This window comes from Trachurus japonicus, chromosome 9, assembly GCF_045865225.1.
Source record: "Trachurus japonicus isolate A0001 chromosome 9, Traja_1.0".
NCBI lineage: Eukaryota > Metazoa > Chordata > Actinopteri > Carangiformes > Carangidae > Trachurus > Trachurus japonicus.
Window position 1 is genome coordinate 29102915 of NC_140915.1, and position 144179 is coordinate 29247093.

The 144179-nt window shown below is 42.0% G+C and overlaps 7 protein-coding genes across 23 annotated transcripts in view; 3 read left to right on the forward strand and 4 right to left on the reverse strand.

The window, feature by feature from the left end:
• Positions 1-12020: 12020 nt before the first annotated feature.
• On the forward strand, positions 12021-21609 carry adrb3a (adrenoceptor beta 3a). Its single transcript, XM_085787204.1, has 2 exons — positions 12021-13749; positions 20551-21609. The coding sequence occupies exons 1-2, from the start codon at positions 12455-12457 to the stop codon at positions 20573-20575; spliced, it is 1320 nt and encodes a 439-aa protein (XP_085643330.1). The 5' UTR covers positions 12021-12454; the 3' UTR covers positions 20576-21609.
• A 3181-nt stretch (positions 21610-24790) lies between these two features.
• Positions 24791-29542, forward strand: got1l1 (glutamic-oxaloacetic transaminase 1 like 1). Its single transcript, XM_085788190.1, has 8 exons — positions 24791-25039; positions 25692-25873; positions 26132-26255; positions 26767-26984; positions 27093-27243; positions 28120-28285; positions 28512-28654; positions 29263-29542. Exons 1-8 carry the CDS (start codon positions 24832-24834, stop codon positions 29400-29402), a joined length of 1332 nt encoding a protein of 443 aa, XP_085644316.1. The 5' UTR covers positions 24791-24831; the 3' UTR covers positions 29403-29542.
• Positions 29543-35774: 6232 nt separating this feature from the next.
• On the forward strand, positions 35775-37642 carry prlhr2a (prolactin releasing hormone receptor 2a). The gene is made up of 2 exons (XM_085788191.1): positions 35775-36241; positions 36956-37642. Exons 1-2 carry the CDS (start codon positions 35781-35783, stop codon positions 37590-37592), a joined length of 1098 nt encoding a protein of 365 aa, XP_085644317.1. The 5' UTR covers positions 35775-35780; the 3' UTR covers positions 37593-37642.
• A 1530-nt stretch (positions 37643-39172) lies between these two features.
• rab11fip1a (RAB11 family interacting protein 1 (class I) a) lies at positions 39173-51550 on the reverse strand. Its single transcript, XM_085787205.1, has 6 exons — positions 50763-51550; positions 45738-46174; positions 44761-45604; positions 41817-43508; positions 41369-41474; positions 39173-40775 (listed from the first exon to the last, which is right to left on the reverse strand). The coding sequence occupies exons 1-6, from the start codon at positions 51110-51112 to the stop codon at positions 40572-40574; spliced, it is 3633 nt and encodes a 1210-aa protein (XP_085643331.1). The 5' UTR covers positions 51113-51550; the 3' UTR covers positions 39173-40571.
• Positions 51551-53068: 1518 nt separating this feature from the next.
• adgra2 (adhesion G protein-coupled receptor A2) lies at positions 53069-91313 on the reverse strand. Its single transcript, XM_085787245.1, has 19 exons — positions 90159-91313; positions 74130-74201; positions 62123-62194; positions 60596-60667; positions 60435-60506; positions 59758-59921; positions 59184-59397; positions 58911-59075; positions 58631-58829; positions 58366-58515; positions 58058-58219; positions 57542-57742; positions 57241-57430; positions 56865-57073; positions 56655-56782; positions 56440-56563; positions 56203-56351; positions 55369-55458; positions 53069-55236 (listed from the first exon to the last, which is right to left on the reverse strand). Exons 1-19 carry the CDS (start codon positions 90458-90460, stop codon positions 53817-53819), a joined length of 4155 nt encoding a protein of 1384 aa, XP_085643371.1. The 5' UTR covers positions 90461-91313; the 3' UTR covers positions 53069-53816.
• Positions 91314-95085: 3772 nt separating this feature from the next.
• pdlim2 (PDZ and LIM domain 2 (mystique)) lies at positions 95086-128870 on the reverse strand. 4 transcript variants are annotated; one of them, XM_085787251.1, is made up of 10 exons: positions 128547-128870; positions 121238-121362; positions 119191-119342; positions 116218-116284; positions 115571-115722; positions 114384-114453; positions 102020-102138; positions 97503-97651; positions 96721-96835; positions 95086-96318 (listed from the first exon to the last, which is right to left on the reverse strand). In XM_085787251.1, the coding sequence occupies exons 2-10, from the start codon at positions 121328-121330 to the stop codon at positions 96126-96128; spliced, it is 1110 nt and encodes a 369-aa protein (XP_085643377.1). In that variant the 5' UTR covers positions 121331-121362; positions 128547-128870; the 3' UTR covers positions 95086-96125. The 4 variants fall into 4 exon arrangements, with proteins under 4 accessions (XP_085643377.1, XP_085643378.1, XP_085643375.1 ...); XM_085787252.1 differs by having other exon boundaries at positions 97503-97648; positions 128547-128863; XM_085787249.1 differs by having other exon boundaries at positions 97503-97648; positions 121238-121350; positions 128522-128656.
• A 2218-nt stretch (positions 128871-131088) lies between these two features.
• The window catches only part of sorbs3 (sorbin and SH3 domain containing 3), a 23280-nt gene continuing 10189 nt past the window's right edge, over positions 131089-144179 (reverse strand). For 4 of the 14 annotated variants that reach the window (XM_085787208.1, XM_085787206.1, XM_085787207.1 and 1 more), the window contains 15 exons: positions 143522-143560; positions 143358-143439; positions 142289-142397; positions 138861-138914; positions 138613-138723; positions 137883-137938; positions 136423-136493; positions 135760-135821; positions 135531-135577; positions 135271-135385; positions 135060-135185; positions 133534-134076; positions 133299-133402; positions 133068-133174; positions 131089-132490 (listed from right to left, as the gene is read on the reverse strand). In XM_085787208.1, coding sequence (XP_085643334.1) covers positions 132429-132490; positions 133068-133174; positions 133299-133402; positions 133534-134076; positions 135060-135185; positions 135271-135385; positions 135531-135577; positions 135760-135821; positions 136423-136493; positions 137883-137938; positions 138613-138723; positions 138861-138914; positions 142289-142397; positions 143358-143439; positions 143522-143560 — 1688 coding nt within the window. In that variant the 3' untranslated portion in view covers positions 131089-132428. The remainder of the gene's footprint in view (positions 132491-133067; positions 133175-133298; positions 133403-133533; positions 134077-135059; positions 135186-135270; positions 135386-135530; positions 135578-135759; positions 135822-136422; positions 136494-137882; positions 137939-138612; positions 138724-138860; positions 138915-142288; positions 142398-143357; positions 143440-143521; positions 143561-144179) is intronic. The other 10 variants (XM_085787218.1, XM_085787217.1, XM_085787215.1 and 7 more) reach the window with 8 other exon arrangements.

Below are 144179 nucleotides of genomic sequence, written 5' to 3' on the forward strand. Positions count from 1 at the left end.
CACTAAGGTGTGTCTTTCTAATCTTAGTGTGACTGGCATTGAGGAGGTGAGCATGTCATGGGACTTGCGTGCAGCACAGGAATTTCAGAACAAAGGAAGGCAGATGCCGCCTACCCCCAACTGGCCTCTTGTCCCTTTATCTCTACAGCCCCTTGGGATAACCAAGGGGCAATTAGAGATGCTGTCATGGATGTTTCCCAAAGTAATAACATAGGCAATAATTTGATTCTACAAAGCATAATCCAAAACCAAAATAAAAAAAATAAAGTCATAATACCACAGCATGTTATTCTTCTGAATGAGGGATCATTCAGTAGTAGATTACACAACCCAGTTCCCTTTCCTCTACATTTCCTTTTCTCAGCTTTATCTTCAATCAGCATGTTAAGCCTTATTACAATATGCTTTACATGGCGCCAGGGGCCGAGCCCTCTAACAACGTCTTAAAGGTGCAGTCACACTTAGCACCAATGAATATCTGCATCACCTCTTGTTCACTTTAATAGTGAATGATTAAAAGATGAGTTAACATTTTTGTTTTGTTTTGCACATACAGACAAATGTGTATGTTGACAAAACTGCACAGCTCCAATTGTGGTATACTTACATGGGCAGGAGTGCACAGAAATGATCATATGAGCAACAGGCTTAAATTCAGACTGAAAGGCCATGAAACTAAACTCAACACAAATTTGATCCTTTTTTCCCCACAGAGCTGATGAGAACTGCAGTCAGGTGATAATACTCTGTGAGGCCGTCGCCACAGTCAAGTCCTTTTACATACAAGCAGTCATGTGAGCCATTATCTTGAGCTTTACACAGTTCTATCTTGTCTCAAGAGTTCAGGTGTTAATGGGTTCATCTCCACCCAGTTCAGAGGAAACTGAAGGCTAAAGTGACTCACAATGGAAAAGTGTCGAGACGGGCCCAGGATAGCGTAGAGTAGACGTTAGTGTTGCTTTTTCACCTTTCCACTTTCCAGTTATTGGTGAGCAAATTAATGATGTTCAATGCTGAAAGTTTCCTAACTGTTTATGCAAATGTTGGCTATGTAAAAACAGTAAAAGTTTTTTTGTGTTTAACCTCAGACCTGCTACACCATTCTTGCTGACAAGAGACAGGTTATTCCAGAACTGTAAACAAATTGTTTAACAGGAAAACTGTGTGTTTTTTTGTTATGCACTAATGGGGTGAGCTCATAGTTCACCTGGTTAAGTGCTGTCCATTAAGTTCTTACCGCCAATGTGGTCTGGGCTGACTGCTGCATGTCATCTCCTCTCTTTCCCCTGCCTTTCCTGTCTTTACGCCGCCCTATCAATAAAAGGCTGAAATATAAGAATATTATTTGAAAAGTGTAATGCCGTAATGGAGAAAACAGGGTGGCTAGAGAAACTTGAGAATTTACTTGAAAAATTAGGTTTCTCTTGAGAGGAAAAAAAAAACAGTTTCACAATGGAAAGGAACAAAGTCAGATGTGATGTTGGCTCTAAAAAACTCTGACTACAGCATAAATATCCTTGGACCTGACCCTGGGACCATTCAATAGGTTCTCAGCATTTTTGATGATAACATGCTTTTGCAGTAAGCTTGTGTTGTTTGATGGGGCAGTGATAGGCAGAGGGTAAGAGCAATTAGAGTTGAAAAGAAAATGCCTTATAAGGATATGCTGGGGGCCTGCAATTAAAAAAGTGAACACAAACAAAACCGAGACTCTAGGTAAAAAGCAAAACAAAATGGCAGTGATCATTAGGACGGAATTCCTCCACAAATTTCCTGGACCTACAGTATCCTGTACGCTAGAGTCTGCGGATGTTATAGGCATAATAATGTCACGCTTCCTGGCAGCACCGCTTTCTACCTTTTGAGTAATGATTCTGTCGCCTGTGCATTCGCTGACTGAACCATGATGATTGAATGTCGACATCTGATGACCATGTTGTTGGTGCTGCCAACAATGCATGATGTGAAATAAAATCACTGCAGCCTACACTGCCATTCCTCTGGGGACTTACAATCCAGCCCAAGAATATGCTCAACATCGTGGGGACAGTATAAAATTTAAACTGAGGCTGAGAAATCAGTGACATTTTGAATACACAAAAGCATTTGACAACAGAGGGAGAAAGAATGGCTCCAAATCCAAACTAAATATGGAAGTGTGCCTTTAAAAATTGGAGATCTTTCATCAGAGTCATGGTTCCAAAATTACAACTTGTTACCAAAAGTGACTGGACCTTTGATGATCCAGCTCCTTGGCTCTGGAGCTTGCTGTCTTCAGATCAGGCAGGCTGACTCTATTTTCTTTAAATGTTATTTCAAGACTCACGTTTATTACATAGACTTGTATTGACTTGAATTGTATGTTGCTGTATTTTGTATTTCAGGGTTTTGTTTTTTGTAAAAAAAAAAAAAAAAAGAAAAAAAAAAGTTATTACTTTGTTTTGAAAACTGCTACATACAGTAAATAAGTTTATTATCCTTATTATTCAAAGTTTTTATACGATGTGCTAATTTATGTGACAATCACTGTGCTGTGATTCTACTATATACATTTAAAACAAATACACTGTCTATACAAATAACTTTCATTCCTCATTCCTAGATATCACCTACTGTATATAGTATAGAGAGACTTCACCAAATCTATTGGTGTGTTTCTAAACATCAGGCAGAAGCAGATCCGTTCCACAAAGATATGACATTAGAGAAGGCTGACAAAGGCAGGCAAACAAATGGCAGCTGAGCATTTTATGAATGTAAATGTCATCCTCTGTCTCCCAAATCCCTGTCCAAATCCTGCCCTTCTGCAGTTTCTGGGAATCAAAGCTACAATCAATCACACCCCAAACCGTAACAGTTAGGGACTGTCAGGGCTGGGAATCTTATATTTCACTTTTATTTCTTCAGGCCCACCCCTAGATTAAACAATGTTCAATGCTGCCATAAATACATTACCTCTGCAGCCATCAAATGATTATTATGGATAAAACAAATCAGCAGAGACAGGACTCTTGCCAAATATGGCCATTTCTGTATTACATAGGACCAAAGTGTTTTATTCCTTAATATGTCATCATACTGGAAAGTAAACCCAGATTTTTATCAATCGAGGGGAAATTGTCTCCACAAAACAGTCTGATGCCATCTAAGAAAATATTAGTCATTTTCTGTTTTTTCCACTTGAGTGGAAAGTAGCTTTGGGCAACTCTTTTCATTGCAGAAGCTGCATTTTCATAACAACCTGTATGGTACAGAGCTGTACTGATGCCAAGATGACTTCTCCTGGTTTGTTATTCCTAATTGTTATCTTGATATGTTCTTCTTATGTGAACATAACAGATCATAGTGTGTGCGTGTGTGTGTGTGTGTGCACGTGTAGAGATACAAGGCCAGCAGTGTACTCCAGATGAGATTGAATTTGACACTTTCACATTGGTATAATGGAGAGTTGGCAGAAGTATGCACAAGCTGCTTAGCTTAACTTGTCACATAATCAAGTGAAAAATGTGTTGTGGTCAAGGACTAAATTGTCACTTTTTTTATCAAGAGGTGTGCTTGTGTGTATTAAATACACACACACACACACACACACACACACACACACACACACACACACACGCACACACGCTCAGAGTATCTTCTTCAATGGGAGGGGGTCTGTTCCCTACGGCACACTCATGAATGTAATGTGTTGTTCGCTACATGGTGGTTCACTTCCACCGATCCTTTGAATTAACACATCTGGAGTTATATTTACCAAACGCCCTAAAGCTAAAAGGAGCTCCTTCCTGTACGGTTAGTCCTCACTAAAACAGAGAAGTCAATTCACTGTTCTAGTATAATACTGAGGAACCTTATTACAGTTTCCAAGACCTACTCACAGCCAATCATGTGCTGCAGGTTAAGTAGACATTATGTCAGTGCTTTGGAAAAATAAATCTGGAAACTTGTTTACAATATACTGATATTTTCTAAACTCTATTAATTACTTGTTCTATTTTATGGTAACCTTATCTTATTTAACATTAACTAATCAAAACCATCTTGTCAAAGAGGCATTATTTGGATAGACAGTGGTATCAATTTAAAATGTAGCTAAGATTGTAATATATAGATATATAGATTAATTTCTGTGCGTACGCTAACACTGTAAGCTGACCAACATACCTGAGATTATCTGATACTATTTTTTGTGGTTTCTTTCTACTTCCCAATTTCCCTACGATAACCCCACCCCATCAACACTACTATTTAAGCAACAAATACACACTGAATATATACTTAGCTTTTGTGTATACATACTTGTGTGTGTGTGTGTTTGTAGGATGAATATAATGGGAGGAATGTAGTACATAGGGGACTGGGTTATCATAAGTATGAAGGTTAAGTGATGAGGGTTCAGGTTAAGGTTAATGATGAAGGTATGAATAGAAGTCAGAGTAATATCCCAACAGGTTTTAAAAGAACAAGGATGTGTGTGTTCTAGTGGGTCTGTGGGTGTGTTTGCTCTATCTGTTCTATCAGACTCCACATGTTAATTGTAAAGGAGAACGTCCTGGTTACAGGTCAAATGACCTGTGGTCTCAGCAGATCCACCGCAGCAGCATGGAAAACAGCATTTTGCAAAGGGTTATTCGGAGAAATCTCCCACTGACCCTTAAAATACAATAACAGACTTGGGTCTATAATGAGGCCACTTAATGTGGGTGGTGTGGTGCAAAGCAAAATACAATGACCAGCCTTGAAACACTGTGGCTAAGAGCACTGTTCACCCAAACGCACATGACAAGTCGGTGGAAACATTTGGTTACTGCAGCATGACCACTGAGGATGCAGACCAGTCAAAAGGGGTTCTGTGAGCCCAAATAAGGACTGTTTATGTCTCTAGTACTGAAAAAAAATGTTCAGTCTGATTGACGGGCTTCTCATGTCTTAGTTATTATACAGTGGGCTTCATGCAGCCAAAGAAAATGGGTGGTACACCTTGTTTATTAAGCAGGGCCCAAACTACTCACTCGCTCTGCAGTGGGCTTTGACATTAGCCTGGAAAATGAGCGTATATCTCTCCCTCTTTCAGTCTGACTGTACAAACTGTGTATTGAAGCGGCACCTCATTGCAGGTAATGTCTGAAGAGTCTCTCATTTTTCACTAATGTTTAGATAATTGGAGCAGGGCAGTGAGAGTTTGCTGAGCAAAGTGGCTGCAGTGGATACAAAAGCTTCTGCCTGTAACACTTACAATGCCGTTGAATCTACAAATGCCATATAAACGGACAGAAAAAAAAGGAGTATCTGAACTGGTTTCAATTTTGCAGGGTGCCGTAACATGAAAAAGATAATTTGGTGGATAACTGCTCATATCTCACCATCTTGAACATGATGTTCATTATGTCAAATCTGTTCAAACCTGTCTCAGTTTCACAAACAATCATTCAGCAACTAATGATACCAAGCGACAAAAAAGAGGGGCGGTGTCCTCAAGTCTGAGGGTTCTCAGGGACCTTTGGTCTGTTAAATCATCATAATAGTCAATATGGTAGAAATTAGGGGGTTATTGAAGCCACCAGAGCTCACAGCAAGATGAGTCAAATCCACAGCTGAGCCTGGCCTACCAGCAGAAACTCATATTAACTCATGTCAGATGAACTGTAAACTCCAACTCGTTAGACAAGGACAGCAACTGGGGAAAACAATCCCAATGAGGAGTTCCACATAGCATTAAAAACATTTAAATGTACTGATTATTAGAACAAATGACCATGAACAGAACTGGACTTCACTTCCACTATTGCTGCATTTACAGTGATAACTGGTCACTTTCTGCTTCTATCTCTACTGTTGTAAAGCAAAACAGATAAATGACTGACTTTTCCCTTCCCGTTTGTTTCTCAGTATTAATAAAATAACAGGAATGTACCTGATGTGTAAATATTTTACTACACCACTGGACAGGCTGTGTTCACTGTGTAACCACCAGATAACCACACACACAGCCCAGTAGTTAAATAAAGAAAACAAGATAACTTTCTGACTTTCTGTCTTTCTGCTGTCATAACATTGTTCAGCCTTTAGGGCATCTGTTAAACAGTTTGCTGTCCCATACTTGTTCTCTGCTATTTGCGCCCCTATTTAACGTTTTCACGCTCAATTAACAGTGTTGTTTTGTCTTACATTCTTTTTCTTTTCTTTTTTTTTTTTGTTCTGACAAGACTGCCATCAAGATCTCAGGAGCATCCGGTTAACTTTTATCTGGCATCTTTATCTGACAGAGAATTTCACCTACTGCTGGATCTCACCTGGACTGCCATCAATAACTCAGCAGGGTCACAGGTGGTAATGAGTAATTGCAGTTATAAACGTCGACTAAACTTGCACCGGCTGCAGAGGGCCAACACGCTGCTGACATTGGCTGTAGTCGCTGATCCCCACAGGACCAGATGAGAGTTGGACCAGAGCCCTTCTCTCTCTCTCTGTCTGTGTGTGTCTGCCTCTGGCGCCAGCACCCCGTGCTTCTGCCTTCCTCACTCTGACACTGATTCAGAGGTTGATCAGAAGCAAACCACTTCTTTTATTAAGATATAAAGCCAGTGTCAGCCTCTGACTCCAATTTACCGTTCGCCTTGACGCAATAATGGCAGACCTTGTGGCTGTATGGATTTTTAATAGCATGCTGTAATGGCTATCGTCAACAGCCTTTGAGATTTACTATCTTGTAACAACCTGCTCCTTTTGACCACAAAGAAGATTGATGTGAATATCACAGGCAGCAGGACAGGGCAGGTCACATTTATTTTCGTTTCAATATTTACCAAATACGAACACCAGCATGGTTATGATCCACAATATTCCATGACCGTGTTTCCAAAACTAGCCAAACGAGAGTTTCCAATTAAGTGCCCGCCACCTGCAGCATTTCTCCTGTTTTGTACCAAAGGCACATTACAACGGTCATTAGATGCTGTGTCTTGGGTATAGTCTAGAAAAAAACACAGGCAGAGCTCCCTGCTCCTTTAAATCTTCTTTAAATGGACTTTATTTAAAGACAATGAAACCATCAAAAGACTATAACCTGTGAGTGAAAAATCCATGCACATAAATAATAATCAATCCTCTGCAGACCAACAGCAAACATCTCTGTATCACCACCATAGGTTGAAAAACAAACTGCACAAATTTCACTGCTGTTTCACACAAGCAAACTGTTTTTTTCTGACCAAACAACCACTGTAACCAAATTAAGAAAATAAACCACACTTCAACACGATCACATCTGTGGGATTCTCTGTGACCCAGAACAGGATAGTTCAGAAAAACAAACAAAGGACTATATGCCATGAGCTCTGGACTGTGCCACTAGATCTATACATTATTCAAACAAGGAACATTAGATTTAATATATATAGAGCACTGAATTTTCACAAAAAATTTACTTCAGTTTATCATCACAAAAAGCAAAAAGTTTGCGATGGGAAGTATCTGTAATCATTCGGGTTGGTTCTCACAATAAATTATTCAAAAATAGGTTCCTGGAGGGACAGGAGCCATCCGGGTGTTACAACCAAATATTCCCTATACGCCGCTCCAGACAACCTCCACATGTGGTTCCACTCGGAGCATAATGAGTGCGATTTACCAACGACATGATAGTTGCAGAAGGCTGAACAGCTCAGTCTCTTAACCACCCTCCTCTCACCTCAACACATGGCCTCACACTATATATCTACTGGCAGAGGAACTACTTTTGGGGCTTTATCGCCCACAGGATGCATGCATGTGGAGGAAATGTTCTTAGGTCAAATTTCATTTCTGTGATTGTTTTCACATTCTTGATGTATATTGTGCATATTATTATTATTATCATTATATAATAATACATGTTAGATGAAGTACAGCCATCATAAGCACTCTAGGATCTGAAGTTTTGATTTGCACTTGCAGCCACTCCTTCCCCCTCCTTCCAGTCTTGATTAGCCTCCCCAGCTAATGGAGAGTTTCCTGCACAAAATGAAAAAAAAGCACCAAACAAATTCACATGAGGCATTCGTAAACATTTGATGTACAAGAAGAAAAAAAAAAGTCACAACAATCCAGACTGCAGTCAGTGAAGGTGTGGTGTGGTCTGGAAAGAATGATTTAATCTGGATTTTGATCACCGTCCTTAAACCTGTAGGATCATGAACATGTGACAGATTGTGCCACCAGATTAAAAGTGCAGCCTTTTTTAAATGGAACAGCTTGACCTGTTTTGTATTGCCTGTTTACACTCTCGCCACTGGCTCCTGTTATACCTTTGTTTGACAGGGTGAAGACATTCAACGTCTCTCTTCTCTCCTTCTGGTAGAGCTATCCTGAGCACTTCAGCAGATCCAAACAACATCTTAAGCCACTCTATTAAAAAAAAAAAAAAACCTCATGTAGTATCTGACTAATGGCCTGTGATCAGTACTGCTGAACATGAGCAAACTCGAATGTCTGCAAGATTTACACCCTCAGCCTTTTCGTCATTGGCAGTGAGTGGGGGAGTGTGTGGACTTTTTTAGAGATGGGAGTGTTGGCAAAGACCAGATGAATAGCACTGTGAATTGAAATGCAAGCTTGTAAAGTCCAGATGGCTTCCACGGATCAGGCCTTCACTATATGCACACTACATAAGTCTTAAGAGAGACATACCAGGAGATTTAGCTGATTGGAACATATTGTCTATGAGATTTCCATGACAAGACGAGAAGCATTCCCAGGGGTACAGTATATTTGGGCAGTGAGTACGTAATAAACAGGGTCTCTGAAGCTTTATGACTGCTGTGATGATTTACAGGCAGCCATCAAGAATTGAGCAAATCCTGGACTGCAGATCTTCTTTTCTTTTGAGGAAGTAGCTAATTTCAGCGAGCACAACTACTTTCCCCCCACACAGAGCAATCATATGGAATAATGAAGACATTACTGCTGGAAAAAACATCTGTATTTAAGCACATTTGGGCTGATGGAGTCATTATAATCTCTGCCGAGGTAATGGTTATGTTTTCACCCAGTTCTGTTTGTGTGTCAGCATGATTACGCAGAAATACACAAAACCGATTTGCACTGAACTCCATTGGGGGATGGGACATGGCCAAGGGAGGAGCCCATTAAATTTAGTTGTTTGACATTAGCTTTCTAGTTTGTGTGAGTTATCTCTTTGATTCCAACGACTCACTGTCATAGCATTGCATATTTTATGACAGATGAAAAAATTATTCCCAAATGAAAAGTGAAAATAGAGCATGACTACTGACAATTAAATCCTGCATTCATAACATTAAAGAAGTAGCAGTCTATCCAACAAATCTATAGCAATGTTTTGTATAGTGTGTAGTGTAAAATGTGTCATTGCCCATTTTGAATTACAAACACAACACTGTATCTATTGTGGATTTGTCGATTTGTTCTCATACATGAATGCAGAACAAGTCAACAGTTTTGAAACAGTGAAACTGTATGTTAAACTTAAAATAACTTAAAATTCACAATGTATTGTTCATCTTGTCAGTTGCATAAAGTGAATCTAGAGACTATTTTTGCAAATGATTTCTTATGCAACTTGAATCATAGCATGCACAGTATACTAATGTTACCATTGCAGGAGTCTCTCAGTGATGGTGAGAAAGATGTCACGGCTGATTTCACTATCAACAATTCAGCTTGTGCCAGCTGCTGTGCTTGACTAGACTAGGACCAGGTCCAGATCCACCAACGGCATCTTCTCACGCAAAGACAAATGAGCAGCTGTCAAGCTGTCAGCTCCACAGCAGTGACCTTCATCTACAGAAATGCCGTCAGATGGGGCCTCTTGGTCATCAAGTTTAAAAAGGCGCCAGTGTTTTGCTTTTGCCTGCTTTTCCTCTTTTGTGAATGCACTCCAAACTGCACAACTTCCTGTTAGATGAGTGACAAAGCACTCCTGACTAAAGGGGGAAAAAATCTATTTAAGACTAGGAGGAGCAAAAAGTAAGGGAGACATTGTACATAAAAACCATGCTATTATATAACACAATTTGATTTTAAAAAATCTATTAGATTCTCTCTTCAAGACCATTTATTTTAGGAGTGACTTTTATTAACAAATAAATACAGATGCAGGCAGCTTCTACCTACTGTGGACATAAAATCCCAATTCAATTAAATGAAGAAAGAGCCTCTGTGCAGCCTGTGGAGTGTCTGTCATGATACATTTAACAAACCAAATATGATGCTATGTTTTAAGCAAGAGCTACGCTGAAAACCCAGAAAAGACTGACACCCACTCTTATGTCACTGTTTTCAACAGGAAGCAGGAGCCAGCAGCTGTTAGCTTAGCTTGGCACAAAGGTCAGTGGGAACAGCTCACCTGGCCCTGTCCTCAGCAAACAAAGTCCAAGTTCCAGCACATCCAATATTCACAAATTAACGTGTTACACATTGCTTGTTTAATTGGTGCAAAACAAAAAGTTTTAAAAACTAAATTTAATGATCTTTAGTGGTGCTGTAGGAGTTTTTCTTATCTTCAGATAGAGCCGGGCTAGCTGTCCCACTTGTTTATTCCAGGCTAAGCTAATTGGCTGGAGCCAACTCAACAACAACAAAGTGAATGTGTGTATTTACCTGAATGTAAATAATCCTTTAATTACAAGCTCCTTTGGAAGACCCATAAAAACCTACAAGCAGATGCTAATGTTTACACAAGTATTAACTCGGCGATTCTTGTCAACTTATCTCATGATTCAAGTTCTCCAAAAAAACAACTGTTCTAATGAGATAACAATTCTGAGTGGGCCCATCTCTGTAGGACCTTTTTCACATTTTCACTCTGTCAATATATTTGTTCACATAAAAATGTTGATAGTCGCTTTAAAGAATTCATTGTTGTGGCAAAAATCATTGAAATATTCAGGACAAAAATAATTCTAAAGTTCTATAATAACCAATAAATATATGAGTTCCTCTGTGAGTATTGGCCTTTGTGTCCTAATTAAGTAGGCTATAAGTGAAATGCAAGGTGGGAATAAAAACTCAGATGAGCCATCACAGCTGCAGATGTAGAGCTGATCGGACCAAAGAAGGAACTGCTCAGTGACAAGACAGCTACAGTAAGTAGGCTACAGCGAGCAGAGCGCTGGATATCTGAAGCGAATCGCATGGAAGGCATTTGCCTGATTGTTCTTCTTCAGTGCACTGGCTTGAGTAACAGCGAGATAGTGATCTACTATTTTCTTTTACAGCTTCGAGTCAAAGGGAGGGCACTTATTTCCTGTTCTCTGCAGTTGGGGGGTGCCTCGTGCCTTGTGGTCTGGGAAGTTGACCACAAACTGTATTACAAATAAATCTTTAGAGTTGTAGCATTGAAGTGGAACTGAGGCGATGGTCGCAATTAAACAGTTAAACTTGCCAAAAATGGACCAATATTATGTTCAAGGCAAAGCTGCTGTTGAGTTGTTGAATGACAAAACCTGTTGCTGAGCTGGAAGTGTGTGTTTGACATAATGCAGCATCATGGAGGCCAGTAGAAAAGTCTGTCACTTTGTTGACAGTCAGGTGACCGATACAGTCAATGGGGTAACAAGTTGAGTGCAGCTGCTACTTGTAACACATCAGTGACATTAAAGAATAAAGAGCTGATGGTCATCACATACTTTTTAAACAATGTGTCTGTCACAGAGATGATTTTGCAGTTGTGCTGTGACCTGCTGACACACACTAAACACATTCCACATGCTCTGATGAAGGAATACTTCTTTGCTTATAGTTCTATATGTGTCTGAGTATGTTGCTCTATTGGCTACTGGCTTCCACACACAGGCACACTTTGCAACTCCTCCCCCCGGCTTCAGCCAGGGCGTGATTAGAGCCAATACAATCTTGGGCAACCTGCACACACACACACACACACACACACACACAGACAGAGAGAGAGAGAGAGAGACAGGACGAGAGAGAGTGAGAGAGTGAGAGAGAGAGAGAGAGAGAGACAGAGAGCAAAAGAAAGAGTGGGCAGCCACTCTGGTGCACTCTGGTGGTTCTTGCAACAGCGTCACTGTTGATCTCCAAACAGTCCAACTGTGGCTGAGGCAAGATTCAGCGAAAACACTGCAAACTAATCCCAGTGGATGCATTTAAATGGACCAGACTGGGCTTTCTTCTCTGCAACTTTTTTTTTCCCACTTGAAATTTGGACTTTTTTCTCGGATTCATGAAAGTGCTCCATCTACATGAACTAATATTGTTTCAGCTTTGTGGACAGTTTGGATACATCTTTTTGAGATCATGTTGTTGTTGTCTAGGCCAGAGGAACTTGCACAAACAATCACATCTCTGGAGACATGGAGAGACTACTGCTTTTTGAACAGTGAGCTGTAAATGTTGAGTTTTTAGTGAGAAAAACTACTCTTTTATAGATTCATAATGCTTGTATGAAGTGCAGATTTTTCAGTTTTGAATAATGGATGGAAACCTGAGCACTTCAGCATCCATGCTGATGAACGAAACAAGAACGTACCATGATCCAGCGGGACCCTGGAGCCTCATCATACTGGTCATCATCATACTGATCATTGTGGTGGGAAACCTGCTGGTCATCATCGCTATAGCGCGCACTTCGCAGCTACAGACAACAACAAACGTCTTCATCATGTCTCTGGCGTGTGCAGACCTCATCATGGGGGTCTTCGTGGTGCCGTTGGGGGCCACAATAGTGGTGACAGGTAACTGGATGCTCAGTGACACATTTTGTAACTTCTGGACTTCTGTGGATGTCCTGTGTGTGACGGCGAGCATCGAGACACTGTGTGTAATAGCGGTGGATAGGTATATAGCGATCACAAGGCCGCTACGATACAAGGTTCTCCTCAACAAGTTGCGTGCCAGAATAATAGTTTGTTTAGTGTGGGTTGTGTCTGCCTTAATTTCCTTTGTGCCAATTATGAAAGGGGACTGGCGTTCAGTAGACGACGAGGCAAAAAAATGCTATGAAGATGCTTCATGCTGTGACTTTGTGACCACCCCGACCTTTGCTATTGCATCTTCGACAGTGTCTTTTTACATTCCACTGCTCATAATGATATTTGTGTATGCCAAAGTCTTTCTGATAGCGACACGGCAGGTCCAGCTCATTGATAAGAATCGCATGCGTTTCCAGAACGAGTGTACAACAGCACAGTTGCAAGTTGTTCCCCACATCAACAATATCCTGCCATCCGCATGTGTGGGCTCCAGCGGCTCCAGCAGTGCAGCGAGGACCAAGAGCGTGAAGCGAAGGCCGTCACGGCTAATACTTGTCAAAGAGCACAAAGCCCTTAAGACTTTGGGTATCATCATGGGGACCTTCACTGTGTGCTGGCTTCCGTTCTTTGTTGCCAACATCATCAACGCTTTTAACAGAGAGGTTCCCTCGGAGAAGATCTTCAGACTGTTAAACTGGCTGGGTTACATCAACTCCGGCCTCAATCCTATCATCTATTCCAGGAGTCCAGAGTTTCGTGCTGCTTTCAAGAGCCTGCTGGGCTGCCCGTGGCTGTCCACCCCGCAGCTCAATACCTTCTATAAGGAGATGCGGACTCGCTGCTCATGCTTTCTATGGCGAGCTGAGTCAGGCACAGCTGGCTCTTTCCAAAAGACTTCGACCAGTAGGAGTGAGGGTAATGACAGTTTGCCCAAAAGTGAAGAGGCTTCCCCTGGTCCTCGGCCCTCCAACGGCAGCACGCAGTTCAGTGACTTGTCAGAACCTGAAACCAAATTGTAAGTTCCTTCCTCTTCTATGATTTTTACCATATAGTCCACTTTATAACTGTGATGAATGTTTTAGAAAGTTCAACTCAATACAAACACATTGACATATCTGCCTACTTCAGTACAAAAAAGGAAGTCAGATAATGAAGTGTACAGTTTTGACAGCTCATGTTCATCCACTGACTGTCAAGCCTAAAAACAACAGTTAACAGTAACACCTCCCAGTCTCAAGGGCCACGTCTTCATTATCTAACATTATTGCGCATTACTGCAAAATGGTTCTCACTGTTTAAAATTTTTAGGTGACAAAATGATTAAAGAAAATAACTTTTAGAATAGTACACATGGTATTACGTTATGAAATCTCAGTGCATTATTTGAGAGTAGCTCAAAGCCTCCTGATCAGCTGAAAGGACAGAGCGGTGTATTAGGCAGCCTGTGACTGTGACTCTCAGGTTTCCTATGTGCCTTTGTCCGTTTTTTCCATTAATTCCATTGTGCATAGTGTTTGTTAAATCAGTGATCTGTCATGTGATGTGTGAGCAGACCATTTGCACAGTAAAGCAAACGTGTTGAGACTTCCACTGAATGTCACAGAGAATCAAAACAATTCCCCTTGCTTATGGCTTTTGGACATCCCGGTGTGGATTAACAGGGTACTGCATAATAATAGTGATAAAAACACGTGTGCTAATTTCAGTTTGAACAATAGAATGAAATTAAATGACAACAGAAAGTGTAAAGAGTTGTGAGTTTCTAGAAACTTCTAGTCTTAAAAGAAGCCACTTATTTTTAGAGAAAGTGTTTAAACATTTTAAACAGGTTTGTAACAGGACAAATGTTGTCTTTAAAGGTTGGTTTGATGATGTTGGGAAACTAAACATTTAAATACATTAAAAAATATTTAACAGAAGAAAAAAAACATGTATTGGTTTTCCTCTCGTCACATAAAATACATATATATATATATACATACATACATATGAACATCTTGTAATATGCCTGTGTATATATGTATTATATGTAGTGCATATTATGAAAGCAAAAATATCCTCATAGCTACAGACCAAATTTGATCTATTTTCATTATATAAAATGGCTATTTTATTGCCCACTGCATTTAATGAAAGCAGAAATCCATATTTGGATATGTTCTAATACATTAATGTGCTGCTTTCCTGAAGTGAAATAGATTGAGTGGAACAGTGCAGAAAAATAAATCATTTCTGAAGAGTTGGCTGCTGTTGGGCTGTCACAATTTTCCAAAGCTAAAAGTGAAACATAATATATGGGATTTCATTCTTGATTCAATAAACCTGTGAGGCCTGCACCTGTAAGGCTTATTGCACATCTTTTAATCTATCTGATGTGAAAAATAACCAACAAAAGCCCATAATACAGTTTCTAGTGCCATTTTTGGCCTGGGCAGTTTTGTTTTTAGCACACTTGTTAGATAGATAACAACACCATTAACCAATTTTGTACTTTTTAGAAACCTCAAACTGTAAATGTTGTTTTGTTTGTTTTTTTCATGATTTTGTAACTGAAAAAAAAACAACTGCATCCCATAAGGATGAAGGTAACTGTAGAGTGGCTCTGTAAAACCACTGGGCAATGTGCGCAAAGTTAATTTGGAGAACGGCATAGCACATTGGAGGACATTTTTAAATGTTGGTGTGCCTCCCAGCCCGTCAGTGGGCCTCAGTGTGCCCTGCCCAACACCCCCTGCAACAGATAAATCTTTATCACTTACACACAAGACTTCCCCCATAACTGGAGAGGCTGTTTACGAGACTGACATCCAATGAGCCAATGAGGACACCCTCATTAACACAGGTTAACTGGGGTTGGACGGCTGAATATGCAATCTATTATTATTTCATACACCACAAGCCCACAGAAGGCAGTAGATACACCCATATAATTGAAAAATCTAGTAAATTTTTAGCTGATTCATTAATGTGTATGGTGTAATTGTACGTTTTGAATTTGAATTTAGTTGAAACTCTTTTTTTTTCTTAACAAAATTAGACTTTCATTTAAAAACCTCTAGAAATTACTTAGGATTTCAGATTCAGATCCCAGTGGACTTTCTATTAATTATTATTTCAGTGTTATTACAAATAGAACAAAGAACTTTACATTCGACAGTATCTTAAAATGCAATAATGTAATTTCATAATAAACTTTTCACATGTCAGTGTGAAGTTCTGCTATGTTGTCAGCTTTTGTTTGAGCTGCATTTGAAATTGTATACATTAATTTATATGTCTATAAAATTAGTGGAGGATAAATTTAAAATTCACAACTCCCAAATAAATTTTATTTGACAAGTGGCACGACTCTTACACCACAGCGTGCCTTCACTCTGTGTATGAATTCCCATGACTTGTCTAGTTTTATGACAGGGGCCATGTTTAATTCAAATATTTACTTTGCAAAACTATACATCACCTCTCACTTCTTTGTACATGACATCTCCTCTGTGGAACAGATAATCGATGAGGGCTATAAAACAGGAGACATTTAGAAGCATATAAAAGTTTTCCTTAAAAGGAGCCTGGTGTGTTCTGTAGTAAATCAGCCCAAGGGGAAGGCTCAGCGGACTCACCCTGCACTTTGAGCAGGATTACAAATGTAAGTGAGACCAGCCGTTGGAGAATGACTCTAACGGCTCCAAGACAGGTTTCATTTGAGTTTGCGGGAAGAGTCTGGATGGCTGAAGCTGTTGCTTAGAGTGCCAATAATACCATGCTAGGCATCCCTGTCAACTTTCTATATGTCTTAAATTTGCAACACAAAAGAGCAGCTGAGCAGCTTATTTCCTCTAAACCCCAGGACAACATGTCAGGTTGGTCAGAGGCTGAACAAAAAGTACAACCACTGACATGAATGGTTATTAGAGACAGGTGGCTGCACCACACAGCACAGAATGGCCATTATCAATGGTTACTTTGTTTTCACAGAAATACATGCAGGCATATCACCGCTGCCCTTATCAACATCCACAGCAGCCTCCAGCCTCTGTCACGTATGCACCATGTTATATGACAAGTGCAATATTTCAGAGACTTCATGCACAGCAACATTTCGAATACACCTTCCATCATCACAGATGTAGACATTTTGATGATTAAAAAAATGGAAGTGGGGAGAGAGAAACATAATTTGTTTTTGACAGTCATGTTGCTGCACAGTTACTGTAGACTGCTGGTTTCTACATTAGTCTAACTATGTCTTTTGGACAAAATCTTCATGTATTTGAAAAGCATCTCTGTGTGTTATGAGCAGAGGGAGTTTGTTAGCACAGTTTATCCATGATTGAGCACACTAAAGTTAAGCTAACAGAGAGCGGAACATTTTATTTCATGCGGCAGCAGCCAACTAGGTTGTGGACTAAATTGCAGTGTGAAAGTGGAGCAGAAACGATGAGTTCCTGTAAGTTATCTGATGGAGTGGTGTAGAAACATGACTAGAATGCTCCTCTTGAATGTATCAAAGACACAGGACTAATATGCTTGCAGGATTACACAGCAGCTTCAGAAGCATGCAAGAACATGGAACAATATTATTATTGTAGAGCCTACACTCGACAGGAAACACGTTGTGTGCTACAGCTGTGCCGGTGCATCACAATTAAAGTATCAAGAGACACGCGCGAGGAAATAACTTGTCAACATGTTGCCGAGTAACTGAGAAAACAGCTAAAAAAGCTGGACGACAGAAACACTGCGCCGTGGCTAAATGCACACTATCATAAAAAAACGTTAATATGTGAAAAGCAGACGCTCATGGCACATTGACAAGAAATTACTTTTTCTTTTTCTCTTAATTCGATGAGCAGTGCAGGTGTTTACTGTACACTGAACTGTTGCTGACTCTTTTCTCATTCGTAGCCCACAGAAAGAAAGAAAAATTGCTTATAAGATAAAAATACATAAGCATGGCATATACTTGTATATATGTAGTTATTCTTAGCTTGTGAACTTTTAACTGTAGAGAGAGAAATAAACACAAATAACTAGACATCACACAAAGCAGAGAGAGATGGTGGTGAAGTATAAATACTGACTCACTAACATCACCACAAGTGGCTCATTACTCTAAATGAATGTGTAAATACTTCAGGCATATTAGTTGACAACTCATAGGCAATAATCTAAAAAGACATTGTGTTTATAAACCTGGCATCTCAGATTTATCCTATAAGTAACTGTGTGTTACAGGAGCAAACTGAACTATTATGCTAAATATGAGGATATAATTGTGTTTCCCACACATGCATGCTGTTTCCTCCCAAAAGCAACTCATGCCGTATTAAAGGACACTTTGTTAGTGTGAAAAAATATTGCAGGAAGTAAATATGGAAGAAAATTAAATAAAAGTGCAAACAGTTATTTCTAATGTGCCATGCACAGTGCAGCATAAGCCAAGTGTTAAACCTGGAATCTGAAGTGGCGGCAGACGCTTTCTGCAAAGCCCGTGATTGACAAGCTTTTTACTACGCTGAGCAGTTAATGTGTAGCAGGTTATAGCTCCATGTGATTTCTAGTAATAAGTTAAGGCACTGCAGTGAGCATATCATTAGGCACACATTAGGCCAACATGACGTTCTGATGGTGTTTTCAGAGGGGCCCGTGTGCACCAATACTTTTTTTTTTGGCCTGTGCCGTGAGCCCTGTAAGTCTGAGCTTTTCACCGCAGCATGCTAACGCTACCTCTGCCCCGACTTCACACACCGGCTTCCATAATGTGCATTTAATAAGCTTAGAGTGAGATCAGGCCTGAGAGAGCATGAAACAAGGAGGAGGATAAAGCAAAACATGACGGCAGTGACCTGTGGGAAACCTCCAAGACTCCCTTTCAAGCCTGGCTGATACCAGAGCCAATCACTGCGTTGTTAAAAGGAGGCATCCGGGAGTTGAGCAAACACTTGAGAATGGTTAGGCTCTAAATTGTTAAGGTTTGGACAGATAAAAACTCAAGACATTATCGAAACTCTGCATTACGTCAACAGCAGCAGCAGCAGAATTCCAGAACTCTTTGCTCTAATGCTTCATATTTGATGAACGACGACAAGATGATTTTACCTTTTCACATTAAATGTTACATCAGTATTTCAAAGCTACATGTATTAGTAGTATGAGTTTGCTGTATTTTACAGGTAGTTTGTATATAAAATGTAACCTGCAGTTTCTAAATTCATTATTTTATGACAGTATTGCTGTTTTTTTTTTTTATATGTTCGTCAGGATTAACTGTCGTATGACTTTATGGCCTTCTGTTCTGGATTTTATGTCCATGTATATTTGACTGGTTGCATTTGTGGTGGTGGTGGTGGTGGTGGTGGTAGCGTGGCTGTTCTAAAATTAATTACATGGGAATTAGACTTTTTATTCAGTAACAATTTAAATCTAGGTTGGTAAGAGATTCACATTCTTGTAAATTATTCTAAATGTCAGTCGAGGCTACTTTTCAAGGGGAAACTGGTCTGTGGCTGAATTTTGTTTTACAATCAGATTGTGGTATGTTCTAAACACGTCTTTTTTCAAATGTACATTTTTAACATTGATCAGCAAGTAACTATCAAACAACAAAATACTGAGAAATTAATTTCTGTTTGCACCGACTATGTCAGTGAACGCTATCCTGCTTTGACAGGCAGATTTAAAGACAGAAAGTACACATGCCACAGATGATGGATGGCTTTCCCTTCATTTTGATGAGCTTAGCTCCTTTAACTTGAACGGAAACGGCGCAAGTTATGCCTGTGGTTTGTAATATAAAATAATCCAACGACTCAACAGTGAATGCGAGACTCATCAGAATGTGTAATAGGTTATTATTCCTGGATTTTTTTTTTCCCAAATGCATCAGCTTAAAATCACTCTTAACTTTACCACAAGTGCAACAGACGCAGGACTGCAGTGTTTCAACTGAACGTAACACAAAAAGCCCTTAACTATGGGAATTCGGATGAAGCCGCACTGTAAATTGCTTCCTGCATATTTCTTCCTGTATGTTTTCACATCGCTGTGTATCTTAGAGTTCTGGGTAGTTTATGTCTTCCTGTGGAGACATGTACAGTGGAGGTGATAGCATCAGAATTCCTGTCTTGTTGGGGGAAAAAGGTAGAGTTTCACAAAGGATCAAAGGATGAGGGCAACTTTGTAATTAGAAGGAGAAAATAAATAAAAGTGGAATAAGGTGCAGTGATTATATCTAGGCTGTTTTCTCCAAGAAAACATCAACATACTTATAAACCTGGAAGAAAACAAATCGTTGTTGTCCTGGAGTTTCCTTATCTGATATAACCTGAAATACTTCGCAGGGTGTGGCCAGCGCAGGCCAACAGGCCACACAGTAACGCACAGTAAAATAGCTCAGTGTTCGTCGAAGGGTTGCATCTCGATGGGCTGCACAACAAATCACAGATATATCAGAGATTCATAATGACATTGGAAGCTGGCCGTGAAACCAAATGAGGCTTAAAAATAGTCAAGGTATTCAGAATTTAATGGACAAACAAGATGAAGGAGGCAAATAAGAGTGACATAATCACAGATGAATTTTGGGTCCTGTCATCATGGGCAAGTTCTGCCTCTTATCTCAGCTTTTAGAACAAGATTAAATAGCACAATCACAAAGTAGAGAGTCAGACTGATTGTAATGTCAATTCTTCCCAGTGTTATGTTACCTCATCTATTCTACGTAATTTTAAAATAGCCTACTCTTTGTGCATGATGGGGTGTTCATTTCAATATGCATATATAATAAAGACCACATGCTAATATACCCATCTCTTTTCAGCTTCACATTGCAGGAAAACGACTGATCAACTGTTAAAACGTTGAGCTGCTGAAGCAAACTACATTCTCCGGCAACTACTGTGACTCCTGCCAAGGCTGAGACCAAACAGTGCCGAAGACAGGCAAAAGAAAAGAGCACTGGCCCTGATGAACATAGCTGACCACCAAAGAGATGACTGGATTGACTGTTTGGAAACAGACGGGAGCCCTGCCACTGCCTCTGTGGACAGGAGACGGCCTGCTGCTGCAACTCAGCACTTCACAGACATTAGCTGGCACCAAAGTTGAAGCTCCCAGTGTCATCTAACTACTGTCTGCAAAAGACTCTCTGTTCCTGAATAGGACTCAGCTGCAAGGTTGAATTCATTCCAGTAAACCTTTGGACACGGTGCATGTGGCCTGTGGTTCCAAAAATGTTAGGCAAAAACTCATTTGTACAGTAGATTATCTGGTAAGTTATCTATTTATGACGCACCGACTCTGTAGCAACATACAAACGTTGGCTAACTTGATACAAGGTCATTGTTTAGTCAAAGCTGTCTTTGCTGTCCAGTTAAGAGACATTCGTTTTCATCACTCAAACTGTTCAGTGTAATATCAGCTAAACCAATACTCGGGTAATTCTGGTGTCTGTTTTCAGTCTTAATTTTTCTGGTTTGAGCCTGGACTCTGTATCCACACAAGTTATCTTGTGTTCCCTATTTTATATTAAGTTATACCATGGCTATGAAAAAAAAGTTGTTAAAATGTTAAAATCAGGACAAGATTCATTACAGTGTAACCATTGATATAAGTCAGTGTGCAAGGTACAGTATTAAAAACTTCAGGTAAACGTAGCAAAATATGTTCGCTACAGGTTTTTCCAGAAAACTCTCTTTTTGCACCCCTTCATTAAGTGGCCATGGTATAAGCTCGATAACACTCTCTGAAAAGTTCAAATACAGAAAAATAATGGGCAGCATCCATTATTTTGTTGTATTGAGACATCTTGTTGTGCATTATTACTTAAAATAACATCATCTGTTGCATTGAGAAATAAAATATAAATTGTGCAACTCTGGTCATGTCTGCTTTGTGTGCAAACAACTTAAAATACCATCTATCGAACATGAATGCTGTCAATCAAACCTCTGCCCCATTTAGTTACATTCAGTCACATACCTGAAGCCATTAGCATCTCAATTGTTTATCATAATTAAAATCTTGGAGAGATGTTGAAATGAACCAAAAGATATTTCAATGAGAGTAATTCCAACTGCATTCATCTAAATGGTAAATGATTTTCAAAATAAATAATCTTGGTGCTTAGATACACTCATACATACTAAAAACTTGTACGATTATGGGTTTTACCGGCTTCACATACAATCATTTATCAGCACCTCGCACACTTCACTACAGTGAGTCTTAAGTGCTTTAGCTTGAGAGCCCATAAAATTAATGAGTGTTTACTGTCATCACAGTACAGGACGGATGAGAGTTGTAAATCACTAAGGAATGGAAGGTTTCACGTTAAGGACTTTTGCAGGCGAAAGTGCAAATGGTGAAAGTATCCAGTTCCTTCACAATAAAAAATCTGGAATAATTTTCCCTTTCCCATCCATTTAATTAACTCATGAAGCCACAGATTTATCTTGGGAGTTCCCTGGGGTGCGCAGGGTTTCTGCAGAACTGCTGTTAATAATAGCCAGAGCGAGTACTCTAAAATGTCTTAATTCTTCCTGTTTTAAGTCGTCACCCACCCATCTAAACCGCCATCATCTCCACTGCTACTGTTTGAGCACAAATCATGTTATGTTATGAGAGGAATTTACAAGATTTGGGACTTTAAGAAATAAACCAAGAGCAGAATGCAAGACATTTGAAAACAAACTGTGACCAGCGTTAGCTCTGCCAGGCTGACTGTGTGACTACTGAAATATCATCCAGCAAAAAGCCACAACAACTCAGAGTGGAAACAATTATCCTGTCTGAAGTCAAGCCATATTCTTATCAGCTGATTCCCTCCACAGTGATTTCCATGAACAGGATTAAATCAATTTTAAACATTCTAGACATTTTTGCGGAAAAGAAAAGAGAAGTCACCACTTAAGATACAACCCGGTCTACTTGACAAGAAACACAATGTACCACAAAATGAAAACTTATTTGTGTATATGTCACATACACATTCCAAGTCAAACCATGAAGTCAAATGGTTTCAACACTATAAATCCAAGCAGCTAAATTACATACAGTAGGAAGACTTCCCCCTCCTAATAATGTACTGTAGTAATATATTTCTCACTGCATTACATATGTTTCTAATGTTTTGTCCCTCCAATCAAACCCTGCTGATTTATTTTGAGTTATTATTCTCGGATCTACTCTGATGTGTGTATTCTTTCTCTCCTCTTGATTGCACATGCAATTCACCAGACCATAAATGTGCAGTATTTGTCTAAGTTTTTTTCCCCCCATTGAGTCTTTCCTGTGCCAACATCTTGTCCTGAGCAGGGTGGTGCGGCAGTTTTCTTCAGGACAGGCGGGTATTTTCAGAACACAGAGCACTTCAGACAAAGAAAAAGTCCTTTGACACCAGACTTCAGAGCTCACCAGCTAGCAGCCATTTAATCTAATTGAGTCACCAGCACCTTAATTAGATAAAGTATCGTGGATTTGTCCTGATAACATGGTGGCGTGACTAAAGTTCATACCAATGAGTCTAAGTTGCAACCTCTGCTGTGGCATGGTCTTCCTCAGTACTCATTTTAATAATAGTATTAGGAATAATAGTAGTAGACATAGCATGAATTAAGAAAAGTCTTTTCCTAAGGACAACAACCCTTGAGTCACAGAATCAACAGTGGCTATTTTAGCTCTGGACTTGTGTTTTGGGGACCATTTTGTTGTTTGCCTGTAATCTGTCTTCCTCCAGTGGACGACTGGGCAAACACAGATAACATGACACTACACAAATAATTCCAACTGTAGCCGCAATGCAGTTTGATGCGGGGAAACACGTCCAGCGATTGACAAATTCATGGTAAAAGGTAAATGTTTCCATCACAGTGAAAGCCAATCTTTTTCTAAGCTCAGCATTTTGTGCCGACATTCAACAAATAGGAAACACACCAGGAAAAATCCATTCACAGAAAAGGGCAAAGAGACAGACGTCCCTACAGACAGCTGTCTTGAATACAATGCTGCCTCTGAGGCAAGTAGTAGGAAAAGATGTAACTCTCTCTGTCCTTTGGCTGGGAAACTGTTAATAGGCAGCTACTACCAGCTCATTCTGTGATCAGAGATCTCGGGGGGAAAATAGTGCATAATACCGGGGATGAAACAAGCTGCAGAAAAGTGTGTCTCTTAAATGGCCCTTTTTTGTTGTTCAAATTACGCTTAGCCAGCTAATTGAGGGGACTAACTGCCTGGTTTGGCCATCTACTGCCATCTAGTGCAGTGATTTGTGATTATCAGCTTCATAAAGCGAACTACAAAGCATTACCTCACTGGTTGCATACTGTAATAGCTGCAAGATGTTTACTTTGATTTCACTTACAGTGAGATTCTCTGCCTCCTCTTCAATCCCCACAAAATAGCTGTCCTTCACTTATCTGCCCAGAAGAACAGCTCCATTTCCCAGAGGATGGATGCAGAGGCACTATAACCTGGAGAGCAAGAGGTGAAGATGAATGTGATTTGGGCACACAGGAACACACAGACACATTTTGTATCATCAGTGGATATAATTCTAGAGGCACATTTGATCTCTGAAAATGCTAGGGCGTTTAAGAAAAACAAACTATTTTCTGTAGCCTATAGAGATTGAGTAGTGAAAGCCCATAGGAAAAGGTAAAAATACAAAATATGTTCTGCTAATGTTGATCCCAGTGAACTATAGAAACACTGCTGTAAAATGAAATGCTGCCTCCTGACTCACTTCCTCAATGTGTTTTCATTGATTTAGGGAGGCAACAGGCTTGTTGTGCAACCACACTTTTCTTTCCTTATTGATATGTTGTCAGTGTTAAGACAGTGGAGCATCTGAGCCTCATGGCCTCGTCTTGGCCAAAAGACTGATAGCTATGATCCTTTCATTTCCAGATGGGCCAGTCTATTTGATGATAGCTCGCTGTGATGGTAAAAGTAAACTCACCAGATCCACAAATTAAGGAGTCACAAACTCATCCATCAGCGTTGCCAGGGTGACAGTATCCAAATACGTGCCGTAGCTTAGCAACTAGTGGTCTAAACAAAAGGGCTGACAGCTAGCGGTGTGATTTGGCTGGCTGGGTTCAAGATGAGCCGACCCAGCAGTGGCCATGGTGAAAGAGGGGTCAACCAAAATGAAGACCCGGGTGGGCATCGCTCTGTGTTGACCAATAGGCCTACCCACTCCGCAGCAGCAGCAGCAGCAGCAGCAGCAGCAGAAGCGACTCCTGAAACAAAAGTGTTGTCCGCCTTCAAGAAAGACACTCAGGCCAGGAAAGTCCACCTGGCAGGGAGAGGTGAGTCCGTCTGTCCATCCGCCTCCAGTTAGGCGGCGTTTAATTGTTTGTTTTCTTAAAAGGTCCCACCCGGAAACAGGTCGGAAGGGAGGGGTTTTATACGCGACTCTTAATATGCATATTTTCAGTAATGTTAATGTTAGACGGTTAAGCTTCAATACACAAATGATTGTCAGAATAAATTACAGCTAGGCCTTCAAAAAATCTGTAAAGTGGCATGAAAAATAGAACAAACTGGTGTTGGTGGTGTTGCTTTCACGGACCATAGGCCGTGACGACGTTTGGTTAATTAGCTTTAAATCACAATGCAGTCAACATTGTGTTGTCCACACTGAAAACTAAATCAAACTGAGGGTCATGGACATTTTATTTGACATATAGAGTGAACTACAAATCAATAGGCCTACAGATTGCAGGATGTGTTCATGGTCAGTGAAAAAATCTAGCAATATATAAACTTTTTAGATATCAAGATTAAGTTTTAACATTATTATTATTATTATTATTATTAATATTATTATTATTATTATCATTCTTATTAGGCTACCTGTTTACCCCCACTCTGAATTTCCCTTTCCCTTGATATGTTCATTATTTTTCACCCAGTGCTGTGTTGGATGAGAAAAACATTTTCCATAACTGTCTTTCACAGAGTATTACAGCGAGGAAGGGAAGACCTTTGAATTGCGTCTTGTTGGGAGAATAAAGCAACAGCTGAGCGCTGACCCCACCTTTTGCCCAGAGTATCCATCTTCTCAGGGGTTGACAGACTTCACCAGACGAGCTACAGAGGTGGCTTTGGGGAAGAGCTCTCCAGCTATAGTGGAGAACAGGGTAATTTATATACAGTATGACCTTTATTTGTAAATAGAATCTAGTTTGTGTAGTAACAGACACAGAGAGATCAGTCATCGAACCAATCAGCCCTGTCATTACCTGGACTGTGCAGATCAGTCTCTAATTATCCTGTCATGTAGGCCTATATCCAGCAGCAACATCAGGATAAATCAATGTAAAATGAGCACCACAGGCGTTCAGCATCGTACATGGGCAACTAACACTTTCATTGGTTTCTCTTGACTGTTGATGCAGGTGTTAGGTGTCCAGACTCCTGGATTTACTGCTGCTGTACGTCTTGGGGCTGAACTCTTGAGACAGTGGTACAATGACAGTAGTGCTTGGAGCGGCCCAGTCTACCTGTCTTTTCCTTGCGATGGTAGGTAAAACCACACTTCCTTTAAAGAAGGTCTGACGACGCAATCACCAGTTTCTTGGCCTTAAAATGTTGTACTCTTGAAGCACCAATAAGGATTTGAGCTGGTAATCTCAGTGTGATGATTACTACTACTGTGTCTGACTCTAAATCATACAATATAAACTTAACTCCTATATAAGTAACACACACATAAATGACTGATAAACAGGGGAGATTGATTGTATCCAGAGCAATATGACATGATTTTTCAGATTTCAGAGGAATAATGTTGAAAATGAAAAAAGGTGTACAAAAGACATGTAAAAGACCACATTTCAGACAAGGCACAGATAGAGGTAATATAAATAATTGAAAAAAGAATACCCCCAAACATATAGGCTACTGTATATAAAAAAGCATGTATTTTCTTACAGGGGTGGCAGTATGCTGTAATTACATGTCAGGATATCTTGAGGAGTTTGTTCTGCTTTAGGTGTCTAGTAATAATGTTTGCTCTTGATCCTCCGTGCAGACTCACTGGCCAGTATCTTTCAGGCAGCTGGGATAGAAGATATCCGTGAGTATTATTACTGGGATGACAAGCAGCGCAGCGTTTGTTTGGAGAAGCTTCTGGAGGATCTGGAGAGGGCTCCTGAGCGAAGTGTTGTTGTTCTGTCAGCATCTGCCCACTACCCAACCGGAGCTGATCTCGCTCAAAAACAATGGACTGTGATTACACAACTCATCATGGTAACTAATGCGTGTGTTGATGTTGTTAAACATAGGCTAAAATATTTTTTTATGAGACAAATAGCTCTTTACTCCTGATTAAATCATCATCATTTACTGTTTCAACAGAGGCGTAGGCTTTTCCCTTTCCTCTTGCTGCCTGCTCAAGCACTCTGCTATGGAGATTTAAATCGAGATGCCTGGCCTGTACAGCATTTGGCATCAGAGGGGATGGAGCTCCTTTGTGCTCAGTCGTTCTCCCACTGTTTTGGCCTATACGGTGAGGGCACGGCATTAAAAAAAGAAGAAGATTAATTTCATGTATTTATGATTGTTCACTTCTCACCATGGCCAAAGGTCAAATAAGCCCACATGGCAAACTTATACTGTAAATTGTGATGTTGAATCAACACAATGTATAACTGCTCTGCTATTCAAAAAAAAATCAAGTCAATCGAGTCAATTTGAACTCAATTTTCTTCTCTTTTGTGCAGACATATAGGGTTAGGCAAGAGCAACAATGTGTTTCTGTCAGTCCTAATGACTGTGACCGAAAGTACATACTCATAGCATCAGTGTGGATTCACAGTCACATTTTAGGCTGCCTTTTATACAGCACATTATGAAAGTAGTCAGACCTCTTTTCACATTTTGTTATGTTGCAGACTCTTGCTAAAATCACTAAAAGCACATCATTTTGAGACGAACTTGGAAAATCTGAACGACCGTATTGACATGAGTATCAGAGGCTTTGCCATAAAACATTCTCTTGACTATCTCTGATGTGTCTGCACCTTGATTAGATCCACCTGTGGTAAGTTGAATTGATATTCTGCTATTAGACATACTGTAACAAAATGTGCCTGAAAGAATACTTTCTGACTGCACTTTTCTCTTTTGAGAGCTTTGTCTAATCATCACATACTGAAACTCATTGTGTGTCAGCTGTCATCATTTTACTTGTTTCTCTATGATCTGGTTTATATTCACTCACGCCCAGAGGCAAGTAGCACATTTTTATTTTCTCATTCAAATCTGCTTCTTGCCAACTTATTTTCATTAGTGATGTTGATTTAGTCAGTAAGTATCAATTGCATAGCTATCACAGGAACACAGTTTGTCTTTATCAGGCTCACCTTCTCCTTCCCTTCACTAGGTGAGGCTGTAGGACTCCTCCTGTGTGTCTTAAAGCAGAACTCCCTCCTGTTGTCGGTGCAGTCTGAAGCTGACAGAATAGTCAAATCACTGTGGGCGAGGCCGTCCGTTGGGGGAGCCTGTGTCGTTGCCACAGTGCTCAGTAACCCTGGCCATCTTGTTGAGTGGTACGTCATGTTCTAAATGAATAAGTTGGTATTTAAAGAATGTGGCTTGTACAGTAGCATTGCTACTGTATCAGTAGATGTCTCTAATGATTGCTGGACTGTCCGGGCAACTCTGAATAGACAGTGTCCAAGGCATTTGTTGAGACATTTTCACCCTTTGCACCCAGGAATAAAATGATGTATTATTTCCCAATATTTCCCAGTAATTGTGTTCTCTGTTTCCCAGGCAAAGTGAAGTTATGCGAATGGTTGAGAGGTGTAAGGTGATCAGGTGTGTTTTGAAAGAAAAGCTCAGACTCCTGGGCACCCCAGGCTGCTGGGATCACCTCACCCAACAAGGTGGACTCTTCTGTTGTACTGGTTTGAATGGTGAGGAGCAAACAGCACAGTTTCTGCCATGTTTCACTTTGATATTTTATAATAATCTACAGCAAATGATTCACTGTAAAATCCACTTAGTGTATATAAGAGCATGAAAGGACACTCCCAGATGTTCATAATTAGTTTTCTTGTCTCCTGCTTCTTCGTTCTCCTGTATAATTGTCTACACTGATAATTGGATTTTTTGTGTGCATTTTTATAGATTCATCAATTTAAAGGCATTGCCTGTCTTACTAACTGTGTTTAAGAATGCAATTATTGCACTTGGTAATTGCACTTCATACATAGTTCCAAGTTTTGGGGGGCTAACTTTCTGGCTGTGCAATCAGTGGACTTAACCTCAATCAATGTTCATTAAAATAATATTAAGGATTTTTTACTTCAAAGGGATTTGCAGGCAATGTATTTTTAACAATAAGTTTTAAAGTATGATGATTTAGCATGATTCTTCTTCTTTTCTTTTTTTTTTTCCTATTTTCCCATTCTGTTAAATTGCTACCATTATTCTAGGACAAAGTAACAAAGCGATATTATCATAAATGCTCATGTGCCTTCTTTGCACTTTACTCCCTCTCTCTCTTTTTGATCTGCTAAAGCTCAACAGGTGGAATTTCTTTCAAGGAGCAGACACGTGTACCTCCTTCCCAGTGGCTGTCTAAATGTGAGTGCAATCAACGGCCGTAACCTGGAATATGTAGCCCAATCCATCCATCTGGCCCTGACCACTCCACTCTGACCATGTGGCTTTTGATCACGATCTGAAATCAGTGTCACAGGAGCTTTTCAGCCTCACTGAAAAACATTCATAGATCACATTGAAATGTTCTGTGTCCCGTGAAATACTAGTGCAGGTGCAGTTACAAATACAATACAAATGTATTTATTAAGCACATTTAAAACAACAGTGTTGACCAAAGTGCTGTACAACAATAAGCATCAAAACAATACAAAATACAGACAGTTAACACAGATTAAGAACACAAAAAGACCACAAAGCAACCCGCTATCAGACAGAGACTTCGAAGGCCAGGGAGAACAGATGGGTTTTTTAAATGAAACTTAAAAACAGGCAGTGTGGGGGCCAGTCTAATCTGGTGGGGAAGGTCATTCCAGAGTTTGGGGGCAACAACAGCAAAGGCTCTGTCACCCCTCTACTTTAGGAAACACAGGGGTGCAGAAGACTAGACAGGTAAGAGGGGGCCAAACCATTAAGAGCCTTAAAAGTAAACGATACAATCTTAAAATGAATCCTAAAAGATACAGGGAGCCAGTGTAATATAAGTTATAAGTCCAGGCATGAGTAACAGAGACAATAACCATGTCATTTCAGGTCTCACACACGAGTAAGGATGTGTTTTTCTCTCCTAGGTGCAATGCAGTGATCCTTTTGTTAAAATTCTGCTGGTTGTTAAAATTTATATAATCTCATTAAGCACTGCTTTGGTGATTATGTTCTGGAGACAAGACGCAAAACAAAACAAAATCAGTAAACCAACACCTCTAAAGATCATGAGCAGCATGTTTAATCTGTTTAGTTTAATCCATACAAAACCTTGTGAAAAAATAGTAAGAATATCACTTTGCAACTGCCATTCCTGCTAGTAGCTAGTTTACCCACCCGTGTCAGGTTTTGGTTGAGAACAGGGTCGAACCCATTGACCTGTACAGATGTGCATCACTTGCATCACATTTTCAGCTGAATTAAAGCAGAAGTAAGCGATATTTTTGTGTTAATGTAAGTCTTAAATAGTTATATCTTCCAACGGCAATCACTTACATAGAGTGTTTGGACCGAAACACGGGTCTCTCAGTCACTCTGCTCTGCTGCAAGCCGAGGAGAAGACTTTTCTTGTATCCTACAAGTTTTATCCAATGAGGAGAGAGAACGGCATGAAGGGCTGTGTGTGCAGCCAAGGGATGCGCGTGAATGTGGTGACGTAAGGACAAGGACCAATAGATCCATGACGAGGGCGGGGGCTGCTAACTCCATCGGCTGACAAGAAGTTATGGTGCGTTCAAGGCAACCCGTAACTCGTGTTTTTCCGACCTGTGAAGTCGTACCAGTTCGATCTGGTACGAGTTCACGAGTCGGAAGTTACGAGTGGCCGTTATAGTGCACTTTCACAGGTAAAACAGGTGCAACAGGTCGGGAAAACACGAGTTACGGCCTTACGGGTTGCCTGGAACGCTACAAAGTCGTAAGTCGTGACTTGAAGCTGTAACTTACGGTTTCAAAAGCCTGCCTGGAACGCAGCATTAGCCCAAACGACCGGATCGCTTACTTCTGCTTATGCCATGTTAAGATCACATGCTGCTGCTGTAGCATATTAAACAGACAAATAGAGTGGTAACAATCTTCTCATCAAACCCCCTGCAGGAAAGTCATTAAACCAGTACCTATATAACCATGTGTCAAATGTATACTGTAGTGGAGATACTGTATATGTGTAATTAACGGGTGTGAGTCTTCCTGTACTTTAATGAAGTCTTCAGTGAGTGTTTCTACTGTAGTTTAATGTTTGTAAAAGGGTACAGCGTATGTGGCTACATATACTGGACAGTAGAGACTACATGATCTGTAGATGATATTAGATGAACCAAGAGCTTGTTTGTGGCCCAGAGGAAGCCTGGAGGGAAAAGCCTCAGGTAAGCAGTCGTATACAGTACTGCATTCAAAACAGAAAACATGCTTCGCAATTTCCTTTGAGTTACTGTGTGCAACAGTAGTCAGAAAAATAGATCACAAATGTACTGAAAATACACGGCCTGTACACAGCAGTTAATAATTCAACTGTGCCCGCTAAGTAAACAACCTTGACCAAAACATCTTCACACATGTCTGTGCTTCTTTCAAGTGATTTTGATGCATTCTTGTGAAAACATGAACCATTTTCCAGCCAGAGACTTGATGCATTTCTTTGCTTTTTCTTGTTTCCTTTCAAACATCACTGTCAATATACATGTATGGCCACTGTGTCTTAGATGTTACACATCAGCCAGATTCATTCTGCACTTTTAGTAATGCACCCGTGATTCAGATCTGACTAACACCAAACTGTTCTTAATTGGAGCATTAAAATAAATAAAGATTGGGTCTTTATTGAGTGAGTTACCTTTCATCTAAATATTTTTTTTTTATTTCTATTGAATTATTTGAGATCTTTCCAAATAATATTTTTGGGAGGATTTCCTTTCCACTCAGCTAAGAAACATTTTCAAACACTGTGAATACTTCATAGAGTGAATGATTGTGCCTCTGGAAACATCATTAAGAAATCCTCTAATCTTTTGTGCACCTGTGTGTGGCAGTAATGCAGCATTACAAAACTAGCATTATTTCTTATTTAGTTTTAGAAAAACACTATGTTTTAAAAGAAACAAAACATGATCATCTGACTAACTTTATATTGTCCGGAGCCCTCTTTTCATTTGTAGATCAGCCAGTAATGTCACTGCATGATGTTTAGTTCTGGGAAACAGGTGGCGACAAGGTATTTAATGGAGGCAGTGTGCTCGCTCTTTTCATTTCAGTGACCTAAGGTGAACAAAGAGGATAATCAACATCCACCATCATACAGGCTCGGAGCCATTAGACGCTGTCTGGAGCGCTTTGATTTGCATCTGAGCATACTTACATGTACACAGTGTTAGTCACATCACAGGTTTCAAGTTCGGATAAGTTGTTGACACACATCCCATTATTCCACCTTTAGTTATCCCTGCATGCATGAATAAAGACAGCAATCTAAATACAAATATTACCATGGAAACTGAACTAACTAGGACTGTAAACAGGGGAGAGATACTGCTTGCCTTTTGGTTATAACATAAATATTTCCAGGAAATCTTACAATATGTTATATGAATCCAGAGAGCATTGTGGCGTACTATGGATTTAAATCAGTTAATGATTTTTCAAAACCACCTACTAACCAAGTTTCTACATCATACTTACTTCAGGGGATAAATGAAGCAAAAAGAAAAACGCAATTTCCCCCCAAAAAAACTCCTCTAGAAAGTAAGAGAAATATCACAATGAACAGCAGGTTGAGCAATAGGCTACAAAGCCCTTGAGTGGCATGGACAATGGAAACATTTTCCACAGGCAAGATCGTTTTTGTCACAATTACATAAATGAATGAATAGAATCACATGTGTCTGTAAAATGACAAAAGTAATTGATTTCCAGTGTCAGGAAAATTAACTCTGTCCCTGGGCTTTTTGCAAAATGTTCGACTGAGAGCTTGTTCAGCAGCATCTTATGAAGTGTCTGCTATTGACCTTTAGGAAAGGACCATTCGGCTTCATTGAAGCTCACCTGAAGAATCTAAGGAGAGCTGAAATAGTCTTTTCAACAATGACAGAGTAGGTGCTGTCTTGCTGTAAATTTCCTCTGTCATGTTATCTTGTGTTAGCCTACATGCTTCATAAAAGAAATTCTTTCTCTATCATTAATATTTCCACAAAATTTCTGAAGAAGACTTTGGTTCAGACAAGAGATAAATTTACACTTTCCTGGACTGATTTCTGGACTTAAATGACATATGAAACAATTCAGGGAGAAAGTTAAAGTGTAAACTGTCATTTGAATTTCAGAATGTATTTCTACATGTTTTCTGATCAGTTTTGACGTCTTACAATAGCTCTAAGTATAAATTCTGCCTTAACAGATCCTGCTGACAGGGGACTGAGCTGTGAGTGGCTGCATGACACGGGAAGAGTGGAGAGAGTTAACCTCTGTTGAATACAACCAACTTTAAATGAATGCACCGATGCATCAGACACACTGGGAATACAACTTCCACTGCATCCGCCAAGTCCAAATCTCCTGCTCATCTGGCTTCACACCAGGCTATTGATTCAGAATCAGTCCGCTGATTCCTGCATGTTGCATTGATTGTTTGGTCTGTGGCTGCTGCTGGCTTGTTTTAGACAAACAGAGCCAGTTTAAGGTGAAACACCACCTACAGAGTCTCCTCACAAAAGGCCACTCAACATTCACACATCACAGCGTGTCATCTCCTTATCAGTCTGCCCCTCAGCCCCTTTTACAAATATTTGTGACCGGTGGAGGGTGACAGTTCAAACAACCACTGTGGCCATGACCTCTGCTGCAATAATCAGAGACAGACAGCATAAAAACCTATCACTGACACTGTATCTACAACACACAAGACCTCATTGTTGTTCTGTATTTCTCTGTCTGAAAAACTAAGCTTCATCAGTGAGGGATACGTTGTTCTGATGAGCACACATGGAGAGGAGATAAATGCAGAAAGAAAAAAGTAGCAAACTCAACTCTCTTTACTCTGTCACGATGATAACTCGTGCAGGAGAATTGAACCTGAATTGAGGCTGTCAGGATAAATTATCATCCTCGTCTCAGAAGCGTCTTCATACATCACAGCATCAGTCAAGTTTAAGGCACACATATATATTTATATATTTATATATAAAATATAGATCGAGCCGGTCTCGTCAGCCTGGCTCCACCTGTTGATCGCCTGGCAACAAGCGAGTTATAGCTCTTAACGAGTCGACGACTGTCACATCAGTAATTACAAAACAAATCAATACTGGTACATGGGGTGAATATAAGTTCAGCGTGTTGCTGCGTGGCTTCAATGCTGCTCCGCGTCCCTTTTGTGTGAGAGAGGCGCGCATCTCTCCAGAGGCGCACAGAGACTCGGCGCCAGATCTCTCCTGCATTGATATCCTGTCGCTGAAAACTGAGGACAACAAATACGGTAGGTGTGCGATTTTATTTTTTCTTTAATTCCTGATGCGAGATTGGCGTGCGAGGTAAATAGCCTATAGTTAAGACCAACTAAAAGTCAGCACAGTCAGCAACCATTTGAAGAGAAAAGACAAAAATGTAAATGATGCAAACATGCATCAATTCTGTGCCACTGCAAACTATTTAAAATTATTTTTTCCTCTGAGGATTCTTAAAAGTTTCTTGTCCAGGTTGTAATAATGAAGGATTATTGATTTGTCAATATATGACCTTGGTACGTTCAGAGCAGACTTTTTTATATATAGCCTACTCTCTATATCTGTAGTTTCTCTTTTGGCATCGCAGGTTGATATTTTTAATGCCTTATAATATAATGTCCCTCATGCTTACTGTCTCAGTATATATTCATTCTTCTGGGCAGAAGGGATACAGCAGTGTAACAAAACAAAAAAAAAATCCTCTAGATGCTGTTATGTCTGCGTGATACCAGAGGACGGCTTTAATTATGGGTTTTGATTATGATTTGATTATTCTGAAATCACAATATTCTATCAATACTATTCTTTGTTTTTATTTGGTGAACACTTACCCCTAAGATTAATGTTTTATTATTATTATTATATTTTAAATCACTTTCCACTTGAACATTTTGAACTTGATTAGAATTATTAACAAAATCAAGTTTTTGCACCATATGTTACTGCTGAGTGACTACATTATACCCACAGTGTTCATTATGTTATATATTTATATTTTGTCCTGTTGTCATGCTGTTATATTGCCATATTGTATCATTTGAAATGAAGTTATGTGGTTGGAAGCAAAGCCTCCTTTGCGGCACATGTGTCCATGTATATATTCCAAAGCAGGTCTGAGTCACACACTTAGCATTGACTTTAATATTCACTGTTTGTATTGAAATAACTAAAGGCACCAGGCTCATGAGGAGAGCTGTACTTCTCAGTAGAAGTGCAGCAATAAACCTCCCTCCTTATGGACTTCAAAGAGAATGATAGAAACACTTCCAATTAGTCAAGGAAACTCTACTGTATTCTAATAAAAGGAAACCTCTGTCAGCACAGTGATTGCTCTCTCTGGAGCGACGTAGAGAAATGCATTATCACAAAGGATTAGTAAGAAACAATTCTAATTGGATAGATGAACTGACTCATTGAAATGCAGTTTTCTGCAGTTACACAGAATAAAAATATCAACTGCAACAGCACAGGATGAACGTCTCTACAGGGATTGAGGTTCACATCGTTGAGCATATGCTGGGCTTGTCAGTACTTTCACTGTGCATGCTGCTGAATGCATGCACTGTAGTTTATTGTAATCAAAATGTCATCCCTCCAGATTCAGATTCAGCCTTCTGGGATGGAGGGCACAGGCAGTGGCTGGGCGGCTGAGCTCACCCCCCCATGTGTGATGCATGACGTGAATGGAAATGACACTGGTCAGGTCTTTGAGGTGGCGCTGCAGAACAGTTCCTCCAAGCGCAGCCCTCAGTTTGTGGGTGTGGAGCTGCTGCAGTCCTTCAAGCTGCTCATCATTCCCTGCTACACTCTGGTGGCTCTGGTGGGCGTGTTCGGCAACTACCTGCTCCTCTATGTCATCTGCCGCACTCGCAAGATGCACAACGTCACCAACTTTTTCATTGGGAACCTGGCCTTCTCTGACATGCTGATGTGTGCTACATGTGTGCCCTTCACACTGGCCTACGCCTTCAACCCCCACGGCTGGGTCTTTGGGCGTTTCATGTGCTACCTGGTGTACCTCATCCAGCCCGTGACGGTGTACGTGTCAGTTTTCACTCTCACTGCCATTGGTGTGGACAGGTGAGTCATAAAAGGAAAGGAAAGGAAGCATAAGCATAGTGCTTCACTTGAATGTATCACTAATGTGGTGCATTATGCCTCACAATGAAAGTCACCATCTCCACGAAAATTGCACCAAATTGCAGTGGCTGACGTGAATGCTTTGAGTCACAAGCTGAATTTCCAGGAATGTATTGAGCCTACAGGCAAATAACATTGTTCTGAGACACTTTCCCTTAAATTGTCATCAATAATACAAATCCAGGAGTATTTCTTTTAGAGGGCTAAACACAAGAAGTTTCAAGGTTAACAGCTTCTACCACTCCAGATTCTAATGAAAGTAAGCAGAGACCTGAGATGCCACTGGAATTCATTATTTATCTCTTTAAAAGGGTTATATAATTTCTTTCACGGCAGCCCATACTACACATCAGCTGCTACCAGATACTGTGCACTAATCTCATCCTTCTGGTTTCTTCAAATGTAAATCTAACTGTATGAAGGATGACAGGAATTATCAGATAATATGATTGATACATTTTCCCCCGGTCCTGAAGGTTTTGTGCTCTCGATAACAAGCTGTGCAATGCAAGGACACCAAAGGCTGCTTTGTTTGTTGACCCTGAATACACATTTGAATAATCATGATTTTATAATACAGCACTGACCCCCCGTAGCTAGATGGATAATAAATTAAATCTAATCCATCCTGTCCTCTCCTCTCCCTCCGCTCAGGTACTACGCCACAGTTCACCCTCTGAAAAAGCGCATTTCAGTCTTGGCCTGCACCTACCTTCTGTCTGGGATGTGGCTGCTGTCCTGTGGCTTGGTGGCTCCAGCTGTGGCTCACACCTACCATGTGGACTTTAAGAATGAGGGCTTCACCATCTGCGAGGAGTTCTGGATGGGCCAGGAGAGGGAGCGTCTGGCTTACGCCTACAGCACTCTCTTCATCACCTACGTTCTGCCCCTGTCCGCCCTCTGCATCTCTTACCTGTGCATCTCTGTCAAACTGCGGAACTGTGTGGTACCTGGCCACCACACCCAGAGCCAGGCGGAGGCTCAGCGCATGCGCAAACGCAAGACCTTCCGCTTGGTGAGCCTGGTGGTGGCAGCGTTTGGCATCTGCTGGTTGCCCATCAGTGTCTTCAATGTTCTGCGTGATATTGACATTGACATGATTGATAAACGGTACTTCCTGCTCATCCAGCTGCTCTGTCACCTGTGTGCAATGAGCTCATCCTGCTGCAACCCCTTCCTGTACGCCTGGCTGCACGACCGTTTCCGCGCGGAGCTCCGCAAAATGTTCACATGCCGTCGTCGTATTGGCATCTCGGCCAATAACTGCGCTACAGCCAGCGTGGTCTTGTGAAGCTCCTGTGTTTTAGTTCTGTGTTGTTTAGTTTTTAATTCTCTGGACAGTAGAGTAGGTGACACAGATTTAGTTTAGGTTTAGATAAGTAGGATTCTCTAGTCTGTACAAGTGTCCTCGCCATCACTCAAGGTAGCCACATTGAAGTTTAATGTGATGTTTTCGAAAATGCAAAAAAAGTATTCTACTGATTTAGCATTGTGGCTTTCACAGTAGAGCTGGAAAAAGAATGATGCAACAAAATCAGAGATACCATCTTGTTTCTGGTCATATCCTGGAGCCTACCCACAGTGCCATTTGAATTGGGTTTCTAAATGTAGCCTGAAGCTGCTGGAGGGAGCAAGCTGATAAGCTCACTGCTCTCACACCCAAAGAATTTTTTTTATTTTTTACTTTGTCTTGTTTAACTTTGTCTTTAAACACAGTCAAGCCACAGGCAGATTGTGAGCAGCTTCCTCTGGAGCCAAAAAAGGCAAGTGCCCCCCCTGCCACCCCCCTGTGCACACCATTGAAAGGCGCTACTTTTTTCAGTAACGATTAATCAAAAAAATTTGCTGTTTACAATGCCGTTACCGTTACTGACAATAAAATGTGCTGTTACTTGACTCAAGAAGTCCCATTATTAAATGAATAATAAATTAACGCGTTAAAGTGTACGTTAGACGTATATCTGGAACTAACCAACTCACTCAGTATCCCATCACACAGGCAGGCTCCACAACATGCCCAACACTGGTTAAGACAAGTGCAGATGAGTTCACCTTTAATCCCAAACATAATAGATTGACCATGTGTCTTCCACATCAGTTCATTTCAAAAGTGTGATCTATTTGTTGAAATAGGAAAAAAAAAATATTTGGGCTGATGAAGATACTGACTCTAGTGATTAAGGTTGATCAATTTCTGCATTATCAGTAGAAGATGTAAAGCAACACTGCACTAATCGGTCTGGCCTTTGACTCGCATCACTGAGCTCTATTTAACTGGATTGCAAATATTGTACACTTTAATTCAAATTGAAATAATATAAAAAGATGAGAAAAGTTTTGAATTATTTTACTAGAATCAGGTCAGTGCCGTTTTCAGCACACATCACACAAGTAGGAGTGAAATATGAATTTGGTGGAGACTATTTTCTGCTACAGATCTGGTGGCAGCAGGATGATGTATGTGGGATTGATTGGGGATAAAGTACAATGTTCATGTTCATAATGTGTCATTATGTCTCCCTTACTGATGTGTTTTAAATAGTTTTTGGGCAATAATTGAGGTCGATGGGAGAGAGTAGTGAGCTACAAACTTAGAAGCTTTAGGCCTTACTGTACCTGTAGGTGTGTGTGTGTATATATATCCTACTGTTTTGTTATTACAATACACAATGATTAATAAACATAACACAAACCTGCAGGAAATGGAGTAAAAGACACAACAAAAAGAGCACAAGGCCACAAGTGAAGTTATGCATAGTTTGATTGAAGGTTTAAATAATTATGCCAATAATATATTTTACTTACACATGTAGATTTTATTTTTTTCCCTAATGTACATGAAATTATTGTAAGTAGTCACAGAAACAAAAATCTGGTGAAATAATTAGTGTCTTTATTTCAAATAAAACCACATTTTGCTCAGCATCACTTCTTTCAGCAGTTTTACATTGATTGTAGTTTTATTATCATGTCAGACAGACACTACACATCAGGCTGAACATTCTGAAGAAAAAGAGAGGTAGCCGACAGCTCTCCATCCAGCAAACACAGAAGTCATGAAAAAGGTTTTGAAGGCACATGTCTGTACATTCTCACGATTAATATTGCTATAATTTCTGCCAGGACATCAAACGGTATAATCATGTAAAGGCATAGATGTAGCTTTCATTCATTAGTGTAGTTTAAATACAAAGACAAGGCTGGTTATTACCGATAGTGAATCATTTACTATTCCTCTGATGATTTGTTTTTGATCATCCCTTAGTTTTTATTTTATAAATACGACACAAACATCACAGTGATTGAAATCTTACATTATTATTAGAATAGTTCGATTCTATCCATATTGCTTGCATAATATTTTATTTTCATCTATGTGCACAGGCTACATTGCAACCACATAAAGGAAAAATGTATTTATCTGATGTGTGATTGATTCAAAGAATGTATAGTACATATTTGCTATTATTAATTGCTGGTTTTCTAAATAACACCTCTTTGAAGCAAAAGTAGGCACAGCATCTGTTTTAAGGACTGGATGACCAGCTGACATTCAACTGTGGTGAGTAAAACAGGTGAGGAATGTTAACTGTGTGAAAATAAATGCTAGTCTAAAGGATCAGTGTAAAAATAGTAATAATGATAAAAATAAGACTTAAGTGGTGGAGGAAAAAGTCAATGTGCACTTGTAATATAAACATTCGTAATCTTCACTTAGCTGGTAAGGTCAGAGTTCATAGTTGCTATCGACAGTAATGCACTGCAAGGTTATGTATGTATAAGTATGTATGTGGTCATGCATCACAAAGTAGTAAGTTACAGAAAAAAGCCCAGTGTAAAGAGTAAAAAAAGGCCAGAAAATTGTTTGTTTAAGAAAACTATACTTTTCTATGCATTTTATGTATGTTAAATAAAGCTCAACAGAGTGTCATAAGATGTAGTACACAAATCAAGATGTTGAATATATTTTTCATGTATTAAGTTTTTTCTAAAGCAAATTCCAGTACCTTAGTGTCAAAACAAATACATTAATCTGCTTATATAAAGATTTTTACTTGCTTGTTATTAAGTCATCACCACATGTTATTAGTTCAGAGGCAATTTTCCAGCATTCACAAATGAATTTGGCTCTGAAACTCAAAAAGTGCATAATGCTCAAAGACCTTCATAGAGATTGTGTCTCTCAGTATACAGTGACAACAGGACAAACTCACACAGGAAACAAAACTGAATTCTTAAGTGTGTCACTCGCCTTTCTGCAGCTGTAACCCTACACTTGCTTGATAGGTTGGATGGTTTGCAGGATACTGGGTTTTTCCTCTATGACGCGGAGCACCAGGTGATCAATGTACTCCTCGAGCTCAACAATCTTGGCGTCCTTCTTGGACAGGTCTGTCTGCTGCTTCACCACCAGCGTGATCAACTCTTCCTGGGTCAACTGAGTGTACGGTCCACTTTGACCTGAGTCTGCCACCTGAGGGACATGACCAAAGTTAATACAGTGCTTGCCTTCTGAACACCTCTTCATTTATTAAAGTTCACATACTGTAGTTTTTCCCCAGAAAGTAAAAAAATCTGAAATGGCTTTTTCAGATGTGCGAAAAAAGATTTTAAAAAAGTCATATAAATTGGTCTGAATTACACTTTTCTTCAGCTTTCCGTCAAATCTTTTTCTGAGCAGATGGAGTTATTCTCACTTGTTAACCAGTGAGAAAAACTCCGTCTGCTGAGTTGAAAGACATGGCAAGTCTGCTTTTCCTTGAAATCAGTTTTTGTAAACCTGCCATGTCTGTGGTCAAAAATAAAACTTTTGACTACATTTTTGAGTCGACTGCCCAAAGCTTCTAAATGAGGAAGACCAATCACATTGCAACTGCTGCTAACTGCAACTGATTACATCATTTAGTCATGTTATTATCTAAATTTAACTCAAAAAACACTACTTGCAAACATTTTCCTTCATCTTATGTAATGCCCACAACAGAAAAATCTAATTAACTTGCTATAAGGCTACATGTCAAATCTGTTTACTTTACACCCTGAGTGTCATTTATGTCAAGACAGTACCTTAATCTTCCCTGGTGTGTTGTCCCAGACCTTAATCTCTTTCACAGCTTGGCCACTGGTTGCATGCTGGCTCTCAACTGAGGTCAGAGGCTTCACAGGATGAGGCCTGTAAGGAAAGTGAATATGTTATTATAAAGCCCTCAAAGGATCACTGCAAGCAAGTCACAAGAATTTGTACAAACTCAACAGGAAATAAAGAAAAACATAACAGCAGGGGTTAATCATTGAACATTTTCATCTGTTGCATTACAAATCTTCCAAATCATTCCACCGTGATTAATGTGTAGTAGCCTACATAGTGTTAAAATCACATCAAAATCAAAGAAATCACACGCCGTCAGTCACACCCAAGATCAATCCCAACACCTCAAATGCCTCCCAGTACAACAGCAGCAGCTTTATGCAAATCCAGATAAACACTATTTGTGAGTGGCCTCTTCAATCTCACCTGCGTGGAGCAAAGGCTAGCCCACCTCCATTGCTATTCTGAGCACTGACAGGCTGAGTCTCAGACGGTGAGACCCATGCTTGCAAAGGTGTCTTTCCCCCCGACATACTTCCTGCTGGTTCCTCCATAACTCCCTGCAGGGGCTCTGAGGAAGCCAAAGCAGTGGGCACAGCAAACGGTTCAGCTGCAAATGGATCCTTTTCGACGAAGAAATTGCTTTGTGTTTTCACATCAGCTTGAGGCTGAAGTGCAACCGACTGGTTCGTGATATTTCTTGCGGAGAGGCTTTGATTAGCCGGGGCTGTGGTTGTTTCGTCTTTAGATGCTGGTTCTTGTTGAGACTTGAAACTTTTATTATCCGGGTGAGTTCTTGACTGAAGGGAACGTCTTTGTCTCTGTGAATTCCTTCTCTGGAAAGCATGAAAATCTGCTTCCTTCGAATCATCACTTTTTTTCTTGTACTCACTGTGTCTGTTTGAACCACTGCTATTAAAACTTGCAAATGGATCAGCTGGCTTCTCTTGATTGAATATTTTATCAAGATCATCCGTTGTCATTCCTGGATCTTGAGGTTTTGCCTCTTTCTTCACGTTGCCGGCAAAGGAGTTGCTGACGTCTTGGTTCTGCTTCTGATATGCCCATCGGTCTTTGGAAAGACGCTCAGTACTGGACAATGAGTCAAACTCCACAAAGTTGTCCTTTGCCTGTCCACCCTTTCTGTCCATGCTACTCACACTTTGACTAAATAGCGCAGACTCATTCTGCTGTGTCGACTCATTCGCATTAACCCTCTGTCTAGGTTTGGCTGTGGGTTGTGGAGTTGTATCCATTTGACTGGTTGGTCGGGATGCATGTGTTACTGAAGGTGGCAGCAATGCCTTCTTCACTCCATCCCTGGACATCTCTGAGAGATTTTCTCTGCCTGAGATGTCAGTATTAACAGGTCCTGGGGCTCCAAATGGATCAGGTCTCAAATGGTGGGCAATGTCCAGGCTTTGACTTGTATCGGCTGCTGGCTGAGTTTGTGAAGATGTGACCGGTTTAGGGGGAGCTGGGGCAGCTATTTTTTTTGTTGATACAGGTTTGGTCTCCAGAGGTTGTGTTTGATAACGCCTGGTAGTAGAACTCTCTAGTGATACGGTCCTTGGACTTGGGTGATATTCCTCTGGGCCATCTACACTCATCTCTGGACCTAGAAGATCAGGTCCAGGTGAAGTGTCCCGATGTTTCTGATTGACCTCAGCAATTATATGGTCCCATCGAGTGTGCCCTAGCACCCCGTGCCTTTTCTGGGGAAAGAGGGTTTCGTAATCAGGAAGTGGGACGGACATTCTTTTGCCTTTCTGTGATCCATCTGCTTCTACGTATGCAGGGTTATTGATCTCTCTGACAGAACCGTGACTTCCTCCAGCTTCAGTCCCAGACACGAGATATGAGGGTGGCAAGGGGGCTCTCCTTTTCTTCTCTTCCATGGTGGGCAAAGATCCCTCAGACTCCACAGATGACAAATTCTCGGTGCTGCCACGGGAGGAACCAGACAGGCTTCGACTTAAATTTGGCGGAGCCAAAGATGAGTGGAGGTTGGAGAAACGATCAGGGGATTCAGATGGGACACTAGAGAAGGTGGAGTCAGAGGTGGCTGGGGAAGGACACAGCTGACTGGGGGTTTGGCAGTCAGCGGGCTCAGACAATCTGCCAAGGAGTGAGAACAAAGGCCTACAGGTCAGTGTGACCATCACATTACTGGAGTCACTTACACCAATGTACAACCCATCACCAGTTTAACTAGCATCTCACAGGTCAACACGTCTCTCAACACAGACCTATACAATTCCCATTTACAACCTCACGTAAACTACATTTTTCAATATGATACTATAAGTCTTATAAAGCTGACAATACGTCCGTGATAACATACTTCCTAAGGCTGACACTGAATATGACAAATTCATTTGTTCATAAAATGGTCTACTGTTGTTGATTGGCAACCTACAAACAAAACCTCTGACGTTCAAATGTCTTGTGATGAATGTTTCTATTTTTAGCTGTGACTATTTCACATTAAGAAATTCTAATAAGTAGAGACAACAATAGAAACATTTCTAGGTTCAAGGTTTTTCCGCATGACATCAATACATCAGATTATATAAACACCTATAAATACTATGGAAACTATCTGCCACATAGAATACTTCATGTAAACTAGGCCACTGTAATACTGACAATAGCAAACACATGGCCCTTACCATTATGATTCAGAAATTTAAAAAAAGAATCCAGTCCAATCCAGTCCACAAGTAACTTTTTACAACAAGAAGCACGGTCCAAACACTTGAGACCTGCACAAAGTCATTCTACAGCTCAAAGACTCCGTATGAACTGAGTCACACACAACCTGCTCCACAACATCTTCCCCAACACAAGCCACACCCAGACTCTCATCTGTGTAGACGCCAAACTGGTCAATCAGGTTCAGTCAAATACTTTAGAGAGGTCAAAGTTTTTTGTAATTCAAGACAGTTGGAGGGTTCCTGAGGATCAACATGAACAGAAACAGGAAAGCAAGCTCTGAAATTCAGTGACGGCAAGTTTCGGTGGAAACAGACAGGATGAAACTGAACGACCAGTAACAAACGTTTAGGTTTAGGTGAATATCATTTTTAAGTGATCATGTGCCTCTTCTCTACATAATAAGCATAAATGCAGGATCTGTTGCTGTTGTACAGGAGCAGCACTATTTATTTGTTTTACTTTAATCATTCATTAAACAACATTAAACCGCCAAAAAGTGAAAGTGGGTACTCCAGTCATGCAAGTCCAAAAACAGTGTGACCACATGCAAATAATAAGATCCACATCATCACAGCAGTGACATAACAGAAGCATCATTACGTAACAATATATTAACAGTGTGCATGTGATGCAAATTGAGAAGGCAGCCTACCTGGGTTTGACTGCAGCAGTGCGGTTGGGGAGGACCACGCCAGAGGGGGGTTGTGGGTTGTGGGTGGTTTTATGATCAGTTGGGTTTTCATTGCTGGCAACTTTAAGATCTGAACTGAGGGAAATGTCCTCAAAGTCACTGCGAGGGGCAGGTGCAGGCGACTCCTCTTTTTTCTCCTCCTTCTTTCTGATCATTCCAAACAGGGACGACAGCCTGTCGCTCATGGAGGCCTCTTCCTGTCGTTTCTGTTCCTCTGCTTTGCTCCGCTCCTCCTCGAGCCTCTGATTCTCTATCCTGCGCTCTTCCTCTTGCTTTCTTCTCTCTTCTTCCTCCTCTTTCTGTTTCTTCCTCCTTGCCTCATCCTCGATTAAGCGTCTCTTCCTTTCCTGTTCCTCTTGGTATCTGCGCTCCTGCTCTTCCTGGACTCTTCTGGCCTCTGCCCTGTGTTTCTCCTCTTCCTCCAGCCTCTTTGTTTCTGCTGCGCGCCTCTCTTCTGCCTGCCTTCTCTCCTCCTCCTCTTGATGGCGCTGTTGCTCCAGTATAGCTCTATCTGTCGACTCACGCCTGTAGACAGGAACAGGTGCGCTTTTAAGGGAATCTGCAGAGGCATCGGAGGTGTGTTTGCGGACATCCTCCAAAGACCCTTGGCCTGAGCTGTTCAGACTGAGTGTAGATCCACTCTTCTCTGTCTCCTCCGTGTACACATGGCTGCCGTTGATGCACAGGTTGTTCAGGTCACTGTTGCTTTGCTTGGAGCGACCCAGTAGGGAGAAAGGACCCTGAGACACCTTGCTGTCAGAGCTGCCAGTTCGCTTGTGGCCCAGAAATTTGAATTTCTTTTTTACTGTGGGAGGAGAGACAGGGAAGAGTGATGTCATTGTTGACATGCAAAACCCCATTATTCAACAAGAAGTGCAACAGAGGCCAAGCAAAGCTGTCAACATACAGTTCAAACAGAGCAAAGAAACGTAATTTACCTTCAGGAGAGTCTATATTGAGTCCAGATGAACGGCTGCCACTGAGAGATGAGTTCTTCTCGGGAAGAGTTCCCAGTGTAGACATGGACTGAGAGATGTTGCGCTGCAAGTTTGACTTGGGGGCAAAAAGGTTTTTGAGCTTTGATTTCTTTTTCACTCCTGGAGATTGATTGAGTGACTGTGCATCGGCCTCTCCCTCGCTGTCAGTGAGGACATTGCTGACAGAGGGAACGATAGCTGAAGCAGAGTCAGAGAAGCTGTCCTTTTTCTTCCCACGGACTTTGTCTTTTAGCTTGGAGATGCGGGAGCGCGGCTTGTCCTGCATGGAAAGGTCAAACATGCTAGCTGACATGTTGTTCCTCATGAAGTGTATGTCTAGCAGCACCTCCCCTCGCACCTTGTCTTCTTTTCCCGTCTTGTCCACCAGCTTGAACCAACTGCAAATGAAAAAAAGAGAAAAAGTATCATCAGATGTTTAAAATACCATTCAGCAAGATTCATAAATGTTATCTTCAAAAGTCCCAGTTGAAACTGAAACAGTGGTAAATAACTGATTTGTCAGATAGAGATTTTAGTAACATAAAAAAAAGAACGGCTATTTGATAGAGAATTAATCAAGAACACTTAATATCCTTTCTTTTGAGCTATGTACATAATGAGGTTAATTAACTTATCAAATAATGGACTGATTTAAAAATAGAGTTAATGATCTTAAATTACCAGCGTATTTAGGTCATTTTGCTAAAGTTAGGCACAAGAGCAGAATATTCTTAATGGATCAGTTGGTCAGCATCGGTTTTGATCCTTTATCACTAAACCAAACTTGCAAACACTAATTTAGGTTTGCCTTTTGAGTGTGATGATTTTGTTTGCATTTGACTTCTAGTAAATATTTCTGAGTTTTGCACTGTTGGCCAGACAAAGTACGTAATCATGAGATGTTGTGGGCTTTAATAATTTCATTTTTCACTATTTTCTGGTTGAATGTAACACACAACATGCTGTAAACAAATCCCCAGGTTTCTAATGGCTCTGACTTCAAACACTCAAGATCTGTTGCCATCATTCTGCTGAGTCTCATTACTGTACACCTGAGACTGATAGGTGTCATTAACCAGTGAACGGCTTGTTCCAGTTCCTGTTGGGAGTACCATGCCAACCACAGATAAAGCCTGACAATTACAGCTTTGTTCAGATACCCCCCACCCCCACCCAACGTCCACTCTGTTGTACAGGATCAGCACTTATTGTCTGCAAGGGAAGGGTAGGAGTGTTCTGGAGAGCCCTGTCCAAAACCCTGCCAAAACAAGCTATTAGTGCAATTACATACCAATGCTTTCTGCTCAAATAATTGAAGCTTTGCTATTATTAGATGTACTAACACTGTAGCAGAAGTGCCCATTATAGCGAGCCTTTCCCCTTTTGAACTCTTTTGTTCCACAGCAGAGCCCTCGGACTGTTTCACTTACGCTAAAGGTCACTGTGTGAATTATTTTTGATCGTTTTGTGGAATAACACTGTACGATGGTCCTAATAAGGTTCAGGCTAACATTGTATGAGATATCCATCACTGAAAAAAAAAGAGATGTCGTGAGTGACATTAACTAGGCAGATAACTGCAGTCTATATGGAGTTTATTGCTTCAGCATTCATTTTCATGTCATGAAGAAGACCCCCAGGCAGGCTGGGGATAACATCCAGGAAACAAGCAAGGGAGTAAACCAACATTTTTCAAACACTCTAAAACACGCAGGGAGGTGCTGTACAGTATGTGAAGTAATGAAAGTTACAGTACAAACATTCTCCTTCTCCCACCCTAAACTGAGCATGCCAAGTCAAACAACTGCTGACAAAAAGAACAAGGAGATTACACGTGACTCAAAAAAAGACAGTTGTCCTCTTCTTGCTTACGTCAATTATGGAAGGGTACTCCCTTTAAAATACAATGCAGTGTTATGGTCATTAAAAGGTTGACAAGGACAGTATGCACTGTGCTGTCTGCTGCATAGATAGTTAGATACACAGAGCCGTGCCCCTGATGCACGCTCTCACTGGTCCTGCTGGACAGGTTCGCTCTGTTAACCGTCAAGGGCACTTCTCTAACACATTTAATGATTAACAGGAGAGACTGTGTTTATCTTGGTGTAGGCACTAAAATGGACTTGGTCAATAAGATAACAACAAGGTACAATAGAGTTAATGTATTAATAGATTCCTCCAAAATATGTTTTTAAAGAATTATCAGGAGAGTAAATCCAATTTAGAAATGTTCTTAGAGAAAAGTTGACATCAAGTCTGAATTCACAGGAGGTGACTCTCATGCTGTGTGAATATAAGCCATGTGTTAGGATTGGGAGATATTTTTAGTGCCACTGTTCTGCTCTGTGTTTACAAAATAAATACGATGGCTCGGGTTTCTGAAAAATTATAAACTGGCTCTGACCCAACTGGAATTAGTCCAGTATCATTACTCCAAAATATGTGATGCTAAAAGGATCTAGCTGACAGAACATGTATCTGTAATTATAGTAATGATGAACAGCTTGAGTTATTTTAAAAGCAAAAATTCCAAACTTTCACTGTGACCCGTGTACATTTGTGATTTTTCAACATTTTTCGACCAAACAAATGATCTACTGGCAGCTTACTCAATGATAAAGTTATTTGTGGATCTAACCACATCAATCCATCTCAGAATCTATAAAAAAAAACAACATCTGATTAAGATTACAATTTTTTTTCCTGTGCAAAATAAGCATTGAGCTGCAGTCATTAGGTAAATAATAACTTAGTAAATCTCCAAAAATTTTATGTTTTGATTATCCATTCATTTTAAAGTATTTTTAAGAAGGAAGCCAAATGCTTTTGGACAGCTGAATGGACGAAATAAGCAATGTGAGGACGCCGCTTTGAACTCTGTGAAAAAAGTGATATCGATGGCAGTTTTCTGACATTTTATAGACCAAATTATTAATCGGCTAATGGAAGAAAATGATACGCAAATTAAACTGAATAACTCCCTACATGTAATACAACATAAATCCTCTGAATGAACATCAATTATTTATCTTCTGATGATTTGGGATTGTTTATGATTTTCACTCATTGATCACCTCACATACTTTGGCAGTACAACCTGATTTTCAATCTCTAACAACTCTGATGTATAAGAGGCAACTGTAAAGTTCCTGTCCTGCAGAACAACAAGTGCTCAGTGTCACACCCTGTACCAGCACAACAGGGAAGCAGGATAGAAATCTAACACCACGCTTCCAGGTGACGACATGCGACATCCAATACCCAGGATGATAACTGAGACACAAGGACCAGGTCAAGCAAGAAGAGTGAGACTTTGAAAGAGAAGCACAAGGAATGAACTTCAACCATTGAAATGTAACTGAGCAAACACAAGATAACACTTCAGATACAACGGTGCAGAATATAGTGCAATAACGAAGTGAATGAAGTCATTCCAGCGTCATATCAAGGCTGCCCTTGTATGAGTGATTACTGGGACTCATAATCAGCAGCTCACTCAGTCTTTACCAAAGGTCATCTCAGAATTCGGCATTTGGCCCTGTGGGAAAAAGTTAGAGTCTATATCCAGCCCTCAGTTTATTTTGAAAACTCTCCTGCATAAGAGGGTGTGTGTCCTAATTCAACACTAATGCAATGTTTTATTTTTGAGTCCTATTACACCCACGTTGCACCCATGTCACGTCAAACCACAGATGTCATCCTGACTCATTTAACCCGTCTGGGCGTGAACAAACATATAATAAAATAGGAAAAAACCCTGACGAACGTGTCGGATGAACAACAGCAATGTGAGAAAAGAATTCCACATATAGGCACAGCTGCCAGTGAGTTGGCTTCACACCAGTTTATGAAGTAATAGCCACAACTGAACGTTGAGGAGTGGCCAAATAGAAAGAGGAAAGACAGAAGAGAAGAGATTAGAATAATCTTTGCCTGTTTTCCCACCAACTCCATGGTTTCTGTTTTCACTCCGAAACACTGATAAGAAGAGGGAGGGGAGGGAGGCTCCATCGCCATGTCCATGTTTTAATGCTGTTGTGTTGTTGTGACCCATTTTAATTGCTGGGTGTTTGATGTTTGTACACAAATGCCAATTGCCAGAACAAGACCGCTCAATTTTGTATTCATTATTTTATTTATTCATGTGCCGAGTCAAGTAATCACTGAATAAATATTTAAAAAATTCAATCACGTTTGAATACAGGGAGTAAAATGTTTCATATTTTGGGAAAAATCTATATCAGCATTGGATTTCTGTGTCAGTTACAGACACGATGGGGTAGGTAGGTGTTCAAAAGCCACAACTGTATTGTTAGTGTTATGGTATCTCAGATATTCTTAAACTGAGCCAAGTGATGTAGTAAAGGACAGGTAAGAAGAATTCAATTCACTTAACACTTCAAAGAGATAACACAAGTGGGCAAACCAACCAAAGCAATTACAATGCAGTCAGTCATCAGACATAGTGAAATTAGGGCAAGGTTGACACTAATTGTTTTAAAAGACTTGCTGCTTTATAGTCTGCTTAGCCTCAATCACTCAGGGAAAAATGTGAACAGGTTTAAGGAACTTCTGTCTGTCTTGGCTCAAGTATAATTCATGAACAACATAGCCATACGTGTAGTGTGGGGGATACAGCAACAGATTATTTGTTTGTTTACCTATTTATTCAAAGTTTACTTGGATTGCTTAACCGTATGATGTAATCCACACTAATACTTAACCTTTGAACTAATACTAAGGTTGTGTGGGTGGATTATAATTCCACTGTGCAGGTGTGGTGTGCTGGGACTCCCTGGGTTTGTTATGTTGTTCAGGTAGAGCTTGGAGCTGAATGTGAAGAGAAAACCATCACTCTGGTGGAAACCTTTGTAACCCTTAACCACAGCAAACAACCCCACACCAAAGTGCCAGAGTAACAAGCAGACTATAGATGACTGAGTCATGATTTCGTTAGGCCCACTTATATTAACAGTTGTCACTTACTCTGTCTTTTTGCGGGACTTGTTGTCATGGAGATCCAGCAAGTTTACCATAGCTTGACCCAAAAACTTGTCAAGCCCCACCTGGGCACGGTGCATCACTATGATGTACAGTGTGCAGCGTTCAGCGTTTCCCGGGTGGAAGAGTGGCAGGTCAAACGAAGCCTCTTCTTTCCACACCGGAACGACACATTTCTCAGCCACAGAGGTGGAGAACTTGTCTTTGGCCACCTGGATGATGGCGTAGGCATCGTTGGTGCCGCTCTTGCCCTTGACGCGGAGGTTCCGAGCCTGGTGCACCGTTACCTGGACGCTGGTCGGGAACCACTGCTGGCTCTGGTCGGCCAGAGACATGGCGCAACGCTGTCAAGACGTGCCAAAACTTAACGCGGGCTGTCTTACAAGAGTAGCCGATAACGTCTCAAGTTGTTGGTTAAGTTATCCTTTTCCCGAGCTGTGTTTTTCACCTCCGACGTCCTCTGCTGCGGCGGGGGGTTTAACGTTAGGTTACCTAGCTTGACTTCGGTTCAGGAAGCTCAGGTTGATGTCGTAATACTTCTCCCTCCTCTCCGTAACGCTATATCAAAGCCTCTAATAACACCGGAGTTGAGTCAACAACAACTTAACGCTAGCAGTACCTGTGACGTTACAACCCCACCGGTACATTACCGCGCTGCCACTAATTCCTGTAAGAAGCTTTTATAAAAACGCTTTTCTTTGCTTTGCCTCCTCCGCCAAGTTAAACAGTTCACTTCCCTGATGTTACCAGTTTCCACCCATACGCTACAAAGCAGCGCCTGATTGGCTAATTTCTCTGTCAGTTTTCACAGCGCGTCGCTGATTGGACAATGCAGGAGGTGGGCGTTGACAGATCGCCAAACCGTTAACAACTGATCAGGAATCAGATTAGCCACGCAGAAGTAGAAGCTGTAAATAAGACAACAAAACTGAGGAGTCCAGTGATGGAAATAAACATGTGTAGGAACTTTTCTGTCTTTTATTTGGGTTCAAAAGTGCGAGGCACAGTTTGAAGGTAGTGTTTGTTTGGGGAAGCTAAAGGAACAGCACTTTATGACTTTATGATTGCTGAGATGATGACAGATAGCTACTGTAGCCTAAATGTTGTTAAATTAAGGCATCCAGAACAAAACGGGGTGAAATTACATTAGGCCTACCTTTGATCCCTCACTTACTTAGTATCTTATGATCTGTTTGTCAGGCCTTCATCGGGTTATTTAAGAGAAAACTGATTTCAGGCAATTTCTCATAGGCCTACTGGTCTTGCATACAAAAGAGAATGTTATCACCACATTTTAATGGGTTTTTGAAGGGTTGTGTATCCAAAATAGAGTACAAGCCGCAGACTGAATGTTAAATTGAAGAAGCCTGGAACATTGCTTGTAAATAATTCGAAATTATGTGATTGAGAGAAAAAGAACAACAACTGGCAAGTGCTCAATTGATTAGCAACATAGCAAGTGTTTTGTAACCTTAAAAAAAATGTTTTTTCTTGTGCAACTTGGAATTCATGTTTGAGGAACAAAGTCAAGATGAGACCTGTGGGCAACTCTGGCACGACCATAAAAGGCAGTGAGTACAGATGACAGTATCCACACCAGATGCATGATGCATTCAAGACAGGACTATCATGATGTTTATATTTGTTTCACACAAGAGTTTCAATATAAGTCACAGTAAAATAAAATAGAAACTGTCATGTTTTACATCTTGAAGGCATCCTGCATGGGGCAGATCAAAAAGATCATACAGCACACAACATGCACAACAGACTGATCATATTAAAATGCCAAACCATAACAACATAGCCTACTACAGTATGCCATTCTTTGGATCACATGAGGACTTCCCTTCAAAAAACAATGACAGTGAGTTGCATAGTACAAACATGATATCCTGTTTATGCAATTTCCTGAATTGCAAGTATTTCAAACTGACTTTCAAACAGCTCCTCACATGTAAAATTGATGCTCTAACTGGATTCATTAATTTCAGTCGTGACGTTTTGTGGCGTGTCCCCTGATATGTGACTTGCATTTTGTGGATACTCCTTCGAGAAACTTTTAATACCAACACCTTAAATTTCATAGTTAGAAGGTTTACTGAGTATGGGGCAGACAAGTCCATCATTGCAAAACCTGTGAGATTTGACTAACATTTCATTTCTGTCCAGAAGGGGGCAGTCAATCAGACATTAGACCCAAAGACTGTATAAAGATTAGACCAGCAAAAGTGGAAGACATGGAAATAGAAGTTAACTGGGTATGAGAAAGACAATTATTTTCCCCCTGATTTTTTATTCTTCTTGAATTTATTAGATTGGAGAAGATCGGTCAGTGCTGATGGGAGTACAGAAAAATAAAAAGCCAACATTTTCATCATATATTCAAAAGTCTCGCATAGCTTTTCTTTTTAATTCACTCAGAAATTCTGTACAGCTCATACAATTTCATACAATTATTCTCCTACACACACACACTCGCACACGCACCCACACAGACACACACACACACACACACACACACACACACATACACAGACATAAACAGAACATACAAGTGCATACATGAGCACACGCAAACAAATACTTGAAGCAAACATAAGGGTGAAAGGTTGTCCACAGATTAAATGCATATAGCTGTACTTTGGAAATGGATCATCTTGCATTCCATTTCATGCTATAGTTGATATGCATAGGAAAATCACAACTAAAACAGTAAAGCTTTCATTAGACATCCACAATCAACATTATATGCCAATTCCAGGGATATCTTGTTTATTTTTTGTGAAATGGATAAAATAAGTATTTTTTTGTTTGAAAATGATGATAAAAAAAACCCAGCCTTATTATTTTTTCACCATTTCACAGCAAATTCTTACAATGCTACGGAGGCAAGAGTACCAGTTTAGGGTCCTGGATGCCTTCATGATTTTATATCTTAAATTATATAATTATTATAATCAAGAGACCATTAAAACATAACCCAATCATTTTAGAGTCCATTAAGGTCATGCATAGAAGTTCACATATAAGTATGGGTTACACTGTGGTTTCACTTTTCCACAAACCACTCTTCATTCCAACAGAGCTCTGGGATTGGTCTGTGCTGCTCATATCTTGCTCCAGCTCTAGCACAGAGTTTTTCAACGTGCCATTTGGGGCAGCGGCCCCTGGCACAGTGGTAGTGACACTGTTCAATGGGTAAGAGCAGCGCTTCGTATCTCGCTCTGCGGCCGCAGCCAGTTTCAAATTGTCTCTGCTGGCACATCGTCTCTGAGCACCGTGCATGGCAGCTCTGCTGGCCATAGAGGGCAGCAGGGGGAAAGGTTTCCGGCTTCCACTGCTGCCTCCGTCGCTTCCCTCCGAGGGGCTGGTGGCCACGGACTCTCCCACCCGCTTCCCATTTGTCAGTGGACTGGCCTGGTTCTCTGAGAGGCTGTGGTGGATGCTGCCATTCTCACTTGTGGCCTGTTTGTAAACCCCATGTGCTGAATTCAGGTGCTCTAAACCCGTGGGCCCTAAAGCTCCAAGGCTGCCCCCACCTGCAGCAGTCCTTAGAGCTTTGAGACGATAGTGACCTCTGCCCTCACCTCGATGGTGATACTGGCTGCTCCCTTGTTTAGTTCTGCTACTCACTTTCCGTCTCTGCTGATGCACTGGGGCTGCAGAGTTAATGGTGGGCAGAATATTGTTTGTAGGCTTGTTGATGTTGTCAGTGCTGGTGCTGGTGTTGTTGCCTGCAGGGGCACGGGAGGCGTTGTTTGGATTGTCTTGTGCCACCTGCAACAGGTTGGTGAGCTTGCAGGGCCCAGGTCCCACACTGCTGATTCCACTCGGCGTGGATGATGACCGAGCTGATGAGGAGTTATGAGAGTCACCAGGTGGATGGCAGTTGATGAACAGTTGGGATCCCTGCTCAGATGTCTGCACCCCACTCCCTGTAGTGCAGGTGTGTGTGTAAGTAGATATGGGATGGGAACGGCGGTAGCCTGGGCAACATGCCAGCCATGAGGCCTGCACGTCCAGACGTCTGAAGCAGTGGTGCACCACCAGAAACACCCCCAAGACTGTTGCAGCCAACCCATAGAGACAGCTGAACAACAAGCCAGTGTGCCCCGTCAGCCACATGGCCATGGCTCCACAACACCACAGAACCACAAACAGGAAGTGGGTGGCCACCAGAACCAAGTACTGTGTCTTCAGTGAGTATTGGTCCTCGGGAGCCACGGCAGGGTTTATTGGTCCCACCGCTGAGTCTGTGGAGAGCAGGCTGGTGCTTCCCGCCAGTGCAGGCTGGCTCTCAGTCACGGGAGAGGTCAGGGTGGTTCCTGTGCATTCTTTGGCCACACGGTGCCTCAGGCGAAACACAGTGCACAGGAAATAGATCCAGGTCACCAACACAGCGAGGCCAGCAGGGATAAAGAAAGACCCTAGACTGGGGCGCCATACCAGCCAGCAGCTGCAAGAGGCACAAAAGATGTCAGGAGGGTCAGTGTAAGACAAGGACATCTCTGTGTATCAAACATGTCAAACAGAATTATTCACTTTAGCCAAAGACAAAACAACACAAAGTCAAGGGATGAATACTTACTAAGGGCTGTTGTCTCCATAGTTGTTGACATTGACAGCTGCTGTGATCCCACAAATGATAAGAGGGACTCCACCAGCTATCAAATAGAACCTTTAATAACAGAGAAAAAAACATATCAAACACAAGGTCCCAGCTGCATTTTCAGAAATAAAGAGCAGTTCTTGTTTGTGCCACAGGATGCTGTGTGACCTTTGGCTGCTATGATGTTTTTAAAGTGTGCATGTCGGTGTCATTTTCCCTTTTTGTGTTTTTATGTCTCTCTATAATCTGATCAGAGCTGTGTGATCCTTCACTCTCTTAGTGAGCAGCGTGTCACAAAGGTCAGTATAGGCTGTGATTTATTTCAACCCGGTCCCATGTGGCTGAGTGGGCAACAAAGGGGTGTCTGGGGGGCCAGCAAGGTCAGAGGCACAGTGTATGATCGCAGCTTCGGGATCACAGGGGCAAGGGCAGGGGCAGGGGCAGGGAGGAATAGAAGGGAATATTTAGAGAGACAGTGAATAGACCCTGAATCACTCTGCTGAGATTTATGGTGCCCCCACTTCTGCTTCTGTTGGTATGTTGGTTTCATACATTCCTCCCCTCCCCTGTGTTCATCTAGACTTATGGCTCTTCTGTGCCTTACAGCGATACTCTCTTATGTCCCTTCAAGGTTTCCTTTAAAACAGAAGGACTTTGGTTGTTGGGCACAATGACCGCCTTTCATGGTGCGCAGTCTGGGTGGTCGTGCGCGACAACTCTCGCATCGGTCTACAGCATAAACCGTATTGACAGCAAACAACAATCTCATGGTACAGGAAGCGGATGAAGGTGAGTTGCGGCTCGCTCCCTGACCTGAGCATAGGTCGCTGAGTGGGCGGAGCAGGAGACTCTCCCTCCAGCTGTCGCGGCAGCCTCCACACGGCCTCTTTGTAGATGACCCTGGCGCTGACTCCGATCCACAGCAGGGTCGACAGCGACGAGTAGTGCAAGGCGATGCCCACCTGTCGCACACAGCAGTCAGATCAGACATCAGGCTAACACACTGCTCACTGACCAAAATGAGGAGTGTGTGCTTCAATCGGGACTTACTGCTTGACAAACAACCGGGTAGCTGGTCAAGCTTATGCCTCCTGCGTAGATGGCTGTTGTCATGGCGATGTGGAAGCAGGTATTCAGTAACGTGTGCCAGCTTTTTCTTGATATGTGAATAGAACTGCAAGGACACAAGAGTGAAATAATGAGTAGATGACGATAGTAACAAACAACAGCGAGAGGCATGTTAATGCGCACACACGCTACAGTACCTGTGATGTAATATGTGTGTGATGATGATTGTGAAGAGACACAACAGGAGTACTGCAGTGCAGGCATAGACCACAGGGTGGAGTACCCTCACAGGGACGGGTGTGGAGTTGGGGAAGTCGGGCACCTCCTATAAAACAATCCCATGCAGGTTAAATGAAAGTCTCATTGAACCTCGGTGATGCATGAGAGTACATACTCAACTGCCCTACCTGCAGCACGGCATAGTTGCTAAGCAGAGAGCAGCGCATTGTTGAAGTGCTGCTGTCACTGTGGACCAGCTGACAGCCCTCCTGGCTCCAGCCTCCCTGCCTCTCCAGTCCCCTCAGGCTCCACTGGGCCGCTACAGCATCAGTACCAGGGGACAAGTGCCGCAATGACACCCAGATGGGCTCTGAGTGGTTCCACATGCTGCAACCGTCTGTCACAGAAAGGGAAAGGGATCAGTTGTACTGATGAGGAAGTTTAGAAGAAGTAGTTGAATGTGTATTCGATTTAAAAACTGGTCAGGGATGCTTTCATATTGTTGTCTAAATCATTTTGTGATGCATGATGCATTTCAAAAAATAACTTGAGAGGACTGCTTACCCAGGCCTACAAAAATGACAGGAGTGTTGACACTACGTCTGCGGGAGTGTTCCCCACTGTTACTCGAGTTTCCAGAGAGAGGAAAGAAGCTGCCAGTTCGGAAAGCTACAAACTGTAGCTTACAGTCTGCAGTAGCATCAGGAGGAAACAGAGTAGGCGGGATAGTCACAGATGCCAGGGCTACTGAATTCTGGAGAAAAAAAAACAAAACACAAATCAAACTGTGTTGAAATCCAACTGCAAATGTTGAGTATAATAAATGTCTAATAGAGGCTGAAAAGGCAGAGGGCTCAGTCCTCACCTTCAGGAGAAAATTGTTGAGGGAGGTGTTATGGGAGCCAGTGCTGCAGCGGAAACGAAGCTGTTGCTCATGGGCCGACTCTGCCATGTCTATTCCCACTGTTCCCGGTGAGGCCTCACGACGCTGATATGCAGTGCATGTTATGCCAGTGAAGTGGGCTGGACGAATTAGGTGGGCCTCCATAACAATATTCCTGGACACCTGTAATGAAAAAAATGAATATAAGTGGTGAAGGATTATTTGATTTTTCTTATCATTTGCTAAACTTAGTCAGAGGAGTCTAGTATTTGATTCATTCATATTAAATTGATGGGATCTATTTACATTAAAATTGGCTATTTTTGTTGTGCTATATGTAGGCAAAACATTGTGAAAAGTTCCCATTTACACCTTGTTATGCACAATTGACAGTTTTCACAAATCATACATATACGTATCTAAAGAAATTCTTAAAAAGATTGTGTTTAAAAAAAAAAGAAGAAACACAAATTAAGCTGATAATTGAAGTTAACCTACCATGGAGAAGTCCTGAGCATGACTGTGTAGCTGAGGCCAGGCCAGTGTTTCTAGAGAGTAGACTATGGAGCTGCAGGCTCTCTTCTCTCTCTGTGCAAGAGCGAGGATCTGGTCGTCTACCTGCATCAGGTTACTGCCCATCTCCACCAACACCTCTGACAACTACAACACATAAGCACAGAGAGTTTACAGCAAAATGATGATAATGTCAAGAGAATATATAGCACACATCTTTATTCAATTTTAAATCTGCAATTATATTCAATTTTAAATCAGCAATTATTTTTTTAACAATTTTTTTTTTTTACCTCTCGCAGCTGCCTGACATATTCCATGAACTTCTCCATCATTTGTGCCACATACAGCACATCTACTGAGTCAGTAAATCCTGCAGCCTCCAGGGTGTACGTGCGCACCTGATACGCCAGAGTGAGTGCATTGGAGGCATTCATGGGTCTCTGTAAAGCAAGAGCAAATATATGGTGGGGACAAAAGGTGTGTCATTAATCTTAATCCGCATTGTGTTTGTTGAACATGAACAATGTACTGTGTTGCACTGACAACAGCACTGACCAGAATGAAGGTATGCAGGACGCGGGTGATGCCATTGGTGTAGTGACAGTTTGAGTAGTCGCCCTCCTGCCACTTTCCTGCACGGTCACAGTAACGAGAGGCTTTTTTCTGTTCCATACCCCCCTCCATAGACAGGGAGGGGTAACGCAGCTGCAGGCAGTACTGATGGGAGGTGATGCCTGCCAGGGTTCTTGGCCACCTGGGCATTGAAACCAAGGAATCATTAGGATTCTGAATCCTTAGGTATGTGATAAAAAGAAATACTATAACTGTTACTGACCTGAACTCCCCACGGTTGTTCACAACCTTATCCTCTGGACAGAAGGAGGCGCTGTTCTCCAGCACCACTATTTCCACACTGAGAGAGGTATTGCCCCGCCCAGTAGAAACCACACACTCCCACTCTCCACTGGCCTCCACATGTACGTTGAATAGAATAAGCTCACTGGGTAGAGATGATATAGACTCATTATAACATACGTTACCATTATCGTAGGTGTGTTTTTTTAAGAATAGACTGCTCAGAGGGTCTGTATTGCTCTAGTTAGCGCACCTGGTGATGAAGGTGCAGTCATGCAGCACACTATTCTCCAGCTGGACGCCCATGTCTGGGTCAGAGGTCACCAGCTGACCGTTGTGACGCCAGTGTAAGGTGGTGATCTTGTCCACCAGGGCAGCAGTGCAGTGGAAGGGCAGCCGATCTCCTTTGAAGACCACCTGACGCTGGGACGGCAGCAGCGACAGGGTGTGCAGCTCCAGAGGACCATCTGAGCGCCATGGTGGGAAAAGACACAGATGTGACCCTTACACATCACTTTGAATTATCTCTGTTGCTCTCTCCTTATTCAACCTCAGCTAAATGTTTCCACAGAAGCTATTACGACTCTGCTGTTCTAGAGCAGATTGGATGCAGACAGCAGCGATTCATAAATGAAACCCACAGGATTAGTTGTCAACACAGTTACTTTTAGAAATATGTCCCTGCTGAGCTGCTGGATTAGGTCTCTTTCAACCCTTTTGGTTGACTAATTCTTGAAATTACTGAGATGATCTTCAGCTCTGCTTTGTGCGTGCTGTCATTGTCATTCACAAGCTACAAACAAAGCGTGACCTAGCCAGGCTCTCACCACAGCTCAGCTGGTTTTCCCTCAGTCCACGCAGGGGCTTTCCCCTCAAGTTCCTCGGGTAAGCACACAGGGTTTCGTCTCCCAAACGGGCTGAACTGCTGCGAAAGAAGCCCGGGACCCAGCGCAATCCACAGTCACACGACAGGTGGTCTGAGTTGAAGTTCCTGGAGAGAGAGGTCAGACACAGTGTTATCACTAGTTGCCTTTTATAGAAAAAGGCACTCGAGGGCTAAGTGACACTCAGACTTCAATTACAACCACCACAACGATACGTATCTGTTACAGTACATATGTATTATCGTCCCTCTGAAATAATTTGAGTGTTTTTTACAAAGAGTATCTTTTAAAGAAAACAAGAAGAAACATTTTCAGGCTTGAAATGTTTGCAGACTTATGTTCTGATGTACGACGTCTGCCTAAAATGAAATACATCTACAAATTATAGATGAATATGTCCAAATTCAAATAAATACATGTCAAATAAATCATTGTATTTATTTGAGTTTTTCTACAGGCTTGAAGGGATTGTAAAACAGTTAGCAAAACCATTAGAAAAATAAATTTTAACTGAAATAAATGTTATCTTTGACTGGGGTATTTATTGTGTTATTCAGATATGGAATGCCATGCTATGAGAGGGATTTTTTTATGAGTAGTGGGGTGAGTCTAATACTCACACCAGCTTGAGGGACGGCAGCTCCTGAAACACTCCTGGATCCATGGTTGATATGATGTTGCCAGAGAGGTTCCTGGAAGAAGGTAAATTAGGTACAAGGAAGTTAACTGGATAGCTTCCCAATAATACAGAAATCCATTATTTTCAGGGAAAGTCACTTACAATTTTGTGAGATTGGCCAGGCCCTGGAACATGTCTGCAGCCAAGCAGCCAATGCGGTTGTTGGATAGGTCACTAAAAGTGTGAAAAGACAAAGGAATGTGTTTTCAAATATTCAAATAAAGGACTTGTCTCAGTCACAGATAATATCTTGGCTATGTTGTTTTTTCTGATCGTAGATTAAATATAATACATCCAACAAACAAGTAAGACCGTATTGGACATCCTTCTCACTCTTATTTATAATGAAGTGGGTAATGATGAAGTATTTTCTTTGGCTCTAGTACCTTATCCTACAGCAGTCTCCTCCTTTACTAGAAAGTTCAAAAGCTAAATAAGCATGCCAACAGTCCCTGCCACTTTCCCTTATCACAACTCCATGGGACCCCAGTAAAAGTTTATCACCAATGGGGTAAAAGCAGGGCCCCTGTTCTGCCGTCCACCCTTGAGTGTGATGTATAGCCACAGCCAGAGAGGGATCTGCTCTGTTGCACCTCTGACATTACCCAGCAGAGAGCTGTCCAGAGCATGTGTTTATCTCCCCCTGTTTGTTTTGAGAAGCCCCAGACTTTGCAGGGAAAACACAAGTAGGGGGAGGAGGGAAGGGGAGTCACGCGGTGCAACACAGACGACCAACTTCGACCAATGCTGCAACCAGGCCTTGGTATCCAAAAACACAAAGCGCAGCGAGCGGCTGCAAACAGCCACCTCGTCACATCCAATGACGTGTGAGGAGTCTAGCTGCGTGGGCTAGTGATGGGAAATTATTGCTCTTTGAAGCGAGTCTGATCTTAAGGGTATGCTCCTTTCTGAGAGTCGTTCATCGTTCTTTTCTCTTTTTGGCTAGACCACAACAGCGGGGCCAGTCATATTAACATCCCTGTCTCTGACACACTGACTGAGTGAGTGATGAAGTTAGACTTCAGGTCAGCCAAGTGTTAGCGTTCCCCCACTGGCCGTTGCTCTTTCAAAATAAAATGGTGCAAACAATGCAACCTTTTCCAAACTCATTACACACTGAATGGAATATACCTGTCACAAACTGACCGCAATTTCACACACTCATGCCAGCCATATACTAGGATGAAATGTGCACACAATGACAGGACAAACTGCTCTCACCAAATACATGTTGATTCCCATCAACTGCACTACAGCAGTTGAACAGAAACACATCTTCTGTGGACATAACACCACTGGGGGTCTGTGGTTTCCACCAGAGATGACAATGCATGGATCAGCAGAAACATTTCAGTGGAAGTGGCCTTTATGGTCACAATGACACCAGAAGCTCAATATACAGTAACACAACATCCACCGTGAGCTCCCAGAACAGTACACTCTCTCACAACCTCTTTCAACCGTTATGGCAATCTTGTACAATCACCCAAGAAAAACCTACAGGCTCTCTCATCCATGGCATACCAAACAATTGGATTCAAAATTTCCATGCCTGTGTTTATGATTTATGTTAATATGTTTGCTGCTGTGAAACCGAATGGAATGTGAGTCACGTTAATGTCTACTTACAGTTTCCGAAGCTCAGGCAGGCCTTGGAAGGCTCCAGGCATGATGGTGCTGATTAAGTTGTGTTTGAGGTCCCTGGGGAGGAAGAGAAAATATTAGGTCAGTGAGAGAATGCATGTTGTGATGATGTGGAGGAAGATCTTCAAGGAATATGCTGGGATTTGCTTTCTCGCACAGAGTGAGATCAGAACATCGATACTACCCCTGTGTCTGTGTGGTGAGTCTAAATGCCTGCACCAGGCGGCCCATTATCTTATCCTAGCAGGGGGGACAGTTTGCAACATTCAACAAACAGCACCAGTAAAATGAACTAATTAAATAAATAAGATGTTATATCTGTTTTGCTTAAGCAATACAGTACAAAAATCAAGCTGGGGTGGGTTGGGTTTGTTTACTTCCTGGCCACTAAAAGCTCTCCGGCAGAGTTTACTGCTCAAAGCATAGTAGTCCAGAGCCTCCAGTAAAATGGTGGATTATCATTTTATTACTGTGGTTTATGTACAGATTAATTGAATAGGATATAAATGATGTTACTTCATGAGCTGTGGAGGTGCTGGTAAATTCTGTTACCATAGCCTATGCTGTTTCCCACTGCTTCTTTAAGCTAAGCTAACTGGCCACTGGCTGTAGCTTCACACCTAATAGACATTAGGATGTTATCTAGCCCCACACTCTTGTTCCTCTGAGAGTCCAAGAGAAGACTTGACTAAGTTTGAATTGAAGGGGAATGGAGACACATTCCCCAAACCTGGCCCCTCCACTGGGATACAGAGGGGCATTTCTGCACACAGATCAGAAATCTTATCCCATCAGCCACCTGGGCTTGGGGCTAGCAAGATGAAAATACTTGACCAAATGAAATATTGGTGGAATCTAAAACTGCATGGGTTCTGTCATCCCTCTGCTTATTTCACAATGACTTTTCCACAATAAACTTGGCCATTGCAAACCATAAATATTAATTCCTTTAACTGCCTTTGAAGATCTAGTTTCATACTATCTGCAGTACTTTCCTTCACTCTTTTTTCCATGTGTTTCTATTCAGCCAGATGCCCCCTTTGCATCAGCAAACCTGCAATAGATTTTGAATTCCCCACGTTTTTTTTACTGGCCAGGTGGGAATAGTGAGGTTAAAGCGGGTCAGGAGATGGATGATTATCGGCAGGACATGGACAATGTGGGTTGGAATGTGATCCATGTTTCTACAGCATGAAAAATGCCTGCTCCCACTGGGGTAATCGCAGAGAAGGATTTCCTTACGGGAGTAGGCTACAGTACACGAGCATCAGAGTGGTGGCTGCATTTTTATCTATTTTACTTCTGACCAACATGCCACTGTGGTAGGCAAGACCTCGGGGGACTTTCTGGTCCTTTTTTCCACAAAGATTATCTGTCATCGCAGTTCTCGACCACGCTGTCTAACACCATGTACAACCTCAGGCATCTCTTAACCATTCTCTTGTCCACTTTCCAAGAGATGAGCTATTTTGATCAAACTAGGGCAGGAAAATTGTTTTACAAAATGGCTTCCAGTAGAAAATTAGACCATGCGGTATGGCTGGGATAGAGTCCGAGATCAGGGGTTTTGCTGTTGGTCCAAGCTCTCGCCAAGCCATTGCTCATATCTGGATTATAGACAAGAGACAGGTTATAATGATGGAGCAAAATCTATCTGGCTTTGGACCAAAGGGCTGAGGTCTGTCTGTTGTGTTTGTCTCAAAGCAGACAGCCTTGGATAGCTCAGCCCCACTCTTTGAATGCATGCCAACTTGCCAGACAGAACTTTTTGCAACAACTTCACAGCTTTCTTTTTTTTTTTTTTTTTTTAAGGTGCGGATATGTCCACCTCTATGACTGTGACCAAGAATATACCATTGGAGGAAAAAAAAGAAAATCTGGATACAGTTTTGGCATCAGATCAGATACAAAAGAGAGCGTGTTTGAAAGAAGGACTGTGTGTGTATGTGGCCTTGTGGTGTGGCTCTGTCACAATCTATCCCTATGTGGTAATTATTGTGTGCCTATGTGTCCTGCCATGGATGTACATGTATTTCTGTGGATCAGTGGCTGATTTGTTCACCAGGGTGGGTGGGGGGAGAACAATACTGCTGTTTCCAGCGTGTCCTGGGGTTCATTAGTGCAGCGATAAAACACAAGGCACTGACCACTGTTTCCTCTCTCTGATAGCCGTCTCACCCTCCCTGTCTCCCCTTTCATACACATATACAATGACCTCAATCTATAACTCAAACATGATTTCACACATGGTTTAAGATGATAAAGAAGTTGAATCTCAAGTATTACCGCTTTGCAATCATACTCTCAAACCACATGTCTTTCAATAGGCTTTATGCACAGCTCCACTACTTCCTGAATTTAAGCCAGCTCCTTTGTTTCCTGTCTTACATTATTGGACAGACTGATTAATCCAGGTGTGTCTGACCATTGCTGTGAGGTCAGACACACCTGGATTAATCAGTTTGTCCAATAATGTAAGACAGGAAAGTTAAGTTCAGGAAGTAGTGGAGCTGTGCATAAAGCCTACTGTCTCAGAAAGTAAAGATTGACATTTTTATACTGGAATACAGAATGTTTCCCTTAACATGTCTGTGCTTGCCTTGTATACAATATCCTGTGTGCAAATGTTGCTCATTCCTTCATAAAAATGTAATAAACAAATAGTAATATCCTATAAATTTCAAGACAGGAGAGCCAAATGTCAATTATGAACCTTCAGCCTTTATGGTCTATGTTGCCAGGTGAGCCACCAGGATGCCCCCAAAACTATGATACATTTGTAATTAATCTAAACCCTACAGATGATTTTACACCAAATACCCCAAATGAAATACTACATTTACAAAGACTTCTGATAATTGTACAAATTACTTAAAGCAGAAGTAAGTGGTCCGGTCGTTTTCGCTAATGCTGCGTTCCAGGCAGGCTTTTGAAATCGTAAATTACAGCTTCAAGTCACAACTTACGACTTTGTAGCGTTTCAGGCAACCCACTCGTGTTTTTCCGACCTGTTTTACCTGTGAAAGTCACTATAACGGCCACTCGTAACTTCCGACCGGTGAACTCGTACCAGATCAAACTGGTACGACTTCACGGTCGGAAAAATACGAGTTTCCTTGAACGCACCATAACAGTCCTCGTCCCTACGTCGCCACATTCACGGCGTTCCTTGGCTGCACACACAGCCCTGCATGCCGTTCTCTCTCCTCATTGGATAAAAACTGTAGGATACGATAAAAGTTTTCTCTTCGGCTCAGAGCAGAGCAGAGGGACTGACAGACCCGTGTTTCAGACCAAACACTCTATAGAAGTGATTGCTGTTGGAAGATACAACTATTTAAGAGAACAAAGAACACTGAAGCTGAAATGTTTAAATCCTCCAGCTAATTTTAAACTTTTTAAATGTGATTTCTTGGGGCATTCACAAGAAGGACAAGAAAGCAAAAAATGTTCCTCACAGGCTAGGGTACACATTCTTAAATAACTAAACAATTTAGACATAGGCTATTTGTGATAGTGTTTGTTGGATCGTCATCTTCTCAGATACTCTTGGAGAAGTGATCTCAATCTCATCTGATTAAACAGTAAAACCTACAAATAAATAAAAAAAGGATCTAACTGGTGAAAAAGACACAGAAATAATAGAAACAATCCTGAAGTCAAATAAACAGAACACACACGCAAGCATATAGACACACAAATGCACACATGCTGATTTTGCTGTTCTCAGAGGACTTATAGCACTGAGTTACATTGTTTACCTGGAGACTTACTGTTACATTAATAACTCATACATGCGTGAGCCTGAGCCAGACCAGACATATACACACACACACACACATTCACACAGAGACACAGGTTTTATGACAATAAATTATGCTCTGAGACACCGGCAGCATAGAATGTCCTACTGTAAACTGTTTGACGGTGAGCCTTCTGCTCTTTTGGTCGCTGAACTCTGAGGCCAGTCTTCACCAAACAATACACCCCTAACAGCTGCATTTCCTACCCCTCTTGAAAGACTACAGTGCTGTGTGTGTCAGCAGCCCACTACCTCTGATACACTCTCTTATCACCAAGCTGTGGAATTTGAAGGAGCTCACCAGAGTCGACAGAATCTGAAGCCCGAGCCAACTGCTCAGCCCCATGCCGTAGCCCAAATGTCAGTGCTGATTCTCCACTGTAATCCAGGGAAAATCTCAGCTGTGTCCCCTTGCCACTCGTCCACTATTTCCAGCTTAATCTCAAACCTGCAGTAAAGCGCAAACTGCAGCACCAGCGGGCCCTTCACACTCATAGGCGATGACTTGTGTGCGTGCCCTCTGTAGTAGACAGACAACAGCCTCCCGGTTCGGTGGCCTTGACACTGATGACAACAGCTGTCACCAAGCAAGAGGATAATAGCAGAGACAAGAAATACTTCAAAGCCTCACGCTCGCTCAGCATGAAAGTATCTGTTAGAAAGGTTAGAAGTTGAACTTGTAGCGATTACTTTTTTTCATGATCTTCCACGGTAGCCGGATTGGTCGATTGGTGGTGACACAGTACTATTATGACTGAGGCCTTCCTCTTTGAGTTATGCTTTGTAACCTTGGGAGTGCAGCGCTTTATCCCCTTCACCACATGTGGCCTGTGTGATTGGGTTGTGACAGATTCAAGCTCACTCCCAGCCCAAAAGAGGCCATTGTCTGCTGCCACTGGGCCTAACACCAGCGGCTGCCATTAAGGATGTCTTTTTTTCCCCACAAACTCCTCCTGATCAATGGGGCTGGTCCTCTGCCATTCTGAAGAGTCATTTCTCTGTGGGTATATGGGATGAGCACCTGGGCCCCATGCAGACTGGAGAGGACCGACGTGCTTGTAGGGCAGCGAGAGGGTAATAATGAAGACATGGTCTGTAAAGCGCTGCAGACGTGGAGTGCTCCATTATCAGGAGCACAGCGGCAGGGACTGGAGTGCTCCACTGACATTGTTTAGGCCCTGGCCCCGGAGGGAGCTGGGAAAGTGACTGAAGCCAGGGAATAGCCACTCATTATCACCAGACTGGAATCAAGAATTTCCCGTCCCTGGAATTTTTTTTAATGGAATGACATGAATTACAGGGCTAATTTCTATAACTTTAAGTGCACGTATCTCCGTGCAGACCATAATGAGCAAATGCCTGAGGACAGAAACAACTGTGGATTAAAGGTATGTTGGAAAAAAAAACAAGGGGTGGGGGGAGGTTAACTAGCACCTTGGCTCCTGGCAGAGGTCAGTGGAGACCATTTTTGTGCCGCGTGTCATTTCCTGTCTGGTTGGCGTCTCTCATTGAGGCCCTTGCTCATTTATTTTTACAGTTTCCTTTTTCTCCTTTTTTTACTAGTTAGCTTTCCCCTGTAGGGAGGGGCAGGTGGGTTAGGGGATTCAGTACTGTGCAAAACTGTCCCTGTGTATGGCCCCGCAGACCCCACCTCCCTACTCCTCAACACACTTGCTCACAATGGGGGCTCTGTAACACAGGCCCCAAACGTACTCCTGCCTTCCCCCCAAAACAGGAAACCAGGATATGCCGAGCTCTTGTTTTTCTACTAATTTCCTGCTTTGCTGCCCCTTCCCCAGATTATTTTCTTAATTTTTTTCTGGTTCCTCTCAGATTGGATATACCTAATCAGCTTTTTGTCTGCGTTCATCTGGAGACCGATTGTTCTGGTGAAGCTAAAAGAGCAAAAATAGACAGTCTGTACTATATTCATGGAGCTGCTGTTCTTTGGAATAACACTAAAACACGCTAACCCACCTGTGGGACACTTTGGCCTTGGTAGCGCTACTTTTAGTGTGTTTTGGTCTGTACCAAATCAGTCTTCACACAACCTTGACAAATTATACACTGTCTGAAAGCTGTAAGTCTCCTGATTCTATCTGGGCAAAGCAATTTAACTATTGATTTAAACTTGTGCCTAAAGCTTCAAGGTGTTTTACACATAAAGAGTATAAGCCTTTTTATGCCATTAGTGCCTCTGTGCCTGTGGTTCAAGATTTCTTACACTTATGACCTTTGGTTGTACAATGACCTCTCAGAGGAAACCAGAGCTATGATCTCACAGGGTTGAAGAACAATAACCTTTTTATTTTGGGTACAGTATTTTTGAGCTCATGCACAAAAATGGCAATGTCTGTTAATAGGTTAAGATATTTCCTTGAGACCTGGACTCTCATTACTGACAGTTACATAAACTGTGGATTCAACTGCACAGCCCATAGCGGGATGTACAGAAATAGCAATATACGCTTTTAATTCAAGTGTAAAATTTCATAGGTTGATTATATGTTTCTATAGTCTGCAGCAAGAGGAGCTGAGGATTATTCTGCCAAGGAAAACTCTGGAACCGCGCACTGTTATTGAGTTCAGGACTTTTGGGGCAGATGAGAGAAGGGGCTGGTGCCCGCTTTGGAGGCTCTGTTGATTTTCATGAGCTCTTCAAACACGCACAGTGAGTCATAAACAGTCAATCTCAGTCTACGGTTTTACTGCAACAAACTGTAGATTATAATCATTGTTGATCAGATTTATGGTCACGTAAGGTCAAAGTTAATATTGTGAAAAGAGAATAGGCTGTAAAATACATTTCTTTTCTCTGTTTTCCTGCCTTTCCTCTTAAAAGAAGAGCAGAATATTAATAACATAATTACAGAATAGCATAAATTTATTCTTGCACCCAATTGAGTGATTTTAACTGAAAGACCATAGTTATAACATAGCCTCAAAGAATAAAGTCTATGACTGGGAAGGAAACAGGAACAAACACTTTTCATTCAGATTATCAATGAAAGGATAAAGTTGTGTGCGCCAGAGAACTTTCAGCCAGTAGGTGGACTACAGCTCGTCGAGTGAGAGAGGGGAGGAACAGCGAGAGACCCTGTGAGCCGGGAGAGGGGAGATGCAAAAATAAAGCAGAAAAGGAACACAAACGGAAGTGGGGGGAAGTAAGTCCAGGGAAAGCTCAAGTTCCTCCGGAGGAAAACGGCATTGAAACCATATCAAGTTTGCAGAATGAGTGTGCGAGAGAGTTACTGGCGTATATAGCGTACGATTTGGTAATGGGCTTATGAGGGGGCTCGCTCGCTGTTTCAATAAACCCCCAGAGCCATGACTGAGCTAGGCTTGCAATACAAACACACCCCGTTCCTTCAGTTTATCTGAAAGACACATCTGGAGTCTATCAACTCCAGCAGCACCCCCCCTTTCTGTTTCCACTCTCCAGCACGCTTAACCCCTTCCTCACCCGCTCCACCCCTTAATGTCATGCACTCTCATTAGGTGACCGTTTCTTAACCGGGGGCCATTCAGTGGCGTGTGCGGGAATACATACAGTACTAACCCAAACGTTCTTTTTTCTGTGAGGGAGAAATGAGACTCCCATGTGCGACCTCCACAGCTGGCCTTAGCTCTCCTCAGAGTGGTGGGCTGGTACAATCTGAACCTTGTCTGGTCTAGACAGAGGGGCTCCTTGCCATTCTCCACTGTTTTTACATGCTATAGCGTTGCCCACCTCTGTTTGGTTCCCACTCATCAAGGCAATGTGCTTAGCCTGTGTGGAAATAATGTTAATCTCCCGCTAAGGAAAACAACTTCAGATTTATATAAGACAAACTGCAGGAGTGTGCTTTCTTCCTTCCCTCCCTCCCTCTCCCTCCTTCTTCCTCTCTTTCCCTCTCTCTCCAGCCACCATACCATCTTTAGCCATCTCGGCTCCACTTCCCCTGTGTCAGATGGTAAAGTTGTTTAAGTTGGACTACATCCTAACCCCAGCTGCTCAGAATGGCAGAGGCGATTTCAAGGTTGGTTTCAGAGAGGCTTAGGCGAAGACTGAGTGGCCTGTCTCCCCTTTTGTAAAACAGATACTATCAATTCAAAAAGTAACATATTGGCCGAAGCATTCTTAACCATAATGTGATAATAGTGTGCATATTTTCCATCATGCAGACATTTTTCTAAACATATCTGCACATTCTCATGGCCTGTGTGACTTATTGGTCACAGGTTTCTATGCAAACTTCCCTTAATTCTTGTTGCTCTACGAGCATAAATCACAAGCAGCTCCTTATTTCCTGCTCTTGAATGAAGCTGAATGAAGTCAACAGGAAATTTTTGGAAATTTCACATGATATTTCCTGAGCGTAAGTCCTCTGTACCGCAACAAGAATAAAATCACAGATACCTTCATATTGTACGGATCATTTCAGACTCTCTTGTTGACAAAGTCTATCATGCTGCCAACACCTTGAGCCTCTACACCAGTCCTAACCACAAGCCTCACTCCTGCCTTTCAGACCTGTCCACTGCGAGCGCCCTGCTGCTCCCTCATCCATCATCATCACTGCCCTCTGCTCTCCCTCTCTGCTCCCTCTCTCCCCGTAGGGCGAACAGCCCTGGTAATGAGGGCCCCTTGTGCCCTGCCTGCCTGTCCTGTGTCCCATGGTGCAGTGGGGCCCAGTTGGACAAGAGCCAGACTGCCTCGGCCCTCTTTGCTCATTATTCTCATTACCTCGCCTCAAATCAGCGCAGGACAGGCTGCTGGGATCTGTCCACAACTCATAAAGGTCCCGGCTCGTTAGTGGGGCTGCCAGTGTCAGCTCCCATCAGAAAGGGTGTGCACAGAGGTGGAGGTGCTCAAATAGGTACACGAGTACAGTATCAAAGCCCCGATGGATGGTGCGTTTGAAAGTGACTTATTTTGCATATAGCTAGCTCCGCCACAGAGGAAAGGTATGATTCAACTTGGTCCCAAAAGCTGGAATGAAACAAGGTATTCCACGATCCAAATGTAGCTGTTGGATGGTAAGCCTATTTAAAAGAGCTACAAAAACACAGTAGTCCAGTAAGAGGGCAAAAACAAACAAGGCTAAATTGCTCCTCTGCACTTGGGTGGTTTGGCAGGTTATGAAGGCAATAGTGGCTTTGAGGAGGTTTGTCCCAATGAAAGGGCTAACTGTGTAGATTGCTGCACTGTCTGGCCCAGGCCTGGAGGAGGGTGGCCTGTCTTGGAGCTGTATTCTCCCACTAACAACAGCAGATCAGACTGCATTCAACTCTGAATAGATGTCTGGTGTGAGTGTGCGGGTGTGGGTGTGCGTCTGCTGAGAGAGTTACCAGACCCATTTGAAATGACTGGACAAGCAGCGAGGGTGCCCATACTAGGCAACACACTCAAGAGCTACAGTACACACTGAAGTCACAACAGAGATGGTCTGAAAGTGAGAGAAAGTGTGTGTGTTGATGAGTGTGTGTGTGTGCCTGCAGTCAGGGGAGCAGACTGTGTTTATCCTTGTCTCGTAGGGGAAGAGATGCAGTGTAATTCCCTGATGTGTGTTTACTCAGCCCTAGTGGGCTGGCCTTTGATTACAGCACTGACCACATAATATGAGTAACTGTTCACTACTGCTCCAAATGACAAGCACATGTCGACAACATACTGGAAACAATGACAAGACCTGAGGAGCAATGGCAGGCTTGGGGGGACAAAAACAGAACTGGAATCTCAGTGTGAAAATACGAAAACGCAGAAACAGCTATTCACTTCCAAACTTTAACTGCAAAATCACATCTGATTTCATCCCTTCAAACCCTTCCATCAATGGTGAATTTCAATGTGGCATTTTTCACATCAGACAGCAATTTTCCCATGAGCTCAGATGTAATTATAAGCTGTGCAAGGCTCAATTAAAGGTTGAAGACGTCAGAGTGAGTGAGCAGACCTCCACTGCTGTGTGTCAGTGAGCCAGCGTCGAGGTTGAGGCAGAGGAGTGAAATGAGGCCTGCATGATTTACGTTATGTCCTCTCCTTACACCAGACGCCCACATCTCCCTCTGTGGAGGATAAGTATGCATGTGTTTTGAGTGTGCGTGTATGTGTGTGTGTGTGTGTGTGTGTGTGTGTGTGTGTGTGTGTGTGTGTGTGTGTGTGTGAGTGTGTTTGTCTGCCTGCTCTGTGTCTCTCCCACAGGTCGTTTAGTTATGGACCTCCAGGAAAGCTCCACCCTGTTGCCCCCTGCTAGTTTTATCACTGCTGCAGGTACGAAGGCCAGTTAGTGGGTAAGCTCAGGTTACCCGACCCACCGACCCTACGGCGCTACAGGGAACCTTGTCCGCGCTTACAAAAACAAGCAACATCAGCTCATTTTACATCAAACACATCATGCTACAGGTCTACGTTGGCTTTACTTTACTCACTTATTCTCCCAAACAGTATTAGTCACAGGACCTCGGCGTGGTGTCTTCCTGTCAACAGCTTTATCAGCGTCTTCAGTGCAAGACAGCTCGTTTGGGAGCTGAGAACTTGGCCTTGAAACTATTCACCCATGGCATTCACATGCCAGACATAAAAACAGCAGTTTCAGCAAATCTGGCTTTTGTTCTTTGACTGGCACGTCTGCTTTGAGCTGCAGTAGGTAGGGTAGGTACTAACAAGGTAACAACTGCAGCAAATTACCATATTTTTCTTTCTTTCAACATTTTTGAGAAGCCCGTTAGCTTCATGGGTGGCAGCTCCAAGTGGCATGTGGAACTAATATCCCTTCAACATACCCCGCCTCCCTCACCACCTCTGACATAATAAGTATGTCGGCCAGACTACAGTATCCAGACTGAAGCTGCTCCATATGTGTTGTTAGCTACCAGGATGCTATAAACCTTTACTAGGATGCTCTGTAAAACGGCACACCTTGCATTGGAAATTTGTGTGTGGGAAACACAAACTAGAAAGAACTAAGTCCCACATCAGAGAGTCAGAAGCTATCCAGGGAGCCACAGGGGTGGGTTGTAGGATGTAGCTGGTAAACATGACTGTGATGACAGTGAAGTCAACCAAAACAAATTAGATCATGTTGTATCTTTAACCATCTGCGCATGATGCTAGTTCTGTAGATCATCTCCCACTCTCCTAACAAATCAACACCTCTCATTAGGCAGAGCCCGTTCTAAGCTACGTGTTAAAGTCTGATCATTTTCTGCTGTTTTGCTAACCCTCCTATCCGGCCATGTGCATTTGTTTTCAACAAAGCAGGCAAGAAAGCAATTTATATAGCGGTAGATAAGGTTATTTTTCATATACGCGTTACAATGTGTATATTTGTGTAGTCTTGTGCGTCATAAACAAGAGATTACGTTTTAGGAGATGCTTTTGTGTCGCAGTGCTGCCAAGAGGAGAGCTGGGGGCGGTGGCACTGATCTTGCAAGGTTGGTATTCAGCCAAAAGATGCTACATGGAAGGCAGAGATAGAGCCTCCATTCTCCCTCGTAACAAAGCTTTTTAATTAAGGTAAAAATGTAGCATAGTTAAGCTAAAAATCCTGCATAGTTCCTCTTGAACATGTGGGCATGTGAAGTATATCCATCACCTCAGCATGTTAACATTAGTTAACAGTTTGCATAAACCTAGACACAGGGCAAATTAAAACGGAGCCTTGCAACTTGAAGCTAAAAAGGTGCTATTCTGTTTTCACTGTGGTCTGTTTCCTGTTTGTCACCAGGGATGCTGTTGCTGTCATAACTCCCAGAACATTAACCTGTCCATCACCTGTCTCACAGCCCATTCAGAGAGATTACATTGCTACTAAGGAGGGCCAGACCGTCTGCGAGCCACAGGCGAAGCTGCCAACACACACCTCCTCCCTGAGATCTCCCTTATCTTGTCCTTTGGAGTGAGGCTTACCTGATAATGAAGCACTGAAGTGTAATTATGTGAACTTTTCAACATAACTCTGTGATAAGCAGTCTGAGTGTATCATCCTCCCTGCTGGACAGAAGCCCACGATTGGATAGAAGCACACAAAACTGCTCAGATCTCACTGATACCTGGTTTGCTTCTCTACAAAGGCCCAGAGGCACAGTAAGATAACAACTCCCACATAGATGCATCACATAAATCTAACAAAAACAAAAAACATGACAGTGTAGGATATGCTGAAATGCAAAAAGTATATAAAGGATAATAAGAGATGCATTACTCACAGCTTCTCCAAGGTGTTAAGTCCATAGAAGGATCCATTTTTCAGAACTCGAATTTTGTTGTGGCTCAGTATCCTGAAAAGAAGAAAACCCACAATATTGTTAAAAAATGTTCTGCGGAGAATACAGTGAAGCCCATTTTTTGAAGCTGTACTGAAATATGCAAAATTACTATCGTGATGAATCAGTTTCACTCTTAAGGGAGAGGTCAGGTTTAACCAAAACACAAAGCGAGGTGGTTATGAGAGCAGGACCAGAGCCAAGGTGAAATGTCCACTCGGCGTTGCAGTCGCACGAGAGATTAGCAAAAACAAGCAAGAGCAAAAACATCATCCAAAGATGTTTCCAATTAATGTTGAAGATGGAATAGGACATCGAGATTAGGAGGGAAGCTGTAATCTTGATAATCATTTTGCATACATTGCCACATCAAAAGCATGTATCAAACGAATGGCGGCACAGGCCATGTTAATTAGCCTTTTCCCTACTGGCGAATCACTTGGCTCGGACTGAGGGCTCCAGGACACACTGGATGTGAGGTTGAGATCGCTTTGTCTGACAGGGGATCATGGGAAATGGATAGTTAACAGTAATCACTCTGCTCTGAGGGACTTGCCATCGCCAGAGTGAGTGCGGACAGACTTTCTGTGTAGACACATTAGTTCACCAAGATAATCATGTCTGGACACTAATTATGAATCTGGAGTCAGCAGTCAGTTAGCCTAGCTTACCATAAAGACTGGAAGCAGGAGAAAGCAGCAACATAAAAAAAAACACTCCTCCCACTGAATAACCTTTTCACTTTTGCCTTTTCACAGCCGCCTAAGCCTAACTGTACCCATGGTGACATGTTCGGAAAATAACACATACACCTGTGTTTGGCGCATGTGCATGGTTATTATGATCCACCCCAGTCTCTTCCAAAGCACATTCACAGTGTATATTAATTCACTCTGCCAAATAACCTTTAGAGGAAACAAAACTGCTGTGTAGATTACATTCACTGGCAACCTTTTTTTTTTTCCAGTTCAGGAAGTGTGATGTTCTTATAGTGCGAGGGGCAGGTCAGGGTGGATGGTTACAAAACACAAAACGTTCACACCAGAGGTCTGGGTTCGTTGTGTGTTGTTAGGTGTGGGCCACTAATTCACTCGGGAGAGGTTAGGGAATATTTTGCTTTTAGTGAAAAAACACTGAATCCTCATGCTGCAAGTGCTGACTTTTTCACAGTTAAACCAAGACCAAGTTTTACTATTGCAAAGTTGTGGCATACAAATCATAACTTTCCAGTGACAGGATTCAGTATTCATACTATGATGTCTCCAGCGTAGTGGATGCACAGACCTGCCCAGGTTTACTCAGCAGGGGCTCAGGGAACAGCGGGAGCCTTGTGCTGGCGACAGCCCGCCATCATTAACACACCCTCAAGTTTCACATCATCTTCGCCCCTACCACATGGCGCTTAATGGGCTGTTTGCGACATTAAGTGTGTTCTTAATCGAGAGAGTGGAGCTGTGTGTGCGCCTTTAAAAGTGGGAGCTGACTGTGAACAGTCTGTGAGATTTACAGATTCAGCAGCAGCAGTCGGCCCCCCTGTTTCCTGCCACATCAATAAAAACACTGCCTTCAGCTCTGCGCCTTCCAACTCAGTTAATGGCCAGATTTAATCATCCAGTCTTGGTATACTGGGACAAACTGGCCTGACTCACTTTTTCACTTCAGTAACTTTACTGACAGCCACAACATCAGGACGGGAAGAAGACTCAAGACGGGAAAGTTGGTGATCCATCCAAGAAACAAACAAAAGGAAAAGCAACATGGAAAGTAAATCATCCTCTGCTCCAGTTATCCAGGACACCTCAGCCAATATCTTCCTGTAATTATCTACTAAAATTAGAAACCAGAATTGTAACTGGGTGGCAATCGAGAGACGAGAACTGCTCCACTCATAATGTCTATGATATTCAAACCAAGGCCTGACTGCCTGTTTTACTTAGCAGTTACAACACAGTCATACTCATTCTGTTGAGTTGTGCTGTGAAAATATGCTATCAGACTAATTACAATCCCAAAATCCACATTAATTCTCGATGTTAACGCCTTGGAAATTAACGTCATCTCAGATCAGAGCCTTATTTCTAAGTGGGAAAAAAAACAAACATGTCATGTTTGCAAATCCGCATTGACTTGTTGGAATAAATCAGAGTTATTAAGTCAAGACATTTATAGAGGGTATGTTAGACAAAAGGCTGTCCTCTGGTGGTGTAGCCTGAGTTTGAACCTGTGACTCTTGGACCTTAGGGTCTCTTACTAGACTTTGGGCACAGTATCTCTTCTATAACTGGATGCAGGCCCCAGATGAAAGCTACAGAAGATCCGGAACTGCCTGAATAATTCAATACAGATAGGAGAGGAGAAAGTCACATCTGGCAAAGAAACAAGCCATTTAATTCAACACAGACAGTTTAGATACAGATAGTTCCTTTTTGACTAAGCTTATTATGCAGAAAAAAATCTATTAGTCTGAGGCCTGTGCACGTTTAGTTTTGGTGTTGTCTGAATGTGCGTACGTGTAACCCTTAAGAACGAAACAACATATCTCTCATGTAGTTACAGTAGGCTATGGATTGCAAAGTTTCAACAACTCAACAACTATTCAGATGTGAATTGTGTGTTGTGCTTGTGTGCATTTGTGTAAAAAAAACAACAACAAAAAAACATTCACATGTGGCCTCCTATCACAATAATTCTCATTTGTCTCAAGTTTAGACATTTCAGCACATAATATTTCAATTATCTTGCTACTCTGTACACTGGGACTTGAAAGCTGACTTTCATAAATAAACAAAGACCACAAAATGAGCTAACTGAAACCCTCCCACAAACAACAAAAGGCACACATTTCCAGGAACGCAGGGGAGTTGCAGAGGCTGGACACTACTGTATAATCCCCAAAGCCTGATGTTTGGAGCACAGTTGTAGAGGAGGACATTGTTCTTTCATAAACAATGAAGAGTGTACAACTCTGAGAAAGAGAGAGGGGCAGAACTCTGTAAACAGACAGAAATAGTCTGCGTTCCCATCAGGCTAAACAGGAAACCCAGCCAATTAGCTGTTTATTCAGAACCCGGTTTCAGGGGTCAGGGGTTGGAGAGAGAGCACTTCCTGGACAGCCTTCAGACAGACAGAGCTGTGTCCGGAGGCAGGTGACAGCTGAGGCATATGAGAGTGCATCACTTCATCACGGCAGTATACAAAGGTTAACAGAGCTTTACAAGCACAGAAGATGAGTAGCTTCTTAATCATAGACTTCCACGCTACCAGGAGCCCTGATGTCTGCTCAGTGCCGTTTCTGCCGAGGCTTCACTGGACACGAGTGGCTTGTTTCTACTCCACATCAGCGACAGATCAGATGGCAGATTGAGTTAATCTGCTTTCAAGAGCAATAAGCTGCATGGTACATGGCACGACAGTGTGTTAACTCAGTCCAGAGCATGGATGGTATCTCAGAAGTGCATTTAGTATCGCTCATTCACTTAACTCTTTCAGACCACAAAGGCCTCTGAGAAATTCAGACGGGCTAATTGAATCCATCTAATCAATGTGAAAAACCCAGGGCCACATGTTAGACTCCAGGATCCCATTTAACCATTTCATGTAATTCATTTACATGAAGATCAAAAAACAGAGAGTCATAAGGAGCCATGTCAAACAGAAGCACAGACGCAGCTTGCACTGTGTGGTGCACTCATATGTAACATAGGGGTTAATCAGGGTCAGACACAGAAACACATGTACTCTATTTACCACCTCTTTACTTCATATTTATGTTTTCCACTTAACTAAAGCTGATACTGAATAGGTTATTGAACAGTGACAAACCTGAAAGTCTTACAAAATCATTAGCCTCTTCTAACTTATGACCAAATCCTATTAGAGCAGAGGCGCCCCTCTTCATCTTCAAGAATCTCTTGAAAACTCATCTCTTTTGAGAGTTCCTCCTTTCCTACAACCCCAACATGTTCAGGTACTTTTACTTTTAGTGTGCTTTTTTAATATAATCTGCTTGCACTTATTAAATCTAAATGTAGCACTTATTTTTATTTACACAAAAGATCCTTACTGATGTTCCTCACTTGTAAGTCCTGTGCTCATGGAAACTGTCACTGTGTCGCACCTGAGTCCAACCAAGTAGTTTAAATAAGCAAATATTCCAAATGCATTTCTTCAGTTTGACTGATTATGCCCCACAGTTTCCATAATTTGTTGACCGTAGTTGATGTTGTTGAGCTCTGGGCACATTTCTGAGAAGGCTGCTTTCTGTTGAAAAGGGGTATGAACAGGAGAGAAACAAATGTGGATTTAAAACCTTAAAGAAATACTCACGCCAACTGCAACCTTGAGAAAATTGCAGGTAATCTGGTAAATGAGTCTGGATAGTAGATTTGGTTTCTTTAGAACCTCTGTGGTACTAAATTGCAGTGTTTCACCACAGAAAATCAAACTGGGGAATAATGTGCTCTTTTTAATATGACATACTGTAGATTCAAAATGAATGAAAAATCCCTCACATTCACTTAACCCAGATGTTGGCAGCGCTCTATCCAAACAAATCTGCCATTGACAAAGTAAACTTGTGGATTCATTACTGTGAAATAAAAAGTGTGGCTACTGCTAGTATTTCTTTCTGTTTCAGGATCAAGTGCCATAGCGCGGTGTTAGCTCGGGGTTTCCTTGGTGCGTGATGGAGTGTAAGAAAGTAAAAGCCATACAAAGAGTCTTGTCTAGTAAACCACAGCAGCTCCTCCCTGCACTGTGCCACTCACTTTGTTGGTTTGCTCAATTTGCTTCCTAAACCCACAAAGCCTTTGAGGGCCACACAGGGGCATGACAGCATGTCACAAATCGTATTTGCTCACTGATTTACTTCCGCTCTTCCCCCTGGCTCTGAACTGTAAGGTTGTCTCGCTGTTACATACCCCCTCAGGTCAGCGGGAAGGATCAGTGTGTGTGTGCATGTGTGTGTGTGTGTGTGTGTGTGTGTGTGTGTGTGTGTGTGTGTGTGTGTGTGTGTGGATACCTGTGTGATCTGTAAACTAAAACTGTCTGTCAAATGATTTTCCTACAGCTGCTTTTGGTTTTGGGTCATTGTCAACCAGTCATTTTGACTGAGGAATCCTCAGTGTGGTGGAGCTGGGACGGTCGGCTGTGTGGTGCACAGCAGTGACACAGGGAGCAGCAGCTGAACAGAGCTCTTTCAGCTTTTTCACATCACAACCTGGTGCAGAGGGACAGAGAAGGAAAACACATCCTTCTAACTCCAGTCCTGACCACAGCTCCAGCACTACAAACCCAAACACAACAGGATGTCCTGTGTGCAGTCAGTTACCACTGAAAGTTTGGTGTCAATATCTTTGCACCCTTCATCCTGCCTCTCTGCGAGACACACTTACAGCTCCTGTTTTTTTATATAAGTGGGAAGCATACACAGGAAATGCTCCATCCTGGTTTGGCATTTAGTCCAGGACATGAATGAGATGCATTGGAGTAAAAAAAAAAAAAAATGCTGATTTCAATTGGTCTCTGTTGCCTTCCAAATATTTAGGCATGCTGGTCAGACACTGAGCACTGTGTAGCTGTAGGCCTCCACAGAAAACCACCAACATAAGCAGAAAAATTGGGGTTTATTAAGAAATGATCAGTAGGCTAAGCTCCTCGCTCCAGTTATAATCTCTGAATAATAGTTTTTAGCTTCATTCGATCATCAAAAAAACACCTCAAGCCGCTGCAGTGTGACTGGATGCTGCATGGTCACTGATGAAACAGTGCAGAGATCAGACGCCCCACCTCCTGTCTCACCCCGGGCGTTGCTCTGGCGCTGAGAGGCCAGCAGAGACAGAGAGGCGCAGGTTCGGTGTAATAAAGAGAGTCAAAACAATCCGACGGGCCACTGTGTAAACATCATTTAACTTTGGATAGGTCTCTTATACCCTCGAGGACCACACGCGAGGTGAAAGACAAGAACCTTTGAAAGGGATTGGTAACGTGCCACAAATCCAGTCCTAATTCGGAGACCAATGGGAGCCAGATAATGAGAGTGGTTTTCAATGAGAAACTTAAAGCGTCATTATTGAATTAAGCCTGCTTTAATTAGCATGCTGACTTGATAATGCACACGCTGGTCCGTGTCACAGCAGTGCTTAAGTTCATATAAATAAAAAAAATTATTTAGCCTGGAGGGAATTTTCCTTAGAGGTAATTAAATTCTGCTGAAAGCAACACGATTATCCACTTTTACACTAACAGCACAGCATAGTGTGAGCACTTCAGTCAGTGTATGTTACAGCTGAGAACTTTCTATACAAGATCATCAGTGTTGCTTTCTTTTCATTTTTTTTTTTTTACTGCATTTTCCCTCTTTACTTTCCATCTCAGTAGCTCTTGCTTGCCAGAGTTGCTTTTCAAGTATATTGGCATTTGACAGAGGAAAACTAAGTGGACATGGCAGCGTTTCTCTTTATAAACACATCCCACACATAGTACTCAGTGTAATGAGAACATACATAGTGGATCTAAAAAAATATTGTGGTTGAACCAAATGATGGATTAAAAAACGGCATTCCTGTATTTGGCTGTTACTCAGTTGCCAGGCCTCTTTTCTCCATCTGAATGCCCAGTCTAATATATCAAAAGCTTTTGGAGAGCTATGTTACATTATAGTATAACCTCAGTGACAAAGAGTTGGCCTAAGGGACGACTATGAGCTCAGGATACATCAGAGAGAGGGGATAATATCTTCATACCTGTGTTGTATGATTTATTCAGAAATTATGGTCATGAATCATGGTTATCATAAACACATTTGTGTATCTGTGCCATGATGTGCCAAAAAGATCAACTACGGTTTCAGTGATGTGGGCACTTGTGTGCATTTATACGCACACATACAGCACAGTGCACAGAACCACTTGCTGAGCTGGGGCTCCTGTGGTGACACACTTGCAGCAGTAATTGGTGTGGACCTTCATTAGTGGCTGAGAATTCTGGGTCATGACATGTCACATGATGTGTGTGCGTGCGTGTGTGTGTGTGTCACTGGTACATACAGCTGGTATGGTGCATTAGGAGTCCTCACAATCACTACAGAAACACTTTCAGCAAATCAAGGTACATTTTCTGTTTTGATTCGAACAGGACTTTAGACTTGTCAAACAGCGAAAACACAAACGTTATTATCAACATTAACAACGTCTCTGTTTTGGTAAAGTGTCATCGTATGTCATCACAGTGTGACTGTGAAGCAGCACACACAAACAACTGCAGCAGTTAAATGGTCTTCAGCCTCCACATGCACAGCAGATTTCCAAAAACATAAAACTGAAAAAATGAAATGCAGTAGTAAGTATAATAAAACTATAACTACATAATTGGTTTGACCAATTCTTCTGCTACTATTGACTTCCTGCCACTGTCTTGAAAAACTCAATGGACTGCGTAATCACCAAGGACAACAATGGGAATAGGTTTTTTGTATTATTATGTTGTCAATTAGCCAGATACATCTAGAGATTCTCACACTTGCAGAATAACAAAATGAGTATAGCACATTGTTAAATGTTTAAAGTGTCTTTCACTTATCTAAGTGCCTGTTGTCAGCTCCTGTACGCCATCCAAGAGCAAGAAGTAATCTATAGTTTTATTTAGATGGAAGATAACATGTTTTGAATAAAGTATTTAATTTTGTCTCAGATGTCTGAGGTTTGGCCGGCTTAAGAGTGGCTTTTTTTGTGTTTATAGCTTTGGTAGAGTAAATTGTCATTTCAGGAAATGTGTGTATGCGGGCTGTGGAAAAAGAAAATAAAAAACTGTAAAAAAAAAAATCATATCTTTTAGTCTGTGTCACACAACCAGCATAATGAATATGGTTCAGATGCTTTGATTATAACAGGATTGTAGATTTATGGATTTGCTACTGTGCTGGCTGTGCGTGGCATGATCTGAATCTTGAGAGAATTATAATTATTGTCATTCATTTTACGGTATGTAAATGATCCGGTTGAGTGAGATTTACAGCGACTGTTAGTGCATTCATGATTGTTGACAGCTGACAATATTTGTGTTGGGCTTCGAGAATCCTGCATCAGCTGAACCCAACCCTATAGTCTCCCAGGCTCTCTCCTGCTAATAGCCCGAAAGAAGAAGAGGAAGGTCGAGGGAGGAGGAATGAAAGAGGCTACAAGCAGAGAGATCTCTCAGACTGGGAGGTGGCTGTGTCATCTTTGTTACAATAAGTACTTTATAAGAGGCCTCCAGACTGTTCAGCGCCTGGGTCCGTCCAAATAGCTTAACCCTTTCGTTGTAAAAAAAAAAAGATAGAGAGCCACCTAAGCCAGCGGTCCCAGAAGCCCCTTGCACCCTGAGCTGGTCACGGCACTGAATTTAACAGAGAGACTAAATGCCCTTGAGCACAACAGGCACTTTAGCAGCAAATGCATGTCAAGATGTGAATGTGCCCATTGTGCCTGACCCACCAGAGGGCTCGGAGCAGCAACCAGGGAACGCTGCCAAGCTACAAGCCCCATTTACCGCCTGTCATGGAAAGACGCATCCATGTAATTGCATGCAAAATATTTTTGGTGAAATCATTTTGCGAATCCTGATTGTGAAATGTCATCATCAAACGGAGAGGAGGGTGACAGAGGCCACACTGAGGAGCGGAACACGTCCGATACACATTAAATAGACAAAATGTGAGTTAGATGATTTATAGTCTGTAGTGAATCTTGCAGTACTTAGCTTTATTATCATACTTTCCTGCCTTGGGGCTAGATATGGGGAGTGTGCTCCTGCATTTGATATGTGCAACCACTTATTATAGAGTATCCTGCATTGTGCTTGGGTTACCAGGCTGGGAGTAAGGCTTTGTGGTTTTGTGGTTTGTGGCTTTGTGTGTGTGTGTGTGTGTGTGTGTATGTGTGTGTGTGTGTGTATGTGCAGATTTAGATGCACAAGTGTGTGACCTATCAGATTTATTTATACGGAAAGTGTGTATGTTTAGCTCAGTGTGTGCTTGTGTGAGTGTGTGTTTGTGCATAAGTGGTCCAAAAGCTACTAGTCTAAAATTAAAATCTGGGTTTTTGAAATGTCTCTAATTAGAGAGGGGAGCACTGAAACCTATTTTGAGAGCTGTGGCCACGCACGCCCTTCCCATATGTGTGTGCATAGGCAAACAGACTCACACACAAACACAATACACACTTTAGAAAAAGGAAGGTCCCCCACTTAGGGTTGGTCTTATTAGACAATTCATCGAGTTTTGTGAACAGGAACCGTCCGTGAAGTGTTTTTCTTGTGTCGTCTACACACAATTTACTGGAGCTGGACAACCCGTGAATTTTTAAGACAAACAAGTAGCTGCTATGAATATTAACAGCCAAGGAGCACCAGCTGAAATACCACCGCCTTACAGTAAAGCTGCAATAAATTATTGCAATATTTAGAGTCAAAGACAAGTCAAGACAAACCAAACTGGAAAGTTTATGGCTGCAGAGCAGGAACACAATAGTCAGTTTAATCACTGTCTAAAGTGTTTTTACACTTTTAATGAGGCAATTTAGTGAATTTAGCCTTTTGAGACAGTGAGTGGAATGTGGTGTATGCCTGGCTAACATTGTCTCATTGTTCTGTCTCATAACCAGCCTCTGTTTTCTGCTCCTGAGCAGAGAGTGCTGGTAAATCAGGCTGCTTTTACAAAGAGTTGGCTAAAATCTTTCTGCTCCAGATACTCTCACGGTAGCTTTAGGGGCATCTGTGAGAAGGCTGTGTTTTTGTTTTGTAGTTTGTAAGTTTTTTCTCTGTGTGACAGGAGCATTTTGAGAACCAGAGTCCAAGTCACCCCAGTTCAAAGTACTACATGTCAAACGCTCCAGCCACACCTGGATTTAAAAATGCATGTATCATAAAAAAAATATGGAAGATGCTTTGATTTTAGTTGAAATAGCGCACATGCATGCTGTGTCTTTAAACATCTGCCAACTCCATCAACAAATCTTAGTAGCTTATTGTTTATTTCACAACTTATTCTGCCCCACTGGGGCTGTGACACAGATGGAGCAGTGGTTAAGAGAGAAACTGTGGTGACAGAGTTTGTGGTACTATGTTAGAGTAGTATGTTAGAGTAATAAGTAATAGCATACTCAACAGTATCATAGTTTGGAGTCACAAGAGGAGTTTCACAGATGCATTACTGTAGGTTGAATTGCATGTAATCAGATGATTAAGGAAAAGCAGCAAGAATACAGTATATTAATAAACTAAATACTCAAATTTAATATCCTGGGATTGGGAAAGTTTAGGGCAGCAGTGTTTAGCTGAGAGTTAGATTAGAAGGATGACACCACTTTCCTTTCAATCTGTAAAGTATGAAGCAACAGCCAGCAGATTGTAAGACTGGAAACAGGGGAGACAGCTATCTTGTTACAATATGTTATAGGCCTGTTATCTGTTATTGTAATATGTAGACAAATCAAAATGTTAAAATTCAGCTACACTAACTGTTCCCTGGTTCATGCTTCAGTTTTAACTAGCACTTAAAAGAGTACTGAACTTCTCAATGAAGTAAAAGAGAAAAAAAAAATCACAATAAGACTGTTCCTGTTCTGTCACAACCCTGCTCCAAATATCTTTTCATTTTAAATCCCACTTAGTATCTGATCATAACCTTATGCAACATTATGTTCCGTATCTCACTCCATATGTCTCAAAGGATCTAATATCATTGTTGACTCAATATGACTCTAAACACAATTTCCGATAAGCCCAAGACCATCGCAGGTTAAAGATCACAATTTTCAGACAGCGGAACCCAAAGGCCCTGCATGTAAATTTCCACTTTAGTTGTAGTTTTTTTTTTCTGTTGACAAATGAATTGTTGAGCTGCTGAAAGAGACATCACATTAGTTGAACAACTATGATAGTGGAACAGATGCTAAACTGGAGCTTTGATCAGTCTGTTCAGTATCCTCATTTAAATGATAAGGCATCTTCTTATTCATGCTAATAGATAGATACGTATATATGAATACTGGAGTAGATCTATTTAACCAAGAGGCATCAAAAAGTAACTTAAAATGGACAATTTATGGGTTCGGCTTACATCCATCAGTCGAATCGTAAGTGTATAGAAAAACTAAGGGACAGCACACACACTGAAACCACAGGCATTCCCACTATAGACACCCATTATCTCCATCTGTATCCATGTGTTGTCGACCCCGAGCAGGAACTTTGGGGGCTGCTGTGGTCAGACACAGGGAGAGGGGAAGTTAGCACTGGCAAAGAAAAGCCAAAGTCAAGCATTTTTGGAGTAAGATAAGAAGAGAGCGGTGCAAAAAGAAAAACTAAAATAACAAAAAACCACATGGGGATATGAGATTACTATGACAACACATCCCTATGTTTTGGCAAGTTTTGAAATATCGCAGCCTTATAATCAACAAACACAACGAGGTGATAAGTGAAATGCACATTCATCATCCAAACAGGCGGGGAGCAAATGCAGCACAGTGACCGCGTGGAGATGTCCCACTGTGATCGTGTTACTTTGACCTGTGGGGGCACAATAAAATCCAAGGCCTGTGTGGCACTGGCAGGTGCTGCAGTTGCATATAAATCCCTGAGTATCCAGTGTCAGGTCTTTGTTTGCCATTTTGATTTATTACCGACCACTGCCCCACCTAACATGTGCGTAGGAGAGCCCTCCCCCCCTCCTCTCAACACCTTTCCCCACATAAATAAACCCTATCGCTGCAGGAATGCCTGGGGTCCTGCGCTCACCCAGCTATTGGAATTCTCCCTGCTGATAAGACGACTGTTTGGGACGTTTCATTGACACACCCCCGTCTTAGCACATACTGACTCACAGACCCAACATACAGTAAACCACCAACACATCTGCCGGTCCTTCGGTATTCATCCACACATGGGCCACAAGTGAGAGACCGACGATGTGACTCAGATGATAAAGTGGTGATTAAAGGCGCGCACAGATTCTTACTGTAGCCAGTCGATGATACTGCTGAGGTGAGCTGGTTTTGAGCGGAGACGCAGCGGACTCTTCAGCCAGAGTAAACGATAACAGACGTTTGGCTAAATGGAACTAAAAATGAAATCAGAGAAACCAGACAAATGTGGTGTTGTACGTAAAAACAAGTCTGACCTCTGCATTAGACACGGCTAAATTGGGACATTCAACCTCCAGACTTTTCCAGTGACTGGTTAATTTCTGCTGTATTGCACTCACTTGTCTGGTAACTATAAAGCTACACCCAGGAGCCAATTACCTTAGCTTAGTACCAGTAGGAAGGGAAAACACAGCTAGCCTATCACTGTCTGGAGACAGAAAAATCTGAACAACAGTTAAAATGTATGAATTTACTAATTAAATCATGTTGTATATGTAAAATATCAGGAGTAGGGTGTTCTATGTTAATTGGAGAGCTTAGAGGAACTGTTTTGTTTTGTTGATTTTGTTTTGGCTAACTGCTTCCCATCATTTCCAATCTTTATGCTATGCTAATTTACTGCTACCTGCAGTTAAAGACCATTATTTACTGTAGCTTTAACAAGCAAGTTAAAACTAAGATGAGGCATTTGTCCGGCATCGTCTTCAGCTCGCCCCTATATAAACTGGAATGTTTACAACTGTTCATTTACAACGAGAAAATATTATCACCCTAGCTGGAATATTTTTATCCTACATGCCCTGACTGCCAGCCAGCAACATACTGGGCACAAGTGCAGGGAGCAACTGTCTTGCAGCTGTCTTAGGTGAAGGGGTGAGGGGGCATCGGGCCAGTCACGGGCCTGCTGACCCTGCACCCTGAGCATGTGTGCCCACTCATCCAGACTGGCACCCGCTGAGCCAAAGCCATCAGTCACTGACGACGATGACAAAATAGGCCAAGGGAGGAGTATGGTTTTGACTTGGGTAAAAACCACAAGCAATGAAGCGCCAGCACATTCACACATACACTGCCACTGTACTTTCTCTTCATTTGTCTGTTATCCATTAAAACATTAAAACAGGCACAGCTGCTGCCGCACAGCGCAGAGGAAGGAGTTATTGCTCTGAGTGTTTCGGGGCTATAGCCTGAATGTGCACAATATGTATCCATCCGCTGGCACTGTTTTGTTTTTTTTTCTTTACCAAATTAAGTTCCTCTTTGACACTCTTTCAAAAGACTAATAATAACTGTGACATGGAGCAATGCTTTGGAAGTGAAGCTATGTTGCTACACTGAGGAGCTTTGCCTCCTCCTCCTCCTCCTCCCTCTCACCCCAGTGTCGAAGATCTGTTAGTCAGGGGCAGGGGAGTTTTCAGTCTCCAGGGGCACATCCCTCTGAACCGCCTGCCAAGCTTCTCCTCTCCCTCCTCCATCCTTTCTCTTGCTCTCTCTTCTTTTTTTTTGTTCCCCTCTTGGTTCCCTCTTCCCACTTCTTCTGCTCCTCGTGTTCAGCTTTCCCCTTCATTTCAGCCGCTTTTCAACTTCCGTCATTTCTTCCTACTTTCTCCTCAACAACAGCGCTTTTCTCTTTCACACTCTTATCTATTTTCCCCTCTCTACCCTTCCGCTCCTCTTCCTCTCCCAGTGATCCAGCTCCTTTGCAGCCGTGCATAATTAGGCCTAAACACAAGCCTGCACAGGCTCACATCTGGAAGGAGTTTGGACATGGCAGTTTCCTACCAAGACGACTAAATATTTAGGTTGAGAGTTACTGCGTGTGGATGAACTCATGATAGAGGGGATGGGAAGGGGAGAGGAATGGGGAGCTGGAGATAAAGAAAAAGAGGGAAAGTGGGACAGATGACTGGAAGAAAGCTGAGGCTAGCACAATGAATCATGAAACCAGTGATTAGTCTAAGTGTGTGATAGAATTGGTGTATGAGCTGACACACAACAATGTAATCAAAGCTCAGACACCAGGAAACCATGGAAGCGGGTGATAATATTGGGGCGAATGGTTGCCCCTTTACGGCTGGCAGGAACAACAAACAGCCAACTAATAGTTTTAATAAACAAATCCCCATTGGGATTTCCCATGAGGCTGAGGGGCCTCAGCTGGAATGTTCACAGGGGCCAGCTGTTGTGCATTACACGTAGCACTCGGCCCCGGAAGCTCTGGGCCTGGTGTCCTCCAGCCTTGCTCAGCATGAAGGAGAGCATTCCTCCAGACTGCCCCAGGAGAGAGGGCAGCAGTGCCGGGTGTCAGGCCGTTCGATTGTGGGGAGGGACCGAGGTGGTGAAGGCCACGGAGAAAGCTCCCCTGCTGCACCTGGGATACTGTCTGCAGTCTCAGAGCAGACTGAGGAATGTCAGGAATAACATGAGTATCAACACAACTTCTCACATTCCACATCTGGAGCTAATGTCGTGAGCAACGATGGGAGCACGAGCGCTTGAGGAACCCACAAAATCTTCATGAAAATGAACTTTCCAGACACCCGAGCTCTCGGGACAAGGTAAAGAAAATGGCGGATTACCGGGCGGAATTGTTTCCTCCTCGTACAGAACTTCATAAATGTGTCACAGAACGCTTAACATCTGTACAAAAAAAATCTCAACCAAAATTAGTAGGTGCGGGATGGAAGATTATCTTCAATCACCTCGACCACTGCCACCCAAGCCATTTTTTCCTCTGGTTTTCCAGCAATGTGTTCCCCAGATGTTTATCCTGCCGTTATTAAGCAAGCTACATAAGGCCCTATAAATGGACTGCTGGCTGGCTTTACTTCTCCTGGGGCACAAATCCCCTTACTTTACCTCGTATGTTTGTTGCAGTGAGGCACTTGAACATGTTTTTTTTTTTTTTTTTCCTTTTTTTTCACTGTGCCCATGTGCAGCTAGCATTTTTCCCACTAGGTCAGAGTACAGACAGAGTAACATACTGTGGGAATGAGCAATGTCTTCAGAAAGACAGAGCAGCTGTGAAGAAGTATGTTGCATTACAACTGAGCAAAAACACCTCCCAGAAAGTGAGAGTCAGTGATAGATTGGTAGCGCATCCATCATGGTAGATAGTGTATTTTGGCCCGTGATGTGGCTCTTTCAAGTTTTGTCCATGTAGACCACACAAATAATGGCTTCTTAATTAAAAGACACCAAACTGGACTGGCCAGAACTCATTGCCGAATCTCAGTCTAGTTCTCACCAGATGGTGTTCTCCACACTATAAGGTTGTAAGACAGGATGTTGTGATATTAAAATCAGGCACCAGTCCAACAGCAAAGCACAGAGTCTGATATAAAATACTCAAGATGTGTTCCTGTTTATAACAGTTTTGCAAGGCCAGGTCAGCTGGACCATGTGCACAGGGTGGTGGTGGTGGAGGAGGAAGAAAGAGTGGGCTGAACTCTGAGAGCCTGACTGGGTCAGAGGCAAATTTAAAGTGACAGAGTTGTGTCAAAGAGGCTGGGCCATGATGATGGCTACAGTCAGTCTGCCCTCTCTGTGATCTTCTTAATGCTTTACAGAGAGGCGACTGCTCAGCCCACCACTACAGAGTTAAACTAGATCAAGATGTAAACTTCTGACCTAACAAGCCTTATTACTGCAGCAAGTCCCCAATACAGTTAAAACTAAGGTCACAGGGTCAGAGTCTTGGGTGTGTGGGCCTGATCAGGATACTGAACTCTATAGTCAGAAGCTATAGGGGGTTTTCATACAATGTGTTATCATATGAATCACATTATAGACGCACAATTACCAATTGAAATATGTAATATGACATGGAAACACTGTGGGTACTCTGCCAATTAGTAACACCTACTATAACTGTCACTTTGTAACTGGTTAACATTTTCTTTATGATCTTTATGGGATGTTAAAGGAGTGGTGAAGTTATCAGTATATACTTTAAGGTTGTGGTCTATAGGAACAGGCTACCGCTACAGTAGACTATGGGCTATACAGTGGTCAGTTACTCCTAGTGATAAGTCATTAGTTGAGGTTACAGTAAACTGTTGAGACTCACAGTGTGACTGTCCTGTTGGGGAGTAGACTGGGGTCCGGAGGTTCGCTCAGCTCCTCCTTGCTGCAGCTGACCCTTTTGCCCAAAGCCTGGACGTGCGGTTTGGACCGCTCGTCCGTGCAGCTACAGCCGCTGGTGGAGGCGAGTAGCCCGGGACAAGCCTGGGAGAGCCTCGGCCAGGAGGCGGAGAACAGCAGGAGCAGCATCAGTACCAGACGCCCCGGTAGCAGAGGGATGCCGACGCCGGGCGCAAACATTGTCCTTCGGCTGGATCTCACCTCAGCTGCACCCCCGCCTCCAGTCATCCCATATCTCCACCATGAAGCCCTCAGATGGTGCAAAAGAGGAAGAAACAATAAAGTTCTCTTAAAACTTTTGAATGAGAAACAGGCCTGAATTTAGAGAGACTCAGCTCAGCAGTGAACACACATCATCCGGTCATTCCAAAAATATTCAGCACCGTTGATTTTCCTAGTGTCTCATTATGTCATGGCAGCACGGGCGCACAACTCCCCTCGCTCCTAACAGTCACTTAATCCAGAGTCAATCCAAACGCCTCCAACACCTTGAGACAGGCGCTGTTCTGTCTCAAAGAGTTGATGGTGCCATTAAAACCATTAGGAGAGATTCACATCCCTTTTGGGGATGCCTGGGAATGTCCGGATTACCGTTATGTCGCCCTAAAAATTAATCCAGGAGTTGATGGGATTCACGACTGACGGGTCACAGCCAGAACCACACTGTCATCTTTTTGTATGAGTAGAGAAAAAAAAGTTTAGTATCAATCCTGTCTCAGTTTTGTCTCGCTGCTTTTAAAAGTTTTCCTCAGTGTTTCCCCGGATCCCGGAGGTCTCCGTAGACTGGATCAGAGGCGCAACTTGTAGGCTGTAGGCTAAAAAGAGTTGGGGGGAAAAAAATCAACAGGCTATTAATTCAGACAAAAAAAAAGTGAGCTGGTCTTGAGCGGCTCCTGTGTAATTCCGAAAATCTAGCGGTTTTTGCCTGCTTGCCTCTGTCACACTCAAACTCACTCCGTTACAACCCCAAGTGCGCCCATTCCCGTCTCCGTCCGCGCTCTGGTCCCCGCGGTCCTAGCGCAGCCAGCCCAGGCAGGAGGCACACAGACTGAACAGCTCTCACAGCGCGAGCAACGTTGGTTTCACCTGAAGTCACTGACTGCACACACCTACATCAGCACACACACACACACACAGTCCAGTGGGATGTTGTGTGTAGCCTAATCAACTCAAAGTTACTTCATATCATTTGCATTCTCTATTTGTGTTTCATTTAGCCTATATATTTGTATTGTAAGGTCAACTGATTATCACATCCTTAGCCTATATTGAAAAAGTTAATGGTGGCCCATCTTCAGGAAATAGCTGACAGTATTTTAAAGTTACCATTGTTCACGTTGTAAGAGAAAAGATCCAAACCACAACATCAAAAACATAGAGGTGCAATGAATGTGATGACAGGAATAATACATTGTGAGAGGGAATGGGTTATTTTGTGGACTGATGCAGTTTATAACATATGGATTGGGGGCAATACTGCTTTTTTTAATACGAATTGGCTGTTTTCATTCAGGTTGTAGAAGACAGGTCTTGATTTCAATGAGCGCCTGCATCAGGAGAGCAAACTGAAGTTATGAATGAGTGCTGAAGGCAGTGTATTGTGTGTTTTCTGTAGATCAAAGGCTTTCCATTCAATCAGCGGGAAGGAGAGGAAGTAAAAACCTTTATAGATACACTTCAGTAAATTCTGTATTGTTACAGTAGAGGGATTTACGGCCATTCACAGGAGTTTGAACTCCAACGTGTATTTAGACCGAGCTGTCATTTTGTAGATGATAACTTTACATGAGTAAGTGATCCTATCATTTTTATGTCCAATCAGCCTCCATGTAGGTTCTTTAATACAGTTTATCATGTGGTGATGGTTGTTTCCTCTGAATGTGAATTTGTTCTTTTTAACAAATCCAGCAGCACAATTAAAGGTCAACTGAATGTGGTGTTTTGCTCTTCACAGATCATATGCTGTTGTTGTTGACAGAGCAGATAACAGATCTTGATTCCACTGATTTCTGAGGCCAAATGCTATGATTTAGAGAAACTCAGGGGGAAACATATTCCAAAAGTTTAATCTTTTGTTGAAAGAATAATATTTCTGAAAACATGACATTTTTCCCCCCTGAAAGAATCAAACGCAATCCAAAAAACACAGAGGATCATAAACTTCCTCAAGATCTCCTTTTCACTTTTTTCCTGTGTGTGGAAAGGTCCCAAAATACAGAATTGGAGTTCTGTTTTAAAAATACTTTTTGATATATGAGAGGCCCAGGGAGGATGGAGACGGAGGCGACTCAAATCTGGAGAATATTTGAAAATATGAGAAGGTGAAAGCAGGAAAGCTTTTGAAAAGGGACTTTATGCAATTGGGCTTGACATGTATTCACTGACATATCCAAACTGCAGGCACCTCAGTCATGCGAGCAGTATAATGGCGCACTGTGCTCTGACCCACACAGTGGACCCTGGGTTTGTTATTCCTGTATATGATACTGTACACTGGAGCGGGCTCAGAGAGCCAGCATGATTATTGAAAGAAAGCACAAGGAGTAGATGGGCGCCTGCTCAGCAATGAAACAGAGGGCTGTTTATCCAAGCTGTTAAATAAGGCTTCAAGTACAACACCCCCCTCCAACTCCACAAGGCCCAAATCTCTCTCATCTGGAGAGCACAGTTTCCATTTAAAATGTCACGTTCCAAACTGCACATTACATCAAATTGTACTTAATGGCATCCAGACAAACTTTAATGTCGTTCCAACATTTTCTCTCTACGCTCCCCACAGCCCCCTCGCTCCTTATAGCCAAGCAAGCAATCTCTCCTTCTCCCTGTTCCACATCTGGACTCCATTCCAGGTGGGGTATTGAGAAAGGGAAAAACGGCAGGATGGAAAGGTGGAACGCAGAGAAGCTTGGAGGCTCACAAAGTTAAGACTGAGATAATGTCTTCAGGGAGATTTTGGTGGAAGTTACGCAAGCTTTCCTGATGTACGACAGACGATGGGAGACACGACAGACAAATACGTGAGATGGCTGTTTGCTGACTCCTCCTGGGCATGTTCCTGTTGTCCTCCAAAATCGCACGCTAGAGCAGAAATATGTTCAAAACAATGAGGTTTTCAGCACAGAGATGTGAAGCAGACCAAGCGAGTGCTGAGACTGAGGCATAGCTCAGGCTCGTGTTTCTGCCAGTGGATAAACAAAAGAAAACTTCCAGCAGGGATGCAAACACATCAGGCCCTCTCTCTCAGGCCCTCGTCTGTAGCTGAGGATTTCTCGAGGAGCCCGTGACATCTAGTGGTGAGAGCAGCAGCACACAGAGGGCCCAGCTCTGCTGCTCTGTCAGTCAGTGCTGCATTTCCTGGGTGCATGGTTTTAATTAGGGATTTATGGGGCACGTTAGACCCACTCTTTCCACAATTTATGGGGTTATCAAATCAGTGTGGAGCCATATATTATTTTCAACACTAAATACCTTTGTCAGTAGCAGTAGTTTTGGAATCCAGTATAAAATATTGCTAGTTTGTTTTCATGATCTCATGTTTGTACGACCTTGTATTTGTGTACATATTTTCCGTAGCAGCACTCAGTAGTGTAATGGTTGAAAGAACTCATACATGTAATCTGTAACCCTCCATGGTAGGTTTATTAAAAACTAAGTCCTCATCTTAAGTGGTAATAAACATAATTTTTATACTTTATATTTAAAGTATTTATTTCTATGTAAAGATTCTATGGGGATACAGGGAAGTTGTGGTTCCTGTGTAGTTTTAGTGTTGTTGTAGCTGTGGTGGTTCTGCTTGTGCCTCATTTGACTTTCCAGTCCTCCAGAAGAGGGTCGCATTTGAAAGTATAGTGGTGCTGCCCTCTTCTGGTTTCAAAAGTGGACTACAGTTGCCAGTTGCACACCCCGGGGGGCGGGTGGCTGCAGTCAGTTATTTATTTGACAGTGAGATGCTCTCAGAGGCAGGTATAACTCACAGGTATAACTCACCTTACTAACATGCTGCCAAGGCTGTCAGGTGTGGACAACACCCTACTTGTCAAACTTGTCTTGTTCCAACAGAGATGGGACCGCTCCTCATCTTTTTTTCCTTTAAATGCCACGAACTCCATCCAGCAGTGTCTGAATGACAAATACGCACTTATAAACACTGACATGAAACTGATCTCAGTCCAGTGCAACATACATCTTCAAGTCTCACAGTTCTTGTGCTGTATGTAATGAGTGGCTCGATGGAGGTCACCAGTTTACCTCTCCACGAGTAAAGCCAAATCAAACAACATCAGGCCACTGGAAATAAAACCTTTCTCTGTTATATGATTCATTTTCAAACCTGTTTTTATTACATATGTAGAAACCTGAAATCAGTTACATTTTTATATGGATTTAGTTTTGAAACACTTAGATGATTTAATGGTCATAACATTTTGACAAGTTAGAGCAGGTTTGGTTGTTTACACCGTGATTTATTTAGACTTCAATATAATAGAGTATAATAGACTTCAGTGGAATAGAGTCATCATGTTATTACCAACACTTGGGTTTCACTGTTGAGTGTCAGGTGTGTCTTAATATCTATTGAAGCTAAAACAAAACTGTGTTCATTATAAAGCATCATTACCAACAAGATTTTTTTGTTTATCTATACATTATCTTTAATATATGCCACACTTCTATGACAAGGAGACAGAAATAAACTGATTTGACGCCCGTCAGGTTGTACTGTAATAATGTGTTGTGTTCCTGTGTCGTGTGGAACTGCTCCAAAATGTGATGAAACAGTGTTGATGTCCGAAAAACATTTTCCATCTCGTCTTTAGTCTTCATTGTAACACAATCATAATCACTGAAGAAGCTTCTGGTTGTGCGACTTTATTTGTAAGTGCCACATGAAATGAAGACATTATAGTGTGTCTCTGAGTATTGCTGTAACTGGACAAGTGTAATATCATAATCATCAATTCTTTTCACACCAAATGTCCTGTGCATACATTATGCATTTTAAATGGTTTATATTAGCATACAGTTCAATCACAAAAACATCAAAAAAATATTGTATATTGAATGAATCTATAGTCCCTCATAAGCATCAAAACAGCCAAACACGTCAGCAAATATGTTTTTTTTTCATAATTTTTACTCCTTAATTCTGGTTACAAAAGAAATACAGAAAAGCTCAAGAGTTTTTGGCCAAACTGTAGCGCAAATTTCGCAAACTCCTTTGAGTCTGTAATAACCTGGACCTCCTTCCCTTCTCTCTCTCTCTCTCTTTCTCCTCACTCATGCACACACACAGTCACGCACAGATGCAGGGAAGGCATGCAGAAGCCAACACACTTCTGCATGGAAAGCATACACACATACACGCCCACACACACACACACACACACACACACCCACACAGAGCGCCGTCTGTGTACAGTACATTTTGTTTTTAAATGGCATGAAGTGTAGGTGAGATTTTGGTCCCTTTATGTCAGCAGGACTTTCGAATGATTATCCAGATCCTCAGAGAGTCAGAGAGCCAGTCCTGCTGAGTTTGTCTAAAGCACTGTCGTTATGTAAATCTGGCCTTAGTACAACATAATGTGGCTTGAGTCCATGGCAGCTGTGCATCATTAGAGCTAAGATTAACCTAAGGAGACTGTGGAGGTGGGGTCTTGTGAGAAACAAAGCCCCCATTCTGATACAATTACAAGAAAGGCAAGAAAGTGAATCATAATATTGCAAAGTATAGTTAAATGTGATCAGAAAAAGGACATCCTCTGCCATATCATTGACCAGTGTCCACCTCCATGCCCCATCCCAGGGTCTGTAACGGAGTCAGATGAGGCGGGCCTTGAGGAAGACAAGGAGCCCTCGACATCCCGAGCGGGACAGATATGGAACAGCAGACTCAATGGCGAGGGGACACGGTGGCTTGGGGGGAACTACCTGGGCCTTGGTACCTCTGTTTGGCGTGCTTCTCACAGTACATCACATCTCCCACCCAAAAGTGACCTCTCATCCTCAGGTTAAGACCGCAATCTGTGCAGGTGTAGCACTCTGGGTGGCGGAAGCGGTCGTCTGTGATGCGCACGGCCTGTGTGCTGTGAAAACAGATGAATATAGTTCAGGAGAAGGCAGACACCAGAGAGAGTGAACTATTTACAATGCAAATCAGCTTGAGCGCTGCAGAGAACAGCACAGACAAAACATCACAGCTTTGTATGTTCTAGAAAAAAGTTGACACCAGAGTAAAAACATCCGCACATCAAATTCATTCAAAGTGAGACTGGTCTTGTTTTCTTCTTTATTGTAAACTAATGAATTGAGAGTGTGGTGATAACATATCTGTATCGTAATACTTAAGATGAAGGCAAACTGAACATTTGACATTTGGGAAGTGAGACAGATTTGTTTTTACTTGCTTTGCTGCAGGGAAATCACCACTGTAATTATTTCCACATCTATGTATGAGGGCAGATAACGGCAGATAACAGGAGACTTACACAATGCTGGTGCCACACTTCTCACAGGTGTGATACTTGTTGCCACCTCCTCCCACTGGTGCGGCTGGTTTAGGGACGCTGGGCGACAGTTTCCCTGGGAACCGCAGGGCTGCCTCTGGAGTCACACACACACACAGAAACACACACACACACACACACACACACACACAGACACACAGAAACATACATGAAGAGAGCAGCTCACAGAATGTGTTGACACGCTTGTGTCTCTCAGTTCGTCACATTAACACACTGTTTGTCTTCACTGCCCTCTGTCATTGGAGCGTGTTTGTGTACCTCCATTCGTCATCACTATCTATCATCACGCACAGGACACGCTTCATGAAATAGGTTTCCACACATTGGTCATTATCACGTCATGAAAGAATGTTATTACTATCTGGATTTATTTGCTCCGACATTTATCAAAGCAAAGGGGTGGGGGAAGAAAACAGATGCATTCCATGATATGCTGCTCACTAGAGGGCTGCTCTCTCCAACCAGCACAGGTGATGACCAGATGGAAGTCACTATTCATTAACTCACACATTTGACAGATGATTTCAAGATGGAGATGCGGTCAGCAAACAACTGCAGGAGATGATGTAAATCATTTGATGGACAAAGCCTGAAACCGATGCCTGATATAAATCTGTAACGCGTCCGTTGTTTTCGCTCGTCCATGTAATGTTTTCATGTTCCAAGGATTCTGATTATTAATGCCTGATTGATGCAGATGTGCTCTTTTCAACAGTGGACAACAATTGCAGAGTTCCTCTAACCTTTCTCATCAGCCTCCAGGACCTCTTGGAGCATTTTAAAGGTGTTGGACTGACGAGGCGCCGTGCGGGACTCCTTATTCTCCTGGATCATCTTGTACACCTCTGAGTCTCTGTCGAACCTCTGCATGGCAAAGTCAGAGCTCGAACTGCTGCAGAAAGAAGACGCAAATAAATTTGAATTCAATAAAATCATGAGCAGGTCAAACTCTTTGTGACGTGTTCAGTTGTAAATGTTCGTTGTGAAAGACCTGTGAGTCTGGTTTAACTGAATCCAGAGGAAATGAATCGGAGCCTGCAGCTGGCTTTAAGACTTTGACCTCCAAGCATAAAGTCTGGATTGCACACCACAGGCAAGAGGCCAAACAGAGTCCACATATCACATGTTCAACAGGATCGCCCAACTGTCCCCTTACAAGAGCTGCTGTCCTAACTGAGAAAACAGCCCCAAGGTAAAAACTAAGTGGATGTACAGTAAGGCCAACAGTTGTCTTTTTGCATGTGCAATAAGAGTGATCACATATTTTCAGCAACAGTTAAAGGAATATTCAACAAACACAAAGACCGGATAAAAAAAGCAGAGTCTTGGTCTACGAAACAGCCAAGAAACAACATGAACACTTTGCATCTTGTGGCTGTTTGTAGCCAGTCGGTGCTCAGGAGGGGGCAGGAGGTGAGAGGAAGCTCTCACCTCGGGGTAGTATAAGCTGTCAGCTCATTAAGCAATTAGCAAACAGAACAGTGGCTCCCTTTACAAGCAAATTCTTTACCCCTGGTGTGGTGGAAAAGTGGTTTTGTTTTTACTGCTTCTTCCATACTCAATGTGTGGTTGAATACCAATCCCACCCTGCTGAAGAAACACATGCATTGAAATCTGGACTGACAGATGTATTGGTAAGCTGGCAGCTCCTTCCAGAGAACATCCTTTGTCTTTGTGTATTCCTCTGAGTGTTTGCTGTCAATGGGAACCGGTTGGTCAGGTAGACGTGCGGGGCCAGGTGCGGTTTGATGGCTTCCACCTGTGACCTGTCAGCTGGAGTCAGTCAACTTAACCTGACTGACTGTCCTAGCTGTTGTCACATACGACAGACCTGCCCACAGCTGTGCTGTTAAGAATCTGCTCAGAGACAATGACCTCATCTTCACCAATGTAGATTACTTGCTACACTGATTCAACATATATACTGTAGTTACCATTGGTTTGTACTAACATACTCTAAGAACAACAACAAACAATCAATCAATCAATCAATAAGTAAATAAATAAATATATAGAGCAAGTGACTAAAACCTGGGGAATCTAGGAAACTTTTTCAGAGACTGTTTTCAACTCATGCAGGTGCCCCAGCGCTGTCTTTGTCGGGCAAACTGTTACTTCACCCTCTGATGATTCAGACAACACAGGAAGTAGTGCTGTAGATTGACATCATAATGGTGACAGAATGACAAGTAACAAAAGGAAGACAAGATTAGGACATGATTAGGGGTGTGTCAGTAAGACAATAAAGGGTCACATCATGAGAACAAGAAGCTGTCCATCACATGATGGAAGAGCAGCACAGACCTGAACCCATGGAGGTGGTTTGGGATGAACTGGACAGAGTGGTGCAAGTGAGAAAACCAACAGGTTCATCACATTTATGAAGACTACTGCAACACTGATGGGACTGATGGGACAAACCTAAACTGAAATGTTTAACTCAACAGTGTAGAAGGAACCGACTACTGGTTGAGTCAATATAGAAAAGTCGATGATTTATTAATAAGTTTACAATTTGTTAATTTTCTTACATTTGTCCTTGCTTCGATGTCAGAAACAAATATACAAATCAAATGACAACTGAGACATGAGACTGGTACTGTAGATGTAAACCTTTTAACATCACTGCACTGTATTTGGTTGTAGTATTTCGTCTGCATTTCATTCTGCAAACTTAAGTTAAACAGTGATTATGTAACTACGTAAGTACTGTAACTACGTGTACGTGTACATGTGCATGTACAAGTTTTATTTTGAGCAAATGGTGTAGCTTTTTATACACAATTCCTCAGTTCCCTGGAATGATGAGCAATTTGTCAAATTAACACAGACTTAGGTAAAGTTGAGTCACACACTTTTGTGTTAAATCTTTTGTAGTCTACAGTATTCATGAACTACAGCCATCAGCAAATACTTGGCTTCTTCCCTGGTGTTGCTCTGCCAGTTCTGGACTGCAGCACTCTTCACTTTTCGTTTCAGGCTTTTGCCTTCACTCTGTGAAACACATGCCTAGTTGAACTAAGGTCAGGTGATGGATTTGACCAGCCAAAACATTAATTGTTTTGCCAGGGAACTCCTCATGTCCTGCTTCGTTGTCTTCAAACTGGGGGGCTGTGCATGAAAAGGGCGTTTAAGTCCTGCATTGAAGAACTCTGACCTCATGGTGATAATTTTACATGAATCCCAGTGTGTAACTTTGTTCATTGAAGAGTCCTCATGAATGATCATGACTCAAACAGGAAATCGTGAACAGACGAAACCAATATGTGACTGAAACAAATGCTCATACCCTGTCCTCTGCATCACTGAACATGGATCAAATTGAAAACAGACCTCTTAAGCACACCCTGCACGTTCTCCCCATGCTCAGCTCCACCCTCAGAAATCCTTTTCCCCTTTTTGCTTCGCTCACCATCCCCTCTGACATGCATCTCAAAACAAATGGAAAGTCTAGGTCAAATGGGAGTAAAACAAACAAACAAACAAAAAAAGATGATCCGTGAGAGTGACATGCATCTGAGAAAGCAGCTGAGTGGACAAAGTCACAGTGATGGCGCATAGATTTCACAAAGCTTCAGACAACTTCAGACTAGTTTGTCATCTGGGAATCATCCTTTAAAATGTACACATCTATGCAATGTCTGCATCTGTAACAAATGTGACGCCGGGTTCCATACTCTTCCAGACTTGGCAGTAGGGAGCAACGATAACGATCTAGTCATAGCACTGACTCAAAATGCTTGTAGCCAAAACACATCTAAGATCACAAGGCTAAATTCCTTCCACATTTCTGATCCTTCCTCAGATGCAGCTCAACACCTAAACCAACCAGAACATCCTGACAAAAAAAAGATCAAAAAGATAAAACTCAAGACTCACCTCAAAAGAGAGAACAAAGAGAGGGAGCTCAACTACTCCGCACTACAACACTCTTATTATTTCTCACACTGCAAGAACAACTCAGAACATACAAGGATAAAAAAAAAAACCCAATACTAGCACACACACACGCGCTCTTAGATGCCAAGCGCACACCTCTATCTAAACCAGACTAGACAGAAAAACAAGAGTCTGACTGAAAGGTGTGCCCCTGGGCTGAAACTCATTGGCCACGCGACATAAAGGGGTGGGCAAATGGGTGTCACCGAGTCTGCGATTGGCTGTAAAGGAGCAGGGAGAGGCTTGCTGTGCAGGCTGGGGGCTCCAGACTGGGGTCCAATCAGGGGGAGAGGCAAAATCAGACTTTTTTGGCAATGTGGGGTGTTTGGATATGACTGCAGTTGCTGACACGTCATATCACTGGCCGTGTTACCCAGGAGGGAGCTGGGGCCAAAGTCAACCACCCTGCACTGTGGAAACACAGGCACCGGGCTCTCCAGCCGAGAGAGTGGACACAAAGGCTTATGTGAGAGAGACTTAAAAGAAGATTTTCATTTGTGCTGAAAGAAAAAAACAAACACCGGCCAGCAAGCCTGCCACCTGCACACTCTGAAATGAGTCAAATTACAGCTACATCACCTCATCAGAATGGGCGAAGCAGGAATAAGCAAACTGAAGTGCAGGTGGTGGACACAATATAGTGTTTCCCAGAGGCTGAAAATTCATGTAGTTGTCCACTCAGTGCAGCTGCAAAGAGCTGTGAGCACAAAGAGTCAGCTGCAACACTGCATTGCCTTCACACACTGACTGTGAAACTTTTCACTCCATTTACACCCTCAATTTCCTTTCCACACAGACCTATGAAAGGGGGGAAACAATAATGACAAATATACAAAGGAATGTTTATAGCGAAAGTCTGGTCTCTCGGATAAAGTTTCACATATGGAAAATACAGCAATAATATAACCACTGAGACAAACTACACTGAGGTTTTTTCAAGCCGATGTTGACCCTTTTTGTTCAAGCATTGTCATAGCAACAATGTGTGTGTGATTTCAAACATTACAGTACTGATACACCCATTCTGTTGTTTTGAACTCTCACACTAACTCTAATTTGTATGAAAAGACTACAAGCTTCTCGGGACTAGGTCATGTTTACTTTTGAAGACTGAATTTGTGAGTGCAACCTCTACCAGCCCATACATGCTGAGGACTGGCTGCCTGCACATTATACATTCTGTAGATAGATATGACTCTTAACTGTGTGAAAGCTGTGTGCTGTGTTGTACTGTATGTTTTCAGTGTCTGAAGAGGAAGGAGATTGATGCTGTGTTGTTTAGGTAAACTTAAGTGGTGCTTGTGATGTGACTTCTGTTTACCTGCGTCGAGGAGACATGGGAACATCCCGATCAATGGGACTCTGGGGTGAGTAACGTCCTGGTGGGGTGGGGGTTCTGCTGGACACAGAGTTACTTCTGTAGTCTGAAGGGGAGAACTCCTGTGGAGAGAGATGGGGAAAGTGTGAAAAACTTGCTGCAGCGGCTGAAAATAAGTTTGCAGTTCAAAGTGGAGTAATCTGTTGGGACCATTGATTCGTCCAAGTGCTTAGACCATGATGCAATGTTACTGTAAAAGAGTCACAAAAAGAGCTATGTTGAGCACAGAGGGAGGAATTCACCAGCACAGTGTTTCTGGACCACTGCTCCACCAAACAGTTTACTGGCACTCAACAAGTGTAGTGTCCATATCCAGGAAACTCTAAATCTGAGGAGACCGTGTGATGTGACAACTAGGAATAAAACAAAGTCCAAGACACCATCACGTAGGATATATTCAGTTAAGATCAAAAACAGAGAGATTTATCTGTACCTTAAATGAGCTCCAGATGGAGAAAAGACCACATACAGAACACTTGTTCCTTCTACTTCACCATCATCATCAGCTACATTCGACTGAAACCTGGAGAAGGGGTTTTGATTCTGAGTACAGAGCAAACAATACAGTTTGTCATCGTCGTTTGTTTGGATTTGGTGCCCTGTGCCCTCAAATAGTTTCTGTTGCATGACTCAGTTTGAGATCACTCTCAACAATTACCGCTACCTCCGTCAACATTTTTTATCTTGATTACCATTTATAACCAGAGTTGAACTTCAGTCCCACAGCTGATGGATGATAGATTATGTGGCAACAGATGTCTGGCATCGAGGCCAATGTTGTTTTGATAGCAAAGACAGGGCCAGCATGTACTTCAATGGGTTCCAGCTGCAGTGCAAAACTTACAATTATTCATGCTTGTTATAAACAGTTTCCCCCATTGTGGAACAAGAAGAGACATTCCACACAGTCAGGCCCTCATTCAGCAAAACTGAACACTTGCTGTAGCAACAGTGTAATTCAGGAAGGAAACTGTGCTTAGTCTTATGTCAAGTGACATAAATACATTTTGGCTTTTGACAGAAGAGGGCGCTGCATACCCATTAAACACAGGAGGCTCATAAACTAAGTCTCAGGAGATCTGCCAATGACATTTTTTATCGTACAGATAGGAGCACATGGTTTCAACGTTAGGAGCAAAGGTTGATTAATTCAAATTTTATTATGTTATAACAGTGCTTGAGTGAGCTACTAATGAAACTGACTATAGTTATGAGTTCTCACTCAACACTCAGCACACCTGGACCAAGTCTGCACAGCCCATAACTCAACCCAGACACTTTTACTGTCAGGAATCCCAACAAACAAACTGTTTTTGTCCACAACACTGTCTGGCATCTGACTATGTCCACCTGCAACACTGACCAGTACTGATAACAGAGAGCACACACACACACACACACATACATACACACACACACAATATTCCAACTAAGAAAATGACTCAACTAAAAAAAAAGAGAAAAAGAAAAAAGGAACAAGTCTCAAAACAGTTTCACAACTTCCGGTTTGCTGGGGTAACAAGACTATTACTTTATTTTAGGTCTGTGCACGGGCCAGGAAAACTTTTGAGTGCAAACAGCCCACACACAACTCACGAGTACAGCTTTCACACTGAAGCTCACAGAGTTTTTCTCCCTCATCTGTCACCACCTGGCATCAGTGTTACACAGGCTCTTTCCAATGGAGGATTGTCTCCACCCCACACTTTCAACCAGTGCAGGTCTGAGACTCAAGCTGGGGCTGATGTTGGGGCTCAAAGCTGACACACTGGCACTGATGGAGTCAAAGATTTGTGTGCCCGATGCCAGCACCCGCTTCCAATTCAGCAACTCTTTGAACAATGTCTCTGTTCTCAATTGAGTCCAATTTTCCTCTTCTTTCTCCTTAGTGAGTGGGCAGATTAGTGATGCGTGCCAGGAGGCCTTTACCAGAAACGATCATTGGGACGTCTCCCTGCGATTCCTCCCAGGATAAGCTGAACATAATAAGTGCAGGCTCATAAGATCACATATTCCATATCATCAGAGCACAAGAATAGAGACATCCGTGTCCTCTCCTGCTGTGAAGCAATCTCAAGGGCATATACATGATAGAGATGCATGCTTTAGGGATTCCTTCAGAAAAACCCAGTGAAGCCACACTGTATGTGTATATGAATCCACACTAATGCAAAGCAAACCTATGTTATATAAGTGTCTGGCCAGTGAGCGTGGATCTTCGGGCTCTCCAACAGCAGGAGAATTTACGGATAAAATCACAAGTCTAATCTACGAGACTCCAGAGGAATGCAATGAAGTAAAGAAAAACAAAAGGAAGGAGAGAGAAAAAACAAGCGCTCCTCTGTGACAGGGAGAATGCAGCTGTGATTGAGCTTGACCTTAGAAAGTTCAAAAAACTTCAGCAGTTCTTCCATCAACATCATCCATCCTGCACTACCTGATGCCAAAAATTTTATAGCAGTAACCATGGCATGGCTGGCAACAGCCTTAAACTGCACTCTCCAAAACATTGTGCTCTAAAATCATCACTGCTCCATTGTGAGTCTTCAACCCATTATACACGGTTGATCTCAGAGCTGCACTGTTTTTGGTCAACTGTACCATGGCAGCGCCAACAATGCATCTATGTCTCATGCACCATCAAAGCTAGGGAGGGGGAACAGGCGAGCCGGGGGAAGCCTATTATTTTGTCTTGGATGGGAGTATGGTTCAGAGATGGGAGAGACCACTGGAGAAAATCAGTCAGGTCCTCCTGGTTCCTGTGGCTGGCCAGAGGAGGAAGCTCTGATTAAAGCTGCATTGAACTGTAATCAGGGGTTCATCAGTGTTTCCGTTATTATGTACATTTTGCAGTGGTGGCCACTGCCAGAATTTCAGCTTTAGATACTTTTCCATACTATCCCACTGCATGAGCCAGCAAAAATTGGCAAGTTACAGTGAAGTTTTCTTTGGGTGAAACAGTGACGAAGTTTTGTACACTGAGGAAGGAAAGAAACAGATTCACTGGCAAAGCAGTGAAGAAAAACATCAGCTGCTGCCTCACATCCTAGCTGAAGCTGAGCGTCATGACTGGTGGTCGTCAGCTGCCACTAATTAATGTTAATCCAATGAGTCACTTCAAGTCGTACTTAAATTAAACGAGGCTGGCTGTTGTTTTGTCTCCTCTGCACAATCTGCCAATTCTTGCCAAAGACAGTTATTTTTTGGTGGTACAGTGGCCTAACAGGGTGCAGCAGCTTACGTAGTTCATACAGAGTGAGATGTCCTCTTCACAGTAATGTATTTTTTTGACTGTATTTATATACAGTGTCAACATCCTGATAGTTCTCATAAGTACAAAACTATAACACAGAGCCAGACAGATTTCCAAATCTGGTTTCCTTTTGTAACTTTGCAATAATTTCTTCTCTGTCTAAACATATCCTGTCCAAACACCTTTCATTGCACCTGAAGTTCCTTCTGCACTGCATTTTTGAATTTGCCAGAAAAAAAGGGAGTGTAGAGCTCTGGAAAGGTATAAGGGCTCTGAAATGGTGGTGCCCCTGCTGATAAAACAAATCCTAAAAGGAAACACTGTTCATTGTCAACATTCCCTATACTGTATCATTCATTAGGGCAAGTCACTGGCATGTTGAGCTCCATATGCAATAAGATATCTAGTCCACCACTTAGAGTTTTGCAATGAAGACTTCCAAAAACAAGTTATTTCTTTTGTATGCCCAGAAAACCAATTTTTTCAAGCAGCTCCTTACAGTAATATGGACAGAGGAATAAAAGACAGAAAATACTATGGTATGACATAATTTGAACAGTGGAGTATTTCATATGAGACATTTCTCCATTTGGGTTTTGTCTGTGCCTTCATTGCCAGATTCAAGTTTCTTTACAAACTTAAACACATGACACAAGTGGACTAACTCTTTTTTGTTACTGTGAGTGGTTGGATATTATAGCAATATAGTCCAAATCTTAGGTATCTCATGTTTTCAGAGACTTCAGTGATATAAATCCTTTCTTCCTGCTGGATGTGTCTGAAGCGGTACATCTGCCGCAAAGACAACAGACTAGCTGCAGAAGGTTGTGCTTAAGCCTGCTATTTATTTGATTCATGCATTCATTTTCTGAACCCGCTTCATCCCTGGCAGAGGCGAGGGGGGCTGGAGCCTATCCCAGCATGCACTGGGCGAGAGAACGAGTAAACCCTTATGTGTCAGTAAAATGCAACACTAGCAGGACTAACCTGTAAAAACAAAATTTGAAATTTCTCATGTGCTGTCCTGCTCCAAACACAAAATTGGCATTGTCAGCCAAGTGCAAATGACAGGTGCAATATGACAAGCCACGGCAAGCCACAATTCTCAAAGCTGAATATGAAGGGAGTGTCCACAATAATTGTGCCAATTTGTGAGCCATAAGATGCTCTACCAAATAGTTTCTGTCAGAGATGAATTAATTTAAATGATTGGGGATATAAAATTTAAAATCTCTTAGTATTTTCTAGTCTATTTCTTTTTTATGTGTAAAGCACCTTGGGTTGCATGTCCTTGCATGAAAAGTGCTATATAAATAAAGTTTGATTTGATTTGATTTGATTTGATTTGATTTTTTCCCTTTGTTTTCAAAAAAATGTTGCCGTTTGTTGTCTAAAAGGATTTCAAGGATCTTTAAAACAAAATGTGCTTTGCTTTATCTGACATGATCTGATTCTAGTGAATAAATGACTAAGTGTCTGGCTTCTGCTCAAGACTTGGTATTGGAGGGGGAAAAAAATGAAGCGGAGGACAAACAGTCAAAACATGCAGAAGAATGACTCAAATACCAACAAGACGCCTATGATTTGCCTCTTCAAAACACAAACAAACAGGAAATGGCGAACTGAAGTGAGGGCAGCTGTTTCAGATCAAGGGCAATGGGAGACGTTGGGGACAGTGCCAGTGGAGGAGCCTTCAGTCTGGCTCCATGCAAGCCACTCTGCATCATCATCATTACCACCCAGCAGCTTCAATTACAGGGCATGGGCCAGCAGCACACAAGAGCGATGCTTAGAGGAGCTTTTATTTTGGGAAGCTTGGTACGGCTGTAAGAAAGTGATATAACTGCTTATTCACTGTCTCCACCACAGACATGACTGCTGAACTAAAATGAGGCAGGGGACAGCAGCAGACATCCTGGGCAGGGTAATAATCAGACTTGTGTACAGTGTTTCCTATCCAGCCGTGTGCATTGGTGGAGGTCCTGAGCAAAGACCTGAGGCTGATGGTAACCTACTCGTTATCCACTGTCACTGATAGAACCTGCCTTGTAATTATGTCTGAGCGATGCCTCATTATTGTGTCCACATTCTGTAACAAATAAAACACGATCTATGACTGAGCACAGGGCATCCTTTTATATTAAAAATTCACGTCATTAACATTCTTTACTTTTTTATTGCCTCAAATCCCACGGCAGCTGCTTTACGGAGGGTCTCAGACTAAAATGCTGATAGACTCTTCATCAAGTGGTGTTTTTTTTTTTTACACACACACATGTATCTTAAAAACAGTATTAATACACTAAAGCTATGTCTTGTTTTTGAACCTGTGGCATAGTTCAAGACATCGATGTAAAACCCTTCATAAACAGTACCAAGTTCACCCTGCAGCGTGTGGAGTAAGCTTTCGAAGACAGGCTCAAGCGTCTCAATCCTCTACAAAGGTCTCTACATATAAATTCTTGGCACAGGCTTACATAGTGCAGCATTCAATAGCACGGAATAAAGTGACAGAGTTTTGTGATGCCAGTGCTAACACCACTCCCACCTCCCACCCCCTCCATTCACCACAGCCACACATCATCAGACTGCTACAGATACAAACCATATGTCCAAGATTAGAGGCCAAATGAGCAGCAGAAAGATGAAGACAACAGGATGACTATGAACACAGAAAGTGCGGCTGTGCACTGTTGCCACTGTGAGCTATAACAGATCTACTTTTGGGCTTTTTAAAAAAATTTTTTATACCTTTCAGGCTGTGGTCTTAATTCAATATTAGTGCCAAAAAGTTTATACATAAATGCTCCAAGACATGTTTGACAACATGAACATCAGGTAACAGTTATGCTGTACTGCAGCTTTAATTTAACAACCATGATTCCTGAAGCTCAGCTTGTGATAAATGTGGATAAACCTGAATGTGTGAATTGTGGAGGAAGTACAGTAATGGCACAGTGAATACTTTCAGACCCTGAGAGAAGCCAAAGCCGTGTCATGTGATCGTAGTGTACAGTAGGTGGTCTGGGTGAGGCACTCACCTACACTGCCACCAAAAGTCAGGCACACAATGAAGAATGAATACTGAGTCTGAGCGTTTATTTATCCACGGAGGGTGCTACAAGCAACACATTTTTCATCCCTATTAAATTCCCCACAGGGCTCTGACTTGAGCAGGATATCAAGCTCATCAGACATCTGGAGTTCATTATGGTGGGACTGAGAATGCTGGACTTCATGATACTTTTAATTTATGGTCACTTGGATGCCTGTTTTCGTATGCAAAAAGACAACAACAATCAAAGACACTGAATTAAAGCCAAGTGTGCTGATTTGTTTTAACATCTCAGTGAAAACTTCTCCATAAAAAATCTCTAATAGTTAATGAGTCTAACAAATCATCACAACTTCACTAATTAAACAGAAACCATCTGGTTTGTCTCACTCTCTGGTTCACAGAGGTATAGTAACTCTACTGTACAACATTGTAGTATGACTTATAATGCAATACAATTTGATGGAGTACAGCTTAATTCTCATATTTCAACAGGAATTTCTGTTAATGGCTAAAACATAAATCTAAAATGTCAGCAAGACATCATTATGGTGTCTGAGTGTAGCAGAATTATTCTTCAGTGTTAACTGCAGATGCCATTTTACCGGCTTAACAATTATGATTTATGACCAACAAATGCAGCCATAGTAATCATTACCCTAAAACGTAGGTGTTGTCCCGTGTAAAACTAGGGGGATATATGCTGACATGTCTGTTTTTATTGGCACGGATACACTGAGGGGCAGTCATACAGGTCGTTGCCTTGACAACAACTTTTGGAATGTTGACATACTACTGAACCACCTTCGTAAACAGCAGCAAACAGTAAAAAGGCCCATCTCTCCCCGCCAACATTTCCCCATAAAACTCACACGGCCAAATGTCCCCAGGAGTGCGCCGCTCGGGGGCCTGGAAAGCACGGGGAATCAAAAGTGCCCCAGTTTGCTTTTCCACTCCAGGGGAAAGAAAAACAGGCGTGCTGATCAATCAGTGGGGATGAGGAGAGGCATGCTGCCTGCATAGTGGCCACAATGGACCCCAAGCTTAACGGCTGTGAGTCCACGTGAAGAGGCCTCACGCTGTCCAGTCACAGAGCTCACTGTGCTGAGAAGGAGAAGAAAACATCCCTCCACCGTGGCCACAGCCAGCATCTCTCCCCTGACACTGGCTTGGCTTCGAACTGCAGGGTCCTGCCAAACCAAACAGCAGCCCCACTCATGTCAATCCTGAAATAGTACATCATTCCAAGCCATCGTCGTCAAGGAAAAGATATGCATATCTGTATTTGGTGATGGAGGAGAAACCTACAGGTGAGGTATGGTTACATCTTCAGGTTTTCCATCTCGAAGGGCAAGACTTTCTCACTCTTAACCCAACAGTGCCTGCAATATATCCTTTACGTTTTGAGTCTATTTGGAAAAACATAAACTCTGTCCTGTTCCTTCAAGTCAACTCTCCACTTCTGTTGGAAAGCAATGACCGCAGCTTTGCACTCCAGTCCACCACAGCCTCCAGAATAGAGCAGGACAAAGCCAGCTGCTGGCGTGCAGGCCGGCCTGCTGAGAGGAGAACGGCTGTGAGAGAAATGTATGGGCTAGATAGAGGATGTACAGATCCTTGCTTACCATGTCCTGTCTGGATTAGAGTTCAGTGACACATGCCATACTGCCAAGGCCACTCTACCCCAATTTAGCACAGAGAGGAAAAGCTTGGTCTGCATAGACCCAAAAACTAAGCATCACCCTACAGAGGCTGACCATCCTACACTAGGAATATTTATAAAGCTGCCTTCCTAACCCAGCACAGGATCAGGGAGCCCGCTAAGGCAACCCTCAGGAACCTCAAAGTGCAACAACAGCGAACCCAGACATGGAGCCTGGTCCTAATGGCCCAGTGACGGGTCATGTCTCGTGAAAAGCAGTTTGGTTTTGGCCCTGCTCATCGCAACAGAGATCCTGTTGTGGTCACTTCTTGATGATATAAACAGATGCTCTGAATCATGATGGTGCCCGGCCAGTCCAGATACAATCTCATGCTTGGCTTTTAGGAATCCAGGATAACTTTGCTCATTTTACTAAATCCCATGAAAATGGCTGGCCACATCATGGCATGACAAAACAAAACTGCAGGGTACAATCTTACACATAATAAAGTCCACCAATGCCACTTTGGAATCACAGATGGAAACAGCCTTACAGACTGATCCTTGCCAGGGTTTCCAATGTATTTCAGTAGCAATGCATTTCAAACCTCTACAGCTGCTGGACGGTTGGGACTGTTGCTTCAGCAGAGTGGATGCTTCCTGTAACAGGGACTTGAACCCACATCTTCTGATTAAAAAGGTCACCATCCTTACTCACACTGCCCTTTGCAGCTCATTATCAAAATGTACTGTATAGATTTCCTGAAAAACATTCCCTCACATGGCCAAATGTATATGCTGGGGGAAATGTACAGGTCAATGCAGACAGAAACCAAGGGGAAAATACTTCTGCAGCCAAGGTTAGGAGGAAGGAAATAAATGTTGGATGCATTAACAAACACAAATGAAAGTAATTACCAGAGATGCTACGTGTGTAAAGTTATGTAAAATGTGTGCAAAAGACCAAGTGCATTCAAGTCAAGGATGTTTGAGAGCCAGGCCACTTTTTTTAAACATGCACTTCTTATGTTTGTGCGTGTTCTGTGTAGTGTATCTGACATTAAGACTCCATGATGAAGCACAAAAAACCTCCCTGTGTTTTTCAGCAGAGTGGCGTGATGGCCTAAGTACAGTTTGGGAATGTCAGCAGCCCCCCCTCCCTCTTCAGCTCTTCCAGCTCCCATCAGACAACGACAAGCGTTGTGACACCAGGGAAAACTCAGCACCAGCCTCCACAAGCTCTGCCATCACAGCCACTATTGTATAGGGGCTTTTTCTCAGGATATCCAAAACCCTGGAAAATGGGGGATCCTGTTGCGCATCCCACTCTCCTCACTAAGGGAGCCAAAACAGGGGTGGAAAAGCCTTTTAGGAGCTTTTCAGAGGGGCTGATCACCTGATACAGCAGCACTCTGCACCTCTCAGACAGGACAGAGGCCCTTGTCATGGAGGCTCCACATCTCAGCACTCACTGGGCTGCTGTGTCCCTGCCAGCCCCAGCAGCATAATACACAGTGTGCCCATGGAAGGCCTCTCTCCAGCCATTTCCCCACTGAGCGCTCTGAAAGAACTGCACTCACTAATCACAGCGCTGTGGCAGGAGGCTCGTCACCGCTTTAAAACCAGGGTAGACATCCCTTGGAGGAAGGGGTCAGCCAAAACCCAAAATTCTCATCCACTAGGCTTCATGACTGTAAACACCGGGCTGTCGAGGCAAAGACCGCAGAGCAACCAATCCAGATCAGCTTTTAAATCAGAAGAAAGCACATTCTATTAATAATATTTACATATTGAATGAACAATTAAAAATGGTGGAGAAAAAACAAATTGATATTGGAGTAGTGCAGAAAGAAGGAATGCAATGTCTCTCAGACAATACAAATTCCACCATAAAAATAATGAGGAATAGGGAGAATTTAGGAATGGTAAGAAGAATGGGAGAACGGGCGACTCCATAAATACCACAAACATGCGAGGCCGTCCCAGATGGACAGGCATGACAGGAGCAAGTTCATTCCTAGAGGCTCAGTGATGGAGCTCTGAGCCACAACATAGCTCCTAATGTGTTTCTTGGTTGGCCAATACGGAAGTTTGCCCCACCATGGTTTGCTGGCCGCAGCCTCACTATAACTCCACAGTGGCTTTTTGAATGTGGTTTTGGACTGATGAAAAAGAAAAAAAAGCAACTACAACAGAGGGTTGTAGTGCATCCAGTGATAAACCTACAATGTAATATCAGTGAGCATTCAACTTTTGCAGGCTATTGTACCATTTAGCCAAAGAGCTGGACCTGACAAACTCACTGTAATTTAATCTATGCTCCAGAAATTTGGCACTCTCATCTCACAGGAAACAAAACTGAAGCAGCACAGGAAAGATGATCAGACCGTTAGCTCCAAATGCTGAGACATTTAGCTCCCACAATACAAAAGCATCATTGGTTAAATTGAGCCTGCCAGGTAAATGCACTCAGGAACAACGGAAAATAACTTGATGAAATAATCAAGCCACAGAAGACCTGCTCTTTGTGACTTTCCAAAAAATGGTGGACTATCGCTTAAAAAAACTGTGGAAGTGGAGTTTTGAATGATTTATTATAATATTATATTATTTCCAGCCAAGAGAGACCCAATGCATAAGCCAACTAACTTCCAAGGGTAAGGGCTTGACACTAGACAGCTCTATCATCTCAGCTGTCTGTTGGAGGAGTCACTTGACCTAGTGGTCATCACTGATTCCTCTCTACACACACACAGATGTCCTGCCAATGTCCTAAAACAACTAGAAAGGAGACTATGTCATAAGACCAAAAAAAAAAAAAAAGTTGGGGGACTGTCTTGCATTTCTTGAGACTACATTTTGCTGTGACCAGATTTCATGAGGCATGACTGACAGAGGTATTTTATTTCCATAGAGACTAGTCCAAACTGTTCAATATAAAGTAATAACATTCTCAGGAAACCTACTGGGACCGCGGTTACATCATGGCAACACTGGCTCATGTTTCTCCCAGTGTGAAAAGATCAAAAACCACTGTGATGCAAGACCGCTCTCAGAGACTGGACACGTCCGTGAGTGACAGTCCATCTGAATCCTATTTAACATGTAAACAACACAAAGAATCCCAAACTCGAAGAGAAACTTTAAAAATGGACCTTCTCAGTGAGCGGCCTCTTAGAAGGGACACTTGAATGTTTTCAAGTTCAAACCTCTGCATATTTATCTAACTTTATGTAATGTCCAGAGTTATAAAAATGGCTGGAATTCCTCATGTCGTTACAAAAGGTCTTGTATGTTTTTTCCCGCTCTGTCATCTCACATGTTCGGTCCTCAGTGGGACCCAGGCTTGAGACTAAGCATGTAGGCATAGCTCAAATAGCTCATGATGAACTTTCCCACAGCATTTTCTCTCTTTAACTCACTGAAGTCTTTCCAGACGCCCGAGTCCCCCCCTCCCCTGTTTTGGTGCTGGAATGGTAAATAAGTACAGCATAGTTTAGCTGCAGTCTTATGATGACCTCAAGTCTGTTTTTTACCACTCACCATATTTTACTGCTTGCCGAGACTAATGGGTCTCCATTCAGACAACTAAAAGGTTAAGGCCATTGTTTTTAAGGAAAGTAATCTCTTTTTTCTTGGGAGCAGGCTGTGAATGAAACAGCTCCAGACTGTTGTTCGTCTTAATGTCAAATATTTTTAAAGAATGACCTTTTTAGTTTATGCACTCCCTGCTGTAAAAATGTCAAAACCTCTTCATATCCTGACTCCACTGTGAACTCCACATACAGCACACCCGAGTCTACACACCCTCAGTAGGGCATCTTCTGTGGCATCGGAGTAACAATTCAAGAGGAAAGGCTGAGAATTCAGATATGTTATTCTAACAGCCGAGGGCAGAGCAGTCAAAATAAATACATTTCACAGAGAGGTACAGCGAGAACAAAAACCTTCAGCTGTACTGTCTGAGTGAACTCCAGCCTGAAACTGTAGCTACAGATGAACGACGGACAGACTTTTGGAGGACATGTGCACGTATTTGTCCAGTTTACTACTCCATCATACACTAAAAAGTATGTGATCCATGCACCCAGACAATAACCTCGACTCCAAACTATCATATATCTCCATGCAAAATATGTGTGACAGAATTCACACCAGGTCACCTGAGGTACAGTTTTCACTGGTAGTACCTTCACGCTCACTCAGAACCAGATGTCCCCATCTAACCTAAGACATTTTATAGTTCAGCTTCAGAGTTTGACCATCCATATGGTTGGCAGCATTTGACTGAAAATCAGCTAAAATCCTGCTTTAAAAGCTGCAGTTAAAAATAAAACTAGATTTATTTGAAACCAACCTGTGACAGTGGTCTGGACAGCCTGTGACTTGGACTCTTTTCCTCTGGAGACCACGAGCGCAGCTGGACACTATAATATAAAGATGACAGAGACTCAGTGATGAATGTGTAATTATGTTGCTCATTTCCAAGTGTGTGTGTAAGGCTATTGTGGCTATTGGACAATATTGGATTTCTAGATGACGTGATGTAAAATTGACACAGAAGAATTAATGTATGACATAAAATTGCAGAGAAGTTAAATGGTTTCACCACATCACCAACCTCTTGGTGATAACTTCATAAAACACATGTGACGTCACGTGCAGCATTATATGATGGCATAGATTTCAGTGTTTGAGTGAAAACAAACAAAAAAAAGACATAAGCACAAGGCAGGAAACTTCATCAGTCCAGACACAGGAGAAAATTTAGGTTTGAACTGTGACCTAAAAACAGTTGTTCATTAGAGTCAATGGCCATGCATAGAGAAGGCATGGTGAACGTTCCACATTCTGCCTTTTGTTTAAGTGAATGCAAACGGTGGAATGTGATACCCTGTGCATATCCTTTGTTACTACAGTACAATCCCATGGCTCCACTTTCTGTCTGTTATTCCCATACCTATTGACTCGGAGGCTGTTGTGGAGTCAAGAGAGCACTTGTTGAGGCCTTTTGTCCAGTTTTAAGCCTGTTTAAACGGCAAATGAACAAGTTTCTGAAAGGAAAAACCCTGTCCATCTAAAATGTCAAGCTCAAAAATGTCTCAAGACTTCATTTTAGACCATGTTCACACCAAAAGCATTAGCTTCAATCTCATCTTGCAGGTTGACTTTTAATCATACGGTACAGTATGATTTACAAGTAACCTGACTGCATGTGTGTGACTTCAGACTGTCCTTTGCTTAATCCTTTGCTTTCACTACATCACTGGTAAACACAGTTATACTGTAGGAGTTGACACAGCAGCAAACACAAGACCAACAATTTAATGGTTTTGATCATTTTTCAAAAGTTTCCAAACTTTGAAGTGTAGTGTGGATCCTTCGGTTTAAGCAAAGTTAAAGGGAGAAGGAGGTCTCTACCCAAAACATGTTTTTGACTAACTTGAACACAAATTACTGCATTATATCAGACATGCATTCAATTCAAACTTGATCTACATGCTTGGATTTAGCAATGATTTACACCGAGGCTAATGGAGCTACCTCTTATTGATGGTGGGTGTCAGCCTCTCCCTCTTGCCGTCCGGGCTGGCAGGAGGATCTGGTGAATACGGTCCGGGAGACAGGGATGCAGGGCTGGAGATCGTATACTCTCTATAGTTCTGATTCTCGTCTCGACTCACTATTACAGCCTCCTACAAAACATCACATCAGAGGAATGTTACTGCATTAGTATCAATTGAATGTAACTTGATCCTACTGAAAGGCTTAAGTGAGAGGCATAATGAACACCTGCAAGAATGTCAACACGAGTGGGTACACAGAAATAAATGTATTTTGTCTACTGACTCAGTGTCACCAAGTACTAGAAGTTGGTTCATTTGAACTCATGTCAATAAAACACAGGAACAAGCACTAAACTACTGCCATGTCTTGTATTGCTTCCATCCTGAGAACAGTAAAATAAAAAAGATATGTACAAAACAGATGTGTGCAGTAGCGGAAATGAAGCAGAATATTCTGTGTAGTCAAAACAACACATTATCCAAATAAAACAGGCTCTTGTGAACAATGCTGTGGAAAAGGAAAAAAAATCTAGTTCAGTTCTCAACACCAATGTAGTGTATGATGTCTAATAATCAAAACAGACTGTAGATTGATCAAAGCTCCTGTGGAGCTGCAGCACTGACCTGGAAGCGTCCAGTGAGCTGTTCAGGTGTGCTGAGGCCATTGGTCTGTCGGTTGGAAGGATCAGGTCTTAAGACAGAAAACGACAGAAATCAAATTACCGTCAACATTGGTGATTTTGGACTATCCAAAATTTCATTTTCCATCTATGTAGTGAGTGGAATGAAGTCTGATCCCATTACTGCTGAATTCCAAAAAGGGAAAAACACAAAAATCATCTGAGGCTGGAAGAGAGTTCATGTTAAATAAACAACCATTGAATTCAAACTCCCTCTAAATCACATTTACACACAAGCTGATGAACATCAAAATATGTAATATCATGTTCAAGAATGTGAAAGGAAAATGCTGAGTGAAGGAAAAACAATCCAGTTTCAAAGAGTTATGAGTCTTTAACTTTATTTGAAAGTAGGGATAGAAAAAATAAAATCATTTATTTTGACATTCCTATTGCTAATGCTCTGGCAAGTATCCAAATACTTTTTCCATGAATCTTGGAGATTAGTGCAAAAGATGAGTACTGTATGCTCTGAAATCTTGTCTTTCAAACTAGTCACTTTTGCTTTACTTAAATAGAAAACACATTCTGTAAGCAATTCCATCATTGAATTTGGAGGGGAAAATATGGGCAGTATAAGCGCCAGTACAAACACAAAGTGCCCCCCTGGCTGCAGGGCCAGAGGCTGACTGGCTCTGGTTGAGCCTGGGGTAATGAGGCACATAGAAAGGCCTGGATGCCTGTGGTAAATCACCCAGAAACACACCTCTCGTGGCCTGGGCTCCACATACTATGTGCAGAAGAGACATGGCAAGAAGACAGAAACTGATACATCAGCCCTAAGACATTTGTTCCTCTAGGAGAGATATTAATGTGGCAGGCCTGAAAAACTCATTTCGAAACAGGAACAGCACAGCTGAAAATGCTCACCTTAAAAATTCACTTCCTACATCAACATCGGAGTCTTCAAACAAGGAGAAATATTTTAGATTGGTGGTCGGATCAGTGTCTAGTCTAGACGCAATGACCTGTGGTTACAGGTTTCCTTTACAGAAGAATTTCTGGTCAAAATGCTGACTGACTTTATACCACAGAGAAGTGAAACTGACTTAAAAAAGCACCTGAAACCCTTAGTTGATATAACCTGTTCACAGCTGTCATGGACAGGACTTTTCACACTCAGCCGCTCGAGGCAGATTTTTAAAAAGTGTGCAGTATAAAAATACCTCCTCATTCTGAAACTGAAATATTTAAACACTTAATATTGACCAGGGGTCAAATGATTTAAATCAAGTGCACATATTTTGTGTCAAGCTCCGCCCCGTGTTAAAGAAGTGTGCAAGCTGCTTTAAAGGACTGGACATTATTTGAACATTTTCAATTCCTTGTTAAAGTGATATATTTTCTACCTTTTAGAAAAATAATCACACATTCCTACAATACCCTGTAATTCATATCAAGACAAAGTTCAATGATCTTGACTACTACACTAACACACACACACACACACAAAAACACCCGAAAAGTGCCCAGAAACTTAATGGCAACTTGTGGTACATCACTGACTTCCTTCCTGCTGCTTACCAATGGAGAACAGTTCAAAGTAGTGCAGTCAGTGTGAAAGTGCTGAGCTGCCATGACAAACATCATACGAGCCTAAGTGTTCTGAAAATCTTTGCTGATTAAACAGAATAATGCCTCATTCTGGATGCACACACACATAAGCAGCACATGCATGCATTTCTCATTATCACACTACCAAAAAGGAAAATCAGGGAGAAGCAATAGGATCAGAATGACAAACGCTTTGGGAAACCTGGCATCATCCGAAAGGGATCAATGAACAATTAAGTCCAATCAAGAGGCTGCAAACAAAGCCCAACTAATACGTTTTCAGGGATAATTACACCAAAGACAGCAACTGCTTTGAAAAATATCCTTAGTTTGCTCATTCTAGATACTACACATGCACAGTAAACTGCTGCTTCTGTACATAGGAGTAGACAGTACATCTAAAAACAACACTTCTCCACTCTGGAGATGGGCTGATGCCAGCTTCTTTCAGTGGGCAACACCATCTGTGTGATGACGGTCAGTACCCACATCACTGCCGTTTTGATGACGATAAACTGCCAACCAGATGTGGAGCTGGAAAAAGGGAGTGATCTCAACTAAACAACGGACAAATTAAACATTACAGTTTGTGCTACTCAGTTTACAGACCTCATAAGAGTTTGTTTGAACATAATTCAAACAGGCAATATGCTTGATGAGTAGCATTAAAACAGGAGCCTGTGAGGTGCATGAGAGACTAGGTGCTGAGAATCGCCAACAGTTAACAGAATGGGATTAAAGGCATGGCAGAGATACACAGTGGCATTGTCCAGGGCAGGGAAGGAGTAATGGTGTTGTTTCTGGCTTGGTGGGAGACATGAGGTCAGCTGGGAAAAATTCACTCACATGGACATAGGACATCCAAGGAGGAAGTATGTGAGAACATACAGTATGTGCGTGAGAGGGCGTGTGCGTGTTAATGTGTGCGTCTGTGTGACTGAAAAAGAAGAAAAAAAATGTGACAAGAGGCGACAGCGACAAGAAATAAGAATTTAGGGAGGACCTTTAATCAAAGTGCCAGCCAAGAGCAGTCCTGACTCAAAGGAAAAGCTTTGTAGTGGTAAACTCCCTGTCATCCAAACAAGGTCTTGGCAAATCTCAAAACAAGGTTTATTAAGGAGGCTCAGGGACGGGAACAGTGTGGCTCTCATACATGCTGGCATTTCCCCTGATTACAATCACTTGTTTTGTTTGTACAGTGCTTGTATGATAAAGTTTAAGTCAGTGTAGAGGAAGACAGCAGCTGGGGGACTGCGGTCTGGGCACAAACACAGAGAATCAGGGACATGTATATGCATGGGCTTTGCTGCAGAGGGTTGCATAGCACTGTATTTGTATATAATGAGACTGCAGGCCTTCATACCTCTCCACCATGAGCTGCAGTTGAGTCTTGGAGCTCTTGATCTTGTTCTGAGCCTCCACATTCAGCATGTCGGCCGTATTTTCCCCATTGATCTCCAAGATAATGTCACCAGGTTGTAGGTCTGCCTGCTCTGCCTTGCTGCCCCCGTTGACCTGTGGAACAGAAGAATGAGCTGCAGTGAGCTGCTACTGGCCCCAGGTCATGCTCTGAAAATACCACTTTATGGATCCTACCCATCTGGCAAGTAAAGACAGCTTTGTATCTTATGGCTGCTACAATTTGTCAGTGACTTTAACAAATGAGTAAATGAGAAAAGGTGTCGACAAGTTGACAAACTGTCTCTCTCTACAACTCATAACAGTCAAAGCAAATACCAACAGACGCCAAAGTGTTTCAAACACACATGGAACGAGGCAGTGACGGTCAACAGTGGACAGATTCATGACACCCTTGGGGAGAAGTCATTAGTGTGACACTACTTGATGGTTTGACTGGGCCTGACCTTTGAAACTGGCCTCACTGCGTGTCAAAGCCAATACTATACCACCACATCAGAGTGAATTCCACACTAATGGGTGAAAACATAATGTCCAAGCCACCAGCCTCTGCTTGGTTCCTCTGTCTCAGGCTTATGCACCAAAACACACACAGGCTTATTTATAACAAAGGCCAAAATCAGGAGGTTGCTGCTGCAACTGTTTTAACTTCAGTATAACATTTGCAATGAAAAGCACTTGCATTCCAATCGAAAACAGAGGGGTAATAAAGCAAAGAATGCAAACCAAAATAAATACTGAGGTAGTCAGTGACGATGGGAGTCTTTCCTGCATCTCAAGAGGAACAACGGATGCAAAGAGAATGCCAGTCAAGTGGCTGATTGTAAGTTTAGCCAAGCAAGGGGGCAGAGGTACCATGTTTGTGGGCTCACTCGAGAGGCAATTAAGCGTTGCTGTGGTGACCCACAATAGTGCGTGCCTTTTCTGATCAGGACACGCCTGGTTTCACATAAACTAAGAGCAGTTGGGGTTCTTTCTTTTCCAGGGTCTGCGCCCGAGAGAAACAGGGGCAAGCTATCTTTCAGGCCAACAGGAATAAAAGAGGGCATCGATGTCGTCTCCGTGCCAAGCGACATTCAGATGGTTCAAATCTACAGCTGCTTAGCTGTGGAGACGAGCCATTTCTCAAACTGGACTTTGGAAAACAATTTCAGTGATGAAGTTTCTCTCCCAGCAGGAATCCCTGACACTTCACAGAACCCGTTTGATATTTGAGACAAGCAAACATGTTGGTGTTGTTTACCAGACAGCAGTAACAAAATCAGAGTTGAAACCCATTATTCAAGAGAAGACCTGTTTTTCTAGCATATGTTGTCAAGAGGGGGCAAACAATAAAAGCCTTTAAAAGGGCCTTGAAATTTAAGCCATTTGGAGCTGGGATGGCCGGCCATGTTTTTCCCATAATTTATCCTTTATGGCCTGAGGAGCTAAAGGGTAGCACCCACTGGAAAATCCAGGCTGAGGTGATAATAAAGGACCAGGATGTGGAGTGGGCAGAGCTGGGTGTCTCTGGCATGCAGGAGTCTGAGCAACATTTCCTGGTGGTGTTTACTGCCTGCTGTCTGCTTACAGTGGCAATATTTCCGCCTCTTCTAATACGGCTCTCTCATTTTATTTTTCAAACAGTGAATGGTAAAATATGCACAGTAAAAACAAGTTGCACGTGCTAAAGTACAAATTTAATGATGCACGTGGTAATACACGCACTCTGGGACCAGGATCCCCCTCAACTCCCACCACAACTTCCACTGTAACTGTAATCAGTGGTTTCCTTCTAATGTAATCCACTTCCATTCTATTCTAACGGCTTCGGTAGTCAAGGAAACAGGTATGAAGCAGCTATGGACACAAACAAAGACAAGAAAAGAGTCGTAGTGAAGAGGAAGTTGACTTTACATGACATGCCATTACAGACTGTTTTGACAAAAACAGAGGATATGGTTTGATAAGGTGTGACGAGGTTCAGCAGCAGGGCAGCTGCTGGCGAGTACCTTTGATACTGTTATGGCCTTCTTAAAGTCCCTTCCTCCAAATATTCTGAAGCCCCATGGTGAAGGACCAATCAGGTTCACTGTCAGCGCCATTGATCCGGTCAGCACAGTCACTTGTCAAAACCCTAAGAAAAAAAAAGAAAGAGAGCAAGGGTGAACATAAGATTGAGTGTGAGTACTATGTAGGACCTAAACATGTGTATGGCTGAATATTTTCATCAGAGCCACGTGTTTCTGCCATCCAAGCTTCACATTAGATCAACAGGTGAAGAATGAACATTTGCATAAGCTGCCTTTCATCTGCGGCAACACTTCGCTTCCATTGGCCTAAGTCCCTTTGACATGAATTGTGTAACCACATCAAATAGGAATGGGAGGAATCTGAAACCAAAGACACATGACTAACATTGCTAAAGTGCCTACAAAGCCAGAGAGTTTCATTAAATCCAAATGCTCTTTCAAGACAAAGAAACCCAAACAAAAAAAATTGAGCACGCACCGTATACGAGGAACTTGACGTCTCATTATGTTAAACTGCGACCACTGACTAAAATGTTATTGTATACAGTATAGTGGTGTAGTATGATTTATGACAAGCAGTAAGGTGGTGCTTTAGGTCCAGTTTATGAGAGAAAAGGCAACACAAATAAACTTGCCCTGCAGTTCTGTTGATATGTTTTGTAAATCTGCAGTTCTTTCATGGATATTTTACAAATGCATGGTGAGGGTTTACACAGAAATACAGATGCGGCCTTCCACAAAGTCTGTTTTAAATTTTTTAAACCAAATCATTGAAAATGCCAATGTGTAGTGAAACCATATGAGGAGTTTTCTATTCTTGTCAAGTGACATTTCAAGAAGGGAATTAATGCAATATTAGGGAAGAACAAATTATACTGAAACATCATCCATTTTCCATGTGGGACAAATAAGTTAATATGAACAATATTTGGGGGTTTATAGTCAGCGTTGTTTATGATATTGGATGACGTTTTATCTATTACATATTTAGACAGACGCATGAAAGAATAGAAGAGAGACAGATCCCCCAGATGCTGAACTTTAATTACTGGTTAGAAGGGAGCTTTTAAAATATTACATAATTCTAATTGGTGATGACAGTGTGACGTATGCTACCGTCTGTGGTATGTAGATTTCCGCCAGAAGTATCTCCATTGACCTGGCAATGATTATTGAGTATCCAGTTCTATGTCACTTGACATTAAACACGTCATGATAAAAGTTCCCACATCTTCTGAGGTTGTTCTTGAGTTCTTCTATGTACAGTTCACTCAGTGTAAAACTCTCCTTATGTTGTTGGGGTGAATATGATAGATACACTCAGCAAGGTGCTAAACAGTAATCAAATATAATGCATAATGTATGATATAATGTAATACAGACGTTGGCAAGAAGGAAATATATAACATTTACAATGAACCTTTAATTGTTTAAGATGGATGGTCTCTACAGCAAGAGTTTCCATTATGTCACTGAGCAGAGTCCCAAATAATCATCTAAACTGTCGGAATTAGCATTTATACAATCTTGTAAAATATTAGTGGGCCAAAGCCAGAGCACACAAAGCTTAAAATGTAATTAAATATTTATGTTCACTTGAGGTAAATGTGTGATTGTGTGGCCAGGTTACTCAGACTCTACTCATAGTTGTAGAGGCGGTTTGTCTTCTGTGTGACTGCATGTGGAGACACAAGGCTCTGTAGGAGACAGTGATGATGAGATGAGCGCTTATGGGTTCGTAAACACATCAACACCTGCACACTGCAAACACATACAGAGCCACTGTGTCTCTGATGAAAATGCACCTTACAGCAAAACTGTGCTTTAATTTTAGCTGACAACATTTAGTCTAACAAGTAATATATAGGTGTGCCTCGGGTGATGACATAACGGAATTAAGTATGGACTACTTCTTTCAGAAAAACAGTTTTCCATTATCTGCTGCTTAACTCACCACACAAAGCCAGGTGTTGCATTAACCTCTGAGCAAAATGTGCAGAACTTGCACCTCAGTAACTTTTACAAAATAGATTTTCTATTTTCAGATCAAAACAAACTGCACATGAATTGTTTTTGAGGATGCCAACCTTTCATACATACACTATAGTTAAGAATAACATCTTCTTTACTTGCACCCATCAGCTGATCCTGGGTTAATGTCTTCAGATGCCACAAAGAGTTTAACATGATATTGCAGGTTGATAAGTGTTGCACATGCTGACGTGCACTATGGCCAACTATGTAAAAGATAATCTTACTCAATGTCCCAATGACAAAAGCCTGTCAATGATAAGAGATAGTACATTATAATAATATAAACTTATCAAAGATCCTGATGATGCAAGGATGGAGCAAGACAAAAGTGAATCTAGGACATCAGCCACGCTACTCCCCTAAATCCCTCCTAACACTGGCCCATTTCATTGTCTGCACATTCCATAAGTGTTTGGGACGAGCGATTCATTCCCAGTTACTCATTAACAGTCTGGGCCAATTAGCAGGGTTACTGGGCTCACCAACATTAGGGTCTCTTAATTGCTGTGGCCTCCCAAATTGAGTGCAGTTGTGATAATGACAGGGAGCAGCTGCCCTAAAGTTTCTCAGCCTCTGGGGGTGTCAATTACTTCCATGAGCCTCTGCAGCTTCTCCTGTAGAAGAGTACCATTATCAACCAAGCACCCTGGTAATTCTCCAAGTAAACAACCACTGTTCACATCATAAAAGGTGCTTGTGGTGTATAGCGTCAAAGTGAAAGGATGTGGCACAGCTAACAAACAGCGGAGAAGAAAAACAACAGTGGTACCGAGGATAAGTGGCTGCCACTCATGGGCTTTGATTGATTGGCTGATGATGAGGTTTTAGGACTGCACTGATGCTCACATAAAACAAAGTGCTGAACTGAGATTGATGAAACCTCTCTATCACACAAAAGTGCTGCTGGGCAGCTGCCAATTTACATAAAAGGTGAATTCTGTTCTGGTGACATCTCGTCGTTTGTGCTGGCAGGCCAAATGTGGCAACACGATTCAACCCACCTAACACAATGAGAAGAATTCCAGTCATGAAGTCATTTTTGTGGCTCACAGTTCAGCATCAGTTGCAGGATGTGAGGAGAATGTGCGTGAGGAGAATGGAAACTGGTACTGTAACTGTAGTGAAATACTCTCACTTCCGACCACTACAATAGACAGGTTTATGACTTTGCTTGCATACCTACATACCAACAAACAGTGGGGTGTCAGGTCTGATGAGCTGAAAGAGGCAGCATTCAAAATTTCTTAGACAGGTTTATCCATTGGTTCATACACCCAGTTTATTATGTACACCTTGTTGAAGCGAGGGCAGAGCCCAACAACAACACTACAATGAATCGGACATCCTGCATGCAGAGCTGTGGATTCAGCTTAACAGTAAGGTTGGTTACAGAAGACTGTGCTGTTGAAGTGCATTACAAAAGCAGTTTCTAGAACTTTGTAGTGCTGACACAATTAATTGATTGGTCGTTCCTGGGAAAATATTACCACCTACTTATGTGATTAACTAACAGCTATGGTACATTTTCAAGCAAATACTCCAAACATTATGTTGCATTCAAAAGACAGTTTGTCCAGACTGAGTGAAGGTCAGTGTTAATGCTTCCTTCAAACAAAGAAAGCAATTATCAACTTTGGCTTAAGGAAATTGTGATGTGACTTAATCACAATTCTCTGATGTTTGATCAAATAATCAAGAAAAAAAAAGTATGAAAAAAAAACTACCTTATTTTATTGGTGAGGTAATGTTAGTACATCTCATTATTTTCATTTGTCCCTCCAAGTACAGGACAGCTACGCTCTGAAGACCAACACGTTTTTCCACTACGCCACTGGAGCATAATATTACCCTGCCTTGAGGAGCTGAGTATTTTATCACTATTTTTCAATAAAAGGGTTTACTGTCACATGATGAATTACACCGATTGTTCAACAAATCAACATTTAGACCCAAATCTCTCTCAGTGCTGCTATTGTAAATATAAAGCACAGCTTGAGTTGGGTAAACAAATCAAAGGTAAAACACTCTCTCTCTCTCTCTGGGGGATGTTCAAGCATGTCATGTACGCTTTGTATGTTAAAGGCCTTTTGGCTCTTGTCACATCTGAAAGATTGACCCTACAGGCAAAATGAGATAGCAGAGGTATGAGCGGGAAGACAGGGCCCTCATAATATTGGATTCAATACTCACTGCTCCAACATGCAGGGAGCCTCAAGGGTTTCATTTACAAAGGATTTTTCATTACACACGCTCTACTTATGGTTGTATATTACATTTATTGACAGACAACACTGTCAAACTATTTTATTATCTGTTAATAACTGCAAACTGCATTTCTTATTTTTATAATTGACTCCAATTTGTCTCCAACTAGAGATAAGACATGTGCTGCACACACAAGAGTCCAACTCCCTAGTGGACAGTAAATCTGTGCGTCATTACATCAAAGCTCACACGTACACACTGTGAACACCTAGGTGATGTTAGGGTATTTACTACCATGTGTGTATTTATAGGTAAGTTTGGGTGGAGCGAGTGAAACCTGCAAACACAAGTCTGAAACTGTGCGTGCAATTTACTGGCGTATGACAAAAAGTGATGATTCATCACTGATGACTTGTTACCTCTTATCTGTAAGGTACCACAGCATAGTTATGGCAGCAGTCATGATGCAGGTCTTTGATGTAACGGCTGTTAAAGAACTATTTACCATTATATTTGACAGAGCCAATCTTAGGAATTAACACCTCATTTGATCCAAGGAATGAAACACTTGGAAAAGGTCAACTACACCAAGTCTTTACCTCTTCCCCTGAATCACCTAATTGCCTCACTGAGACAGATTTATTTCTCCTTGAACTTTGGGCCAGCCTACACTGGATGGAAACAAACGGGCTCTCTAACATGCTAATACTGAAAGAGTGGCTGATGAATATAGCAGACACAACACATTCATCTGAAATCTCTGGCTGAACTTTGATGCAAACAAACACTCAGATGAACCGCTGTGGCTGCAGGGGAATTATTCCCAGTATGATTCACACTTGTCAAAGCTCTCGCTGGTGGCCACATGCCAGTGTGATGTTTCCACAGTCCGCCTCAGTGATGGTGTCCACTGTTGACTCTATCCCTTGTGACACACCGGTCGAGATTTACCTGGACACACACCCACTGAATAAAAAGGGAGAAGAATGCACCAACTGGCCTCTCCCTGGACTGGGCAAAGTAGAAAAACATTCTGTGCATTCTCCAAAATCACACCCATTTTGTCATTAGTGGATATAACAGCAGTCACTAGGGAGATGAGAACATATCAAACAATAACACATGATGTCAAAGGGGTGTTGGTAGGTGAGTTTCTGCACTGTTGGATATAGCCACTTCAGCTAATAATCAAAGGCTGAGCCATACCTGTAATATTTGTGGTCACTCCCTTTTCAGAGGAAAAACTTAGGATTCATGTTCCTGTCCAGCTCCATGATGTAATGTAGTCATAAAATGTTACATAATCTTAACTACTACACTATAAAGAGATGATTTCACATCAGTTTCTGAAATCCCCTTATCACTATGCTGCTTGAGTGGACTGGTTTGTGTTTACTGTGAAGTTTAGTTGTTAACAAGACAAAGACACAGTGGTACTGTCTCCACTTATCTCCCTCTGCATCATCATCATCATCATCTGGAGATCATGTTACTGCTGTTCACACTGAACAGACTGCACACTCTGCTGCTTGGCAATCAGGACAGTTCACCACATCCTCTGCACGCACCATTGGGCTCTCCTCACAAAAAGGCGCGCAACCAAGCACCACTCTGTTCATTAGATGCACCCTCTCAAAATACATGGTGTGATCATGCACCTCTGTGAGAAACTGATGCTTAGTGAGAAACTGGCATCCTCTCTCACACAAGCTGCTGCTTCTACAAAAACTGGTGTGATGTTAAAGAAATGACAGTCAAACCGATCCTGCAAAGCCTCTGCCTCAGCTAAAACCGAAAACCACACTTCTGTGAGACAGGAGCCAAAAAAAAATCCCTTTCATCATGCATTTAACTGATTATACTGACTTCCTGCATAACTGTGCACATGTTCATCACACGGTAAAGCTGCCTGTTAAAGGCCCTGAACTGAACTGAAGACATAGTAAGATTCAGGAAAACTCAGAAGAAGACTAAAATGTTCTTTTGCTTCAACCTCAGTGCAATTGTAAAAACAAACATTTCTCCGAGTTAGAAGGTAACCAGCTGGCCATTTCCCTGTTTTCTCAAAAGCCACTGCTTTGCAGCAAAATTACAGTGGTGTGTTTTTGGTTCCTGGATGGCTTTATCCTGTCTGAGCAACAACATAGTGTTCTCCCGCTCTCTCCCTCTCTCTCTCTCTCACACACACACACACAAAAAAGCAAAGCCATCAGGAAACCAACACAATCTAAAGTGAGAGGAGGGTAGGTAGGCAGAGCACACACATGAAAGGCACTTCAGGCACAGGCACAATGGAGAAGTTACACAAACAGCAGGCGATGGGGGGTTTGGGAACATAAGGGTTTCACCGGGACTGTTCTGGATTACACATGAGACAGCTCAAGTAGTTACCCACCTGCTGAGCTCACAATCCAGGTCTGTTTGTTTCTTAACACTTGATTAAGTGTGCAGGAGAACCAGCCACGGTTAGCTAATTTAAAAAGGGACTCAGAGGGTTGGAGTTACAGCACTTCAGACCTGGCTAGAATTTGAAGTCTGCTGAGTAACAGCCATTACCCTCAGTGGAGGAGAGAAAAGATAACTGGATAATGTGACATAAATACTGACTTCAAGTTTCTTGAGGCTGCACCTGGTCCAGGCCCTCCACAAATCACTCTGACTGCTCCATGTGCAAAATAAACCATCCCTGCTCCCATGAATACAGAGGCTGTAACAGGATGGAGGGTCAGGGTCCACGCAGTAGGAGCTGGAAACCTGCACTCTGTGTGGGCTGAAGTTTTTCTACTCAATTAGACTGACTTTCAATTTCAGCTTAAACCATGCATGATTAGCCAAAACAGCCCATACGGTATGTGGATGCTGCACTCATGAACTGCGTACATAACTCGCCATCAATCAACATTTAGCCAAGCTTCATCGCCTCCTCTTCAGTTCCCACACTGCATGAACAGATATGTGTCTAAACAAATAGTAAACACAGCAGCTGCCATAAAAACAACATTATAAAAGTTACTTGTTTGACACTTTTATCAATGCTGTGTTCACTTACCTTAGTGTGATTTCAGGCGCCTTCTCCACCTGTTTAAAACTTAGTGCGGTCCTCGACAAAACCCTGAGCACACACCAGGTCCCGGTTCACCTCAACCTGGCTCAAGTCCGCCTCCGAAAGCAGAAAGCAGCTGTAGGAGAAGTCTCCGTCAGTACAGGAGCACTGAGGATGTGATGAAGCAGCAGTAGTCCCTTGTCTCTTCTGCTTCAGATGTTTAGGTGGCACGCACTTACGCCACCTGTGGCTGCGCGCGCAGAGGAATCACAGGGGCGAGCTCGCGATGCCATGTGCTGTTGCCAAAATAAAGGTTTAGACCCAGGCAGCAAACCGGGGCGTGTCGCCTCAGAGGGGAGGTGAGGGGAGGGGAGGAGGGGAGGAGGGTGCCGCGGTGATAATTGAGCCATTTATCCAAAGTCACACCGTGGCTGCCATTTGAGTCCGCGTGCCATCTGCTGGTGAAGTCAGGCAGAGCAGCACGTGCGCAGCTGGTTATGAGCCCTCACTGGTGACGCAGGTGTAAATAGTTTCACTGATTAGATGGTTGGTTTTTATACTGGATTATGTCAAGCTTATGTACACGGATACCCTATGTGAGCAGAGGTTGCTGCAGATTGTTGGTTTCCATGGGTTTTAAAGAGAAAATAAATAGGGGAGACGGGGATGGTTATAACAGCATCACTTTCACCAACAAGGGATAACATTAGAGTTATGATCAATATTATGTGTACCCACTCACTCCCTGACATTGCATGTGAATGAAGAAGTGTGTTGGTTTTACAGCCAAAAAACGTATTTATTTATTTTTAGGTAAGGAACTAATCTTTTGTACCAAGACTAAATTTTGACTAGTATTGATACCGTTGATAACGATTTTGAGATGGTTCTTAGGTAAAATGTGAGTCATTGTGTTTGTGTTATTGTGTTTAAGGTTTATTTCAAACCACCATGCTGGTACAGCCAGTCAACCAAAGGCTGACAGGGGTGGGGATGGTTCTAACACCTTTTATCTTTGTTGTTTTATTAAGTGTCATCCATCTTTCCTGGAATTTTACATGGATTATTGGCTGCTTCCAACCTCCGGCTACACCATTCACTGGTAGAACAGAATATGTTCTTTAAGCCAGCTTTCTAAGGATACACACCACTGACACTGTTCTTCATTTAGCCATCATGGGTTCTTTTTGTCGATACTGAACCATAGGAAGATGCTTTAGTGTTGGAAAATGCACAATAAACTTACATAGATGCATATTTTGTGGTCTCAGTTTTTAGTTTTTAATCTCACTGTTAGAATTTACCCCAGGTTCTGTTACAACCTACCCTGGTAGTGGGGTAGGTCGTAACAGTGGCACTCCTTGCATTTGACATCAAAGTGAATTCTATATATAGTTTAAGAAGTTTAAGACACTGCTATTTCTAGTGGACAAATGAGGGTACTAAAGTTGAGAGCCCTACCATAAACACTCTGCAAGTTATGAGCTGAGACTAAGTTGTCTCCCCTAGTGCCAGTTGACGGACATTGGCATTAACCTTTTTTTTCCTTTTTTTTTTTTTTTTTAGAAGTGTACTCAATTTTTTTTTTAACTTAATGACCAAAGAAATCCACAGTGATCTTACAAAGGTGTTGGACCTATTACTTCTACACAATGAACTTCATTAACCCTTTAGGCCTTGAGTGACTCGTTAGGACTTGAACTGCCACTGGGAACCTTCCACTCATCACATTCTTTAGAGTTTGATAAATTCTCTGACTCTTCAAAACTTGTAACACTTCAGCAACCATGGGACCTCTAAACTAGTGACTGTTTGCCAGAACGTGAAACTGATTCCTACAAGATAAACATTTTTACTGTCCAAAATGTTGTAAAGTAATGACAGGAACTGTTGAGGTTGTGAAGATGTGGCAGATCAAGAAACCTTTTAGATACTCGTGTGCATCAGTTATACATCTCTTTTGACGGCAAAGGAGCTGCAGGGAGGTTTAGCTGCTAGAATGGCAATATAGGCTATTGCTATTTCTTATTAATGCACAAACAGGGTCTATACATGGAGCAGGATCATCAGTCATACCTGTGACTGCATCACATAAGGCAACATCTTAAGTATGCAAAACAACATCTGGATGAGCCAGGTTCATTGCGCTGAGGACAGATAAAGTTAAAATTTATATATATATATTTTTTACATAAACAACAAAGGTGTGACAAAATAAGCAGTATTGGTGGACAAAGCACATTGCTGACTAACCGTTGGAAATATTATACCCGCCAACATACACTCACATTATTATTCTATAGTACAGATAGTGGGAAGAATGGATTTCAATAACAATGCTGGTGCAAGTGCAACCATTTCATTTATTGTATTTTCACAATTTTGTGTTAAAGTATTTTGATTTAATTTTGGTTACCACTTTTATTCTATAGGATATTTGTATATTTAATGATGTATGTTACATTTCCTGGTCCTTCCTGATAATTTGCTTCACACCTTTCTTAAATGTTGTTGAATTAAGACGGGAAAAAAACACAAGTACACAAACTCCTTTCAGTCTCACTCTGTAATGTCTAATTGCTTTTAGAAAAAAAGTGCGTACCATACATATGAGATACATTGTTTTATAAGCAAATATATATTATACTTTCCATTTGATAAAAGGTTACAGTCTGTACAATCATTTCCTGTGTCTATTTAATATGATTCATTTTTACAGTGAAATTATGAATATATCATATAAAATAGCAAAATGACTTCATGATGAGGATTTCTAATTAGACTTGCAAACATCCCACTCATCAGAGCTGGCACAAACATAAGTGTTTTTCTCAATACTGTTTTCATAGAGATATTATTAACTCCCAAAGCAGAGAAAACATTGTAAAAACAGTAGTAACAAACATGGCAGAAATAAAGTGAGCTTGGATTGTGGGGATTGCATAAAAGAGAAATGTTATGAAATGTTTGATTTGGCACATACACATTTCCTACTTCAGAATTTCACTCAACCATTTGCTGTGGAGGCATTACTTTGATTTAACTTTGAGCTATTCAACACAGAGATTTAACAATTCATTTCAGCAACATTATCTGCCTCTTCTTTACTTTCACCTTCGGCATTTCACTCCATGGCTTATGTCAAAGCCATTACATACCATTACACAAATTAATTATACTTGCTCCTCTGCAAAGCCTTGTAGAAGGCTATAACTTGGGAACCTTTCTGAGCCCTTACTGTGCTTTACCCAAACCACATATCTACAGACGTTCATGTTGTTTCCGAAAACTTGCCCAGGGGTCTATTCAGAGATCTGACAGGAAATCTGGGGGAGATATTTGAAGGAAAAAATTAATAATCCAACAAAATGTCAGAAAAATGTGCCACCCTCATTCAAAATTCTCAGCAGTGGTTTGTGATGGCACTGTGGTGACAAAAAGCCGAATGCAGCGTCATACTGTATCAGGACCTCAGAGGGAACAGTGGTTGTCAGTGGGAAGGAATGCAAATTTCCTGCAGCTGCAAATAGTTGTGGAACAAAAAAGACCATTCTTCGCATTTGAAACAGTATCATCAGCATTCATCCGTTCCTCTTAAGTGGTGTGAGTGAAAACACTCTCCAAGCTTCAGTTCAACACACACACACACATACGCCCGCACACACGCATACACACACTCATGCAGGGAGGTGAGAAACCACACAATTGTCCCTGCCTTCACCTCTGTTCTGGGAAAAGGAGTGAACATGCAGGTCTGACTAAACCAGATTTGGGAGTGTGGTGAAGAAACGCTGGGGTGACAAAAGCAGGATCTGTTGGAGTGAAGTGAAGTGATAAGTTGGACTCTTAAGAGTTCAGATGGATGTGGGCAGGCAAGTTGTGAGGAAGTCAAACTGGTGCCACATAATTCCCGGGAAAAGTCCCAAAAGCACGAGTCCGTTCTGACGTACCTAAAAAGAGCAGAGACACAGCTGTGATCACACAACACAAACAATAAACAAATCATAATAACTGAGGCCTGTATCCTCCATCTAAAACAGTGTATGCCAATCACACCTGTAATGTTTCAAAATGTCCACTAGAGGGCGAACTAACACTGTAAAATATTTTAATACCGATTACAATGAAAAAAAAAATTCAGTGTCTCAAACATGTTCTTTTTTTTTCTTTTTCTTTAAATTTCTATGAAACTATATTTAATATCTAATTTAATAACTTTTGCAAATAATCCATACTGAACTTGCTTTATTGTCCCAATTGATACCTCAATGGTATAACAGAAGAAACAAATTAAAGAGAAAACCTGAATAAAATCACAAAAAAACCATTACAAATTCCCAAACTTCATATGGGAGTCTGTTGTGAATCAACACCATCACAGAAACATGAAATGATAGAATATATTTTAGAAGAGTTTTGGAGGCTTATGGTGCCCATAATTACATGTTTTTAATTATCCCACTTCACTACACAAGGGAATAAATTGTGAAAGTCAAAAACCCTGAATTAAATTTCTTCATTCCTTACCTACAAACCAGCCATCATCACATTTCTCCATCACTTGTACAATGTCTCCTTCTCTGAGCTCCAACTCATCTGAATTCTGGGGTTTGTAGTTGTAAACAGCTTTATATCTAGAATTGAAAACACAAAAACAGACAAACAACTGGTCTGAGCCACAAATTCGCCAAGGCATCAACACTTGGTTTGCACCACAACAATTTCAATAACCAGAAACAATTTCATCTCGAGACGTACGGCTGACGTTGCACTGCTGTTGAAACAGGGTTGTTTAGGATGTTTGTTTGCTTCAGGGAGTTGGCGTGTGCATTAGGCGGAGTAGCCTGGCTTGGTATGGCACCCTAAAAAAATGGAAACCACAATATGTCAGGCATTATGAAATAAATAGGGATGTGCCACATTCCTGTCAACATAAACAGTAAGACCACGGTTCTAGTGCAGAGACTTTCTCGGGGAGGCGGTGAGAGCAGACCTGCGATGGGTCAGTGTATCTGGGAGTGTTGGCTGTGGTAGCTCCTGCTCTGTGTGCAGACGCTGACGACTGAATGGAGGGTGAAATGGCTGTAGGTGAGGAGCTCTGGTTAGCTGAGTGTGTCCCAGCCCAGTGGCTGTTCTGGTTGGTGGTTGAAGCAGTTTTGGAGGTGCTGTGGGGCCACTGATAGGCCATTTCTTTGGGTGCAGGTGTTTGGGTGGGGGAGCGTGACTGTGAAGCTGAGCCGCCATAAGGTACAGGTGAAGACGGCTTCAGAGGGGAGTGCTCAGGTTTGGGGCTGAGGGAGGTGGGGGTGAATGGTGAACGTGGACAGGGAGAGTGGGCTGGACGTCCTGGACTCTGAGGTCCAGGGGAGATGGGCGACATGGGGCCAGGCGTGTAGTCGTCCGTGGAGTATTTGGTGCGAGGCAGCTTGTTGACCTGGACATAATTGACAGGGAAGATGCCGCTCCGGCTGGTCCCTGAGATCCTCCCCTCCAACCACTTATCATCGACACGCCTGGTCACACTGATCACCTCACCCTGAGGAAAAAATAAAACAGAATTTGAAACAGAAGATATTACAGAAAAATATCCACGTCTACATTGTACAATAAGAATTAATACTGATGTATATTTAAAATACACATTCTGTGGTAGAATCATCATCGTAAATAACAAACCTACTAAATGTAACATCGTTCCCTGATTTAAATTCCCTATTTTGGTTTGGGTCAAAAAAAAAAAAAAAAAAAAAGTAATAAGTAGTGTTATTATATATTACAGATGATTACAAGAAAATGCAGAAGAAGATGAATAAGGTCATGTCTGTACTGAAATATGAAGCTACAGCCAGCAGTCTGTTGGCTTATCGCAGCTCAAACAACTAAAAAGAACAATCAATAAATAGTGGAGCATTTTGGGAAATATTGTTTGTTTTTCTTTTGTTAGCAAGAGTTAGAGGAGCAGATGACAACTGATGCCCATTTCATGTCAGTAAATCAGACCAGGGGCAGCAACTGCTTAACTTAACTTAGCATAAAGAAAGGAAACAGCTATAGCCAGGCTCTCTCTGTAAAGCATGTCAGCTTTTAAATCTATTGCAATGAAAATGATTGCCTCATGGACGTATCCCTCCGCTAACCACTCAAGGGGCAATTTACAACCATGTCTGCCCAGATGTGAAGTCACAGTGAAGTTGACCTTTGACCTTTTGGACTGAGTCAAGGTCAAAAACACATTTTGAGAGGTCACAATGGCCTCAAACTTTGACCTTTGTCCACCAAATCATCAGTTCATCTTTAAGACTAAGTGAATGTTTGTGTTGCAGTTTTATCCTTCACAGAGACAAGCCAGCTGTGTCAAATCCTTGTGTTAAACCAAGCTAACCAGCTAAAAGAAAGGGCGTTACTGGCGAGGGAAGAAATCTTCATCCAGTTTTTAGCTCAGGCTGTTTGTTTACACAAAGATCCTCTCTTGTATATATCAGTGACACACTATGTGAAATGAATGAGAGGGTTACTCACTTTACGAAAGGAGAGTTCGACAGGTAAGTCGCCGTTAAAGTTGTACAGAGCCACAGCTTCCCCATAATCCAACACCTGTAGAGTGGGAGACTTTATAGGTGTTGGCTTCTCTGTAGGCGCCAGAATCTATTAACAACGGAAAAAGTTTTTAGTCACATGGTCTTAGATAATAAGCACATGACAGATAAATGAGAGGCTTGAAGAAATTCACCTCAACATAAGATGTAGGGAAAATGCCAGCTCTTCCATGATGTTCCCCTTCAAACCAGTTGCCATCGACTTGCCTGTGGATGTAAACAATGTCGCCTTTCTGCAGTGGAAGCTCCCTGAAGTAAAGAACAAGAGAAGTTATGATTTGGACTTAATCCAGTGGTGTAAATCTGATGTGACCATAATTTAACGTTTTCTCTCAGAAATGTAAATGAGTGTGCAAGAAAGGAAATGGCTTATTTATTACGTCAGCTAACTCACTTGGGTGACTGAGCCTGGAAATTGAACTTGGCTCGCGCTGCTTTCATCTGGAAAAACAAACAGGTCATTCAGTGTTTTGTTGGAAGATTTGTTCAAATGCCATAATCATATGAAGAATTCTGAATCTGTTCAGATCACAAAAACAAAATGCCACAACTTCAAATCACCACTTAGCAAAATGGTTATTTGACAGATTTGCCAATCCTTTTAGATAACAAGAAAAACTTACCTTTTTCTCCTCTTTCTTGGGTGGGAGCTCCATGATTTCATTTGCAGGGGAGAGACGTTCTACTGTTGAGCAAAGTGAGGGCACAATAGTGTGTAAGCTGTGTGAGACATGCAGCTTTGTTCAGCGAATGTTGTTGAATGTGTTGGTATGAAAAAGCAATCACAGCTGCAGTACATAAGTTCAAAAAGGAGCTTGAACTTCCAGGAAAAACAATCGAGTAAAGCTAATCTTTAATCAGGTCTTCCGAGTTCCACTTCCTATTTTTGTGGCCTTCCTCCCCACCCATCCACAGCACCTTCTGTTTCTATAGGGGGGAAAAACTACACAAGTTTCCATGTTCACATTAGCCTCAACTAAAATGCCAAAGCGACAAAGAGACAGCAGAGGCAATGGGAGGGAATCATGAGACCATCAGAATACATTAGATTACTAAAAGCTTTCATCAAATATATGCAGCCTGATTAAATGATGGCATGCTAACTGAAAGTGCATGGATCTTTTGTTTGGTCATTGGGTTCAAGAAACTTATGGACACTTCTGATTGTAGACTATAAACTACTAAAACTCTTAGCAAAATCATAACCAAAGTCAAGGCAGAAGTGGTGGGAATATCACAGTATGTCTGGGCTTTGGGGGGAAAAATGGAAGAAACTCCATGTTTACCATATGTGGGAACGGAAGCCAGTGATGTGCCAGCTGGACGATGGACAGGCTGCTTTGATGCTGTAAAATTGCTGAAAATGAGAAGAAAATATTATCTTTGAATGTTTATATTACTGTCACTTCCAATAAGGGTGAATGATTTCTAATCACATCAAAAGACACACACACACACACACACACACAGAGGAAAAGTGTATGTGTCTGTGGGGGGGTTTCCTGCTGATTTATTGTGCAGCACATCTGTTTACAGCTGCTTGTTTCTGGACAGAGATGAGACAAATAATCAAACAGCTAAAAACACGCAAGATGGAACTGGATGAGTCATCCTTGAATTGACAATATGGTTTACTGATGGATGTTAAATTAGCCTTACACCACTGAAACTCTATTCACAAGAGTGAGCCTGGTTGTTTCTGGGTTAAGAATTAATCCAGAACCCAAATCTTCCTGTTTGGCAACAATTTGCATGTTTGCAGACCGCGTTGTGCTTTATTCCATGGTTTGCAGCTGGGTGCCCAATGGACAAACAGTTTGTTTGAGAAACAGGAAAGTAGAAGAATAAACTAAAATAAAACGGTCAGTGCCTTGCTGCTGTAAATTTTCCATTCATGTGTTCCCAGCAACAAACTCTTTCTATACATAAAAGGGCACTTAGCCCAGCCACGCAGAAAAGGTCACAACCCATGAAGTCAACTTAGCAAACAACAGCGAGAATCCACCAAGAATGCATCACACACATGGTGAGAAATGTGGAATGCTGACTGCTGTTTGAGGTTACAAATACTGTACTTGAGCTTGTTAAAGTTCACCAGTTTCCTAACAGAGTGTCGAGCTCAGCGAGTCAGGTGATCGACTAACAGGTACCCTGCAAAGTGTCATTGCACCGTCCAATCACAGTGCTCGGTTTCTTAAACCAGCAGGAAACAATGGGCAGATATACTCCCACTCGATGAAGTAACATCAAAGTGGATGAGGAGGTGGGAGTGTTGGGCTCAGAGGAGGTCTGTTATGTGTTAGTTGACTGTGTTATGTTTTTTCTAACATCTCCATCTAAATTGTGCAAAAAAGTATTTAAAAAGCAAGAAAGTTCAAGAAAACACCTCGTATTTATTGTTGGTGCTAAAAGCCCTGAATCTAATTTAAACTCTTTTATTGGTATGTGTAAGAACATCTGTACACGTTGAGCACAATGCTACATTTAAGTGAAATCTTAGTATTTGTTTAATCACTGATTTCTGTCATGTCATAAGTATCAATTATGCCATAATACAGAGAAAACATTTATCATTGGTCTTTTTTAGATCTATTGTAAAAAAACAACAACAACAAAAAAAAAAAACAGAATTCTAAATCGTAAAAATATGGTTAAAAAGTCAATAAATATGCCATTATAAGCTGCTGGAAATCATGTGGAGTAATGATACATCCATATCACCCTCTTAAGTTCTGGTGCCACTGACCTGTAGTTTGCGGTTCCAGTCCTTGGAGCAGTTACTGGAGCCTTGCCACTGGCCTCCTGCAAGCAGAGTGAGCATTAAACACAGCCTTCTGTATCTCACTGCTAGGAGGAAATCTCACAACAACTCAGACAAAGTTGAGGTGCTGACCACTCCCAAAGGAGCAAAAAACTCCCCTGGGTCCTATCCTCCCCTGCCTACACACAGCACCACTCATGATCTGTCTGGGCTGACTGTGATTTCAGTCAGATTACAGCCTACAAAGCTGATTTAATCACACCAGAAACGGGAACAGCACAAGAATCCACAACATTTTTTTGTTTTGCCAAGGTTACAACAAAGTCGCTCTCTAAAAGAAGCACTGAGGGATTGCAAAGGGGAGTTATCAAAATTACAATTTGAAGAAATTTGATTTCAGAAGTTCTTCATTTTTTGGCAGCCAGAGCTACACAGCTGAGGTGGGTGCAGGGAATTTGCAGGCAGGTAAATTAACAGAGCAGCTCAATCCAAATGCAAGGCAGGCAGGTGATTTCAAGGCTGTCATCCAGGCCACAGAGGAAAACAAAACTCAAAAAAACAAACACGTGGCCAAAGCTAGACAAGCAGGGGGATCTCACTGAGACTCACAACCTTCACTGGGAGTGAGGGGAGTAAGGGTGAGGGTGGGATTCTACTAGATTGGTGGCGAGGGGGGGATGCTGCAGCAGAGAGAGTCAGGAGGGGGCCTCAGTACCTCACCCCGGCCTCGTCGCTGCTGCTTCTTCTGGGAAAGTCTCCTCTCCAGACCCTGGATCTCCGAGTCCAGCTCAGCCTCAAACCGACTCAGCTCAGAGACCAGACTGGCCTGAGCCAGCGATGGAGTTGGAAGGGCAAAATTAAAACAACAATTCACAGTGTGACTTTTGTCCCCCCCCTTTTAGTGGACAAAAACGGCAATATCTTGGTAGAGCAAATACAGAAAGTTGTGTCAAAGCTGCTCACCTCAACTGAAGGTGACTTTGGTTTCTCAGGCTGTTTCTTCGGAGACAAATAAGTCTAAGGACAGAAAAAAAATACAGTGAACAGAGGTTGTCATAAAACTGTTTGTAGTTACTAAACTGAACAAGTAAACAAAACTTAACTTGTTTAAAAATACATGCATCAAGGCCGAATTAGCAACCAGGAAAAGTGGAAAACTATCCTTGGGCCACAGATAGCAGGCATCCATAAGGACTGATTATATATAATACAAATGGGGGTTTACACCAACATCAGCTACTTCATATAATGTCTTGTTAGGGTCCGGGCAGCGCAGCTGCCAGGACACTATTGTATTCCTAGGAATTCTTCTTCTTCTTCTTTCTTTCTTTCTTCTTCTTCCAAGGAAGTCATACTTCCCATGGGCGAAAACTCACCAAACTTTGCACAAAGGTTCAGTCCCATGCCAGATTCACTCAACTCCAAGGACATGTGCCCCCCCCTCCCAGGGGGGGCACAATAAGCGTTTAAATTTAAAAACTTTAAAAATTCCTACCAAACCAACGGTAGATGCTACAGTGTTGAAACTTCACCACAATGTCGCCTCAATACTGCTGAAACTTTTGTCAACTTAAACTTATTACAAATTATGAAGTCCATCACTCTGTTTTTTTCAATAACTGTAAAACTTTTAAAATGTATCTCCTCCCACAATTTTTGCTCAATTGACACCAAACTTGCTACAGAGCATCTCCAGACTGTCCTCCACAAAACTTGTTTCTCGGATTTTTGATTAAGCAAAAATTGAGCCTACAGTGCATGAAAATGTTTGACTGTAAACAGTACTATAAACATATACCATCAAATTCTTGCTAAATACATTTTCAAACTTCCTGAAAAAAAATGAGAATATTCTGGAGTCATGGTTGATGAAGTTTGGCAAATATGAGAATTTTAATTCAAAAACTGAATTTTCTAGAACATTTTGAATTCTGCTCTCATGGGAACAACTGTAGTCAATGTGAGACTGGAATTTATAAACATCATATTTTCTCTTATGAAGCAAAACACTTATCATTAAAAACAAATCACCAACATTTCCATGCTGTCAAGATGCAATTTATGTATTATCAGATTTTTGTTTAGATGACTGAATTATTGACATTTTGACCATTTCATCACAACAGCTGCCCGGGCACTGGCTCACCTGAGTGGATAAATGAAGCTACACAGCAGGTCTCACCACCAGCTAATTAGCTCAGCGAGTTAGGAGCTGGTTCTTGGTGTCAGAGATTGTGAGTTCGAGACCCAGCGAGGGTGAAGATGATGATGATGACAGTTCGAAATGGCAGATGTCCTCAAGCTATTTTGCTGTCTAAATGCAATTTATGTATTAACAGATTTTTGTTTAGATAACAGAAATCTGCGTTCACAACTGCTGCCCGGACACTGACTCCCTGAGTCTATTTGAGAAGACACACACCATGTCTCACTTCCAGATAATTAGCTCACTGAGTTAAGCGCTGGTTCTTGGTGTCAGAGGTTGTGAGTTCAAGACCCAGCCAGGGTGATGATGACAGATCAAAATGTCAAATGTTCTCAACACGAAACACAAGACAATTGTCCTAATGGTGGCATCACAGCAAGCTTCTAAATTTAAAAATCCAAATAGCTTGGACTGGACCATGTGCGAAGGCTCCTAATATCTTAGACTCATAGTAGATGTTTGACAAATACATATCATTATTTTACCTCAAAAACGGATTTTTCTTTTTCTGCCTACACGACAGTGAATGGCTTACTCAATTTGTGAAGCCACTGTTGAATGCAATTTGTCAATTAGCTCAGTGCGATAGACAACGGTCTTTGGTTCCCGAGGTTGTGGGTTCAATCCTCAACTGATGCAAATTGGACATTATAAGGACAACTGTCTTGTCTTCCTATTCTCCTGTTTGTTGCTCAGAATTGCCTAAATTTGCCCAAAAGTAGCCCGGACCCGACCCATCGCTGCGCAGCAGCTATAATTTAATGTTGTATCTTCAGCTCTATATAGGGACATATTCATTATTAATCTGCCCTCATGTTCCATATCAATAAATATTAAACAGATTAAGTTGTGTTTTTATGGTTTTATTGGTGCTTACAGGGAAATAATCATGCTGCCATGTGTAATGTCCTTCATGTGCACTTTAAAACATGCTGTAGCTGTTCTATGAATTGAAACTGTATGTTAAATGTTCAAATAAATTCCACCTAAAGAGCTGTAAAGGTCAGTACTGTATGTAGGCTATTTTTATTCAAATTTCAGAAATCAAATTTCAAGCGGTGAAAGTTTTGTAACTTTCCTTCAGAAAGAGGGATTTGGGCACATGCTGGATGTCCAGTTGCCAACAGAGCCATAAGGAAACATCCATAGTTTAGAGAGCTTATTTTAACTAGGCAGCCAATACTGCTTTCAGCCTCAGAAAATGAACATGAGTACAAGCAGCTGACTCTATCAAGTATTACTTTAAAAGGCTGTGCTGGCGAGATCCACAGACACCCTGCTCAATTTCCTGATTTTTTCTGTAAAACCTTGGCTGAATGTGTCCCTCCGAGCGCCAAAAACTACTCCTCAATTGGACGTCATCCTCGCTGCAATCATTATAATATCACTGTGAAGCAGCACAACACCTGATATGGTCTGTACACGGATTTTCTAAACGCCATCGAGGGGATAGAACATTGGGCCGCTGTCATAAAGAGGAAATGAATTAAGTCTCCATGCTGTGAGCCATTATACACCACAAGAGGTTAACACCATAATACGGATCACAAGACACCTCCGCTCCCGTGGGGGAGTGGAAACAAAGATTCCTTTTCTTCACAAGCACAGACACATGGCACAATATGCACCAGATCTGGGACAATGTTGCAAGATCCATTCAAAACACTGTAGAGACGCCGCTCTGGAACTCACCAGGGGTATTTGAACACAGAGACACATACAAACGGGTGCACACTCAATTGCAGCAGCACAATGAATCACAACCCCAATGGTAAACAAATACTGTATGAGTCAAAGTGTCAACCTCACCAGCTTGTAAATCAGACATTCAATACAATACCTGATAGAAACACTTGGATAATGTATCTTCTTGTCTAAAAATATCAATGAATGAAAGAATAAAAGGAGGAATGAGCACATGTGGTGGGAAGCAGCTGATACACTGGTGAATGACCACACTCACAAGTTATCAGACACCTTGCGTGAGAAGATGAAATATGAGGACTCAGACTGTAATCCTTAAAGAAAAGGTGCCCATCCTCAAACCTGTTCTTGAGCGGAAAGAATCCCTGTGACTGGAGCTTGCAACAGTGTTGAACAAATCTACATAATCGTGCAGAAACACTTACTTTTTTCAGTGATACCAGATCTTATTTTTAAACCGTGGCGGCATGTGAAGTCGTACCTGGCTGTGGCTCTCTGAGGTGGTGCTCCTTCCGGGCTCAAAGTCGAATATGCTCTTGGGTTGAGGGGGCTGTTTTCCCGGGTCCGACAGCTTATCTACATCCTCCCTCCTGAAACACAACACCCCAATACACACACATACCCAGACACACACACACACACACACACACACACACACACCATGGACAACTACTTAATCATGGCTTCATTGTGAGTGCCTGTAGAAACAAATCCAAACTTGTCTCTCCCACAAGTTTTCCCTCCACTGCTCTTGGCCTTAGTTTTGGTTGGTATTCAGGTGAAGACGTCACCTACAGATGTTATCTGATGTGGAAAATAAATATACAGGAGTGGTGCATAATCTACCATCAGTAGATGAAAGAGATCAATATTACATACACAAACATAAGTATACTGTTAAATCTCTGCTCTTACTAAACATCTGAAATTCTAAATCCAAGGTCTCCGGAGGTATGGAGAGGTTACGCGTAAATCCAGACTAACTGTTTCTACCTGTTTCCAGTTTTTGTGCTAAACTAAGCTAAGATAAGCTAAGCTAATTTGCTGCTGGCAGTACACATTTAGACATATTTAAAGTACTGCTGAGAATCTACTGCATTTCTGGGCAAGATGCAAAAAATGTGCTTGCCCATGTCCTGGGACTCCGGATGGAAATTAGCATCGATGCTATAATCCGGCACATTTACATGTTTCTTATATGTACATTGATGTGCGATGTCCCAGTCAAATAAACAAATAAAGTAAGTAAAGTAAAGTTTCCAATTCTGTCTCTCTAGCTTTAAGTGTGACTTTTGTTTCTGGGCCGTCTTGTGTCACGTTATTGGCCTTTAGGTTTGATTTTCACACCACAGTGAAAAAGAGATGCAGCTCCCGTTGACTGCAGACTTTAACAAACTGCCCTAAGGTGTGAAAGTAAGTGATTTCCACTCTGTCTGTATGTACCATGTGATGGACTGGAAAATTGCCTGTGTACTTTCCAGCACGTTCTGGGATACACTCAGCCAACCCCGTGACCTTGAAGCACTTAAATCAAATCAATGTAAACTCACCAGTCTGGTAGAGCTCCATACGGTGTCAGTCTGAAGAGATTCTTGTCATTACTGTCTTCTATGGTGGCAGACAACTTGAGCCCTGCACATCAGATGATCTGGTCAGTCTTAAGTATGAATTAATGATGTATCTATGGACAGGACAACAATGTGGAGTCACTTACGTTCAGCTGACCAACGCTCTGAGTCCTCTGACTCAAGTTCTGGTAAACAAGTACAAAAGAGATACATAAATACATACATAAAAGATGGGTGTTTTACATAGATAAATCAATAACAATACCATAGCTATACATTTCTAGTGCATTATTAAATAAATCCTACAATATGCATGGATTTGTCTCATAGTGAGACTGCACTCATTGTTACAGTGTTTGTGCAGGACAGAGTATTCTACATTCTTAAGTAAATCCAGAGTGATGTATGTATGTTATCTGGATGATATATGTCATGTTATGGCTGGTCAATGTGGAGCCATTTCTAACCACCTTAAACTATGTCAGAGGAAAAAGGTTTCCCACAGCATCTTCAGATGTCATCAAACTCAATAAGTTGTATGTTCACGTGATAAGTTACACTGCAGCAGAGATTCTCAGTGCTTTGAAATCCAAACTCGTTTGAGAAGACAAATCACAGAGGGGGAGAGTTTCAAACATTCCTCTGAAACAGAGCTGATCCAATGTAATCCACTAAAACCACCTCTGTGCTGCGGCAGTGCCATTAACCATACAAATAACAGGGAATGTGTCTCCATTACGCAACACGTAATAGAGACAAATGGAGAGAGAGATCTGGGAGGGGCTAAGATAAGAAGTGGGATTA

Coding starts and splice junctions, on each gene's coding strand:
- adrb3a (XM_085787204.1), top strand. CDS start 12,455: ATGGATGGAAACCTGAGCACTTCAGCATCCATGCTGATGAACGAAACA. Junction 13,750..20,550: donor TCAGAACCTGAAACCAAATT/GTAAGTTCCTTC, acceptor ATCTCTTTTCAG/CTTCACATTGCAGGAAAACG.
- prlhr2a (XM_085788191.1), top strand. CDS start 35,781: ATGGAGGGCACAGGCAGTGGCTGGGCGGCTGAGCTCACCCCCCCATGT. Junction 36,242..36,955: donor ACTGCCATTGGTGTGGACAG/GTGAGTCATAAA, acceptor CCCTCCGCTCAG/GTACTACGCCACAGTTCACC.
- got1l1 (XM_085788190.1), top strand. CDS start 24,832: ATGAGCCGACCCAGCAGTGGCCATGGTGAAAGAGGGGTCAACCAAAAT. Junction 25,874..26,131: donor CAGCTATAGTGGAGAACAGG/GTAATTTATATA, acceptor CTGTTGATGCAG/GTGTTAGGTGTCCAGACTCC. Junction 27,244..28,119: donor CCACTGTTTTGGCCTATACG/GTGAGGGCACGG, acceptor TCCCTTCACTAG/GTGAGGCTGTAGGACTCCTC.
- rab11fip1a (XM_085787205.1), bottom strand. CDS start 51,112: ATGTCTCTGGCCGACCAGAGCCAGCAGTGGTTCCCGACCAGCGTCCAG. Junction 41,475..41,816: donor CTAGCCTTTGCTCCACGCAG/GTGAGATTGAAG, acceptor CTTTCCTTACAG/GCCTCATCCTGTGAAGCCTC. Junction 40,776..41,368: donor ACACACCAGGGAAGATTAAG/GTACTGTCTTGA, acceptor CATGTCCCTCAG/GTGGCAGACTCAGGTCAAAG.
- adgra2 (XM_085787245.1), bottom strand. CDS start 90,460: ATGACTGGAGGCGGGGGTGCAGCTGAGGTGAGATCCAGCCGAAGGACA. Junction 62,195..74,129: donor CTTAACACCTTGGAGAAGCT/GTGAGTAATGCA, acceptor CTTCCTCCCCAG/GGACCTCAAACACAACTTAA. Junction 58,220..58,365: donor ATGTCAGGCAGCTGCGAGAG/GTAAAAAAAAAA, acceptor TATGTGTTGTAG/TTGTCAGAGGTGTTGGTGGA.
- pdlim2 (XM_085787248.1), bottom strand. Junction 96,836..97,502: donor CCTGGAGGCTGATGAGAAAG/GTTAGAGGAACT, acceptor GTGTGACTCCAG/AGGCAGCCCTGCGGTTCCCA. Junction 96,319..96,720: donor AAGTGTGGCACCAGCATTGT/GTAAGTCTCCTG, acceptor CTGTTTTCACAG/CACACAGGCCGTGCGCATCA.